Here is a 144,179-nt window from a genome sequence, read left to right as displayed (position 1 = left end):
TCCCTTCCCAGAGTCTAGGCTGTCTAGTTGCACCAGGCAGGCGCTGCCTCCCCAGGGGTCCTGCCGTCCCCCCCAGCTTCCACACTCTGAGCAGCTACATATTGCACGTTATGAAATTGTGTCATTGAGTCTTTGAAAAGGGTAGTAGCAGATACTGTTTGGATTGCATTTCGTGTGGCTCTAAAGACATACACCATTCTGATTTTTAAAACTGGGGTTATTTCAGAAAGGTTTTCACCCTTGTGTAACACACACACTCAACCCCAAAACATTTAAAAATAATTTTTGAGCCGAGAGGCAAGTCCTACTGGCGCAGCTGCGGTTGCTCTCGTGCAATGCCTCCTATAGGCAGGAAGAGGTCTGGTACTAGCTTTTCCTTTCCTGATCCTCTCTCCGTGCAGGACTCTCTCTAGAGTCATTTGCTTCGTCAGAAAGAGTTAAACATCCACAAGCAGCAAATCTACTATTTATCTTCCTCCAAGGAGAATTACTTCAAAATCAAGATATGACTGTTGGATAATACATTTAAGAATTGAATGGATATTTTAAAATGTCCTTTTTCTCTGAAAACCAACTTCCTTCAGTTTCCTTGGAAAAATTAAAAAATCCTGCAGAGCTGGTGATGATAAATGCAGCCCTTGGCCAACTTTGCCTGTGTTGGAGGTGCTGATGTAGGGGTTTTTTTTTTAGTTATTTCGGGGAATAGAGCTTATTTAAATTCCACCGTTTGAAAAAAGAACCCACCCTCAGACAGTGCTGTTTCATGTTGGTTGAATAATTCACGAATGGGCAGATGGAAGGACACATATAGCTACAAACTGAGTGTCCCTTCAGATAAGCACCCTTCTGTTAAACATTCCCTATCCAGTTCCTCATGGTTAAAGCCAGTACTTGAGAGGAATGAACAAGATCACTTCTCCACTAAAATACCACGTGTACGCAGTATTTATTAAATCCCTTACTAGCCGAGGTATATGTCTCTGGAATATTCTAGATCAAGACAGAATAATCAGAATCCAGGATTGTATTGCAAAATAAGCATCCTGTCAAAGAATTATGCTCCTGAGTTTCTTTATTTCTGAAAAAATAAATTTGTTTTGGAAAAGCACAATTATTGCTTTACCCATTCAAAAGCATGAGCAAATTGATACAGCCACTATGGAGAACAGTATGGAGGTTCCTTAAAAAACTACAAATAGAATTACCATATGACCCAGCAATCCCACTACTGGGTATATACCCTGAGAAAACCATAATTCAAAAAGAGTCATATACCACAATGTTCACTGCAGCTCTATTTACAATAGCCAGGACTTGGAAGCAACCTAAGTGTCCATCAACCGATGAATGGATAAAGAAGATGGGGCACATATATACAATGGAATATTACTCAGCCATAAAAAGAAATGAAACTGATGAGTTATTTGTAGTGAGGTGGGTGGACCTAGAGTCTGTCATACAGAGTGAAGTAGTCAGAAAGAGAAAAACAAATACCGTATGCTGACACATATATATGGAATATTAAAAAAAAAAAAGGTCATGAAGAACCTAGGGGCAAGACAGGAATAAAGATGCAGATGTAGAGAATGGACTTGAGGACATGGGGAGGGGGAAGGGTAAGCTGGGATGAAGTAAGAGAGTGGCATGGACATATATATACTACCAAATATAAAATAGATAGCTAGTGGGAAGGAGCTGCATAGCACAGGGAGATCAGCTCGGTGCTTTGTGACCACCTAGAGGGGTGGGATAAGGAGGATGGGAGGGAGGGAGATGCAAGAGGGAAGAGATATAGGGACATATGTATATGTATAGCTGATTCACTTTGTTATAAAGCAGAAACTAACACACCATTGTAAAGCAATTATACTCCAATAAAGATGTTAAAAAAAAAAATAAATAAATAAAACAGCGGATGATCTTTGAATATTAAAAAAAAAAAAAAAAAAGCATGAGCAGAAAAGCAGAACTAAAGCCACTGCCATGTTTTCCTGAGACTCTCAGCCCAGGCCTCCTGCAGAGCAGCAGTGAGGGGTTGTGTGACTCAGGGAATCAAACACCAGGCTCAGCTGCTGGGGCCTTCACCTAATTTTCAGTGACCTTGTGAAAAATACTTCAAGTGTCTGTGCCTCTGCTTGCTTTTAAGGTGAGGAGAATATCAGCCTCCCACCAAGAGAGTATGGGGGTGAATAGCCAATGAGTGTAATTGAAATTGCCTTGCTAATACTGTGTGAAGAGCTGTGTGAAGTGCAGAATGATAAAGCTACTCGGTGTAGGATGACTGGAAGGTGAAGGATGACAAATGGTCTGGTGTATTTCCAGATCTACAATTCAGTCATGCTGTAGCTTGGAATTCTTTGAAGGCTTTGTCATGGTCTAAGGCTATGAATGACTTGTTTTAGTCCTGAAGAAATGAAACATTAACAACTTGCATAATCAGGCATTTCAATAAGGATTTGGAAGATATATGTCTATTTTTAGATCCTAGAGGCTTCAGAAGTCATTCAGTCCACCACCACCCAGACCCAGTGATAAAGGAACCACATCCCTGAGTAGGGCCATTTCCCGTGGAAAGACACTCACCATCTCCTGGTGAATATGTTAGGCGGCAATTCTTCCTGATACTGAGTTGAATTCTGATTCCCTATAATGTCCATCCATTGGTTCTAGTCCTATTCTCTGAAACAACAAAATCAGTCTACTCCTTTTTCCATGTGATAGACTTTCAAATTATTGAAGTCAGCACTCCCATTTTTCTTGAGTTTCTGTCTTCAGCTAAAATGTTTCCTTTTCCATTCCTTATATGACAAGGTACCTGTAGCTTCTCATCGTCAATGCCATCCTCTTGTAATTCAGTCTAGCTTGTTTTTGTTTCTCTTAAACTGTAGTCTTCAGAATGCATCACTGCCTTAAGCAGTGGGTCTAATAGTTCAAGGCTCAGTGAGGCCTCTTTTATTTACATTTTAATCAAACAGGTATTTATTCATTATCTCTATGGATATAATAATGAACAATACAGACATAATTCTTGGCCTTGTGAAGCTTATGTTTGGAAATGGGAGAAGTACATGGAGAAGACCCCCCTCCCGAAAAGGTAGCTACACAAAGTCAATAAAATAATTCCAAGTCTTGAGACAAGGACCAGGAACAAACTCAGAACCAGGAACAGAATTCTTGGGGTGGGTATGGATGGTTAGAGCTCAACCTCCATTCCCCCCTCCTTCTAGTTCATCTCCCTTTTCTCCCTAGCTTGGAAAGCTAGCACTATACTTCCCAGACAGCCTTGTAGGTAGGAGTCTGGATAGAAATTAGGTCCCACCAAATAAATGCAACTCAGGTAGGCCCTTGTTAAGAAATTTTATTAATGAAATAAAAAGCCACTGAATAATTTTAAGCAGCATTCTAACATTTGTATCTTTAACAGGTTTAGATAACTGATAAGGTCAATTTCCCATTATTTCTTTTTTTTTTGAAATTTTTATGCTATTTTTCATTCAGTTATACTTCTAGATGAATTTTGGGATAATTTTATCAATTAAAAAATCCAACCGTGGATGATTATACTGGGTTAAGCTTAAAAATTAATTTGAGAAGAAGTGATTTAATTTTCCATCCTTGACATATTATCTCTCTCCACTTATGTAAATTTTCTATCTCTTAAAAAATTGAAAAGTAAGCTAAACATACTGAATATTGCTACAACAAGGAATTATTGGGACACTGTGAGAACTTACAATAGTGGAACCTAAGCCATACTCGCGGTCAGAGGCAAGTCTTTCCAAATGTGACATCTCAGTTGAGTCTTACAGAATGAATAGGAGTTCACGGGCAGAGAGAGAGGTGAGGGAAGAAACTTCCAGACAACTTGCTCAACTTATAGGAAGGCCCAGAGGCAAAAGAGAGTATGGGATGGTGCTTCAAGGTACTGAAAAAGTTTAAAATGGCTAGCACATAAAGTCCAAAAGCAGAGGAGGACAAAAATGGAACAATCTAGGTAAGCAATAGTCAAATTACGAAGAGCTTTGTAAGCTGTATTTGGGTATTTAGATGTATGTTTGGAGTTTAGATGGCAGAACCAACTTGACGTAGTAATAGAAGGGTAGGGATGGTGTTGGGAAGGGAGGTGTTAAGTAGAGGGCCCAGGCTTCTGGCTTTGGACTTGGGAGAATGGCTATGCTTTTCACAGAGACAAGAACACGAGATGAATCATATCTGAGGGGGAAAAGATCATTAATGCATGTTTGTACCTGTTGGATTCACGGGCCCGGGGACACCCAAGCGGAAATGTTCAGCAGACTTTGAATCACAACCAAAGAAGATCAAAACCACGGATGAGTGATGTAGATGGAGATACTGGTTTCTGAATCGTTGTAACTGAAGACACAGAAGTGGACAGGATCAGCCAAGGACAGTGTGAGGATTAAGAAGTACAAGAAAAACAACATGGAACTTAGACCCTTTGCTCTGAAACCCGAGGATAACCCTGGTGAATTTAGAAGTCCCATTACATTGGTGACTCATACTGCACTCATGTAAACCTTCTGGTTCCTTTCATGTAAACTCTAGCAAGGCCACCTTGTTGCAAGTGACAGAGACCCAACTCAAACTAGCTTAAGAAAGGGAAAAAAAGGAGCATGGGCTCAAAAACTAGGAGATCCAAGGTAGACTTTAGACATCACTACATCCAGCGGACTTGAAAGCTTATTTCTGATTTGTAAACTTCTATAGAGAATCTCTTTTTACATGGTAGGCAAGAGGAACTCCAGCCAACCTAGCTCACAACCTCAAATCTTAGCAGTATCAGTAGAAAGAATATTGCTCTCTTCAAGTGTGTGTGTATATGTGTATATATAAATCTTAGAGAAGACATCAATTGGCCCTGCCTAGGTCTTATGCCCAACCATAACTCAACTGCAGTGGCCAAGATAATGGAGCAATGTCATTGGATATCTTATATCTGGATCTCTAAGGAAAGTTAAAATTCTTGAAATCCACTCCAGACCTTCTGAATCAGAATATCTGGGGAAGAGTCCCAGAAGTTACTAATTTTTACAAGTGGCTAGAGTGATTCTTATTGGAGTGGGGATCTTATTCACAGACCATGTTTTGAGAAATACTGCAGGCTCCAGCACTGCTGGGATAGGATGCTGCCTGAGAGGACCTCAGGTCTGTACCCTGTCAGTTTTGGTGAAGTTAGAAAATGTTCAGGCTTTTGAGTGGACTTGAAAGGACTTGGGGTGAAATCTGGTCTGAATCACTTCATTAAATATATGACCAGGCAATTCATTTAACTCCCTTTGACATTTAGTTCCCTCATTTCAGCACACAGGGAAAATACTTACCCAGAATGGCTGTGCGAGGTTAAATCAAACGTTTGTGAGGTCTGGTTGCCCACTAGCTTTCACCATTGCTTAGGCCCCTCAAACCCGTGACTAATGTCTAGGTCTTCCATTTCTCGGGGTCAGTCCTGCCTCCAGTATCATCTGTCATTTGTTGCCTAAGACAGTCGCAATGTTCAATTCTTCCATATTCTTTTAGGTCCCTAGGCTGCATTTAAGGGATGGTAAACTCAGCCTGCCCACACAGACCCTCACTATCTCTCTGTCGCTCCTTTTACCTGCCATACCTCTACCTGTCCCAACCTGCACACTCAGCTGCTCAGGGAGCCTTTTTTTTTTTTTTTGCGGTACACGGGCCTCCCACTGCCGTGGCCTCTCCCGTTGCGGAGCACAGCCTCCAGACGCGCAGGCTCAGCGGCCATGGCTCACGGGCCCAGTCGCTCCGCGGCATGTGGGATCTTCCCGGACTGGGCACGAACCCGTGTCCCCTGCATCGGCAGGCGGACTCTCAACCACTGTGCCACCAGGGAAGCCCTAGGGAGCTTTTTAAATCTCCACATTCTGTACTTCTGAACCCAGTCTATAGGCCTGGAATATATTTTCATGTATGACTTGGTACAAATAATATTGTCTCGAGGTGAAAGTTAATCTGGGCTTTTAGAGACTGCCAGACTGCAAGAGAAATAGCAATTATCACTTTTTTTTTTCAGGAGAAAACATCTCATATAAACGACTTGATAACAGACAGACTCATGGGACTCCTTGAAGAGCTACACTTAGATAAAAGTAGACAAAACCCCACAAATGCCACACTACATTCTCCATGTACTTGGTCCTTCATCATTTTTTAATATTCTTTTTTTTCCATCTGCCGTCTTGGGAGAAATAGAAAAGCAAAGAGGACACAGAAAACTGTTCTGTGATTTAAAAAGAAGAATGACGCCACTTATGAGAGCCCTGATGGTGTCAACCAGCACATATTAGAAATGGGACAAGGAACGAGATGGTGTCAGTGCTCTGTGAACTCATACCACCAGAAAGCACTTCACCATGCTCTCAGAATGCTCCCAGATACATGCTGAGAAGAGGTTTGTACAATTGCTCTTATGTGAAAGCTCAGCTTTTTCAGTATCTAACTTTCTTGGATATTAAATGCACTGTGCTGTATTTTGCGTATTTTCCCCTTCTGTGTGGTTTCTGTGTTGGTGCCAGAAGATAAGTTAGTGGGACTCTCACCCAAATCGTCCAAAGGCCTTTATTCTATACTTTGTTCCTTACAGTCAAGTGGCATTTTTCTTCTAAAAAACTTAAAGTGGCAAGATACTATTTTGGTATTATTTTATCCTCCATTATCGTATTTTTCCCTCCCTGTATTCTCTTTGTTGAAACAGTTCCTAAGTTCCCCCCTCCCTGCCTCCACTCCTACCTCCAGAGAGGAAGGGACAGATAAACTTGGAAATTCTGGCTTTTATTTTCCAAATCCTAAGCCCTGGAGGGAGGAGAAAATTTGTGGGCCCAGAGGAAGTGACCTTAATAAGCATGGTGGGTAAAGGGTTCCACAAGATGAGAAATAGTCCCCAGAGCCCAGGGCTGTGGAGAAAGAGATGGGCAAGTTCATGCCCTACTTCCTGGTCGTGCTAGCAGAGATTGGGTCTCAAGAGCAGAAGAGACTAAGGCAAGCAAGACCATGGAGACCAAGGCTTTGTGGGTTCTCTAACCAGGCTCATAAACTCAACGTATCCAGGCTCCTGGTGGGTAACATACATGTGAGGTTGGAAGTGGTGTGAATGGGAGACTAAGGGGGCTTGTACAGAACTGTAGAGTGTGTGTCCTGCCCAAAGGCAATCTAATTCTACATTTAAAAAGCACAAAAGAAACCAATTTGCTGTACTTGACAAGTTTTGGCCCATGGTCCCGGGGCCACACTGAATGGAACGATGGCTGTGTTAGTAGTATTTACTGTGGGCAGATTGCTAAGATTCAGGGTGCACCCAATGCCTTGCTACCACATCAGCTCCCAAACATTGCCATGAACTCAGAGTAGAATAAGAGTGGTGAAATCTTGAAATGGCCCAGGTTAAAAGTAGTAGAAGTTTCAAGATGAGGCTTCAGTTAGAAATTAAACTGAGTTAAAGAAATTTTCAAAAGTTTCTTGTATACCTGACTTTGTGCGCTGATGATACTCCTGTCATTAGAGAGGTGTCTAGGATAGCTTTGGCTTCACCAGTGTGGAGCTTGGTGCTACTAATAACCGGCTGCGTGATCTCAGGAAAGTCACTTAGCAACTCAAGCCTGTTTCTTCAGCTATTAAAGAGAAACAATAGTAATACCCCTTCAGAAGTTTGCTGCATTAAATGAGACAACGTAGGACAAGGACCTGGAACAATGCTTGCCTCCAAATAAGCAAGCCCTCAGATTGTAACTCTTCATACCAATGACGCTGATACCTTGTGTTCATTGCCTCACAGTGAGTTTGGTGAAATACTAATTGGCGAGCTTTGGTTGTATCAACATTGAAGACGTCAATACATTGATTCTCTTGTCACTTAAGATGTGTTTCCCATCTTGCTTCTCTCACCCTCATATAAAGGTACTTTTAGAGTCTCCCCCATCAGGCTAGAGTCTCAGACATCCTCAGACTCACTTGAATTTTGGGTTTAACACAGCTTAGGATCAACGTAGGGTCTTTACTACAACTTCCAGTGAAGTTGGGCTTCAATCGATAGATTAGAAGAAATCAGAAATTTCTTTTTGGAAACTTTATTTTTTGTCAACCTTATTTTCATTTCCTGTTTAAGAGTCTGTGGAAGAACAGCTTAAGACCATTCAGTGGTTGTTCCTACCTACCCAGTGGCCTGAGCAGTAAGAACGGCAGACCAGTCTTCAGTGGCTGGTGTCAGCAGGGAACTGCTGGATAGGCACAGGGGGCACATGCACACCTTCAGACCAGTGTGCAACCTTAAGTTGTGTAGCAGTAAATTAGGGAGCTGAGGCAGTCCATGGACCCTGAAATTCCTCCTTGGTCACAGCCTTTTAATCAGTGGCTTACTATTCTATTGCAATCTCTTCAGGATCTCTGTAGAAGTAGAGATCAGGCATGACCTCCCACGAGTGTTCACGGGAGGTGACGCCACGCATGTATAGAGCTTCCCTGGCTGCAATCCACCACCCCTCCCTGTTGTTGCACTGGGTGGCAACGTTTGCATAGCATGGAGGAGAGTCCATGTTACACAGAGCAACTGTAGGCGGGTCAACGTAAGTGCCTGCGTGAGAGGCTGGTGGGCAGCCCTGGGATCAGTAACCACCGGAAATCTTGGCTCCCGGAAGCCTGCTGGGATCTGGTTGGTGAAGGTTCCAGGAGTGAAGCAGCCAGCAATAGGAGTAGTAGCAGTGGCAGCAGCAAACTTCAGCACAGTCTGCGGGCTGGTATTCCTGGAGGATACGACACTGACGTTAGCCGGTTTCAATGGGCAACAGCGGCACGAGCTGTCGGCAGAAGCTTCTCCCAGGGTCTCTTCAGATTTGTAATATAGATGCTCTCATTTTTTCCTTTTGCAGATGCACTGTTCCCTTTGGAAGTCAAGGTTGGTGCCACCTAAGTGAATTCCTCCTTTATTTGCAGGACATCAAGGGCCCCCGACATTGTGAAAATTTCCCTTTAAGTTACAACAGGAACCCAGAACAACACCATATGGACCTCTCTCTGGATAGCTTGGAAAGGCCAGAAAATTTAATTGAAACTGAGTGAAGACACTTCTATGAGAGGCTAAGTTGCTGTGGTCCACAATTGTAGTCTTTGGGACTCTACTTCGATTCAAGAAGTGAAAAATATTCACAGAGGTGGAAGGATAAGAATGTATCCTTTATACCAAAGACTTTAGATACCACTTCTCTCAGCTGAACTATTGAGTTATTGCAACTCCTCACTCCTGAGATGTTGTGTTTAGTTTTCTACCTAAACTGTTCACACTGGTGGAGAAAATCACGCAACTCATGGATCTTCAGCTGGACCTTTAGTTCTGCCTGGCAATTCTGGGCTGCCCTAGTTATTTTTCTCTTTGCCATTGCCTATAATGACTTCTCAAACCACCTATTCTGTGGCATCCTTCTTCACTTGCAATAAATGATCTTGTTTTCTCCTTGCTCTGGATTTTTCCCTCCTGCCTCTGTGGCAGCCATCCTCCATCAGTCAGCCTCACTGACCCCTGTATCTTCAGTTTCTCTCTTTACAGGCTCATCCTCATTATCTAAACTTGCTCACAGAGTTCCTTTAGTAAAAGACAAAGAACAAAAAAATGAAACTGTTGCTCAGTCTTAGGTTTCCCCACAGCTGCTTGTCTATCACCACCTTTCCCTTCCAAATCAAGCATTTGTAAATGTTGTGTCTATTTCTCTCCCCACTTCCTCACCTCTCTGCCATTTCTCTGCCCACCAAAGTCTGGGGTATGCCTCTTGCCTTTCCATAGCAACTGCTCCTTCTAGACAAATCCAATGGCAAGTTTTGGGTCCTCACCTCCATCCAGTGGCGTGTTTGACACTACTGACCCTCGGCTGTCCTCTCACCTGTCTGGGAACTCCTAAATTTTCTCAGATGCGTCTCTCTGTTTGCCTAGTGTTTATACATCTACATTCTTTGAGGTTCTGCCTGGGACCTTTTCTCTCACTCTTTATGCTCTTTCTGGGTGAAGAATCTAATCCTGCGCCATCAATTACTGTCTTAAAAAAATCTAATAGTGTAATTGGAATCATTCTTATCTTTCCAGCTCCTCAAATTACATATCCAGGCTCCAAGTCTTTTAGAATCCTCACATCAGATCTTTGAGATCATTGCTATTGCCCCAAACCTACTTCAGATTCTTGTCATCTTTCACTAAACTTTTTTTTTTTTTCGCAGTATGCAGGCCTCACTGTTGTGGCCTCTCCCGTTGCGGAGCACAGGCTCCGGACGCGCAGGCTCAGCGGCCATGGCTCACGGGAGCAGCCGCTCCGCGGCATGTGGGATCTTCCCGGACCGGGGCACGAACCCACGTCCCCTGCATCGGCAGGCGGACTCTCAACCACTGCGCCACCAGGGAAGCCCTTTCACTACACTTTTGAAGTAGACTTCTGGCTGAGCTACTGTGTCTCATCTTTGTTCCCTCTAATCAACATCAGAGTCAGAGATCTCTCCGAAACAGTCAGCCAACGTTTTCTGTTAAGGGCCAGTAGTAATTATCTTAGAGAGAGCCCTATGATTTCTGTTGCCACTATTCAAATCTACCTTTGTAGCACGACATCAGCCATAGACAATATGAAAATAAATAGGCATAAATGTGGTTTAATAAAACTAGTTATGAAACAGGCAGTGGACCAGGTTTGGCTTCTGATGCATAGATTGCTGATCCCTGTTTTGAAATACAACCTTGAATACATCCTTCCCATTGCCTTTTTCTTTTTTTTAAGTTCACAGATTTTATTATTTTTTAAAATTTATTTATTTATTTTTTGGCTGTGTTGGGTGTTTGTTGCTGCGCGTGGGCTTCTCATTGCAGTGGCTTCTCTTGTTGCAGAGCATGGGCTCTAGGCGTGAGGGCTTCAGTAGTTGTGGTACACGGGCTCAGTAGTTGTGGCTCACAGGCTCTAGAGCTCAGGCTCAGTAGTTGTGGTGCACGGGCTTTGTTGCTCCGCGGCATGTGGGATCTTCCTGGACCAGGGCTTGAACCCGTGTCCCCTGCATTGACAGGAGGATTGTTAACCACCGTGCCACCAGGGAAGCCCCCACTGCCTTTAGAATAAATTATAAGTTCTTGAAAACAGCTTATGAGCCCGGCCAAACCGCTTACCATCCGCCTGCATCACAAACTCAGCTCCAGCCATACTGGAAGACTTGAATTTATTGCATTGTGTTTTGATGTGCAGCTAACCTATTAGGTCTATTGGGGGCTGATATTCCAAACAACGCAAGCTTAAGAGGCATGAACTGATGTAGGTTTGAGTTATAGCTCTGTCCTCATTAAAATTGTGATATCTGGCAAGCCTCAATTTCTTCATTTATGAGAATAAATGGGGATACTTATATTATCCGGGAATAAGAATATTATCTGCCTCTTACATAATTCAGTTGCTTAAAATCAAATGGCATATTGAAGATGAAAGCGCTCATAAACTGTAATGTGTTATATAAATGTCCATGTTACCTACATAGGCTTGGCCAGTCCCCAGCTCTCCTTTTCCCCATCAGAACATGTCAGCCGGGGTCTCTCTGATCTTGATCTCTATATCTACCTGCTTTTTTGGCAGCATGGGTCAGCTGCAGCTCAGCAGGGCCCTGGAGGTTTCAGGCCACCTGTCCTCTCCTCAGATCGACCCACTCGTTCCTTTGCAGGGCAGCCCACTCTCACGTCCCTCCCCAGCCCCAAATCTGGTGATGGAAACCCTGGCCCAGACCCAGCCCGTTTCTGGAGCAATTTCTCACTCCTATGAGGGTTAATTAGAAATGACGTGTGTGTGTGTGTGTGTGTGTGTGTGTGTGTGTGTGTGTGTGTGTGTGTGTTGGGAGAGGTGGTGACAGACAAGGGAAGAATTAGGCTACTCACTATATCTAGCCTCTCTTGTTTCATTACTGTTCCAGGGAGGGGACAGTGCATTTCCAAATGGAGGAATTATAGACTGAGCAGATTGTAAGGAAAAGTATGTCACATCATTGTATCTTAATGAATCATCTATGCCCTTTGTGAGCCTGGGAATTATTCCCACCTTTGCAGCACCAGAATATGGTCCATAATTTAACATCAAATGGGACTTTTAATTTTTATATTTACCTTTTTTTTTTTAAAAAAAGCTGCTTTATAGCTTCTAACTTTACTTGTCTTCTTATTTAAAGATTCTCTGACTCATTCAGGCTTCTTAACCCACCTATTGAAATTTTCTGACAGGAATCAAAAGCACAGACAACTAATCTTCCACATTCTTTAAAGTTTTGAAGAAATAGCAGCCTTAACATCTGGGCACTGGGATCAATTACACAGGAGGACACTATAAAGAAGCAGCAAAGGAACAGAGCAGAGCAGTTGTTTTTTTATTTTTCACTATCTAGAACTGGAGCAAATTACTTTTTCATGATAGAGAACTAGAAAATGCACTTTAAAAAATACTTTATAGAAGATTCATTTTTTGGATTACAAAATTACTAAGAACATCATGACAGGCATTTACATACATAAATTTCATCTACTGTGAGTGGTGCCTTACAAAGAATCTTTTGTATATATATAAAATCTTTTGTATATGTATAAATTGCATAGTATAACATTTTCACAAAAGAGGAAGTTCTGTAGGCATTTCTATAACTGATTTTCATTTCAGATTTGATTAGAAATCCATTTCATTGTCTTAATCTTTTTCTTTTCCTGTGTAAAAAAATTCCTTTATGTAAAGTAATTAACTATACAAAAGCTTCTAGACCTTGTACATTAGGGCAACTACTATATATACCCCAAATATTATGTTAAATGTTAAACTGCAAGAATAGAGCTACGCAATCTATTACTAGATTTCCTGGGCATCTCTTTAAGTTTTTGAATGAGTATAGAGAGGCTTCATTATGAAACAGATATAACAATTATAAATGTATTATACATACCTGACAACAGAGCCCCAAAATATATGAAGCAAAAATTGACAGAATTAAAGGGAGAAATACAATAATAGCTACAATAATAGCTGAGTATGGACTTCCCTGGTGGCGCAGTGGTTAAGAATCTGCCTGTCAATGCAGGGGACACGGGTTCGAGCCCTGGTCTGGGAAGATCCCACATGCTGCGGAGCAACTAAGCCTGCGTGACACAACTACTGAAGCCCACGTGCCTAGAGCCCCTTCTCTGCAACAAGAGAAGCCACTGAGAAGCCCGCCCACGACAGCAAAGAGTAACCCCAGCTTGCTGAAACTAGAGAAAAGCCCGAGCGCAGCAACGAAGACCCAATGCAGCCCCCCCCCCCAAAAAGGTGAGTGCTTCCATATCCTACTTTCTATAATGGACTGAACAACTAAACAGAAGATCAATAAGGAAACTGAAGATTTGAACAGCACTATAAACAAACTTGCCCTGAGAGACATATATATAACACTCCACCCAAGCAAGCAGAATACACATTTTTTCTCAAGTGCATTTGGAACATTTTCTAAGATAGACCATATGTTAGAATACAAAACAAGTCTCAGTAAATATTTTAAGTTTGAAATCATCCAAAGTATCTTCTCTGATCACAATGGAATAAAACTAGAAATCAATAACAGAAGGAAAACTGGAAAATTCACAAATTTGAGAAAATCAAAGAAATACTCTTAGCACAATTCAACCCATAACAAGGATTACTGGATTTTTTCCCCTCAAGTCCAGTTAGAAAACTGGAAAATGACTCTAATGGCCCAACTGGAGATTAAGTGTTATCCCTGAGCCAGTCAGTTGGGGCCAAGGTAACTGGAGTAAGAAGAGGCTAATCCTTGTATAGACACACAATGGGGTTTGGGTGATTTTCCAGGAACAGGAAAGGGACCTGATCAGACAATATGGTAGGTCCATCATGCTGAGAGTGGTTCACATAAAGTCAAAAGAGTTATAAGGAAATTAATATTTAAGATACACATGGGGAAGGGAGGCTGGTAAGATAAGGATCATCTATTGCTCAGGTGGGTGAGGGAAAGCTTTCACCTCTGTTGCCCAGGCAACATGAATCTCTGCATCTGGAAGTAGCAAGGGCCAGCGAACCCGAGAGTGGTTATCTCTGGCTTTCTAAGCCAAAGAGAATAGAGCAAAATGCGTCATTAGAACAACATTCCCTGAGCTAAACATTGAGAGCTGAAGTACAGAAAAAAATCAGTTGAATAACCTAAGAAAGACATAAGATAGAGGCATAACTTAGACCAATGCCAGAGATCAGGCTGTTGCCCACAAAAGTACATATGCATGTTTCTAGAAGCATATGAGAAGGGTAGGCTAAGTGCAATAGTGAGACTTGATGATTTTAAGAATATCTTTATTTCTTTACTCTAATTCTTTCATATATATTTCATTTCTTTTGTTCTTTGTCTCTGGAGGTGGAATGGAAAGAATGCTTCTGCATTCTAGGAACAAAGGTTTATATTGCAATTGTCACTTAAAGGGGAAGACCTTACCCACTTCAGGTGATCTCCCTGAGCATTGTTTGTGGTGTCCCTCTTTTAACGGTGTTCATCTCCTTATCTGGATGCAGCAGAGAGGCAGGGAAATCACCATGAGCATGTCAGAGCACTGACAGGGGATAGGTGGTTCTCAAGGCAGAGCTTTCTTTTGTCCAGAAACGGCTGAGCTCAGCTCTGTTGCTGGTAATTAACAGGTTCTTCACCTTTCTTCAGGGAGAACTACCTTTTTCTTCTTGCCCTTCGCGGTGACCAGTCATTCTTTGACAGCTTGGTGAAATTCCTAGGAGAGAAAGGATAAGAATGGCTCTCAGCAGATTCATGAGGAAATTCTTTTGTAAGGAGTTTAAATTAGGAAATACATTGACTTTAAATAGTGTTTGTCTCATTTTGAAAACTTAGTGAAATGTCTTTCAAATATTTTAGATTCATTTAAATTCATTTGATACGTAACCTATGTGACAACTAAAAGAAACTTTCTTGAGTACTCTAAAAATATATTAAAAAAATTAACGTTACAATATTGAAGAAACTTAAATTTTGTTAAATGTCCTCAAACTGGACGCAACCTTACTAAGATTTCATTTTGAAATCACAAGTTTAAATTAATTATTCAATTATTCATTTTAAATTGGAATTACAAGGCTGATCTCTTACTCGAATTGGCTAAATTCTTATAAACATAACAAATACGAAATATTAATATTACACAGATTCAATAACACAAATATTAATGCTATGGTTTTGATTACTTATACATTTTTATATTTAATTCTAAATCTTTGCAGAATTGAAAAATGCTTAACTATCAAGGAGATATTTATGCCTTTGCAAACAATTTTGAAGGATATCTTCTCTGCCGGTTGAAATTCTGTAAGAGTGGATGATTTCAGCTGAGACACTGATTGGATTCTTGTGGATGACATTGATGGGCCATTTTTTGACCTGTTATCTTAAGATCCTCTAAATAGGGTGGCCTGATGGCACTCATGGTCCCTATTCCTGTGACTAGGTTGTATATTACCCAATTCTTTTATCTACTCACAGAGTATGAGGATCCCTTTCAGTAGTACATAAATTATTCTCTTATATCCTTTTTTTTTCTTTCAGGGGGTTCTGGCTGAGGGATCTTGTACCAGCTACATATTTCTACATAATAAACTACTTCAAAACTTAGTGGCTTTAAAAAAAACCTCTATTTTATTATATCTCACAATTTTGTGGGTCAGAAATTTGGCAGGAATCAGCTGGTTCATTCTTCTGTTCCATCAAGTGACCTCCATTAACACCACGTGGAAGAGAAAGATTATCCAGCTGAACCCTACAGCATTCATGACCTACAAAACTGTGAAATCTAATAAAATGGTCTGAAAAGTCCAGAGAGGTTTTATTCCCATGTCTCATGCTTTAGGAGAATGGCTGGAAGGCTGGGTTTAGTTGGGACTGTCAACTGAAGTGCTTACATGTGGTGTCTCTAGCAATGTGACCTTAGGGTAGTCAGACTTCTTACGTAGACTCTAAGGGCACTAAAAGCAAGTGTTCCTGTAAGCAAGGTGGAAACTGCACGAGCTTTTGTGATCTAACCTCAGAAGTCACATGGGGTTCACCTGCCATGAGACTTGACTAGTTGAAGAGTCACAAGTCCCATCCATATTCAAGGAAAGGGGACATAGACACCCCTTTCTATGGCAGAAGTGTCAACAAATATGTGACCACACTTTAAACCTGCCACAAAGCTATTAGAATAATTAAAGGTCTTTTCCATTTAACTCGAAAGGTCTTTGACTTTGATGTGCATTCTTTTCAAATACTTCCTGTATGTTATGAACGCATAGATATTAAAACAATATCTGATTAATTCTAGGTATATTGCATGGCATTTTCTCACAATCTGGTCATGACTTTGAAAGGTCTTTCTATTTGGTAAAGTGACCTCGAAAGATCATTCTACTCGATGAAATCCTGTACAAGAAAATTTCTGTCCTTTATTTGCTAATGAGCCACAGACGCCATCTCTTGAAATGAACTCAGAGGTGAAATGTCCTGGTCTTACATTAATGATTTTTTGAATTTTTCTAACTGATAAATGTGCTATGAAGAATATTTTATGTTCTTATATACTCAATTCAACAAATATAGAATGAGTATCTTCTGTAAGTGAAGTGCACATTAAAGAAAGGTTTGGATTTTATCAGGTGTAGATGGCTAGGAAGTCATTCAAAATGAATGGGACAAGACAGCAATCTAGGGAAGACATTTCTGAGAATAGTGTGTTAAGAAAAGATGCAAGAAGGTCTGCAACCTGCTTCATTCAGTCGGACTTGCAGACCAAATTCCTTCTGTTGTCTTACTCTATCTGGCTAACTCCTACAGGTTCTTAATCTTGATTCCACTTTTTGGGTGATTCTGTCCATTGTCCCTCATTGAAACAAGAATTAGTAGATGTTGAATAAATATTTGTTGACTGAATAAATGAATGGCCAATTTCAGAGAATCTAAATATAATAAATCAACTCTTCACACTAAAATTATAGTGCTCATAATTTAATTTTTCAATGATCAGAAAGCATTTTAAATTCTCACTAGTACCTTTGGTAATCATTGTAAATAATCAGTTATCGTTGTTTTTGTCACTCAACTTATTTTGCTTTTCTGGGTATTTTAATTCCAGGTAAAGAAGCACATACTGTATTTCTCTCTAAATGTTTTTTCTATCTAAATAAGATGATAGGGAATCAGGACTCTAAGAATTCAGAGTGAGCTCACTGATATACAAACAATCACCAGCTCTTTTCAGTGGCTACTGTAAAATATCCTTAGGAATAGAATCTTGTTTGGTTCCAGTGAAATGCCCTGAAGAATGCACAATGCTTGATGTGTGCCAAAGGCAAGATAATACTTCAAAGTTGCCATCCCCTAAATTCAGGTGGTTTTGATCTCACTCAGTTGTGTCCTATAATGTGGGTCTGGAGAGAGATTTGCTTGATCTGCCACTGATTTAGTTGCCGGATCGCCCTACCTTTTACATTTCATTGGTTCGTTCTATCTCCATGTTAATCTCCTCTTTCCACTCCAAATATCATGTCCTCTTTGTTTTGTCTTACAGACTTTGTGCTGCTCTTGAAAATAACCTACCATAGTTAAGGGGGCCTGAGAGGAAAAGCTATCTGTGATTTAGGGTGATGATTTCAATTTTCAAATGCTCTCTAAATATAGAGTCTACTTGCTTGAAAAAATATGTTTAGAATGGGATCAGTTGTGGCAGGTTTCTTGCTTTCAGGAATCTGAAGGGAGTGCTGAACAGAGGGGAGGAATGAAATGTGAAATGAGTTTCATAGTCCTGAACCTTGGCAGGCTGAGCTGTGTCACAGTGGGAAACAATTCAGGGGGAGTGTGACATGGGCGAGTGGATGTGTTTTCTCCTTATGCTATTGCAGCTAAGTGACTGGGGTGTCAGTATTTTGCTACCATTTAAAAACAAAAAGGGTTCCTGGTAGGAGGGCCTCTAGTTATTTTTGATTTATTACCTAATTTTCAGACACTAGAAATTAACAACAAGAAATGAACATGGGCAGAGAATAGCAGAAGCTCTGCAATGATGATTCATTCATATGAATAAATAACATCATTTCAGCATTAAGACAAACTAGGTGTGGCCATTTTCGAAACACCAAGGTCTTTTATCTTTTATTTCCTAGAATTACATCGTTGTACACTGTACAATGAAGAAATTGTGCAAAGAGCTGTTCATGAACATTAGCCTCTTTTCTAAACTGGTCCATGAGATTTTTAGTAAGTAGTCTTTGGAGGGAAAAATGGGGTTTTTTCCCCCTTTGAAAAATGAAGTAAGAGAAAGGAGTATTGCTGATCTAGTGTGCTTAAAATTGTAAAAAAAAAAATCAGTAAAAAATTTTCATGTACAAAGATTCTAATGCCGATTTGGCCTCCTTTTCCATGGAATATAAATCTGTATGATTCAGCTAATTTTGCCACATGGTTTTTACTCAGGTAATGCAGTAATAGATTAAAAAATTTAATATATATATATATATATATATTTTTTTTTTTGGCAGTACGCGGGCCTCACCCGTTGCGGAGCACAAGCTCTGGATGCGCAGGCTCAGCGGCCATGGCTCACGAGCCTAGCCTCTCCGCGGCATGTGGGATTTTCCCGGACCGGGGCACGAACCCGTGTCCCCTGCATCGGCAGGCGGACTCTCAACCACTGCGCCGCCAGGGAAGCCCTGCATATTCACTTTTTAAAAACAATAGACAACTCTTTAGATTTTCTATATATTCTTGTGTCAGTTTCAGTAAGTTGTGTTTGTCAAGAAATTTATCAGTTTCCTCTAAGTTGTTAAATATATTTCCATAAAGTTAAATGTGATTGCTACTGGTGGCCACCTCACAACTGCAAAAGGAACGAGCTTTATTATGATGTATGGAGAAGAATATTAGATAGACAGAAGGAACCTGGGTGCTGATGAGAATGAATTGCTTCTGAAGCTGCCCACCTCTGGAATTCTTCTTACATAAAATAGCTTTATTTTTTTTCTTTTTTTGCTTAAACTAGTTTGCATATGAGTAGAGTGAGACTAGAGTAACACAATTTTAATCCTTAAATTCCAATAAATATTTCATTTGTACTGCTGAGCCACAAAATGAACCCACACCAATCTTTGCATACCTTGTTTGATTGAACATTTTTTTATACTTTTTCTTTTATTGTTTAAAAACCAGTATGTTTATCATTCATATCACAAAGGGCTACTTTTCCTAATAAACAAGAAGTTCTTCAAATCAATAAGAAAATAACAATTGAATAGAAAAAGAAGCAAATGCCACAAACAGACAATTCACAGGAAAGGAAATAAAAATAGATCTTAAATATAAAAGAGGCTTACCTTCACTCATAATAAGATAAATGAAAATGAAAATTACACTACTTTACACTATTTTTCTTCCATCAGATTGCAAAGACAAATCTATTTGATAACACTATTCCGGCAGGTGTGGAGAAATGGCATTATCATATGTTACTGATGGTTATTTAATTGGTACAACTTTTATGAAGGGTCATGTGGCACCATCATTTTTTATTGGAGTATAATTGCTTTACAATGTCGTGTTAGTTTCTGCTGTATAACAAAGTGAATCAGCTATATGTATACATATATCCCCTCCCTCTTGGACCTCCCCCACTCCAGCCCACCCATCTAGGTCACCATAGAGCACAAAGCTGAGCTCCCTGTGCTATACAGCAGGTTCACTAGCTAGATATACTAGCTATCTATTTTACATATAATAATGTATATATGTCAATGCTACTCTCTCAATTTGTCCCACTCTCCCTTTCCCCTCTGTGTCCACAAGTCTGTTTTCTACGTCTGCATCTCTTTTCTTGCCCTGCAAATAAGTTCATCAGTACCATTTTTCTAGATTCCATATATATGTGGTAATATACAATATTTGTTTTTCTCTTTCTGACTTACTTCACTCTGCATGACAGACTCTAGGTCCATCCACATCTCTACAAATGACCCAATTTCGTTCCTTTTTATGGCTGAGTAATATTCCTTTGAATATATGTACCACATCTTCTTTATCCATTCATCTGTCGATGGACATTTATGTTGCTTCCATGTCCTAACTATTGTAAATAATGCTGCAATGAACATTGGGTTACATGTCTCTTTTTGAATTATGGTTTTCTCAGGGTATATGCCCAGTAGTGGGATTACTGGGTCATATGGTTCTAGCAATTCCATTTATGGGAATTGAGCTTACAAATATAATTATACTCATTGAAATTATATTTTCACAAGTTTATTACTTTCAGTTTTGTTTGCCATGGCAAAAGATTGGAAACAATCTATATGGCTAGGTACATAAAACTAGTTAAATAACTTAGAGTGATATAATGTAATACCATGGAAGTATTTAAAAAAATGGAAAAAATCATCTAGAAAGAGAAAAAGTGATATCAAAGATATATTGTTTAAAATAGGTACAGAGCAATATATATAATGTGCTATCAATTATGTAAAAGGAGAAAATAATGTTTTGGAATTTATATGTATTTGTGTTTGCATAAATTTATATTTTTGCAATATATGAATTTGCTCAACTTTTGTAAACTATCTCTAAAAGGATACACAGGTAAGTAAGTGATGACTTTTTTTTTGCCTTCAGGAAGGGAAACCAGGGGGTTAGAGGTCAACATCAGATGAGACTTGAACTTTTCTTTTTTTTTTTTTTTGTGGTACGCGAGCCTCTCACTGTTGTGGCCTCTCCCGTTGCGGAGCACAGGCTCCGGACGCGCAGGTTCAGCGACCATGGCTCACGGGCCCAGCCGCTCCTCGGTATGTGGGATCTTCCTGGATCGGGGCACGAACCCGTATCCCCTGCATCGGCAGGCGGATTCGCAACCACTGCGCCACCAGGGAAGCCCAAGACTTGAACTTTCTGAATTTAAATACAAAAATATTTTGAAAAATAAAAAAGCACAATTAAAAAAACCAAATAGCCAAACAAATATATATATGTATATATATATATGTATGCATACGTGTAGACATGAGAACAATTTCTGTTAGTAATTTCTAAAAATCGTTTTAAAGAATTTATTTTAAGGATTTCTTTTTCTCTAAAGCTGCATCTTCATATTATTCTTTAGGCATGTTTTTTGAGTAAATAAGGGTGTACATTCAAATTTATTGGCACAGAAAGATGCCCACATCACATACCATACAAAATTGCATATATATGTATATATACTTAGAAGACATATGTATACACACACAGACACACACACACACACACACACACTAACCCCTAGAGAGATACTTGGAAGTAGTGCAGGTATCAAGTATTATCCATAACAATCTCTAAGTGATAGCATTTATGATTTTTGCTTTCTTCTTTGTACTTTTCTATAATTGAATTTACTACACACAATGAATATGTATCTCTTCTCCCCCAAAGAATAAAGTTTTTGTAAAAGAATGCAAAATATTCATAAGTTGGAAAAATTTATCCCATAGTGAATAATATTAAGTGTAGTGTTTTTTTCTAAATTGCCACTTGAAATTAGAATAAAAACACTGCATTTTAAAATAAAAACTGCTAGTTCCCTTCCTTAATAGCATACCAGCCTAATAGGAGCAGTATTTTTCTAAGGTTCCAGATATTTCCAGGCGTCACAGTCCCACGTGTTTTCCTGCCAGTGCTTTCCTGGCTGCAACGTTGTTTTTTCTTGCAAAAAAAGATTTACAGAAAAAACTTGTAAAAGAAAGGCACTACTACTTCAGCAAAATTTTTAGACTCTTTTATCAGATAGGATTTGCAGGCTGAACACGACCAGCCTTACCTTAGCCTAATGTAGGAGGGATGGTTTGGCCTGACGTTTATACCCCTTTTCTGGAGAACTGCTAGGTTATTTCTCCTCTCCACCCTGTCCTTTGGCACTGATGAATTTTATTCAAGCTCCTCTTCAAGTCTTGCAAAGTTGCCAGCACACTTGCTCCCTACACTATATTGTTACATGACCTCTTAACCCAGTAACTCCCATCTTATAATTACAACATGGAAAGAAGTACAGAATTTCCAATGCCAATCACCAGTGTGCACATACTAAAAAACCAAAACATAGATATAATACATATTATTACACACAAAGAAAAACAGTGTCTTTTTCCTGTGTTGTGCCAGTTCTTCAGGATCGATAGATTTAAACTTGCTGGATTATCCAACCTAAATCATGAAACAACAAATGATTTAAAAATATGCCTACAGGGACTTCCCTGGTGGCACAGGCATTAGGAGTCTGCCTGCCAATGGAGGGGACGTGGGTTCGATCCCTGGTCTGGGAAGATCCCACATGCCGCGGAACAGCTAAGCCCATGCACCACTACTAATGAGCCTGTTCTCTAGAGCCCGTGAGCCACAACTGCTGAGCCCGCCTGCCACAGCTCCTGAAGCCCACCCGCCTAGAGCCTATGCCCCACAACAAGAGAAGCCACTGCAGTGAGAAGCACCGCAACAAAGAGTAACCCCTGCTCGCCGATTCTGGGGTCAGAGATAAAGAATATTACCACTCATAGCAAAAGCAGTACATAGACTTTCATGTTCATTTGCATCAGTTTCCCATGGCCCCCACGTCCAGGCACTATACAAAGAGCCCTTGCTGGATGCCTGTAGACGCGTTGAGTTGCATTACAGGAGAACACTGATCTCGGGGAATCTTTCACTTTTAGAGTGAGCCTACTCTTAGTCTTGGGGAGATGTACCTCATCCCTCAAGTTTGTTCCCTACAAACACCATCCTGAAAAAGGCCTAGTAAATATCTGTCAGGGTCTTGCAATCTTGGCATACCAAGCAAGGACGTGCAGGACTGCTCAAAACCCATGGCAAAATTGCTTCACCCAAAGGGGCAGTGGGTGGAAAATTACAGACTGCATGAAATCTGGCCTGCTACCTGTTTTTTTTACTATCCATGAGCTAAGGACGGTTTTTACATTTGAACTCTGAATAAAAAAATTATTATGCCCCACAAAAGAGAATTCTATTCTTCTCATTAATAGACCCATATTACAAAAAATTTTACTCAATTGTTATTAAAATACCTTGACTTTTATCAATAAAAAATCTCTTTTTTTAAATGTTTCTATATAGTATCGTTGATTTTGTTTCTTTGCCTGCAAGCCCGAAATTATCTGACGCTTTTTTTTTTTTTTTTTTTGCCGTACGCGGGCCTCTCACCGCTGTGGCCTCTCCCGTTGCGGAGCACAGGCTCCGGATGCGCAGGCTCAGCGGCCATGGCTCACGGGCCCAGCCGCTCTGTGGCATGTGGGATCTTCCCGGACCGGGGCACGAACCCGTGTCCTCTGCATTGGCAGGCGGACTCTCAACCACTGTGCCACCAGGGAAGCCCTAAATTATCTGACTCTTGACAGAAAAAGTTTGCTGGTTTCTGATCTAGGTAATTGAGAAAAAATTCACAAATGGTCCTACTTATTTGTCATTTTTGTAACTGCTAATTTCATTGCTAAGCTTAGAGGAAATGTGTGACTAACCAAATTAGTTCAGATGTGTGCAGATTCTTTTTTTAAATATAATTTTTGAATAGGTAAACATGTACATTATTTAATTCAAATCAGAATTTATAAGGCTTCTTACCAGCTTTTCTCCCCTAGTCAGGTTGGTCTTTGAGTCTCCCATCGCCAAAGCTGAGGTTTATCACTTAAAAACACCTTGGCTTTATATTTAGTCTGATAATAAAAAAGACTAGCATGCTTGAATTAAAGGGATAGAATACTGCTTATCCAAACTTTTTTATTTGTATCATTTTCTCTTCTTTCTTGGATCCAGCTTGCCTGGATTAGCTTTATTTAGTCCTCAGTACAAATGTCAAACTAGTTAAAGTTGGTGTTTCAGTTATGTATTGGTGCATAATAAATTACGTCCAAACTTAGAGGCTTGGAGCAATAACAATTTATTATGTCTCACAATTCTGTGGGTTGACCAGATGGTTCTCCTGCATTCTGGAGGGGTCAGCTGGAGTGCTGAGATGGCTGGAAGGGCCGTAATGGCCTCCCTCATGTTGCTGGCTGTTGGTGCCAGGGGCCAGCCGGGAACTCAGTTGGGATTTTTGGCTGGGGCCTTGGTTCTTCTCTAAACGGGTCTCTCACATGGCTGCCTGGTTTTTTATCGAGTGGACATTGGGCTCTGAGAAAGAGCATTCCAAACCTAGTCTAAGAAGTTACACACAAACCACTGAATTACATTGATCAAAATATATCACAGAAATGTATCCTGGTTATGCAAGATGTTAACGTTATGGGAAGCTGGGTGAAGGGTACACAGGACCCCATCATATTATGTTTGCAACTCTTCTACAAATAAAATTATTTAAAAATAAAAAATTTACAAAGAAATAAGTCATGGGGTTAGCTCGGATTTAAGGGGAGGGTAAATAGACTCCACTTTTTAAAAAAAATTTATTTAATTTATTTATTTAATTTATTTATTTTTGGCTGCATTGGGTCTTCGTTTCTGCATGTGGGATTTCTCTAGTTGTGGTGAGCGGGGCCTACCCTTCATTGCGGTGTGCGAGCTTCTCATTGCAGCGGCTTCTCTTGTTGCAGAACATGGGCTCTAGGCTCGTGGGCTTCAGTAGTTTTGGCACGTGGACTCAGTAGTTGTGCCTTGCAGGCTCTAGAGCACGGGGTCAGTAGTTGTGGTGCATGGGCTTAGTTGCTTTGTGGCATGTGGGATCTTCCTGGACCATGGATTGAACCCGTGTCCCCTGCAATGGCAGGTGGATTCTTAACGACTGCAACATAAGGGAAGTCCCTAGACTCCACTTTTTGATGGGGGAATGACCAGGTTTTATTACAAGAGAGCATGTGATATGGGAGGGGTTTTTGTAGCAACCTAGTGGGCTTCTAACAGTGTCTTCTGTTCAGGACATCTTAGCCATGGCATGAGTTGGAGAGTGTGTGTGTGTGTATGTGTGTGTGTGTGTGTGTGTGTGTGTGTGTGTGTGTGTGTGTGTCTGATTTCTAATGCTTTCCCACCTGAATTTCACAATTTCACTTTTGAGCCAACTATTAAGAAATACTTATGGGTTCGTATTGCTATCCACTCCTCCTTGGATCACTTTTTTTGAACATGATCCAGAAAAAATAGGTTGTCTTGGGTAAAGTTAAGGAATGGTCACTGACTTGACTACTGTGATGTGCTGATCCCAAGATTGGGACTCAGACATAGAAATCCATCACGTGCAAATGGCGCATGAGCTAAAGTAGAGAGCATTTGTTCCTGAAGGACCTGGGTCTCTTGGTTGCCACCTCTAGAATCTAGATGAACTGCTAATCATCAGTATTTGCTTTGTGAGCTAATCAATCACAAAACACTTTAAATTTGAAAGCTTGGCTGTGATAATTTGCAAGTCATTTGCAAACACCTCAGAATTTATTTAAACTACATTTTACCATCTGCCTTTGTCTTTCCTGAAGTTCCAAATTCCACTTTCTGCTCTTCTTTTAACCTTTCATCATACCCCAGCATGGGAACAGAGGATTTATGAGGGAAGAGGAAGAAATCTGGGGTTGTTTGGCACAGAGATTCTCTCCAAAACTTGTTTAAGAAAGTGCCATATTCATAAATGAAAGTGATCTATGTTTTACTTTTTGTGCTGTCTATCTATATCGGATTTAGTATAAGAGACAAGCTAGTTTTCCAAAATGAACTGGAAAGGTTTCCATCTTTGCATGTTCAGCAAAAATTTAAATAACACAGGAGCCATCTGTTCTTTGAGTAGGACACAGTTTTTAAAAATAGGTCTTTGATAAGTTAAAATTTTTTTTTCAGTGACTATTAGTCTATTCTAGTTTTCTATTTATTCTTGAATCAGTTTTTAAAATTTATTTTTCTAGAAAATCAGCGATTTCACCTCGATCTTCAAATTTGTTGGCAAAAAGCTGCACATGATACTTTATTATGACCTTTCAAATGTATCCTTATTTGTGGTTTTACTGTCTTTCTCATTGATAGTTTTTCCTTTTTTGTTTTATCTCTTTTCCTTGGTTAATCTTAGCTATCTTTTTTCTTTTTCATTGTCTTTTTGGAAGAAAAAACTCTGATTCTATTTATTAATTTTACTTTTCTGTTTGCTTTCTAATTTATTAATTTTATTAATTTCTTTGGCTTTGTGACTACTCTCAGTTTAATGATAAAGTCCAGAAGCTGAGAAAACTGAGTGGTAAAATTTCAACATGGGTATGAAAGTTGTCGAAATTGGTGGTGAGGCATGTGGTAGAGAGGGAGGCCTCTGGATGTGGTAGGGGCTTCTGAATGGTCAGTAAACAAAGTTGGGAGATGAGGGACCACTTAGTTTAGTATGAGTGGTAATCCAAAGACAGTCCTTTTGAGTGATTTCCCTGAAATGTAATGAATAATTTAAAGATGTTTATAGTAAGTAGAGCATAAAGGACAGAAAGGAAATAAAATGAGCATATTTAATGGTGCTTAGGTAAATCTACTCTGCTCTGACTGCTCTCAAATTGTTTTACAGCAATCAAGAGCTTCATGATTTCTAGGAAAAAAATTACTCAGAAGGTTATACTTCTAAATTTAAATTTATGAAATATTTTGTTATTCAGTGATGCCTTTTCTTCCATCCAGAGCATGAACTTCCCACATCAAGATGTAGAATCTCTCCTTCTTGAAACAAAGGCAGATTCCTAATGAGCAGAAAGAGGTTTTTAATGCCACTGGGAAAGCAAACTATCCTTCTGCCATTTTGATAACTTAAGGAGAATAATTGACATTGAATTAGGAGTGGAGGGCTTTGTCTCAGACTTCAACAGCTAATAAAGTATTACAGAGAAGCAATTCCTTGGATTCAGATTCCTCTGGGATCAAGTGTCTGTCTTACTGAATTTGAATGCAGAGCATATAAAACTTGTCCCAGCATTTAATGCAAACCAGATAATGAAGCATTTATATGTACTGCTCTCAGTAATGTCCAACAATTTTCATTACATCCCCCATCTTTAATTCCCTGGCCCCAAGAACCTGGGCCCCATAAACCTCTTAAAATGAAAATTTTCACATTATTTGCTTCCAACCTATTATTATGTCCTCATGGAGATAATGAACCTCCTAGTTTTGCCTATCCTGAACTCAACCATCTTTGAATTTTTTGCCTACCCTCACTTTCCTCTTACAAATAATGGTTTTTAAATTCAGCTGTATACATGTGGTCCAGACGCATTCTTGCTTTCAGAGGAACTAGGAGTCACCAAACACCAAAATATATTAGACATTGTGGCAGGCATTGGCTACCTAACAAGATTTACTCTCCCCTTTCCTTTAATAAGAAAATCGTGATTTTAAGCTGGGCACATAACTGCTCAACCAAAAGGAAATCTTCTTAAAGATTTCCTTAAGAGGGAGGGTGTAGGTTTTTCTCCTATCCTTTCTTTGTCCAGCTGTCCAAAAGAGGGGTCACGGGTCAGTGAACTATAGTCTTTGGATAAGAAAAGTAGGAAATTTGGTGAGAAGAATTACTGTGGATTATGAATTGTGTCTTCTACCCTCAAGTCTTACATTGAAGCCCTAACCCCCAATGTGACTGCATTTGGAGATAGGGTCTTTAGGGAGACCATTAAGGTGAAATGAGGTCATAAATGTGGTACCCTAATCTGATGGAACTGGTGTCCTTGTTAGAAGAGGAAGAAACACCAGATCTCTTCTCTCTTTCTCTCTCTCTCTCTCTCTCTCTCTCGGTGAACACAAAAATACCATGGAGGATACAATGAGAAGGCGGCTGTCTATAAACCAGGAAGAGAGACCTCACCAGAAACCAAGTCTGATGGCACCTTGATCTTGGACTTCTAGCCTACAGAACTGTGAGAAAATAAATGTTGTTTATGCCACCCAGTCTGTGGTATCTTGTTGTGGCAGCCTTAGCAGGCTAATACAGGTGTATGGGAACTCTCTGTACTATCTTTGCAACTTTTCTGTAAATTGACAATTATTTTTAACTAAAAGACTTATTAAAGAAAAATACAGTGAGAAGAAAGAAGAGAAAGAAAGGTAGAACACAAAATGGACAGAAGGCATAAATACAAAGCTAGGCTGTGTTGGAGAGTGGTTCTTCTCCACCTCATTCCTTTAAATCAGCCGCTGCCATTTTTGAATTCATTCCTTTCACCTTCCTGCTTTACCTCCCCTGCCTTCTTCATTGTACTTCCATATGACTAGCCCTCTATTTTGTGAGTCCTCCCATCTTCCTCCTCCCTCATATCTGTATATTTAGCTTCTTGGTTATAAGAATTAAACAAGCTATGTACTAGAGCTACTTCATGCAGCCCGTGTTATTTCATGATTATGATGTGATTCTTATAATGTTCAAGGCCACAGGTAACACATGCCAAATGAATGGCGTAGTCTCTGAAGACGACTGGATTCCAGGGACAAAGGGAGTTTGGTAGGGACCTGAATGGATTCTGACAATATTCTCTGTGTGTATAATGATATAACGAATAAGGAAACTGAGGTTCAAAGAAACCAGGTAACTTTCTAACATTACCCCCTGCTATATGATCTGAATGTTTGTGTACCCCCCAAATTTATATGTTGATATCTTGACCCCTAAGGTGATGCTCTTAGGAGGTGAGGCCTTTGAGAGGTAATTAGGTCATGAAGGTGGAGCTCTCATGAATGGGATTAGTTCCCTTATAAAAGAGACTCCAGAGGGATCCTTTGCCCATTCTTCTGCCATATGAAGGTACAATGAGAAACCTGCAGTCTGCAAAATGACCTTCACCCGACCATGCTAGAACCTTGATCTTGGGTTTCCAGCCTCCAAAACTGTGAGCAATAAACTTCTCTTATTTTTAAGCCACCCAGTCTGCAGCCCAAATGGACTTAGACATCCCCTTACCAATACCAGTAAGTCTACATTAACAGAGAATCCTAGCTATTTAGTCCCAAGCCTCAAAGTGCCTGGCACACAGGGGCACTCATTAAGTGCCTATTGTGTGAATGTCTCAGTCCTCTTCAGTTGTTACATTGGAGTTCATAGTGCACAGCCTCTAATTTAAATCTCTGGCTACTTTGCCACATTGTCATCATCCTTGGATGGTGGTTGTTAGGACCTTTGAATAAGAAAAGAATAATTGAATATTTCTCCAAATAATCTCCTTTTATATACTGTCACTGTCTTTGGGCTTAACAACCCCACATCCTGTCACCATGACAACACACTGTCCTTAGTCCCATTCAGACCATTAGACATACTTTATAAGTAGAATATTTGGTTTCATTCTACCCCATTTCGACTTAAATTTTTTGTGTGTGATAAAACCAGAGATACTAAACAACATATTAAGTCTTTGCTTTAAAACTCAGGCTATGGTGTTTTCATGAGGTTTTGATTTAATAGTTCACACAGGTCACGTGAGACTTGTCATGAGCATTTAACATTTAGAAACTATTTATTTTGTTCTCGCAACAAGTAGCAAGAAACTTCTATCTGGTAGGTGTAAAATTAGGTTCCAGGAACACGAAGATGAGCAAAAACGCCTTTCCTTCCCTGGGGACACTAACAACACAACACCTAGTATGTTCATGTGTATGACGCATGAATCTGTAAATTTAAAATTAGAGATAATATGGTCAGATAGTGTTTCCCTCTTTTCTGCGAACACAAACACAACCAACTATTGATGTCCTCATATCTGCAGTTTGTTTTAGATTTTACTCTGAGAGTCTCAGATTATCCTAATGCTGAAGGGTTTATAACCTATCAAATGACAAGACAGTCAAATTAGCGAAAGGAGAGACAGCACATTAATTCCAATCAGTGGGTTGTCTTCCTGTCTTGTTTCAAAATACATTTGGTAGAGAAGCAGTTTCCTTTACCTCAGGTAATAAAATGTGCTCTAGGAAAGTTTTCAGAAAATAAAAAAATTCCACACTATTTAGTTATATTTTATATTCAGTCTTATTGATTATCTTTCAGATTTTTCTAGGGGTAGGAAGAATGTGCAGAACTAACTGGGATTGGTAATACCAATGGTAATAATTGTTATTATATGTATTAGGCATGGTAATCTGCCTATTTACACTCATTACCTCATTTAATCCTTATAATAATCTAGTGGAATATGTACTATCATCAGCCCCATTTAAAAAATGAGGACTCTGAGGCTTAAAGAGATTAAGTAATTTGCTGAGCTCCTAAATAGTGGAGGAGAGGGGAGGAAGTTTTGGATATTATTGGTACTCATTTTCATTAATAAAAAGTCCATTTTCATTTGTTCTCAGGGTAAATGTCACGCAGACCATTTGCAGCAGAATTTTTGCAATCAGGGAATATTTTATTAAGCCAAGACATTTCTAGTCCCTTGTCATATATCTCAGGTTATTAACGTCTCTCTTGTTAGGAGCTAAATCTACTTCCTGTCGCTCTGTAATACCAAAATATCTCCAGTTAGTTAGACTGTGGAATCCAGAACAGTACCCCTGAGGTCGTTGTGATGTTGATGTTTCAATTTGGATCTTCTTCCTTTCCTTCTCCAGGAGCCATTCTCTGCATCCCTGACTCACAGCACATGCTAACGGCTCCGGGTGGCAATGATGCAAGCCGCCTTAGTTAATAAGCCCATTAGCAGTCAGCACCATTGTGGGTGGAAGAGAAAACAACTCTCAGTTTGGAGTGAAATAAAAATACACACTGTATACTGAGGCAACAGAAAGGAATGGGAGTACAACTGTGAAAGGCACAGTTATTATTCCCTTAGAGACCCCGTACTGTACAAAGCTCCTTAAAATATTTTATTCTCATCTTTCCATGACTAAGAAGTATTTCTTAATGTTGAAAACAGAAGAAAAAAAAAACCCACTGAAACTAAAACCTGAAAGTTAATGGAAAGAATTAGGTTTCACCCAGAGTCCTGTAAATGGTCCAAGAAGAAAAATCAGAGTTTAAAAAAGGAAAGAAAGAAAAAGCAGAGCTCTTTAGGATGTCAGAGTTAATGGGTAAACCTCCAAAGTGCTGGCCACTTGAAAGCAGCTTAGATGAACACCCAGAATTCTGAGACTTCACTAAGGAGGAGCCTAATTACTCAGATCTACGGTGACAGGAAAAAAGAGGTTGCTCTGCAAGATTCTTGCCCTCCAGGGGTGATTAAAATATGGTCCTAATTCCAAGATACATCTTAGGGTGGCCTAGACCATGGTTTCTTAGCCTCAGCACCACTGACATTAGGGCCAGGTGATTCTTTGCTGTGGGGCCTGTCTTTTGCATTGTGGGATGTTTACCAGCATCCCTGCCCTGTCCACTAGATGCTGGGAACATACCTCCTCCCTCAGTCATGACAATCAAAAATGTCTCTAGACATTGTCAAGTGTTCCATATGGAGCAAAATCACCAATGGTTTAGAAAACCAATGGCTTAGATGTCCCTTGTTCACGCTCCTATAATGTGTGGTGACCCAGCTGCCACTTCTTCAGGAGACCTAGCTATATAGGGTCAACCCAGGGGTAAGGACTTCTACACTCCTTCAGATGGCTTTGAATTCCAACTCATTTACTTACTAGCTGTATGGTCTTGGTCAAGTTACAGAATAATAAGATATCAATAGTTAATATTTATTAAGTGCATACGCATTCAGTTTTCAACCAGAGTGTACTGAAGGAGCCAGGAAATATACTAGGTCCTGTGGATATGATTCTGAGCCAGAATAATACTGACTCTGATTTTGTGGAACTTAACAGCCTAGTGATGGGATGGAAATTACAAACTACTGCTCATGTAAATGCATAACTACCCAGTCAGATGAGTGCTGTGAAGTAAAGTACATGGCGTTAGCATGTACATAGGTCCTATGGTTGGAGAAAGCATCAGGCATTCTGAAAGATCAATGTGGTTGAGCCACAGAAAGCAGATTTGCCAGAGGCCAGAGAGCTTGCTAAGCACCTTCCCTGTGGGATGGCATGGAGTGGGTTCATACCACATGATACGGGTACTGTTGTTAATACCCCTATTTTTTAAAACAAAATTCATAAGTTACCCCTCCCCTCCTTTCCCCCTTGGTAACCGTAAGTTTGTTTTCTATGTCTGTGAGTCTGTTTCTGTTTCATAGCTAAAAACATTTGTACCATTTTTTAGATTCCACATATAAGTGATATATTCATCTTTCTCTGTCTGACTTACTTAGTGTGATAATCTCTGGGTCTATCCATGTTGCTGCAAATGGCATTATTTCATTCTTTTTTATGGCTGAGTTGTATTCCATTGTATATATGTACATCTTCTTTACCCGTTCATCTGTCGATAGACATTTAGGTTGATTCCATGTCTTGGCTATTGTCAATAGTGCTGCTATGAACATTGGGGTGCGTGTATGTTTTCAAATTAGAGTTTTCTCTGGATATATGTCCAGGAGTTAGATTGCTGGATCATATGGTAGCTCTATTTTTAGTTTTTAAAGAAACCTCCATACTGTTTTCCATAGTGGCTGCACCAATTCACATTCCCAACAACAGTGTAGGGGAGTTCCCTTTTCTTCACATCTTTTCCAGCATTTATTATTTGTAGACTTTTTGAGGTGATACCTCACTGTAGTTTTGATTTGTATTTCTCTGATAATTAGTGATGTTGAGCATCTTTTCATGTGCCTATTGGCCATCTGAATGTCTTCTTTGGAGAAATGTCTATTTTGGTCTTCTGTCTATTTTTTGATTGGGTATTTTGTTTTTTGTTATTGAGTTGTATGAACTGTTTGTATATTTTGGAAATTAAGCCCTCGTCGGTTGTATCATTTGCAAGCATCACTAATTTTGATGCTGACAAATTTATCATCCTTTTGTTTAAGGTATTTACATTTTGTGTGTCATTTAAGAAAACCTTTCTTACCCAAAGCCATGAAGACATTTTCTTATAAAATGTCTAGAGCTTTTTTTTGTTTTATTTTTTAATAAATTTATTTATTTGGCTGTGTTTGGTTTTCATTGCTGCATGCAGGCTTTCTCTAGTTGCAGTTAGCGGGGGCTACTTTTCGTTGCGGTGCGTGGACTTCTCACTGCGGTGGCTTCTCTTGTTGTGGAGCATGGGCTCTAGGCATGTGGGCTTCCGTATTTGTGGCACACGGGCTCAGCAGTTGTGGCTCGCAGGCTCTTAGTTGCTCTGCGGCAGGCTCAGTAGTTGTGGCACATGGACTTAGTTGCTCTGCGGCGTGTGGGATCTTCCCGGACCAGGGATCCAACCTGTGTGTCCTGCAATGGAGGGAAGATTCTTAACCACTATGCCACCAGGGAAGTCCCTAAAGTTTTATTTTTTAATGTAAGTCTTTCACACACCTAGAGATGATTTCTGTATGTGGTGTAATGTAGGAATCTGATTTTGTATTTTTCATATGGATAACCAATTGTTTTAGCACTCTTGATCTCTGCTGATCAGTATTGCCACCTCTGTCACATAAACATTAACCAAATGTGTATAGAGCTGCTTCTGGGCTATCTCTTCTCTTCTATTTGTCTTTCCTTGTCACATTATCTTAGTTATTACAGTTTTGTAATGTCTTTATCTGGTAGCATATGTCTTGATCCTATCTGATATTGTTTTTAATATTCTTGACCCTTTGTTTCTCCATGTAGATTTTAGGGTAAATTTTCAAGTTCTACCAAATCTTGTGGGCTTTTTTATAGGAATTATATTAAATTTAAAGATTAATCTGAAAGAAGTATTATATTTTGATTTCCTAAATATATACATCGCGCTACTTATTTTGGTCTTCTTTAATACCCTTCAGTAAAGTTTATAATTTTCTCCAAGTCAAGCACATATTTTATTATGTTTGTTTCTAGATTCCTCATGTCTTAAAATTACATTTTCTAACTATCTGTTGCTAGCATATAAAAATGCAATTGATTTTTGTATATTGAGCTTATATCCAACAATCTTGCTGAACTCTCTGTTTAGATCTCATAATTTGTCTGTAGATTTTCTTGGGTTTTCTAAGTAGACAACCATAATGACTATACTCATACACCAATACACATATTTACCACATTAGGATCTGTGATGTTGTCACTCAGCCAAGGTTACGTGATTTGAGAGCAGGGAAGCTGTGGTTCAAGACCAGATCTGTTGTACTTAACAGCCTGTGTTCTTTAACCACTCAGTTATGCTACCTCTTCATTATCCCATCTTTTAGTGTTTTGTTTGATTGATTCTTTTTGTTCTTTTTTCAATTCTTATGTATTTTATTTTGCAGACTTTTTCTTTTTGAATTGTTATGTTTTAAATATATTTTTCTTCCTGCAATAGCTAAGACTTCCAGTGGTAGCTTGGACTTGCATTAAAATATAAAATATAAGCAATACAGTAGACATTCTTGATTTGTTCTTGGTTTTAAAGAACTGTTTCTACACCATCAGGTATGATATTTACACCATCAGGTATGATATTTACTGTAGAATTAAATATATATATCCCCTATACTAGATTAAGAAATTCCTTCTATGTAAATATTGCTCAAACATTTTATCATCAATGGAAACTAAATTTTTTCTAGTGCTTTTTTTCTGCGTGTACTTAGACATTTTTCCTCCAAACTATTATTGCAGTGACTTACATTATTGGATATGGTAAATTACAGTAATAGATGTGAGCCTCAGTTTTCTCATCTGCAAACTGAGAAAAATCTTTACTTTGCTTGGTTTGGTGAGGAATAAATTAAATAGTGTCTATGAAGAATTGCCACGCAGGCACAAAATAAAGACCACACCCATGTCTTCCTTTTGCCCCATGATCCACTCTCTGCTCTGACATTGTGCCCTAGGACTGTGTTAATAATTAATGACTTCTTTGTTGCTGTCTCTAGTTAAGTTCAGCCAACGGGCGGTGGCAGCAGGCCACTGAAGTATTGGAAAAGGGTGAATAGAGTGTTTATTCTACCAGCCATGTCCTCGACAGGCCACACCAGACTGTGTGCATTTCTCTACTGAAGAGGTCAGTTCCTATCATGTAGCCCTCTCCACAGAGCTGCCTCATCCAGATTGTGTTAACCATACCCTCTCCCGCCTCTTTCAGCCCAGAGTTGATATAGCTCTCCACGCCCACATGCACTTACCAGACTCTGAGTCTTGCTGTCTTCACCTTGGTTTCCTTAATCTCTGCCCACATCTTTGTAAAGTGTCCCTTTACTTAACTGTCGTCAAATGATTCAGTTTGAGTGCCTGTGTTTCATCCTGGGAACTTGATGAATACAGAGAAAAATAAATAAATTGTTCATTCCATCCACTACAACCTGAATATGGAAATGGATGAGCTATTTATTTATTTATTTAGTTTTTGCAATTCTAATTTTTTAATGTCCCTCTATTTTCACAGTTTTCAGGCAATGAAAGCATTTTAGGAAATTTGTAAGACTGGCAAGCCGCCTGAGTGGAAATGGATGAGTTTTTTCTTTTTTTTAACATCTTTATTGGACTATAATGGCTTTACAATGGTGTGTTAGTTTCTGCTTTATAACAAAGTGAATCAGTTATACATATACATATGTCCCCATATCTCTTCCCTCTTTCATCTCCCTCCCTCCCACCCTCCTTATCCCACCCCTCTAGGTGGTCACAAAGCACCGAGCTGATCTCCCTGTGCTATGCAGCTGCTTCCCACTAGCTATCTATTTTACGTTTGGTAGTGTATATATGTCCATGCCACTCTCTCACCTTGTCCTCACTTACCCTTCCCCCTCCGCATATCCTCAAGTCCATTCTCTAGTAGGTCTGCATCTTTATTCCCATCTTGCCCCTAGGTTCTTCATGACCAATTTTTTTGTTTTTTAGATTCCATATATATGTGTTAGCATATTTGTTTTTCTCTTTCTGACTTACTTCACTCTGTATGACGGTCTCTAGGTCCATCCACCTCGCTACAAATAACTCAGTTTCGTTCCTTTTATGGCTGAGTAATATTCCACTGTATATATGTGCCACATCTTCTTTATCCATTCATCTGTTGATGGACACTTAGGTTGCTTCCATGTCCTGGCTATTGTAAATAGTGCTGCAATGAACATTGTGGTACAAGTCTCTTTTTGAATTATGGTTTTCTCAGGGTATATACCCAGTAGTGGGATTGCTGTATCATATGGTAGTTTATTTGTAGTTTTTAAAGGAACCTCCATACTGTTCTCCATAGTGGCTGTATCAATTTACATTCCCACTAACAGCACAACAGGGCTTCCGTTTCTCCATACCCTTTCCAGCATTTATTGTTTGTAAAGTTTTTGATGATGGCCGTTCTGACCAGTGTGAGGTGATACTTCATTGAAGTTTTGGTTCGCATTTCTCTTATGATTAGTGATGTTGAGCATTCTTTCATGTGTTTTTTGGTAATCTGTATATCTTCTTTGGAGAAATGTCTATTTAGGTCTTCTGCCCATTTTTGGATTGGGTTGTTTGTTTTTTTGATATCGAGCTGCATGAGCTGCTTGTAAATTTTGGAGATTAATCCTTTGTCAGTTGCTTTGTTTGCAAATATTTTCTCCCATTCTGTGCATTGTCTTTTCATCATGTTTATGGTTTCCTTTGCTGTGCAAAAGCTTTTAAGTTTCGTTAGGTCCCATTTGTTTATTTTTGTTTTTATTTCCATTTCTCTAGGAGGTGGGTCAAAAAGGATCTTGTTGTGATTTATATCATAGAGCGTTTTGCCTATGTTTTCCTCTAAGAGTTTGATGGTGTCTGACCTTACATTTAGGTCTTTAATCCATTTTGAGTTTATTTTTGTGTTTGGTGTTAGGGAGTGTTCTAATTTCATTCTTTTACATGTAGCTGTCCAGATGGATGAGTTTTAAATCAAGTATTTCTTCTGTTCAGTGAAACAACTATTCATTGTTCTGATTTAAATGATTGAATTAATAATTATTATCTCTGATTTTGTCAAAACTGTTTTCTCTGTTGTCATTGTTTGGAACTACTTGCAACTTTCAAATCAGAGTTGAATAAGCAATGCATATAAAGAGTCTAGCACTATCCTTTGAGGCATTTTAAGGCACTCTAACATTTGTTTTGTTTAAAAGGAAGAAAGAAAGTGTATTGTGAAGGGTTTCAGGAGTAGAAATTTGAGCCATTTTAATAACTTTCAAGCTCACTGCTCTGCAAACCTAATATTACTTCCATTTTCTGATATTATAATGGAAATTATAGAGCACAAGTCAGATCTGGAAGGTAAAGATATGGAAATTATTTAACATATCAAAGGGAACCCACATTTACTCTAATTTTCTTCTTGGTTATGCTGACAATCTTTCTCATTTTGGAATGTCTTTCATAGCTTGTAAAAGGCCATAGACGGACATAATGGGCCCAGTAGAGTCTAAGTTGAAATTGGAAAATTGTTCAATAATCATCCCAATGAGAAAACTGTAGCGATCCTTCATTTGATGATATTCTTGCTTATAGTATATTTGGAATTATTCTAAGATAAAAAGAAATTTCGGGTGAATTTAAAAATCCAAGGTATTAGAGACTACAGCTTTCCAGCTTTTTCAGGGGTAAAACAAATACCTCTGGAAAAAAATATTGAAAACAATAATCCACTGACCAATCTCTTCCGTGGTGTTTAAAATTCGGTATTTAATCTACCTAGGTATGATATAGAGTCTTGTTTAGAAAAATAGATAATATGATATTACTGAGTTTGGTTACTTTCAAAAATATTCTAGACACATAGTTTTAAAATAGGCAGTCCTAAAAATAGTGTCACATTACTGAATCTCTGCATTTGCCATCTTCCTCACCAGCCACGTTAGAAGAACATGTACTTGTGTTTAATAAAGTATTTATTTGCTTATTTTTAATGGTTGTTTCAATTCTGTCTCCAATTACTTTTTTTTTAATTGAAGTATAATTGCTTTACGATGTTGTGTTAGTTTCTGCCGTACAACAAAGTGAATCAGCTATATGTGTACATATATCCCTTCCCTCTTGAGCCTCCCTCCCATCTCCTGCCCCCGTCCCACCCCTGTAGGTCATCATGCTACACAGCAGGTTCCCACTAACTATCTATTTTACACATGGTAGTGTATATATGTCAATGCTACTCTCTCAATTTGTCCCACCCTCCCCTACACCCCCGTGTCCACAAGTCCTTTCTCTACATCTGCATCTCTTTTCCTGCCCTGCAAATAGGTTCACCAGTACCATTTTTCTAGATTCCATATATATGTGTTAACATATATTTGTTTTTCTCTTTCTGACTTACTTCACTCTGTATGACAAACTCTAGGCCCATCCACCTCACTAAATAACTCAGTTTTGTTTCTTTTTATGGCTGAGTATTATTTCATTGTATATATGTGCCACATCATCTTTATCCATTCATCTGTCGATGGACACTTAGGTTGCTTCCATGGCCTGGCTATTGTAAATAGAGCTGCAATGAACATTTTGGTACATGACTCTTTTTGAATTATGGTTTTCTCAGGGTATATGCCCAGTAGTGGTATTGCTGGGTCATATGGTAGTCCTATTTGTAGTTTTTTAAGGAACCTCCATATTGTTATCCATAGTGGCCGTATCTATTTACATTCCCACCAACAGTGCAAGAGGGATCCTTTTCTCCACACCCTCGCCAGCATTTATTGTTTGCAAATTTTTTGATGAAGGCCATTCTGACTGGTGTGAGGTGATACCTCATTGTAGTTTTGATTTGCATTTCTCTAATGATTAGTGATGTTGAGCATCCTTTCATGTGTTTGTTGGCAATCTGTATATCTTCTTTGGAGAAATGTCTATTTAGGTCTTCTGCCCATTTTTTGATTGGGTTGTTTGTTTTTTTGATATTGAGCTGCATGAGCTGCTTGTATATTTTGGAGATTAATCCTTTGTCAATTGCTTTATTTGCAAATATTTTCTCCCATTCGGAGGGTTGTCTTTTCATCTTTTTTTATGGTTTCCTTTGCTGTGCAAAGGCTTTTAAGTGTCATAATATCCATCTTACATTTAGGTTATAATATCCATCTTACATTTAGGTCTTTAATCCATTTTGAGTTTATTTTTGTGTACAGTGTTAGGGAGTGTTCTAATTTTATTCTTTTATATGTAGCTGTCCAGTTTTCCCGGCACCACTTATTGATGAGGCTGCCTTTTCTCCATTATATATTCTTGCCTCCTTTGTCAAAGATAAGGTGACCATAGGTGTGTGGGTTTAGCTCTGGGCTTCCTATCCTGATCCATTGATCTATATTTCTGTTTTTGTGCCAGTACCACACTCTCTTGATTACTGTAGCTTTGTAGTTTAGTCTGAAGTCCAGGAGCCTGATTCCTTCAGCTCCATGAAAAATGAAAAAAACTTTCTCAAGTTTGCTTTGAACCAGTGGGAGGTAGCTGTGAAGGAGGAAAGGTTTCCACACACTAGGAAGGCCCTTTGTGGGCAGAGACTGCAGGTGGCAGAGGGGGGAAGCTTTGGAGCCATGGAGGAGAGTGCAGCAACAGGGGTGCGGAGGGCAAAGCTGAGAGATTCCTGCACAGAGGATCAGAGCTGAGCAGCATTCACCAGCCCGAGAGGCTTGTCTGCTCACCCGCTGGGAAGGGTGGAGGCTGGGAGCTGGGACTCGGGCTTTGGAGGTCATACCCTAGGGAGAGGACTGGGGTTGGCTGCGTGAACACAGCCTGAAGGGGGCTAGTGTGCAGCTAGCCAGGAGGGAGGCTGGGAAAAAGTCTGGAGCTGCGAAGAGGTAAGAGACTTTTTCTTGCCTCTTTGTTTCCTGGTGCGCGAGGAGAGGGGATTAAGTGCACTGCTTAAAGGAGCTCCAGAGACGGGCGTGAGCCGCGGCTAAAAGCGCGGATCCCAGAGACGGGCATGAGATGCTAAGGCTGCTGCTGCTGCCACCAAGAAGCCTGTGTGCGAGCACAGGTCACTATCCACACCCCGCTTCTGGGGAGCCTGTGCAACACGTCACTGCCAGGGTCCCATGATCCAGGGACAGCTTCCCCAGGAGAACACACGGCATGCCTCAGCTGGTGCAATGTCACGCCAGCCTCTGCCGCCACAGGCTCTCCCCACACTCCGTACCCCTCCCTCCCCCTGGCGTGAGCCAGAGCCCCCGAATGAGCTGCTTCCTTAACCCTGTCCAGTCTGAGCAAAGAACAGACGCCCTCAGGTGACCTATACGCAGAGGCGGGGCCAAATCCAAAGCTGAACCCCAGGAGCTGTGCAAACAAAGAAGAGAAAGGGAAATCTCTCCCAGCAGCATCAGAAGCAGCAGATTAAAGCTCCACAATCAACTTGATGTACCCTGCATCTGTGGAATACATGAATAGAGAATGAATCATCCCAACTTGAGGAGGTGGACTTTGGGACCAATGAGATATATATATATATTTTTTCCCTTTTTCTCTTTTTGTGAATGTGCATGTGTATGCTTCTGTGTGTGATTTTGTCTGTATAGCTTTGCTTTTACCATTTGTCCTAGGGTTCTGTCTGTCCGGTTTATTTATTTATTTTTTTAGTATAGTTTTTAGTGCTTGTTATCAGTGGTGGATTTGTTTTTTGGTTTGGTGGCTCTCTTCTTTCTTTCTTTCCTTTTTTTTTATTACTTAAAGTATTTTTTTAATAATTATTTTTTATTTTAATAACTTTATTTTATTTTGTTTAATTTATCTTCTTCTTTCTTTCTTTCTTTCTTTTTTTTTTCTTCCTTTTATTCTGAGGTGTGTGGATGACAGGCTATTGGTGCTCCAGCCAGGTGTCAGGGCTGTGCCTCTGAGGTGGGAGAGTCAAGCTCAGGACATTGGTCCACAGGAGACCTCCCAGCTCCACATAATATCAAATGGTGAAAATCTCCCAGAGATCTCCATCTCAACGCCAAGACCCAGTTCCACTCAACAACCATCAAGATACAGTGCTGGACACCCTATGCCAAACAACTAGCAAGACAGGAACACAACCCCACCCATTAGCAGAGAGGCTGCCTAAAATCATAATAAGGACACAGACACCCCAAAATACATCACCAGACTTGGACCTGCCCAGCAGAAAGCCAAGATCCAGCCTCATCCACCAGCACACAGGCACTAGTCCCCACCACCAGGAAGCCTACACAACCCACTGAACCAACCTTACCCACTCAGGGCAGACACCAAAAACAATGGGAACTACAAACCTGCAGTCTGTGAAAGGGAGACCCCAAACACAGTAAGTTAAGCAAAATGAGAAGACAGAGAAACACACAGCAGATGAAGGAGCAAGGTAAAAACCCACCAGACCTAACAAATGAAGAGGAAATAGGCAGCCTACCTGAAAAAGGATTCAGACTAATGATAGTAAAGATGACCCACCCAAGAGGGAAGAGATGTGGGGATATATGTGTGTGTATAACTGATTCACTTTGTTATAAATCAGAAACTAACACACCATTTTAAAGCAATTATACTCCAATAAAGATGTTAAAAAGAAAAGAAAAGAAAAGAAAGCCATAAAAAAAAAAAGACTGCTTTGGCTACTCGGAGTCTTTTGTGTTTCCATACAAATTGTGCAATTTTTTGTTCTAATTCTGTGAAAAATGCCATTGGTAATTTGATAGGGATTGCATTGAACCTGTAGATTGCTTTGGATAGTATAGTCATTTTCACAATATTGATTCTTCCAATCCAGGAGCATGGTATATCTCTCCATCTGTTTGTGTTGTCTTTGATTTCTTTCATCAGTGTCTTATAGTTTCCTGCATACAGGTCTTTTACCTTTATAGGTGGCTTTATCCTTAGGTATTTTATTCTTTTTGTTGCAATGGTAAATGAGATGGTTTTCTTAATTTCTCTTTCTGATTTTTCATTTTTAATGTATAGGAATGCTAGAGATATCTGTGTATCAATTTGGTATCCTGCGACTTTACTAAATTCATTGATTAGCACTAGTAGTGTTCTGGTGGCATCTTTAGGGTTTTCTACATATAGTATAATGTCATCTGCAAACAGTGACAGTTTTACTTCTTTTCCAATTTGTATTCCTTTTATTTCTTTTTCTTCTCTGATTGCCGTGGCTAGGACTTCCAAAACTATGTTGAAAAATAGTGGTGAGAGTGGGCACCCTTGTCTTGCTCCTGATCTTAGAGGAAATGCTTCCAGTTTTTCACCATTGAGAATAATATTTGCTGTGGTTTTGTCATATATGACCTTTATTATGTTGAGGTAGGTTCCCTCTATGCCCACTTTCTGGAGAGTTTTTATCATAAATGGGTGTTGAATTTTGTCAAAAGCTTTTCTGCATCTATTGAGACTATCATATGGTTTTTATCCTTCAGTTTGTTAATATGGTTTATTACATTGATTGATTTGCATATATTGAAGAATCCTCATGTATATTGAAGAATCCTTGCAAGTGATAAATGCCACTTGACCATGGTTTATGATCCTTTTAATGTGTTGTTGGATTCTGTTTGCTAGTATTTTGGTGAGGATTTTTGCCTCTATGTTCATCAGTGGTATTGGTCTATAATTTTCTTTTTTGGGGATATCTTTGTCTGGTTTTGGTATCAGGGTGATGCTGGCTTTATGGAATGAGTTTGGGAGTGTTCTTCCCTCTGTAATTTTTTGGAAGCATTTGAGAAGGATAGGTGTTAACTCTTCTCTAAATGTTTGATAGAATTTTCCTGTGAAGCCATCTGGTCCTGGGCTTTTGTTTGTTGGAAGACTTTTAATCACAGTTTCAGTGCTTCTGATTGGTCTGTTCATATTTTCTATTTCTTCCCGGTTCAGTCTTGGAAGGTTGCACTTTTCTAAGAATTTGTCCATTTCTTCCAGGTTGTCATTTTATTGGCATATAGTTGCTTGTAGTAGTCTCTTACAATCTTTTATATTTCTATGGTGTCTGTTTTAACATCTCCTTTTTCATTTCTAATTCTATTGATTTGAGTCTTCTCCCTTTTTTTCTTGATGAGTCTGGCTAAAGGTTTATAAATTTTGTTTATTATCTCAAAGAATCAGCTTTTAGTTTTATTGATCTTTACTACTGTTTTCTTCATTTCTTTTTCCAATAATGTATTTAAAAGCTCTAATAATTATATGAAAATAAACCAAATAGAAAGCAAAGAATGTAGAGAGTCTCTGGATTGACTCATTTAAAATCCTCCCCAACATCAATTCTATTGTGCCTTCCTGTGTGTAAAACTAACAGTTACATTCCGCCATCTCTCTTAAAGGTAGAGTTCCAGGTGTAACTCAGGTTGCAACATTCAAAGAGGCTCTCCCTCTGAGTTATGTGGAGAGAAAAGAAGAGTTTGGGGCGTCCTTTTCGCCAATAGAGATCATTGCACCAGTGGCATATTGCTGTCAGCAGCAGTGGTTTTCAGATTCAACAGCTTCCTATTGTGGAAGAGCCAGCAGCTTCTGAAGTTCAGCCCATTTCTGCAGTCATCCCAACAATTCTGGGAGTTGTCTCTATCCCTGAAAAAAACCTCTTCACTAGTGGAGTGGATTCTGCTGCCTACCACTAAAAACTCTGTCTAAGACAATTGCTATAGTGTATCACTGAATCCTCAGTATAGCTGAAATGAACCATAATAGGAAAAGAAGAAGACCTTTGAAAGAGTAGAGTCGATTCACTTAGTCTGCACCAGGTGTTGTGCTCTGCAAAGTGCTAGGAGTACAGCCCCTAAGGAGCTCCCCATGAGCATTTTTGTACACGGGTGTGGGGAATGGTGTGGTTTGGGAGGGGGGCAAGGAGAAGCTGACAGAGAAAAACAACCAAATATTAAACATGGCGGTAAGAGCAGCATATTGTATAAACCTTACCACTGTTTGAAGCCTGACACCTTTTAAAATCAGAGAACTTAGGAAGGGAGGAAGGAGAAGAGAGAAGAAGGAAGGAAGGAAAAGAAAGGAAAGAGGAAGAATATCTGATGCTTGTAGATATTATTTGACCAGCATGATGTACAAACATTATCTTATTTAAAATACCATCACGGTATACCAGATACGTTAAGAATATTGATCCTGTTTTAGAGATGAGAAAACTGAGGCTCAGAGTCTGGGATTTAAATCCACACCCATCTATACCAAGAACTTACACTGTTTTTAACTTAGTGTAGTGTGATGGGGATAGGGAGAGACAATAAAATTTAGGGTTATCTGTACAAAGTTATTAATTTAATACCCAGTCCGTAGAATGAGATTTAAAATTGTGAGCATTTTTTCCCTTAAACTTTAATTACAGCTTGCTGAGTTTTCCTCTACATAAATTCAAATTTTTATACTATGGACATTTACAGGGCAAATTTGAAATGAGGACATGAATGTTTCTGGATATTGCTTACCACTCCTGAAAATTTTGCTGATTTGGCCTGATGGTTCCTATGAATAACTTTGCGAGGTGGGGAAGTGTAAAGTTAGGAGGAACAAGTTTACCAGAATGAACTATGATTAATGACAACACGTAATTCCCTTAAAGTTTTAAACTAAGAATGCATGTAAATGAATAACCTTTTTAAGGACAGACATGCTGCATCACCAGTAGAGTTTACTTAATTTATTTTGACAACTGCTTCTAATTACTTATATAATGCATTACATGGGTAATAAAAATGCTTAATAGGATAAGACCTCATTGCTATTTCAGATCAAGTGAGAGGTGTGTGTATTGATTTGCCAGACATTTGTGTGTGCGTGTGTGTGTGTGTGTGTGTGTGCACGCACTGGGAGGATTCATTCAAAGAAACTTTTGAAATGTCAGGTGTAAAAAGAGATTAATTCCCACATGGGAAAACTCTTCAATTGGTGAATACTGACAATTCTCAGCTGTGGAAAGCAATAGCTAAAATTTATTTTAGGTTAAATTGTATTCTAAAGCTAATTTAAATTTTGGTTCTTGCGCGAGTCAACGTATTATATGTTAATCTAGCGCCCCCTTGTGTAATAGATTTTAATAAAGTTTGGGAGTCAGTATTTATATACTGTTTTCTGATAAAGTTCTGGTATCTATAATATATAAACAATTCTTACAACTCAGCGACAAAACCCCCAACTATCCAATTAAAAAATGAACAATGAATGTGAACATACATTTCTCCGAGAAAGATATACAAAATGGCCAATGAGCACATGAATATTTGCTCAAATTATTAATCCTTAGAGAAACGCAAATCAAAACCACAATGAAATCGCACTTCACACACATTAGGATGGCTTATATACTATATTTTGATTTCTAATTTCTAAAGGAATATTGGATCGTGATATTATTTTACCTTTGTTTTTTTTTTGTATTTCGAAAGGCATACATAATAAAAAATATAGAAAGGAGTGAGACTGAAATTTTCAGGTTTACGTACTACGCCTATGACTGTCATTGAACAAAAACCACTTATGCATCAGGACATTTCTTAAGAAAATCAGATTCACTCTCAGGAATAAAGGAAAAATAACTTTGTAAAACAGGAGAATTTGTTCTGATTCTTGGAATTTCAGGGCAAGAAGAAAATGTGGAGACCTAGTGAGAGGCAGGAAGTGGTTGGCATTTGTGTTTCTTGTGCAAATACTGCTGTCACCGTGTGAGGGCAGCACAGGCTAAACGGCATTATTAGTCCTTCATATGGAGCGTGGTTTTAGGACAAATTTCTCTCCCTTTTTTTTTTTTTTTTTTGCGGTGCGCAGGCCTCTCACTGCTGTGGCCTCTCCCGTTGCGGAGCACAGGCTCCGGACGCGCAGGCCCAGTGGCCATGGCTCACGGGCCCAGCCGCTCCGCGGCATGTGGGATCCTCCCGGACCGGGGCACGAGCTTGTGTCGCCTGCATCGGCAGGCAGACTCTCAACCACTGCGCCACCAGGGAAGGCCCCAAATTTCTCTTTTTAAAGAAGGTTGTGGTGCAGATACAGAGAACAGACTAGTGGTTACTGGTGGGGAGAGGGAAGGGGAGCAACATACGGGTGGGGAGTGGGAGGTTCAAACTATTGGATGTAAGATAGGCTACAAGGATGTATTGTACAACATGGGGAAGAGAGCCAGTACTGAACCCTGTAAATGGAGTGTAACCTTTAAGAATTGTCTATTTTCAAAAAAAAGACTCACTGTCTGTGTTCTTCTGTTCCCTCAATATCGTTATTACTGAGATCTGTTCAAGGGCAAGCATTGCGGCCAGGCTTAAATCACAAAATGATTTAGGCCAAAAGTGGCTTCTCTTATGTCAAAAACTATAACTGGTTCTTTTCCTCGGGGGAATTCTTGCCCTATCTGCTTACAGAAGTATATTCTTCCTCATAGTAAGATTTTCAATGTGGCACAAAAACTTGTTTACTAATAGAACGAAAAAGCTTTAGTTTCTCTGTAAAAGGAAGTCAAAAGTATACAAACCTATGCACAGTAATGTTTTTATTTTTTTATATTATTTGGAAATGATCTAGATATTCAATGAATACCCATCGATCAAGTTATCTCAGTATGACTATAAAGTTTCAAGTAACCAAAAAGATTTTGGAAATTATTTTTAAGTACACATACCATAAAGTACAATTATTGTTGAAAAGTTTATTTATAAACTTATATCTCACTTACATCTATTTAATTTACTTGTTAATAACTGTTACGTTTAGATTACTCATGAAAATTTCATTAGACTTTGAACAGGTAACCATGTTCTTAAGTTATCTTTCTTGCTGACAAATTCTGTGACAGAGATAACATGAGCTTATTTTAGTAAACCTAGGTAGAATAAAAGTTTTATATGTAATGCTGATGACTCTAAAGGCATGACTTCTAAAATTAAATCAACAAACTAGATTTTATTTATTAATGTGGGCAGAGAAAGTCAGCCCACCTTATCAGTAAACAAAGGATACTGTGGCCATGAAGCCATCAGTCACTGCAGCCACCCCTGATGGTGCTCCGTGAAGGTCTTCAGGATGGAGAAAAACAGGACACTGGCAGTAGATAGTTAAGGTGCATATCAAAGGAACAATTTCATTGACCCTAGACTCTTGCATCTTCTAATACATAGAAAAGCACTAAATTCTTTAACTTGAGAAGTCTGCTTTTGTTTAATTAGCGGTAATCTTTTGATGTTCTACTACCTGTTTTTTGTTTGTTTGTTTGAACTCCTATATATCCTGACTTCTCCCTTACCTCTTTGGAACAGTCCCTCAGAGCTATCTGAGAGGCTGTCTCCCAGGCTTACGTCCTCAGTATGTCCCCTAAACAAAACATAATTATCAACTTTTAGATTGTGCATTTTTTTTAGTAGACACTAAAGACTTATCCTAGATCATGTGAACTTGAAAACACATTTGGGTTACTTTCAATATTTCTGAGAGCCTAGAAATACTTAATTCATATAGGCACTTATTTTTCTTTAAGCCAATTACATAGAGTTCTTTTACAGATTAATGTTGGCAATACCGTCTGCAGGTAGAAAAATATCACACATCTATAATGTACATACATAGACATACATAGACATACATAAACATATAGACAGATGAAAACAAATCTTATAACTTTTGTTTTAAAATTTTAGCTGTGAGATGGGTAAGATAATGCAAAACTCACTAGCTTATAAAAGAACAATTTGATCCAAATAGTGTTTCTGGCTGATGGCATAAGTTTATCTGTTAAGACAGCCTAAATTTTTTACTAACATTTGTGGAGTTTTAAGATTTTTCATTTGCCTAGATTCTAAGTAACTTTCCTTTCTTCCCCCGCTTCTGATACGAATGACCTCCTTGAAGTTTGCACTTCAAAGATACGACATAATTAAGAGTTCCAAGGGAAAACCAAGTAGAACATTTACATCTCAAAGGCACGGGGAAAATGCAAGTTCCTCCAGGAAGGACTTTTGTTTCTTAAATTCAGATTTTTTTTTAATACAATATCTGCAAGCCTTTTGAGATGACTAGGGGAGGTTTGGGGATTGGTAAAAAGGATAGGTGGGCTTTGATTTGCTTCTAGAGCTGAATTCCATTTCTTGTAAAGATTAGATTCGTAAACAAGTACAATTGTTTCTAATTCCTCTAGGGATTGGGTTGCAGCTTGAGTGACATCATAGGATGATCCACCCATCTGACTATATTATCTTCAATTTGCTTCTTTAGATCAGGGAAATCTTCAACTTAGATAGAAATAAAATATTCCTCTGTTTGAGACTTAGAGCTTTGTCTTTGGAAGGTTTTTCTTTCCCTTTGGGTACATAGTTTCATTTAGCTTAGGGAAATATGCCTTAAAAGAAGTTTCTATCAGGCTCTGAATATCAGCTGCTAGTTTGGCCAACTTTTGACCATAGAGCTACTGAAAAAAATCCTTTCCAATGACTTGTCAGGTCTCAGTCGAGACAAACAAAGAGAACACTGAGCCCCCTAAAAAATAAGAAAGGAAGAAAGAAAGAAAGAAAGAAAGAAAAGGAAAAGAAAAGAAAGACAGTTCCTCTGAGGGCTGGCAATAATTGGTAGGACCCAAGCTACAAATGTGGTGCAACTCATATTTCTATTCCACCACATTTTGGGGTCCCCAACCTGATGGTTGCCAAGTCAAGTTCTCAGGACACAAAATGAAACAAACAGGAAGGTAACAGCTGTCCCTGGGAAAGAAAGGAGCAATAACTGATAGGTCTGGATTTGGAAAAGTAGGGACAATGTGAAATTTTATTTTCCTTTCTAGACTGGCAGTACAGACAGAGATTTGGGAGAGCTGACTATCAAAAGAATTCTCATCCTTCTGTCAGTTTTCCTAGGATTTAATCTGTAGGCTCTGGAGTAAGTTGGGTTTAAAGTAGAGTGTAGTTCCACTATTTACCAGAAGTTGTCAAGATTTTCCAATAATTTTAATTTTAGTTTCCCTTTGGCTGTTTAAGGGAATCACTGGTAGCAGTTACAGGAGAACCCCTTGGAGTCCCGTCAACACTGATATGGGCCCATAAGGGGGAACTCCGAGGGTAGATATGGGGGTGTCTGTAAGGCCACTAAATTGGTGTACTTTTTTTAATGGTTGTGTAGTCTCTTCAGAGTGGAGAGACAATTCAGACAGAAAATTAGTAGAATGAGTACTCAAGTAAAGGGTAGAAGGAAGCAGTAGATGTTATGTGTGCCTTACAGTCTTTTGTTTTAGGTACCTCTTGTATCTTTAATTTTTCATTAGCCTTTTTCAAGGAATCTTTGAATAAAGTTACTTTGGAATTTTGAAGCTTTTTGGAAGCTTCTGCATGCCAATTAAAATAGGGATCCCATTCTGTTTGATTTGGGAGCCCTTGCTTTCAAATGAACTTCTTAAATAAACGATTTTGTCTAATTGGAACATTCCTCATAAAGCCATTGTAGTTCAAGGTTGTCTTTAATAAGATTGGTCCATGCACATAAAGAGACACCATAATTTTTTAAAAATATTTATTTATATGTTTATTTATTTGGCTGCTCAGGGTCTTAGTTGCAGCACGCAGGATCTTCATTGTTGCTTGTGGAATCTTTAGTTGTGGCATGTGGGAACTTTAGTTGTTGCATGTGAACTCTTAGTTGCAGCATGTGGGATCTAGTTCCTGACCAGGGATTGAACCCAGGCCCCCTGCATTGGGAGCACAGAGCCTTAGGCACTGGACCACCAGGGAAGTCCCATAATTTTTTTTAACATAAAACTGGCTGAGGTTCCTAAAGGGGGGGCATCCTTAGAACATTTAGACGACTGAGATCTAATTTTTGGAGTTTTCCTGAGGGCAAAGAAAAAAAGTTCTAGATAGCTTAACGGGTATGCTTAAGGTTGGGACTTGGGTTTTTTTTTTTTGTTTGTTTGTTTTTTTTTTTTGCGGTACGCGGGCCTCTCACTGTTGTGGCCTCTCCCGTTGCGGAGCACAGGATCCGGACGCGCAGGTTTAGCGGCCATGGCTCACGGGCCTAGCCACTCCGCGGCCTGTGGGATCTTCCCGGACCGGGGCACGAACCGTGCCCCCCGCATCAGCAGGCGGACTCTCAACCACTGCGCCACCAGGGAAGCCCCAAGGTATTTTTTGATAGCATGCCTTTCACAGGATACTTCTTTTTCCTGGTAGATTGCCTTAGCTCTATTTGACCCACGACCAGCTGTTCCTCCTTGGAGGGAATTTTCTTGCAGGTGGCTAGAGACCTGTTGTCAAACTTACTCATCCGTGACCACATTATCTTTACATGGGAATCTTGTGCTTTGGAGACAATTTTCTCTCAAATAAAGGTGACAAGTTCTTCAACACTGTTGGACTTCCCGGGTGGCGCAGGGGTGGAGAGCCTGCCTGCCGATGCAGGAAGCACGGGTTCGTGTCCCGGTCCGGGAAGATCCTACACACTGCAGAGCGGCTGGGCCCGTGAGCCATGGCCGCTGAGCCTGCGCGTCCGGAGCCTGTGCTCCGCAATGGGCGAGGCCACAGCAGTGAGAGGCCCGCGTACCGTTAAAAAAAAAAAAAAAGGTGACAAGTTCTTTAACACTATTTAGGTTCTTGATTGGTGCCTACTGATTTTAGTTTTGCTCTCAGGGAAATTCACAGTTTAAGTCTAAACCAAGCACACTCTAATTCAGAAACCGAAAGAGTACTCAGCAGAAGGACAATCTGTCCTTATCCAAATCCTGAATAAAGTCAGAGAATTAGACCAAAAGGAGGGAGCTCAAAATCCAGGAGGAGACTCGTCAAATCAGAAGCAGAAGGTGACCCAGGGAAGAACTGAGCTCAAGGCATTCAGTGCAAATACTTTGCTGGATTCCAAGGGTCATTGTCCCTTCAGGGGGTCATTTTCTTCAGATCCCATATTCTGTCACCATTGAATGTCAGCCTAAATAAGGAGGTAAATTGAGGTGAGCTCAAATTACCAGAAATTGGGTTTATTTGGGAATAGCCAAGGAATTGCAATCTGGGAAACACAGGCAGGTCCGTTGAAGATTTGGGGTGGGTTGTACTTCTGGGCAAGGAGCTCAAAGAAGGGGAAGTCCAGCCGGAGTTAAAGCAGTAATTTCACTGGCTTGAGGGTGGGGATGTTCGTTGGTCAGGAGATAAGTCTTGGACTTCTATAAACCAGGCATTCACAGGAAGTCAGTCTCTCATTTCCTAAGCTCCATTCTTCTGAGGGGGCATGCGTGAGATTCTCCATTTCATATATTCTGGATCCATTTTATGTTGAAACCCCTTCCCACTGGGTATCTCCCACTTATACGGGAGGTATACATGCTATTAAACTTCTGTTTGTTTTTCTCCTTTTAATCTGTCTTTTATTACAGAGGAGTCTCAGCTAAGAACCTAGAGGGGTAGAGGGAAAATTATTGCCCCCCAAGAAGAGTTAATTTAATAACTGCCTCAAATGGTGAAAAGAGAGTGTCATTTGTTTATTTTTTTCTGACTTTTCCTTCTGTTAGTATCACTATGGATTCGTGGATTTTTATAAATTCAATGAATTTCAATAAACTACAGTTATGGAGGGGGGAGGTTTCAAACCATCACAAATATAAGCAGTGGAAGGCCCTTTAAGCTGGCTCCTGGGTCCTTTGCATGTGACTCCATCAGCCTTTGAAAGTGTTCTTGCTTGCTTTGGGGCACCAAATCTGAATCCTTGGTATGAGAGACAAAAATTCCTGTTCTAAGAGTGCTAAAGGCAAATGCAGTGACATCATATCTTAGATATTTCAGTGAGCAAAGTTTAAAAAATACATATTTTTAAAAAATGAGTTCCTATGGGTATTTCTAATCTTGTCATGACAGTATTTTTACTTAATTGCTTTAATTTTATAGTTTTATCTCCCTCCACTTATATTTCATCCTATAATGTAAAGAAACTACTTTTAAAAACAATACCATAACACAACATTGTAAAACAACTATACCCTAATAAAAGAAAACAAAGAACACAAAAATTAAAACAAAAAACAATATCAGTATTACCACTGAAAAAAGTTAAAACATTATTTTTCCATAGATTTTCTTCCCCTTAGAGTGCATCCCAGTAAGAATGTACAGTTGGGACTTCCTTGGTGGTCCAGTGAGTAAGACTCTGTGCTCCCAGTGCAGGGGGCTGAGGTTCGATCCCTGGTCAGGGAAATAGACCCTGCATGTGTGCCACAGCTAAAGAGTTCGCATGCTGCAACTAAGAGTCTGTGAGCCACAACTGAGTCCAGTCCGCATGCAGCAACTAAGAAGTCCGCATGCTGCAACTAAGACCCGGCACAGCCTAAATAAATAAATATTAGAAAAAGAAAAAGGAAAAAAAAAAGAATGTACAGTCAAGGTACTCTCTTTTAAAGTTACTTGAAATACATCTTTCCTCTGTGGAGTAACCCTAATAATTTAATATACAGCCACGGTCATTTATTTTGTTTGGCTTTCAATTTCAGTCACTGACATTTAAATAAAATGATATTCTTTAGCAGGTAATGACTCAGAAATCAGATCCCGATAAGAAATCTTCCTTCCATCCTGCCTCTTCCACCTCATTTCTCCCCACCATAGGTAATCATTTTTCATGGTGTCTTCTTTAGCCTCCTAATGTTTATTTTTGCAAGAGGATATTGCGTCTTATTTCCTTCCTTTCCTACACAAAGGGCAGCATATCATTTATTTTTATACTCCCTTGCTTTTGTACATAACCATAATGCCGGTGATCTCTCCACAGCGGTGTTATCGCTACCTTCTTCTAACTTCATATATTGAGTTTCCTAATCCAGCATCTTTTGAATAGTCTCACTACATTTAGGGGACTATGTAGCCTCACAAGGGTAGATAGAGCCCAGAAAAGCTGATTCCCACTCCTCCCCGCAAACCGTCCTCCCCCTTTCAAAATGGCATTCTTGTATTTCCTGGGCTCCTCCAGTCAGGCTGAGCGGGCAGTGAGTGTTTGGGGAAGGCAGTTAGGCATGACACCCCTTCTGATGGCCTTGGGGGCAGCAGGACGGTGAGGCTTCTGCGTGGTTCCAACAGTTCCTGGTACAGAAGCGTCCTGGGTGACTATGGCATTTGCAGATTTGATAAAGTCCACTTAATGGCATCAGGACAAACAGTAGCATCTGGTGGCAGCAGTCACTGTGAGGGCCCCCTTGTCAGGCCCCCTCTGTGGTGATGTCTGGGGGCTTGTTCCCAGAAACAGCCTTGAGCCTGGTTTTCCAGTCAACCCAACACTTCTCTGAGCTGCCTGGGATCCTTTTAATAAAATCCTTTTTCAGCTTAATTGGCCAGAGTATGTTTTCCTTGCTTACAACTAGGAACTCTAACCTAAATGCTCTTTATGAAAAAATAATGATTAAACAAGACTAAATAAAGAGAGTGAGGAAAAGGAGGGTACCATCTGTCCTTAGTTCATCTGTAATAGATTATCCTTGACGCACTCTCTCTCAGCCTGTCCTCAATATTTCTATTATGTTCATTTTTCTGCTTAAAAAAAGATAAAAGCAACCAAATTTTGAATTCTATGTTTTGCTTCCTCCTTGTGTACCGGGATGATAATTGCAGATAGTAAACTGAAGTTTAGCCCTCTACCCAATGCCAGCATTTCTCAGCATCGAGGCTCCTTCTTTTGTTCTGGCATCCAAGATGGCTTTGAGGATGACTGCTCTCAAGATATGAATGGTAAAGAAAGAAGAGTCAAACTGTTGACTTTTGGGTTTCTACGGAGATTCTCGTGAACTCCCTCAGTAAGGGAGATGTTAATCTTCAAAACGTGATTTTCCGTTTCAAGAGCCAGGTATTTGAGGGTACCACGAAATCTGATTATTGGTTTTTGTTTTAGTCCGAAAATCTCATCTTTGAATATCAAGAGCAAAATCAGGAGAACTCACACATGAATGGTTATGCCAAAACACGGTGAGAAGAACGGGGGATATCGTAAGGGGAGGTTTGGGTTTTCTCCCACTTCTAGAGATGTGTGGCTGAGTGGGTCAGTGGACCTGGAGGTGCCTTGGGGTGATGCAGGAGCATGGGAGAGAGCTTTGTGACCTGGCTGCCCAAGAGCAGAGGGGCACAGCAGAAGCGGCCAATAAGGGACTAAAGGAACGGTTAACCTCAGCAGCAAGTATCCACAGAGAACTGGCTGCATAACAGACCCTTGCATGCCCCTGATGCCATGATCCTAGTTGAGTATTATCAAGCTCACTGCCTGGAATATGGGATCTAGGTAATAATGTTCTCCTGTTGTTATCACATTATTATCAATAGGCTGGAGCACTTCTTGGTCACCGCTGGACTTAAGCACACGCTTCATTAAGTTACTATAGGCTAGGGACGTCCCTGGTGGTCCAGTGGCTAAGACTCTGCGCTCCCAATGCAGGGGGCCTGGGTTTGATCCCTAGTCAGGGAACTAAGATCCTGCATACCGCAACTAAGACCCAGTGCAGCCAAATAAATAAATACATTTTTTAAGAAAGTTACTGTAGGGGGCTTCCCTGGTGGCGCAGTTGTTGAGAGTCCGCCTGCCGATGCAGGGGACACGGGTTCGTGCCCGGGTCCGGGAAGATCCCACATGCCGCGGAGTGGCTGGGCCCGTGAGCCATGGCCGCTGAGCCTGCGCGTCCGGAGCCTGTGCTCCGCAGCGGGAGAGGCCACAACAGTGAGAGGCCTGCGTGCCGCAAAAAAAAAAAAAAAAAAAAAAAAAAAAATAAATAAATAAATAAATAAATAAAAAAGTTACCGTAGGCTACTGAAAAGAGGGACTGGAGGACTCCCGAGAGAACACGGTGCACAGCTGTGCCCTGGGCACACTCAGACCTCCAGGGAGAGTCAGAGCTGGGAATGAAGTAGAATATTGGGTTTTGGGAGGTCAGAAACCTCACACCTCACTGGTGCCTCTGTCACTGATGTTGCAGGGGCTGGGTCAGGCTGTATAGGTTCAGGAAGAGGGAGGAGGAACAGGGGTCCTGTGAGGCTGACAGTGCAGAGAGAAGACATGGCAGAACCCCCAGAGACAGAGCCGGGAAAGCATAACATGACCTGGACAAGGCTGGTGTTGGTGCTTTCTATGACTCCTCTCTTTATGCCTAACCGAACCCGGACACTGGGACTCCTCCGAAGATAGGGCACTCCAACTGGTTCCATGAGCTCCATTACTTTTGTTTTTCATCTCTTGATTCCTTCCCACGAATCTATAAGGCTCAGGCTGCTTTTTAGGGTTCACATACAAGTTTATAAGTAAAAATATATGGGAGTTTATCTTCCTTTCCTCATAATAGATTGTAAACTCCTCTGAGACGGAGGAACCCGCCTTCTACAAGATGCTTTCTATTATGTACTATGCAAACAGGGGAGAGTTTTCAAATATTAACTGACTGACTAGACCCCTCCATTCTGATGGGAATGCTGGCAGCTCCATCCTTAGCGTCACAGGTGAAAATAACAAATAGCACTAGATGTCCCAAACGTGTTTGTTTTTCTTTCCCAAGAGGACTACCTTGTGCTTCCCTAAGCCATTTCACCTGGTGGCTCATCAAACCGTAACCCTGCCCAACAAACTTGTCTGACAAATGACCTCACAGAAGCTGAAGCTAATAACCTTGAGGACAAACCAGGATTTCTGGCTTCACCTGTTGGCTCGAAGTATCTGGACTGATTGCCCATGTTTACTTAACTTTGTTCCACATTTAATTTTATTAAAAAACATTGTACTAATTGGCAAATTAATGAGGTTTCATAAGATAAAAATGTAAAACACTTAACACAGCTTTGACACCAAGCAAGCTCTCCCTACGTGAGCTAATCTTATTACCCGATCTTCAGAGATATCACCTTATTCATCATTCTCTCCCGTAATCATATACCACTATATGAGAAAGCAATGTCTAAGTTGTTGAACTTTTTGCTTGATATATGTTTTAAGGTATGCCCCCTCCTATTTTTCCTGCATTTGCTACTTTCTAAAGTGGTCACAAATATTAGCACAGTAAGAAGTACATGAAAAGAAACTGCATTCTCTGTGCATTATTCATGGCCTTCGTTACCCAGAAAGGGCCAGCCTAGTTTTCTTTTGTTTTTGTTTTTTTGCGGTACGCGGGCCTCTCACCGCTGTGGCCTCTCCCGTTGCGGAGCAAAGGCTCCGGACGCGCAGGCGCAGCGGCCATGGCTCACGGGCCCAGCCGCTCCGCGGCATGTGGGATCTTCCCGGACTGGGGCACGAACCCGTGTCCCCTGCATCGGAAGGCGGACTCTCAACAACTGCGCCACCTGGGAAGCCCCAGCCTAGTTTTCTATTTCCACACGGACATTTTGCACAGCCCACATTCAGCGTGACTGGTAGCATCATGGCAGGTAATTTTTTATTCAGCCGGATCTAGACATCCACACAAGCCTAAATCTTGAAAAGAAAGCTGAAGCCCCTCTTGGGAAATTGCTCTGCAGGAAACGTACCGCCTTGTTTGGGTAGTGTGTCCACTCAGATGGATCTCTAAGGACCCTATGACGGGATTCAAGTCAGTAAAATGTGCAGGGGACGTTTTCCTTTTTTTTTTTTTTTTTTTGCGGTAGGCGGGCCTCTCACTGTTGTGGCCTCTCCCGTTGCGGAGCAAAGGCTCCGGACGCGCAGGCTCAGCGGCCATGGCTCACGGGCCCAGCCGCTCCGCGGCATGTGGGATCTTCCCGGACTGGGGCACGAACCTGTGACCCTGCATCAGCAGGCGGACTCTCAACCACTGCGCCACCAGCGAAGCCCCGTTTTCCTGTTTTGAACTTGCTTCTCCTCCACCCAAGGAGGTAAGTTACCTTTGCCTACTATGGAGGTTTCAATGAGGACTGGGAATGCCAATGTCAGCTTAGTTCAGTGGTTCTCAAATTTTCATCTGCTTCAAAATCATTTGAGAAGTTTGAGAAAAGTCAGAATCCGGGTCCTAGTCACTCACTTCCCCCCTCCACACAGATTCTAATTTTCTAGACCAGGGAGGGGGTCCTAGGAATCTGCTTTTTTAACTCATCCACTGGGTGACTCATTGGCAGGTGGTACACAGACCACAATCTGAGAAACACTGGGAAGGCCTATTTACAGTCTCCCACTTAACAAGCATTTACTGGGTGCACAGGGTAAAACTGGGCATCAGGAGTAAAACTAGGCATGCAGTGTATTCCAAGAGAATACAAAGCACTGATGAAATAGACAGTTTTCAAAGCATGTTCACATCTTTTGTTTCCTCTCCACGTCAACCATGTGAGAGAGGCAGAGTACAGATTGGCTCTTAGATTGAGAGGCTAGTGTCTTTAGTGGCTAATTGATTACTTTTAACAAGATGAAATGCTTTTTGTGCTAGTCAATACTGAAGTTAGTTTTTTTGAAAAACAAAAGACTACTTTTTTTCTTCATTCTACTCATGAAGATATAACATTTAATTCCTATAAGAGTGCCTTGTAACATTTCTAGATCACGGAACCCCACCCCCTCTTAAGAATCTGATGAAAGTGAGGAACTGGCCTCTGAGTGTACAGATGCACATGCCCATGAAACACTGCAGAAAATTCCATCCATGGACACCAGTTAATCTACCTTGTCCTAGAAGTTTGCTCTTTTCACATGCAAATCTAACACTGTTTATTCAGCAAATATTTTTAGGGCACTTACACTAGGCAAAAGCACTGTGTTAGATGTGGGGTAGCAATTTGTGCTTTAACAAGCCCTCCAGGTGATTCTGATGTATGCTAAAGTTTGATATCCACTGGCCTAAACCAAAATGCTCCCCATAGGTTCAGATTTATTTGTGGGGGGCCATCACTGGTGTTTTTAAAACCTCTTCAGGAAATTTTCATACACAATGCAGAGTTGAGACTCACTGGTTTAAACGTTGGAAATGTGGTTTCTGGTCCCTGATAAACGCTCACCGTCCCCAAAGGAAAAATCCGATGTCCACACCTATGTATCTATGGCTCCCAGCATGCACGGTGACAGTAGGCTTGGAGTTTTAAAGCCGTCCATTACGACCAGGCAGGCCTTTTGCAGTCATGAGGTGATGTTGGAGGTGATGTTGGAGGTGATGTTCCAATGCTCCTCCTCCTTCCAACTAATTTATTGTTTAAGAGCAGAAGCCCCAGGTCCTGCTTTCTAGTTAATTACTAAATATTAATTTATCTTTTAGAGTTGTTTTAATGGAAAAGATAAAACACAATCTCTGAGTGGTTTGTATGACACTAGAGGATAGAAAATCCATTCCTGGGGTGGAGGCTTTTAACTTCCAATTGCTGTCCTTAGTGACAAATAGATCAATTTTTGTTACTGATCAGTTGCTCTGCTAACAGTTTCTGTTAAGACATCTATTTCACAACTAATGGAGAAATTGTTGTTTTGGAGAGCTTGTAGGCTTTTGATTCACACGAGAAGAAATTTTTGCAAGTCACTGTCCTCTGGAATATCTGTGTAGGGTCACTAAAGTCGGTAAAAGACATTGTCTTGCCCAATAGAATGATTTTTATTAAATAAGGAAATATACATATACATGTATATATAATTTTAAAATAATAGCCATTATTATTCATTATAATTAATCTACAATAAATTGAGCATTTATTATAGCTGGACACTGTATTAGACACATTACATACATTAGTTAGTATATTCTTCACCAGAATCATTCAAAGTTACTATTATCCCCATTTTGTAGATGTTGTTCAAGGTCAAATACTCCGGATTCAAAGCCAGACCTTTCTGATTCCAGATCTATGAACTTTTCACAATATTGCACTCTCCTATTATGACACATAGAGTCCTAATATTCATCATCAATTACCATGAGGAAGACTATTACGACAGAATTCCAAACTCCTCGTGTAACTGAACGCTTAAAATGTTTGAGGGGAATTCCTTGGCGGTCCGGTGGTTAAGACTCAGTGCTTCCACTGTAGGGAACATGGGTTCAATCCCTGGTCAGGGCACTGAGATCCTGCAAGCGGTGCACTGTGGCCAAAAAAAAAAAAAAAAAAATTTGAGGAACTAACTGTGCAACGCTTGTCGTCGCCCTTTCTAGTTCCTATGACAGCTGCCTCTGTTTTAAGCTGGTAAAATACTCTTATTCAGTATTGGGTTTATCTTGGCTGTTGTATGAGAGCCCGTAGAATGGATAACTTTGGAATTTTAACAGTAATTTCAATAGTAGTGAAGAGTGAAAAACAATCTAAATAGTCATCATTCAAGTTAATTATGGCAAGATCATTTGATAGAATATTGATATCTCTTTAAAGCATTCTTCGAAAAATTATTCATAACATAGGAACTGTTCAGAAAATAATTCGAAGAGAATAAAACGAGATATAAAATTGTTCCCAATGAACAAATTTGTTTGCAATGAACAACACATGTAAATACATAAGATATTAGAAAGTAACATAGCAGAATATTAGCAGTATTTATATATGAGAGGTAGGGTTGTGGGTAAACCTACATTTTCTTATTTTTTCAATATTTTACAATGGGCACATATCCATTTTTAATAATAAAAATATTATTTTGGTCTATCATCAGGAAGAAAAATAAAAATTATGAGGAACCTGACAGATTATTCAGTGAATAATTGAGTTGTCTAATTGAAATGATAAATATCTCCAATCAGTCTCCTTAGAGATATTCATGTTTGGATATAAAACTTTTCTGAAACTATGTCTGTTTTATAGAAAACCACACGTTACTAACACTTTCCTTGTGAGTTTGGCATTATAAAATATTGGTTTATATATATTCATTGTTTTCATGCTAGAAATAGAGTAGAAGGTGCCTGGTACAAAGTATGTTGTCAATAAATATCTGCTGAATGAATGAATGAGTAGGAGACAATTTCTCAGGTTGTAATGCACAAAGAGGTCACCTTCTGTCTACTTTCTTTTACCGTTGCAATCTTGGATTCTTTTTTTTTTTTAAATCAATCAGCTGGTATGTTTATGAGCATTGTCCTATAAATATTTTAATCATAATTTTCTCTAAGCCTTCTCTTGGAGGATTAGTGTAAATATGCTTAAAACAGAAATATGAATTCAACTAATACTAAAACTACATGTGTCTTAATGAGGGTGTAACTTCTTTTTGTCAATGTAGAAAAGAAAGCATCAAATCTTAAACTTGCATACAATTGTCTGAAATCCTTGAAAACAGTAAAAGCTCTTCCCAATAGCACAAATCCTCCTGGAAGTTCACTTGTAATAGAGTTTGGCAACAAAGTCCATGGACATTACACTGTAAATACCACTTATATCCCTGCTTTCAACAGCCTTGTTGGTAAAAATTTTGAAACTTTGGAAGTACCGTACCAGAAGGTAGACCTCAGTGGGAATGGAAAACAATGGATATTCCTAAATCTGAGAAAAGAGCAGTGACTAGATCCACCCAATTGAGAAACCACTTATCCCTAACTAAAGTTGTATTTTTATACTCTTAGGGCTTTCTGGCTGTTCTCCCAGTCTCTGTTTGCCACTGACTCTCACAATTTAGGACCACTTATTTTGAACAGATACAAATAAATCAGCCTATGGCATTTCAAGAAAAAAAATTGTGTATCAAAACATTTTAAATTTACTATTTAGTTGCTTATTTATTTTTCCCATGCTTTGAGACTATGAAGAATTGGAGGGTGCTTTTAGGCAACACACATAATCTAATAATCAAAAATATACTAAAAATCAGGATCAGATAAAATGAAAGTGAACACGCGTGCGCGCACACACACACACACACACACACACACACACACACATACACACACAAAATCAGCTTTGAGCTTCCTGGAAAACATAGCCCCAAAGAAAAGTCCAAAAGAAGAAAACTTAACTTTCTCAGGCCAAGCAACACTTTATAGCATTCAGTTCTGAAAGAAATTACTCAGGGGACTTCGTGTAGGGAACACTTAAAGATATAGCACACAATAACTTCAATAATAACTCCACTGCAAATATAGATATAAGGCTGCTTATATCTAAGACTTATAATATATAAGGCTTCTTCTTATTGTGTCCTTCCAAAAAGATCAATTTCATGATACTAAAAAGCAACCCTGGGAGATCAGTCTGCAGTGAATCAAAACAGTGCCCAAGGGTATTACCTTCTTAGATTGTGGTTCAAACCCTGAATAAAACCTACATTAAAAAAAATCAGAATGGATGAATTGCTTCACTTGAGAACACTCATCTATTAATAGATGTAGGTATAAAGTGTCATTGATTGAAGGATGTTCCAGCCAAATACTGTAAGATCAACTAATAGGGGAGTGGCCAAGTTGGCAGCGTAGGAAGACTCTGAGCTCATCTCCTCCATGGGCACACCAAAATTACAACTATTTATAGAGCAACTCTTGATGAGAAGAACTGGAAGACTAGCAGAAAAGATCTTCTACAATTGAAGACATAAAGAAGTAACCATGAGATGGGTAGGAGGGGCAGAGATATGGTATAGTCAAGATCTATACCTCCAGGTGGGCAATTTACAAATGGGAGGATAATTACAATGGCAGAGGTTCTCCTCAAGAAGTGAGTAGTCTGAGTCCTACATTAGGCTCCCAAGCCTGGGGATCCTGCACCAGGAATGTGAGCTTCCAGAATGTTTGGCTTTGAAGGTCAGCATGGCTTACTTTCAGGAGAGCCAGAGGGCTGTGGGAAATAGAGACTCCACTCTTAAAGGGCCTACACACAATCTCACATGCTCTGGAATCCAGGGCAAAAGCAGTAATTTGAAAGGAGCCTGGGTCAGACCTACCTGCAAATCTTGGAGGACCTCCCGAAGAGGCAGGAGGCAATCTGGGGGCATAGACACTGGCAGCAGAGCTCCGCGGTTGCATAGGACATCTCCTACCAAAGGCCACTTCTCCAAGGCCAGGAAACATAACCTACCTACAAGATACATAGAAATAAAATCAGCAAATTAGGCAAAGTAAGGCAACAGAGGAATATGTCCAAAATGAAGGAACAGGATAAAATCTCAGAAGAACTAAGTGAAGCGGAGATAGGCAATCTCCTCTACAGAATTCAAGATAACGATTATAAAGGTGTTCCAAGAACTCAGGAGAAGATTGGATGAACAGAGGGAGAAGTTAGCAGTTTTTAACAAAGGGTTAGGAAATATAAAGAAGAACCAGAGATGAAAAATACAATAATTGAAATGAAAAATACATTATAAGGAATCAATAGTAAATTAGATGATACAGAGGAATAGATCAGCAAACTGGAAGACAGAGTAGTAGAAAACACTGAAGCTGAACAGGAAAAAGAAAAAAAAAAAAAGAAGTGAGGACAGTTTAAGAGACAACATCAAGCATAGCATTTGCATTATAGGAGTCCCAGAATTAGATGAGGGAGAGAAAGGGGCAGAGAACTTATGTGAAGACATAATAGCTGAAAACTTCTCTAACCTGGGAAAGGAAACAGACATCCAGGTCCAGTAAGCACACAGAGTCCCAAATAGGATCAACTCAAAGAGGACCACAGCAAGACACATGGTAGTTAAAATGGCAAAAATTAAAGATAAAGAGAATATTAAAAGCAGCAAGGGAAAAGCAACAAGTTATACACACAAGGGAACTCCCATAGCGCTATCAGCTGACTATTCAGCAGGAAGTCTGCAGGCCAGAAGGGAGTGGCAGCGTATATTTAAAGTGATGAAAGGGAAAAATCTACAACTAAGAATATTCTACCCAGCAAGGCTTTTCATTCAGATTTGATGGAGAGATCAAAAGATTTAGAGACGAACAAAAGCTAAAAGAGTTCAGCACCACCAAACCAGCTTTACAAGAAATGTTAAGGCAACTTATTTAAGCAAAAGCGGAAAGGCCACAACTAGAAGCATGACAATTATGAAAGGACAATCTCATTGGTAAAGGCAAATATACAATAAAGATAGTAAATCAGCCATGTATAAAGCTAGCAGGAAAGTTAAAATACAAAAGTAGTAAAATCATCTATATCCACAATATGTAGTTAAGAGATACACAAAACAAAAAGATGTAAAATATAATTTCAAAAACAGTAAACATTGGTGGGGGGGTTAGTAAAAATGCAGGGTTTTAAAAATGTATCTACTTAAGAGATCAGCAACTTTAAATAATCACATATATAATAATCATATATATAATATATATAATAATATATATATACTGCTATGTACAGTGTGGGGAACATAGTCAATAACTATGTAGTATGGTGACATATTGTAACTAGACTTATCATGGTGATCATTTTGAAACATATATAAATACCAAATCACTATGTTGTGTAACAGGAACTAACATAGTGTTGTAGGTCAATTATACTTCAAAAACAAACTCATAGAAAAAGAGATCAGATTTGTGGTTACCAGAGGTAGGGGGTAAGGGAAGGGGGAATGGCATGAAGGTGGTCAAAAGGTAGACTTCCAGTTATAAGATAAATAAGTACTAGGGATGCAATATACAACATGATAAGTATAATTAATAGTGCTGTATGTTATATATGAAAATTGTTAAGAGAGTAGATCTTAATAGCTCTCATCACAAGAAAAATATTTTTTTCTATTTCTTTAATTTTATATCTATATGAGATGATGGATATTCACTAAACTTATTGTGAGAATCATTTCATGATATTTGTAAGTCAAATCATCATGCTGTACACCTTAACCTTATATAGTGCTGTATGTCAATTACATCTCAATCAAACTGGAAAAAAACACCAACAGTGGACTGGGACCAATGAGCTCAAAAGCCTGCTAGCACCAAATTCAAGTTTTTACACATCTAGTGACTTCCCTGGTGGCGCAGTGGTTAAGAATCCGCCTGCCAATGCAGGGGACATGGGTTCGAACCCTGGTCTGGGAAGATCCCACATGCCACAGAGCAACTAAGACCATGCGCCACAACTACTGAGTCTGTGCTCTAGAGCCTGAGCCACAGCTACTGAGCCTGTATGCCACAACTACTGAAGCCTATGCACCTAGAACCTGTGCTCGATGACAAGAGAAGCCACCGCAATGAGAAGCCCACACACAGCAACAAAGAGTAACTCCCGCTCTCCGCAACTAGAGAAAGCCTGCACACAGCAACGAAGGCCCAACACAGCCAAAAAAATAAATAAATAAATAAATTAATTAAAAAAATTTTTTTACACATCTAGTTGTTTTAAGCATTGCCCAAATAAACAAAATTTTAGCCATTTAGAGCTGCCTGTCTGCTTTGCATACTTCACCAAATAGCGCCCAACATCTGCTGGTCATAGATAAGATAAACCCTGTGATTATATAGGTGCCAAGCTGCTGCTGCATTCCTGGCACCCGGATCTTAGTTTCCACATACCATTCTCAAATAAAAGGAACTGGGGCTCCTTGGACAAATGGCTAGCCCCAGGGCTGTCATAGGGAAAGAACAAGATGAAAGTACAAGACGAGCCTGGAATATCTCGTGGTTCCAGAAAGTAAGGAAGTGCTCAATAAAGAAGGTGTCATTAAAACAAGATACACAAGTCAGCTTGAAACATTGGCCAAATCTGGGGTAATCTGAGAACAAAATAATAAACGGTAATGTTTTACGTCAGGCAGCTATAACAAAATACTGTAGACTGTGGCTTAAACAATAGAAATTTCTCACAGTTTTGGAGTTCAAAATCAAGATGCCAGTAAGGTAGGTTTCTTTCTTTTGGCTTGTAGGCAGCCGTCATCTCTCTGTGTGCTCACAGGACCTCTTATTTGTGCAATCATAGAGAGAGCAAATTTTTGGTGTACCTTCTTATAAGGGCAATAATCCCATCATGAGGGCCCCACCCTCATGACCTCATCTAACCCTAGTTACCTCCCAAAGCCTCCTATTTTCAAATACCATTGAGGGTGCAGGGTTCAGCCTATCAACTGGATGTGGGGGACACCAACATTTGTAATAGAATATGATGGATCAGTACCCATAGAGTAGAAACCACGAACACATGGTGATATGAATAACTGAATAAATAAATAAATGGGGAAGGAATAAAAGCTCTTTGTTAGAGTAGAATTCCAACTAATAAATGTAAATAGTGATGGAAATAAATGATCACCATTTGGCAAATGTCACAGTAATAACTCTTTTAGTCAAGAATCATCAATGAAGGCTAAACTTAGTGGGTTGAAGTATAATGAGAAACAGGATAATTACATAAAACTGATTAACCTCACAAGATATGTATTAACCACAAAGAGAAAAATAGTAACTCTACAGTGGAGAAACCTGGCAAATCCTACTTTAACTGAGAGATCAAAGTCAACCTCAACAGTAATGGGAGAAATCAACATCACATGCCCTCTAACGTGATACACTGAGAGTATACAATATTACTTTCGTGGTATTCTTGCAAAAATGTAAAACTTGAATTTAATCAGAGGAAACCTCAGACAAACCTAAGTTGAGCGACCCTTTAAAAGTCTGAAGTTTATGAAAGACAAAGAAAAACTGAGGAACTGTGATTAAAGGAGCTTAAAGGTGATTAAAGGAGTCTAAGGGGACATAACAAGTTCATGCAATCTGTGATCCTAGCTTCATCCTGAGTTAAGGGCTCTGTCTATATATTATACCTCTGGTCCCACATAACGAAAAGTACAGAAGCAAGCAGTAAATAAAATGGTTTTTAGTAAATACTTATTGATTGATTACTTACCAAGGAATCTAGGTAGGTAGAGCCCTTTGCTTTCATCAGCCTCCCTCTCTTTGAGTAGCAATGTGTTTTGAACCACCCACAGAATGTAAGTGTGCACGTACACAGGTCAGAGGAGCTCTGTCCTTCACCAGAGAATTGAGAGCATATAAGCTAAAAAACTGAGTGGCTGCCTTCAAAGTGCTGGACTCTGGCAAGTAAAGATGTTTCATGATCTCAGAGGTGACTCTCATTCGTCCTTAACTCTGGAAAGCCAGAGAGCCAAGCCTCCTTGCTGATGTGTCCTGAGGACACATCTTCAAACGGTTTACCCAAAGAGTGGATATCTTGTCGATTCCCCCTTTTGGGAAATGTCACTGGAAAGACCATAAGTTCAACTTTCTACTGTATTTTGCCAGAATGCTCTCAAAAATTCACCTGTAAACTTCCAGTTTCCAAGAATAGTAGGCTAGGTTATTGAGATCATCTCTCTTGATGACAACAACTAAAAATAATGGGCAAAACTCACTGAAAAGCAGTGATGACCTAACATGACAGTAAAGAATTGTGAGGTTAAAATTAAAAGGGAAAATGGGAGCCTCAGGAAGTAAGCTAGAACAGAAGCTGCTTTTGCTCTGGGGCATTTGAAAATTCAGGTAAATTTTAACTTTTATTTTGACAGCCTTGTGGAGTGAAATGGACATAAATCAAAGCTCAGGGCATATAAAAAGTTCAGAATTAAAGAAGAGCCCTTAAAAAAAAAAGCTGTGACCCTTTAGAGGGACTATCCTCAGAGTAAGGTGGAGAAGAAGTTAACCAGTTTTTACAAAGATTTGCATCCAAGTTGCAATTCACCTGGGTGGCACTGAGACCCTGGGCCCTGAATTGGATTTAAGGTAGTTTTAGACTTGTTGTGCCCCAGGTACCTGGAAACTACACAGATTTTATCGGAGGAAGATACTTTTATCATCTCCTCACATTATTCCTGAAAATATTTTCATTAACAATGACCAGCACAAAGGTGACCTAGCATTAAAAAACAAATCACCATAAGAAAGAAACAGTAAGAATAGAAGTAGGCCTACAAAGATTTCAAACACTAATTACCAGCTACAGACTACAAGCTGACTCTATTTACTATGTTTAAAGAAATGAAAGACAAACTTGGAAATAGCTACAGGGAGAAGAAACCCATATCAAAAAAATGGATAATAATTGAGAATTCATTAAAAAGATTTAGCTGATGGACAAATTATTGAACCAGGGAATAGATCAGAAGATGTTCCCTAGAATGCAACATGGAAAGATAAAAAGACAAAAAGAGCAAGAGATAAGAGAATAGACTTAGAAGGCCTAACATACTTTTCACTTTAATCCCAGAAGGAGCGGAGAAAGAAGGTGAGGCGGAGAATATGACACTTGCACATATAAAAATGGCTGGGAATTAAAAACAACCTGATAAACAATATTTATCCACAGATTCAAGAAGCCAAAAAAATCCAAGAAAGATATATAGAAATGCACAGCTAGACCCAGCACACCAAAACTACAGAAAGCCAAAGGCAAAGAGAAAAATCTTGAAAACGGCTAGACAAAACCCCACTTTCCTCCAGAAATGCCTCATTGGAAGCTTAGATAATGTAATTCCCAGAGCATAAACCAAGATAACCTTAAAACAAAATGCTGCCATCTCTTAAATTAACACACTTCTGGTTTCCATGAATAGTTACAAGAAATTGATATCCAGTGCTGATTAATACACAGACACACTAAAGCTCCTCAGCAAAAAAGGAAATTTTGTTTTTAATTTCAGTTTAATTTTCCAGAGAAGTCAGACTTTGAGGGCATCCACGATTTAGTAGGACAAATCAAAAGAAAGTAACCATTGAAACATAATATATAATGATGTGACTCTCTGGGTCTAGGTAGAGAACCTGATGAATTTTCTACAGATTCTTTGTCAACTTTTTCAGAGTATATGGTTCATTACTCACCAGGTTTCATTTCTGAAAGATTCCGAAAATCCTTTTAATTTTTTAGAAGCTAAAGTTTGACTGTCTCGTTTATAAGAATGAAGAAGTCTTGCAGGTGAAGAGAGGTGGCATGAGAAGTGGGAGTGGCATTAGAGCGATCCAAGAAACGTGGATCCCGTTCTCAGCTCTAGACTCAATTCGTTGTGTGAGTTGAACGAGCTGCTCTACCTCGGGGGACACGGTTTTTCCATATGCCTGACTTCCTACATTCCCAGCCACATTACCTTGGAGTAAATCTAGATCCCAATAACAGGCATACACAGTAGTTCTCTGGCTCCAATCTTTGCCTGTTAGTGCAGGACCTTAAGTCCCTACGCTATTTCTAGGGTACTCTCAGCTGACTCACATGTGCTCATGAAACCAGAGATGATCATTTTCTGTGATTTATACCTTCTTCCTTCTCTCTTAGATTCTGTCTGGGAGTCTGCCACTGCAGCTTCCGAAATGAAACTTAAATACCTTCCCCATCCCAAGGCTGCAGTTCAGGGTCCCCTTGGGAACTGAGGGATAGCTCTGGAGACTTCGGGGCACCAGGTGGGTGGGTCTTCCACTTTGGGGTTACTCACTGTCTCCTGGTGCAGTGCTGCCCCGAGCTCCTATGCTCATAGAGAGATCAGTGACATCCCGACATTTTGTTTCCTATAGCCCCCACACCCTCAGGAGGACTGCCTCAAGTCTGACTGGGTAAAGAGAGGAAGGCAAAGAAAGAGGAGGAGGCTATAAATACATCGTCATGAAGTGACATGAGCCAGACGCTCAGAGTGAAGCTTCTTTCATGGCCGCCCACTCTGCTTAAGCTTCTAGCATGCCTCAAAGGGTTAGAAGAGTTCCTTTCTAGAGACATGACTAGGTAACGTACCAGCGATCATTAGTTTGAACATTTCTATAAAATCAAAGTGTTCCAGGAGCGGGGCCCCTTCTTATTGTATTGGGTTTAAAGAGTTCGGGCAAAAAAGAGTGGATATATGTATATGTATAGCTGAATCAGTTTGCTGTACAGCAGAAACTAACACAACATTATAAATCAACTATACTCTAATAAAAATTAAAAAAAAAAAAGAACACTCAGTAATTCAAGAAAACTTAAGAACCACCAACCTGGAAACACTGGTGCCGAGCGCGAACGTCCCATCTGTAGCACATACATCGTAGACCCACCCCCCTGCTGTCGTACCCACACCCCTGACACCCACCTTGACCCAGACTGAGATGAAACAGGCTCCAATGCCAGCCTTTCAGGTCACTTCCTGAGTAAGAGATGGCTTAAAGAAAAAGAAAATCTTTAATGGAATCTGTTCTCAAATAATATGTTACAACAAAATATAAAGAATGTACACAATACAAAAATATTTAGAAGAAAAAAAAAGTTTGGGCAATGCATCAAACAAAATGGTTCCCTGAAATCACTTCATTAGAGATTTAGTCCTTTGGATTTTTTGTACTTTCTAGTTCTTTATAAAAGTGCTAAGACTCCTGGGCTTCATTGGAAGACAGTCTTGTTTGTTAGTTGGCTGATGAAAGGACAATGCAGAGATGGGCCACAGTTTGAAGCCTTAGAAAGAGAAAGAGGTAGAGAGTAAGAGCTCTATGATTTTTTGGTTTCTCTCATCATGTAACTTATTTATTCATCCTTTCTTTTTATTGCAAAACCATTAGCTGAGGGCTCTTAAGGGTTGCACTGTGTTCCCCTAAAGATATGGTGAAGTCCTTATCTCCAGTTCTCAGAATGTGGCCGTATTTGGAAATAGGGTCATTGCATACATGTATAACTAGTCAAATGAGGTCATACTGAAGTAGGGTGGGCCCTAATCCAATATGACCTGTGACCTTATAAGAAGATGGCCATGGGAAAACACAGAGACACAGGGAGAAGACCATGTGAAGATGGAGGATTAGAGTGATGTATCTACAAGCCAAGGAATGCCAAAGGTCGCTGGGAAACCACCAGAAGCTAGGAAGAGGCGAGAAACGATTCTCCTGTCGGTTTCAGGAGGAGCATGGCTCTGTGACACCTTGATTTCAAACTTCCAGCCTCCAGAATTATGACATAACTGATTTCTGCTCTTTTAAGTCATCCAGTTTGTGATATTTTGTTATGGTAGCTCTAGGCAACTAATACAAGGGCCTATGTGTCAAACCTCATTCTAGTGGCTTTGGATCAAAGTCAAATAAGATGTGGTCCCATCTTCAGGAAAGTGCTAGATAGGATTTCAGAGAGAGAGAGAGAGAGAGACAGAGACAGAGAGACAGAGAGAGAGAGTGAAAGACGGAGGGAGAGAAGGAGAGATATTAGATAAGAGGTTTGTACTACTAGGAGAAGGGCTTTAAAAACTTAATATGTACACTCTAAAATAAAGGAAAGGATTGAGCTGGAAAAACTGGAGCTCTGATAGGATGATATAGGTAAGATGCCCTCTGTCTTCTTCCTTTTGAAGTCCTGAGATGACAGCTTTGGAGATCAAAAAGATGGTTTATGTTCACAACAGAAAGGAAACAGTGATCACTAGAAGTCAGCATGGGTTTACCAAGAAGAGAGTGTCTCTCAGGGTCAATTCATCACCTTTGACAGGGAAGTCAGACTGGTAAGTGACAAAATGTAGCAGGCTAAGTGTAGCAAGAATTTATTGACATACCTGGAAGTTTTCCTTATGATATCCTTACAGCCAAGATAGAGTGGTTGAGCTGGGAATTGAGGGAACAGCTGTACCTATGGATCCATGACTAATGAATGGAACTATGACAATCTGGGCTGAGGTTTCCATCGGAATGCCAAGGAGCTCTTTCATAGGTGCTGCCCTGTTCAGTATTTTTATCAGTGAATTGGAAAGTCAAGCATTACCAATTTGTCTTTGATGGGCTAGATGCCTCCACCTACACCTGGATGTGTGCACTTGGTTCTGGATAGAATCACATAGTTAAGGAGGCCATAGGGAAGCCAGAAGATGTTTTAAAGGGAATGACCAAGTTGATGACCTGAAGGAGAGTAGCCATCATGTAATATAAGAAACTGGTGAGGTATTTGGGGATATACAGGCTAAACAATAGAGAATGCAAGAAGTACATGAAGCCGAGGGATAGTGTGTTTTACTTGGATTGAAGGGTTGTAATCACCGGGTCAAGTAATAGGAAGGCAAACTCAGCTTGATATAGAAGGAACTTTCAGATGTTAGAGTAAAAATAATACACCCACAATGAAACCTGAAAGATATCAAATCTCTATGGACTCATCTACAAATTTAGTAAAAATCCTAGCAGGATTCTTTTTAAGGAACCCATCAACTTATTCTGAATATGTAGATGAACAGAGGCTCATAAATAGCTAAATCAGTTTTGAAAAAGAAGAGCAAAATGTTACTATTAACCGAAGAATGGTAAGATATACCGTGAAGCCAGGATAATCAAAGAGTGTGGACCTGGTACAGCCACAGGTAAATAAGCCAATGGATCAGAAGAGCCCATGTGTCTAGGGGAACTTGGTACACGAGGGAAATAACACTCGAATCCATGAGGCAAAATGGAAGGACGGCTCAGTGGGTGTTGTTGAGGAAACTGATGGACTCTACAAGGGAAAATAGAGTTGGAAAACTTACACAATGTACAAAGATGGGTATAGATGGATTAAAGAACTAAATGTGAAACATAAACTCTAAAGCAAATAGGAGAAAATACAGACATATATATTTGTGATCTTGGAGTAGAAAGGACTTAATGAAACTTCCAAAGTGCAAAGCATAAGGAAAAAATTATTCAACTGTCCATTTCAAAAAATAAGAATCTTGAGTGGTGACATATAAAGTTATCAGGTTACTGACAGATTAGAAAAAAGTTATTTGCAATGTGAAACCATAAGAGGTTAATACTTAGCTATACAAAATACCCCAAGTAAATATCTAGGATATATTGGGTTGGCCAAAAAGTTCGTTTGGGTTTTTCTATAAGATCTTACACACTGGTCTGCCAGGCACACATGGCTGACACTTCCTCTGCGTTTAGAATGTAAAGTCCAGTGGTTAGGCGGATCTAGAATGCCCACGACTGTGTCATGGCTCTTCCTCTTTGTGACATTTGGCAACCCCTCTGAACTTTAGTTGCTTCATCAGTACAATAACGCAAATAATGAGGCTGGTCACAAAATTCACATAAGGATTAAATGAGATAATATAAAACAGAACAGCATCTGGCACATGATAAAAACTCAGTCGTGGCTGTTTTTGCATCTCTATTTCATTTTGATATTATGAGTCCAATAACTGTTACTTTCCCGCATATCGTATTTCAAAATTAGTATGGTAACGCTTCTGGGTTATTAATCAGGCAATTAATTTTTTCTTTAATTAATAATCAGAAAAGGAAGTCATATGCCTTCCCTGAGACTGTGCTCTGGTGGTGTATGAGGTGTGCCTCGTGGATTAACTATTAATCCCAGAGTGAAAACTGAATTCAGCGTTGTAGAGCTGGAAAGGATGTGGGAGACCATCTTGCTAGTCCCAGCCCTTTCGACACAGGAGGATGCAAAGACCTGGAGGAGGTAAGTACCATGCCCTGAGTTTGCACCGCAAGAACCATAGCACTTCTTCTGTGGTTTTGATTAATTAATTATGACTAGAAAAGATAATTAGGAAATCAAAGTGGTGATTAGGAAAGATTAATGTCACCAGCTGGCTTTGTCAAATGGGTGTGAACTGTCTACATGAATGATCTCACTTAATTAGAGACCTAGACCCAGAGGACTCATAGTTATTCCAAGTATGAACTTGCTGGACTTCCACTTGACTGTTGCTTTGTTTCAGTAGGTGGAGCCACTCTCCCTCATTAGAATAAAGTAAACAGATTTAACTCAATTATAAATAGAAAAAAAATATGTGCTCTCCGTCACTGAGAGTTGCACAGAGTGACGACTGCCTCGAAACCCTGGGTGCAGCGGTGAGCAGTGCCGGAGCATGAGTTCCAAGCCAAAATCCATAGGGATCATCGGAGCTCCTTTCTCAAAGGGCCAGGTGAGTAAAAACCCTGGCTTTGAATAACCGGAATTTATGAGAAAGTTTCGAACTTCAAAATTAGTAAGGTGTTAATGTCTAGTTAGTTAAATTCCCTGATACAACCTGACCTGAAATCTATGTTTCAAAGTCCTCTCACCATTTTGCATCATTGTATAATTATGGTCACAAATCCATTTATTCTTATGGCTCCTAATCTCAGCCACAGCTAATTTTATTTAAATCTGCTGAATTTTTCCTCATAATTTTTTAAGAGAAAATATTTTTATCTGAATGGAAATAGACTATTTCTGCATTGTAGCTACTCATTTAGATTTCCGTGCTCTCGATGCTTTTGGTGTTACTGTGTATGTAGAAGGAGATAGAATTTTAAGAAAACACATTTGTTTAGTTATGTAATTAACACCTAGAAAAATTTCATAGACGGGCAGCAACCTTTAGAATTTAAAAATGTGGATAACCTAAACATTATTGATTTATCAACTTTGTGAGTGATTTATATTATTTTAGGGCTTTCATGATTCTATAAAAGTACTGATTTCATGGACTCGGTAGAGTCTCTTGTGCACCTCTCTTTGAGGGAGGAAGAAAGAAAAACAAAAAAGGAAACCCACCTGCAAGTTGACCACATTGAAAGGACAAATGAATTTATCAAACTCCCAGATTCCAAAACATGCCAGCCACACGTAAATGTACAGTCTTTTTTTTTTTCTGCCCAGGCACACTCATTCTGGTAAATCTAATGAGATTACAGATATCTTCGACTCCTGTAAGCGTCTGTGCTAACAGAGGGGGGATGGGGAAGTACAAAAACAAAAACAAACAGAATAGAGTGTGAATTGACACCTTCCCAGGCTGATTTTTTGTGGTTGTGGTTGTTTTAAATGGGGTTTCTCAGGTGTCTTAGAACTTTCTCTTTGCCCGTCTGAGCAATGTATTTCTTCTCTTAGTTTTGAACTCTTGCTTTGCACTCTGGCTTTTTTATTACAAAACAAATTGGGACAGGTCGGAGGTTAGAGATGCAAACTGCATTTAGACTGTTAGTCAATACTGCTTCACTTTCCCTGGAAATCTTCCAAAGGTCTCTCCTGAAACACAGGGACATTTTGCTGACAAAGAAGTGTTTCTTTTAATGCTGGGGGTAATTGCAAAATCCACAATGTGCTCACCTATTCTTGGGACAGGTTCTAACAAAGATAGCCCTGAAATAACTGATAAAAAAAGAAGGAAGGAAAGAAGAGAGGAGGAAGGAAGGAAGGAAGGAAGGGAGGAAACAGCTTGAATATGCTCTGACCCCTGGACCTCAGCAGAAGGCCAAATGCTGATAATAACAGCCACTCCAGGGGATAATATTTTGAAATATAGCCAGATGCATTTTCCATTCTCCATAATCCTTCCTGACTTCTACAGCTCTTCCTTATTAAAACGTGGCCCGGGTCTTCCCTGGTGGCGCAGTGGTTGAGAGTCCACCTGCCGATGCAGGGGACACGGATTCATGCCCCGGTCTGGGAAGATCCCACATGTCGTGGAGCGGCTGGGCCCGTAAGCCATGGCTGCTGAGCCTACGCGTCCGGAGCCTGTGCTCCACAACGGGAGAGGCCACAACAGTGAGAGGCCCGCGTACCGCAAAAAAAACAACGACGACAAAAAAAAAAAAACATGGCCCCATGAGAATGAAGCTTATTGTCTCGTGATAGTAAGGACTCAGAGAGAGATATTTTTCTACACTAAGCCATAGCATAGAAGGGAAAAAAATGGCCAACATATAAATTTCTGTCCTCACTTAAAGGAGGTAAAATTGGATAAATAGGCAAAAGGGAGGATTAAAGGGCTAGAAGGCTGAATCGGATAAAGGACTCCATTCCCTTGCAGGGCAGTGGTTAAGGGGAGGAGGTGGTGGCAAAGAATGAAGTAGGTATTGTATTGATTTTACTGTTGAGTTAACTAAGGCTCAGAGAGATTTGAGAACTTGCTCAAGGTCACACAGCTTTGACTGTGTAATTCCAGACAGGACTGTCTGATACCAGAGCCTGTGCTCCCGACCTGCACTGGTGCATCTTTAGATCTATAGCAGATCTTAGAGTTGCAGTCAGTTAGGGAATGGAGCCCAGCTTCAAAGTCAGTAGAGCTAACAAAGAACAATGAGAAAAGACCAATCATTAGAAGCAGTTTGAATCAGACAAAAAAAAAAAAAAAAGCGAAAAAGTGTCACTCTGTGAAATTGATCGACTGTGATATTGTAATAAATATACAGCTGGGCCTCCATATCTGCAGGTTCTGTATCTGGAATATCTTTATGTCATTTTATGTAAGGGACTTGAGCATCCGTGCAGGGGGCAGGGGGTAGGGGGAGTAGGGGTGGGGGGATGGGGAGGTGGTGGGGTAGGGTGGGTGTCCTGGAACCAATCCTCTACAGATACTGAGGGAGGACTTCTGTATCAACTAAGGGGTGTATAAGATTTGTTGTGGTTTTTTTTTTTTATAAATCTTAAAGTTCAGAATGGTGTTATTTTTATTTTTAGTTTTTTGGCGGTAGGCAGGCCTCTCACTGTTGCGGCCTCTCCTGTTGCGGAGCACAGGCTTTGGATGCGCAGGTTCAGCGGCAATGGCTCACGGGCCCAGCCACTCCGCGGCACGTGGGATCTTCCCGGACCGGGGCATGAACCCGTGTCCCCTGCATCGGCAGGCGGACTCTCAACCATTCGCCACCAGGGAAGCCCCAGAATGGTGTTATTTTTAAAATTTTTATTGAAATATAGTTGATTTATAATGTTGTGTTAGTTTTGAGTGTACAGCAAAGTGATTCAGTTTTATATATGAACGTAAATTTTAAATTCTTTTCCATTATAGGTTATTACAAGATGTTGAGTACAGTTTTCTGTGCTATACAGTAGGTGCTTGTTGGTTATCTATTTTATATATAGTAGTGTGTATATTTTAATCCCGAACTCCTAATTTATCCCCTCCTCCGTCTCCCCTTTGGTAATCATAAGTTTGTTTTGTATGTCTGTGAGTCTATTTCTGTTTTGTAAATAAGTTCACTTGTAAGGGGTGTATGAGATTTGTTCTAAAGTTTGAAAGGGAGAGGGAAAAAGGGCAGGGAGTTTTATCAAATTGACAATTTTTGAGCATCTACTAAGTGTCAGCTCCGTACTACAAAATACAGTGCTGGAAATGTAGAAAAGATTGGACTGAAATCTAATAATGGAGAAAAGACAAAACAAACACAAAACCAAGGCAAAATCTGAGCCAAGCAGCATGCTGTTGGAGTTTAAAGAGGAGAAATTGTATCTACTTGAGAGGGGGTGGGAGTCATACAAAAAAGGAGTGGAGTAAAGGAGCAAATGTGTCCATCTGAGCGTGGGGCGTCCCTGGCTGCCAGGGACAGGAATTTGACATGGAGGATTTGCCCGGCAGCCAGGGCAAGTCATCCGGTAATTTGAGTTGGGAAGAAATATCTACTTAGTTTGGTGCCACCGCACAATCCTGGGGATAGATCCACCTGTCTTTTGGCACACCTTCTCCCCTGGGAACACAAAGTAACCTCCTGTATTGAAAAGGCTTGTTGGAAATTAGAATCAGAGAGACACATGCAAGAACCGGTTCTTTAGATGGCTAATCTGCCAGGAGGCTGGAGAAGATTTACAGCCAGGAGGAAGCGTCTTAGCTTCCCTGATGTAAAATGAGCAAAGGTAGAATTGTGCCAACTGTGCTTAACCAGGTCAAAATACCTGAAATACCGGGTTAGTTTTGTGGTTTCGGCTCCCGGGTGATGATTTTCCCTGCTGCCTGCTTTCTCGCCAAGAGCCCTAACTTAACCACCGTGAGGACCTGCAAGTAGGTCTTTCTCATGCCACGCTCTTTTTTTTTTCTTCCTTATGTTTTTACTCAAGCTGTTCCCCTGGTTTGCAAAGTTTCTCTATCACCCTATCTATTTTCCTGAACACCTACTCACCGTTGCAGAACTCAACAGAAATATCAGCCTACTCCACGGAGACTTCTCTGACACACTCTGCTCCTGGCAGAGTTAGGATCATCCTGTTTTTGTGGTTATGAATCTTGTATCTGCGTTGAAGCAAGTCTCTAAGCACTGTAATTGGGATTAAATATCCAAATCCCCTATTAGCTTGTTAGTTACTCAAAGACAGAAGCCCTCTCCTTTTAATCACTGTATCTCCATCTCTCAGAGTGCTTTTGCACAAAATATGTGTTCACTGTGCTGGTAACGCGGTGCGATGGAGAAGAGGAGATGCAAGTTTTGGAATCTAAAGAATGCGGATGTGAACTAAGGCTCTCCCACTTGTTAGGAAAGTTATATAACCTTTCTGATTCTGGATCTTCATATTTGACATAGGGGTAATTCAGTCTACCTTGCTGTGATGATTAAATGAGATCATGTAAATTCCTGACTCTGTAGGTATTCAAAAATTGATACTCTTCAGTTGATTAATGAAAAGGGTTCCTATTGTGGGCATCAGATGGTCATGATAATGTCTGAATTACTCTATTTTTTAATTGTTCAGCCACGAGGAGGGGTGGAAGAAGGCCCTACGGTATTGAGGAAGGCTGGTCTGCTTGAGAAACTTAAAGAACTAGGTAATTTGAAAAAATTAATTACTTTTTATTGAAGTATAGTTAATGTACAATATTATATGTTACATATATGTACACTATAATGCTTCACATTTTTAAAGGTTATACTCCATTTACAGTTATTATAAAATGTTGGCTTATATTTCCTGTGTTGTACACTATATCCTTGTAGCTTATTTTGTACATAATAGTTCGTACCTCTTAATCCCTTACCCCTATATTGCCCCTCCCCACTGGTAACCACTAGTTTGAGCAAGGTAATTTTTAACTTGAAAGATCAGCCTGATTTTCTTCTCACTCTGAAGGAAGGACCAGGCTCCTGCTAAAAGAGAGTGTGTCTGGAGTGACATTTATACTACAGAATTGCAGCATTGGCTATAACCTTAGAAGTACAGCCTATAAAAAAAGCAGCGATGGGGAGCATGCTCAGTCAATACTGTTGGATGAATATCCTCACTCAGATCTTTTGTCTTTCCAGCCAGACTCTTGCATAAGAGAATGTGTGTGTGCAAGACCTGGGGGTGGGTGGTAGGTGAGTCAGAGGAATTGAAAATGAAAAGCCAGGGGCAGCAGGAAGTACACTACTAGCAAGAGGACCCCTATTTGTGAAAGGAAAGAAAATAAAACAGTAATATAATAACAATGATAGTACCTAGTGTTTGCATGGTGTGTATATGTATACACATATACATATACGTACATGTATATGAGCATGCAAGTGCAAAGTGACATAATTTTAAAAGTATGGGCTAAAGTCAACGTCATCTTTATATTTAGAACTCTGATGAAGTGTTGGGGAGGTTATGGAGCAGCTCGAACCCTCGTGTATTTCTGGCGGGAATGCATAATGATACAGCCACTTTGGAAAGCACTTCAGCAGTTTCTTAAATAAACATACATTTACCTCTCGACCCAGCAAATCTTCTCCTAGATAGTTACCCAAGAGAAGTCAAAACATATACTATAAACACTGCTACCCGAATGTTTGTAGCAGTATTATTTATAAAAGCCAAGAAATGGAAACGAAATGCCTATTAACCGGTGAATGGATAAACAAAAAGTGGTACATCCATACTACGGGATAGTACTCAACAGTAAAAAGGAACAGACTGCTGACATAGGCAAGAACATGGATGAATGGCAAAGACGTCATGCTGAGTGAAAGAAGCCAGACACAAAAGACTACCAACTGTGTGAAATTTTAGAACAGACCAAAGCATAGCAGGACAAAGATCAGTAGTTGCCTGAGGGTGGGGCAGGGATTGACCAGAAAGGGGCACGAGGGAATTTAGGGGGTGATGAAAATATTCTAAATCTTGATTATGGTGATGGTTGCAAGACTGTAGATATTTCTAAGACTGGTTGACCTGTACATTTAAAGTGAGTGAATTTTAGTGAATAACAATTATACCTCATAAAGCAAAAAAAAAAAAAAAAGAAAAGAAAAAGACCCCAAGAGAGAACAGAAGGCTTGGGGAAATGGACTAGACTAGTCCCTCTGTTAACAAGCATAATTTGGTCATATTTTATATCAGGTTGAATCTCTTGAAGGTGTTAGTGAATCATGGATACACATGGACATTTAATGACTACAGCGTACAATGACTGGTTAGTTCAGAACACTGTACTTACATCACATGAAGCTCTGTACATTGAAGCCTAAACAGGGTCTTTTAGGGAGTGACCTAGGTCCTTAGAAACTTTGGGCTAGCTGCAATTTCTTTTTTAAAGCAGTATAATAATAGAGCTTTTATTTCCTGACCTCACAAAAGCTTTAAGGCTCGTTGCTAATCATACGTTCTTATTTAATTCAGACCGTCCCACTATGAGGCAGGTACGATGGACAGAGCAGGGAGCTGAGCTGCTTCAGCTGGTGACAGATTGGACTGAAACCATGGGCTGTTAATATAGTGTGAGAAAATTTAGAAAATATTGGTGTATTTTCTTCTGGGCATAAATATATATGTATACATATTCTTTTAAAAACAATTTCTTCATTACATATACAAAACACGCTTATTGTAGTAAAGTAGACAGCACAAAAACAGAGACAGAGACCAAGACAGTGGCGCCACCCATTAAGAGCAAACCAGCTTATCACCGTTACACTTTCGTGTCTAGCCTAACTGGCTCGATTCAAGCAGTATCGATATTTGCAGAGAATCCAGTATACAGCAGGCACAGGCGTACAGCAAGGGTGGGATGATGCTGTCAGGCAACAGTGGACAAGGTTTTTTACCTTCACAAGTTTTTACAGCCATTCCAGACTTTTTTTTTTTTTTTTTTTTTTTTTTGCAAATACACCTATTTGGTAAAATTGGAATCATCCTACAGGCTGTTTTGTAATCTCTTTTTTTACTTAGTAACCTGAAACTTTTAATTTTAATTATAGAGTGTGATGTGAAAGATTATGGGGCCCTGACCTTTGCTGATGTCCCTAATGACAGTCCCTTTCAAATCGTGAAGAATCCAAGGTCTGTGGGAAAAGCAAGTGAACAGCTGGCTGATGTGGTGGCAGAAATCAAGAGGAACGGAAGGACCAGTCTTGTACTGGGCGGAGACCACAGGTCTTTTTTAATGATTATCTCTATGGAGTCTGGCACAAATACTGTAAAGGAAGTATCACCAAAACCATGAGAAGAGAGAAAATACGGAAGGGAGAGCATTGATCAATATTTTATACCAAATTTTCTGTCTTTTTTCTTTTAATTTTATTGGTTACTACTTTATTTTGGAAACGTAAATTTAGCTCTGTTTGAAGGCTTGCATTATCTGTATAACAGCAGAAAATACATGACATGTGAATGGATTTAGGCAAAATATTCAGGCTTACATTTCTAAACAAATGAGCACTGAGGAAATTCATAGTCAGTTTACTGCGCTTGATTACTGATAATAGAAACAGTTCATTTAGGTCAACAACTAAAGCATGCGTTTTCCCATTATAAAAGTTAATAATTGTAAAAATTTTGAAATACACACACATATATAAAAGGGAAAAAACAATGGCAGTTGTAATTCTCTAACAACCGTTTCTACTGGAATTTTGAAAATCTGGCATACTTCCTTCCTGCCATAATTTTTTCCTTGTGTATGGTTTTAACAATTGTGTATTATCCTGTTTTGTTCTTAATCTACACTACAAATTTCCTTATGTTACTTCATGATATATACAAGCATAATTGTTTACTGTTGCTTAATTTTTCATCAAGGTATGATATCACTATATATATCCATATTTTCAGATATTCAGATTATTTTCAAATTTTCACCACTATAAATAATGTGGCAAAGATAATTTTTGCGTGCAAGTCTTCCCATGTTTACTCTCAAGGTCCCACGATATGTTATCAGAAGAAGTATAATTAGATAAAAAGTACAAACATTACAATAGCTCTTGATGCAAGAGTCAGTTACCTCATCCCCCTCCGTTTTCTCCCCTAAAGCCAAAGAGAGTTACCAGGGCTTCTGTGACAAAACTGCCATTGAGAAACTGGAGCTCACTTTCTTTTCTAAGTGGAAAAATTTGTAAGTGGAAATTTGAAGAGTGGCAAATGGCCAAAGGAAAAGAAACCTGTAGGGAAAGACAAACATCAAGCTGAATCAATACCTGAACATCAAGAAACGACTGCTTCCACTTTGAGAATCTGAAAGTTCACGATTCTCTGGAGGATTCCTGAACATTCACAAGTGGGAGAATGCAAGCACCGCATGGCAAATCCTGATCTTTTAACTGTTGTGTAAGATATTGCTTAGCATTTTCATTCCGGCAAGTTTTCTGGAGCTTGGAATGTTTGAGATGAACTTTGAGGGTTCTGGATCTGGCTAAGAGCGGGTCCTTAAATACATAGCAGGAGACTAGAAAGTTCCAGCAGAGGATCTGAGTGAGTGAGCTCCCAGGATACACTGGCTGAAGTGGATGTAAGGACTTCCGAGTGATGCTCCCCAATTGTAAAAGAATTGGATTTTAAGAAAAATGGAAGGACTCTGTCATAATTCACTTGGGAGAACTAGTATTTACCAAGAGAGATAAGAGTACAGAAAACGAGCCTGATTTAACCCTGAGAGTTGAGTGGTGTCTCATGCTAAAAAATTTCTTGTGTGGCTACTGTCTTTTCACACAGTTAATTTTTAGTTAAACTATAATTTGCAATTTTATTAGAAGGTGGTTTTGAAAAAAATTACAAATTTATTAGTAATGCCATTGAAGTGAATAAATATAACTTGTTAGTAAATATTAAGTATAAGCTATACTTTCTCTATTGTTATCATTGTTTAATTGGCATCTCCAGTTTAAAACCTCTCAGAAATATTAGCCACTTTGACTTAAAGGAAAGTCAGGTGAGGATGTTGCATTTCTGATATGATGTACGTAATGATACTGCAAACCTGATGTCCATACAAACTTCTTTTCCTCTCAAGTTTGGCAGTTGGCAGCATCTCTGGCCATGCCAGGGTCCACCCAGATCTCTGTGTCATTTGGGTGGATGCTCACACCGACATCAACACTCCACTGACAACCACAACTGGGAACTTACATGGACAACCTGTATCTTTCCTTCTGAAGGAACTAAAGGGAAAGGTAAACAGCTGGTTGGTATTTTGTTACAAAAGAATTATCTTTAGCAGAAGTTCAGGAGGCGGAAGGGAAGTAAGAACCCCTGGGCCATCTTCTTGATTAACTTCTCAAACTTTTTTCTGGGCAGCCAATAAGCAATGGGTGGGCGGATAGAGGTGGTGAGGCTCTGCACCTCTACCTTACTTGATAGTTTGCAAACTGACTTCATATGTAGCTTCCCTTCTGATTCTTAAACTACCCTTTTTAGTAGGTGGGGCAGAGAGGAATCCTCTATAAACAAGTTAACAGAGGTTCAGAGGTTAACAGACATACCACATGTGCAGCAAGGACCAGAACTGGTCTCCTGGCACCTCCTCCTTCTACTACAAACCCCATAGCCTCTCATTCTTACCAAGTGTCCCCTCCACATCATAGGGCCTTTTCAAACATGGAGTTTTAAAATGAGGATTATGGTGGTTTATTATTTAACATCTTTACTATGAGAAACATATATCTAAACCACAAGAGGAAGAACTACCTCCTCCTTGGAAACTTCTTTTCTAAAAGACATTAAGATGAAATTCCAGAATGAGATTTAACATTGTAGTTCATAATTTTATTGATATGCTGTAGCATATCAATAAAACAATTTTTATTGATTCAACCGTAGCAAATTGGCTGTTGTGATGATACTTGGGGATCAAAACCTCCTTAATGTTAAATGTCGGCAGCAGTGTTTTCCAAACAGATGACCAAAGTGATAGGCTTGCAAAATGCGTAGCCAGCTCATGGGAACATCCAAGCTTGGCTCCAGGACATCTGAAGATATGGTCAAACCAAAGGTCTGATCGAAAATTTCCCTTAGCCACTCTCAACCACCCTCTGGATTAAGTCTTTACTGAGAAAGAGAAGAAAAGAAGGAAGCTATGAAAGTAGTGGAAGCACACTGATTTCTTTACAGAAGAGTTCCAGGAAAGCAGGGCAGAGTGGAAATAGGGCGCAGGGCAGGTAAACGCTGACAAGTGATTCAGGTTAGGTGTGGGCCACAGGGTGAAGCTGGGTAAGTCCAAAGCAAACAAGGGTAGCACAGGCGGGCCGGAACTTCTTCATTTTGTATTATATTTTAATGATTTCCCTGAGATTTATGTTCTAAACCAGACACACGCGATCTAACAAGTGTCCTTAACTTTCAATGTAAGATTTGCTCAAGAGAAGCATATATAACCCAATGGAACCATTGCAATTCTAGATTCCCGATGTCCCAGGATTCTCCTGGGTGACTCCCTGCCTATCTGCCAAAGATATTGTGTATATTGGCCTGAGAGACGTGGACCCTGGGGAACAGTAAGTTTATTCCTTGATGTGACTTATCTTCCTTTTTGTCCTTTCTCTTGCTAGGTGTGCTGGTCGAGCCGATGAGAAAAAATTATTTTCAGCACCAAGTCTATATATCTATACCTACACATATTTATATGTATACACGTACATACATATACGTGTATGTATTCAGGTGATTTTTACGTTGACTTGCTATTTAGAAATATATTGATATATACATACAGTTCACCAAACTTAAATATTTTTTTTTAATCTCACCACACTGATCTTTTCTTTAAAAGGAAACAAGAGGGCATAGGGTCAGTCTCCTTATAAATTGTAGATTAATATATTCTCTTTCATAGCTACATTTTGAAAATTCTGGGAATTAAATACTTTTCAATGACTGAAGTGGATAAACTGGGAATTGGCAAGGTGATGGAAGAAGCATTCAGCTATCTACTAGGAAGGTATGATACTTTGTGTGTGTGTATGTGTGTTTGTATGTGTGTAACATAAATATTATGAAAAGGACTTGCTACTGACACTGGTCAATGTAAGTTATTAATAAAGCAAGGAAGTACAATCATGGAACTTCACTGGGTTGTTACTTTTTGTAAAGTAAGAACTGTATTTTTCTACGAAATATTAAACCACCAATTTTAAACTGAATTCCTTTCCCACCTCTTAAAAGAAAGAAAAGGCCGATTCATTTGAGCTTTGATGTTGATGGACTGGACCCGTCTTTCACACCAGCTACTGGCACACCAGTCCAGGGAGGTCTGTCTTACAGAGAAGGTCTCTACATCACAGAAGAAATTTACAAAACAGGTATGTAAAAATCTGAGTGGAATAAAGAAGGAAGTGTACACCCGGCCAATATATACTGATACCTCCCAAATCTGAAGATGGAGCCCCAACAGACACTTCCTAAATGTCCACTGCATGATGCAATGACTGAAATGTTTTCAGTTATTACACCTCTTTCTATTCCCAGATAATATTTCAAGTCAGTCTGTACTAAATTAAAAATGTCAACTATTTAATAAATTACATTATTTCCATTTGTTGTTGTAGGGCTACTGTCAGGATTAGATATAATGGAAGTGAATCCATCTCTGGGGAAGACACCAGAAGAAGTAACTCGGACAGTGAACACAGCAGTAGCAATAACCTTGGCTTGCTTTGGAGCTGCTCGGGAGGGTAACCATAAGCCTACTGATTACCTTAACCCGCCTAAGTAAACATGGAAGCGTCATATAAAAATCTCACAGTTAATGACATAATTAGCAAATCGACTAGTTTAAACTTCTAGTTATCCTCCCAAAGGTTTGGTCTTTCAGAAAAATGTTTTGCCTTGGTAAAAGTTAGTACAATTAGTATAAACTGTATCAATTCCCTCTTGGTATGAAATTCAAGATATGGAAATGCTAACTTTTGTGAAATTAAAAAGCTTATCTTCCCATTTTGGCAAAAGCCTTATCGTTAGAGAAATACACATTCATTTCCAAATAAAAATATGCTGGCATTAAAAATAAACACCTATATCAGCCCCCGTACATAGAGTGGAACTCTTGATTTCAGGAGATAAAGCTACCCAACCTGAAAAGGGACCATATTTCCATGTTGTTCAAAGCTGTAATCCCTAGAAACTTCTTTTCTCTTTATCTCTTTGTAAGATCCTGTCACTGCTACACAGGTTTCTAAATAAATACATGCAAAACACACACACACAGGTGAGAGTGTCAACCTGGAAAAGCAACTGATTTATTTTTAAAAACAGAGATTAAAGAATCACCACTTAAGGATGACTTTATTAAGCTTATGCATTTCTAGCTATGTTCTTTTCTTTTCTTTTTTTAAAGAAGATGTTGGGTGTAGGAGTTTAGTAATTTATTTATTTATTTTTGGTGTGTTGGGTCTCCGTTTCTGTGCGAGGGCTTTCTCTAGTTGTGGCAAGCGGGGGCCACTCTTCATCGCGGTGCGCGGGCCTCTCACTATCGCAGCCTCTCTTGTTGTGGAGCACGGGCTCCAGACGCACATGCTCAGTAGTTGTGGCTCACGGGCCTAGTTGTTCCGTGGCATGTGGGATCCTCCCAGACCAGGGCTCGAACCCATGTCCCCTGCATTATCAGGCAGTTTCTCAACCACTGCGCCACTAGGGAAGCCCTAGCTGTGTTATTTTCTTACAAGACTTCCAACTCATTTCATATAGTAAGTTCAAGTCCATGGCAAAGGCAACAACTTGCCAATCTACGCTAGAAATATTAGCCCATTTACTTGGAAATCTATGATAAAAAATTTAAGCCATTTAAAAAAGAATATGAACCTATTTGCTCCAGTAATGCAATGAAACCTAGAGTCCTTTACTTGACAAAAATCTCTTATCCCAGATACACCAAAAGAGATTTATGTATAAAAGGATTTGTAAGAACTATTTTACATGTGTGGTGCCTTTAAAACAGTGTATTTGAAGACTGAATAAGTCATTAATACTAAAAAATAAAAACAATGGTCAAGATAGGAAAGATTGAGAGTGCCTAGTAAAAGTCATTTAATCAGATATGTCCCCATTCCTAGGTAGCTCTAGTACACTGTTGTGGATATGAACAACATGTAGCTTACTTTATCTCTTAGAGACAAAAACACAGGGAGATGGGAGTTGGAAGTCAACAGATTCACCATTTGAATCAGAATAAAACAATCTGAACATCACTGCCTCTGCTCCACCACTATGTAGCACGATCATGTTCAGATTTAATAGACTGAAGTCCGTTTTCACCACAGCACACCCTGACTTCACTGAGTCACTGGTAGAGACACTGGCACCTGATTAGACTGAGGTGCTGGAGACCCACTATTGATGGCTTGTGGAGGCACTGCAGCCGGTTCCATCTTGCTAATGTGAGTGATGAATCGAAGACGAAGTTTTAAAGCTGGTTTTAAATTACAGATAATCTTCTCTACCTAAAAAATGAAAACACATTAAAAAGTATTTTAACCAGAGAACTTCAATTTCCAACCTTTAAAGAAGCAATTTACACATATCCTGAGACAATAAACTAGGGAGTGGAACAGGTAGATGAGATGTTTCTCTGAATGTTTTGTGTTTTAACAAAAGCAGATAAAACTTTCTCTCTTACATGAGAAGGAACATGTGTTGTCCCTCACACACACATTATATATATATGTATATATGTGTATGTGCGTCTATCTATCTATGCATACACTTACAAAAACATACTCATTTACCTAGCTAGCCAGTCGTCCCACTGACGATAGCTAGTAGAGTTTACACTGGGAATGCTACATACCCACCAAGGGGATCATCCTTTTAAGATACCATCTTCACGTAAGGTATCACGTAAGGGAAGCATAAAGCACGATTATATGCCGAAGTTCTCTGAATAACTTACGTTCATAACATTTATCTATAAAGCTAACTTTTTGGTTTTGATTTACACTTGGAATTCAAACTAAATAATATTAGATCTACTCTTACTTAAAAAACTTTAAAGAAATAAATACATCAAGCAGTTCCAGAGCTTTCTTAGCTTTACTCAGATGTTTTTGGATCTTACTAGGAAAGATCAGCCCATTGATAATTCTTCCTTTTTGTATTCCCCTTGTGTCAAAGTTCCTTAGGCCCAAGTACAGGGAATGTGCTAACGAGAACATTTCTGACTTGGTTCCCACGTGACCATCCTGCTGAGGCATGAAGGAGGCGACACCCTCCCCACCCCATGTCGCCAGCTCCAAGGAACGAAGCCCTCAGACTAGGAGTCATATGTTTACGTCTATCAATTTATGTTCCTTTCCCATTTTAGAGAGAAATAACATTGAAGTATGGAGGGGAGGACACTTAATTCCACCTATCTGCCCTCTATCCACCCTTCTAAAACAGCTGAGATCCTGGTTCCCACAGACAGGAAACTCAGTTATGATTTAAGGAGGACCCTTCCACTTTGAGACAGCTCTCCCAGGGAATGGCTCTTTATATGCTGAGTTACAACGTGCCTCCCTTTAACTTCACCAGTTTGTATACCTTTTAAAGTGACACAGAACAAATTTAATACCTATTCCAAATGGCAACGCCCAAATAGTAAGAATACAATTAATTCCCCAGGACTTTAAAAATTCAAGTTAAGCACCCCCAGTTCCTTCAAATACCCTTCATTAGTTATTCTCCTGACCCTCCGGTTTTAGTCTTCTTGTCATGCTGCGATTTGTCTCACATCCTCACGGTGTACCCTAATCACTGTGGGGAAAACTAGGCCCTGCTTCACTTATAACACAAGGCTTCTCTGATCTTTTCAGTAACCATACCGTACTGTTTCTTCCTAATGAGTTTACTGTTAATAAACCCCCAGGTCTTTTTCAGATGTTTTGCTGCAAATATCAAGGGGAAAAGTGTGAGAAATTATAATAGGTATTTACTTTAACATTATGTCCAGAGTAATATGCCACATAGCCTAAAAAGGTCTATTAACCTTGTCCCCTTAAAAGAAAAAAATTAACCCAAAACCCCACTCACCCAAACAAAAGTCTATCCGCCATATATTTAAGTTTTCTAAACTAAATGTCATTAAAAAATAATTAAAGTGAACTTACTTGCTCTTTTACACTGTCACCAGTAAACATGTACTTCATATGATACAGGAAGTCACAGATGGGATCCATGTAGTTTAAGTGGGTGCTACACTGGTCTACGTTCAGCAACATGTCATAAAATGCCACACCAATCTATTTAACAAATAATATAAAATTATTGAAGTGGTGAGAAAATGGTTCAGTAATTCAGCTTGATGCAGCTAGACTCCATTACAAGACTAGCACAGAGGATAACATGTTTGTCGAGGAACTGTCACTATCAGACAGACCTCTGTGCACATGGGTGATATGATACTGCCTGCATTTATAATGGAATCCAGAGTGCTACAAACTGCCTCCTAATAGAGCTTACATGCAACTTCTCTTGCTAATAGTATTCGCTTAAACTTAAGAGCTAGACAATCCCTTTTCTAGAAACGACCTCTCAATTGCTGGGCTATCTGCAACCTCAGGGAGCCTTTATGCTGGACCTTCTTAGTTCCATTTGGTGGCTCATACTTTAAGGGTCTACTCCTGGCTCATTTTCTTTTATCTATACTCTTGTTATAGGTGATTGACTTCAACCATTCCCATCATTTTAATGAATTCCTCTGTACTACAGAGAATGTTCTCAAATGCACTTCTCCGTCCTTAACTTTCTTCTCAACCTTGATGACAGATATTTTCCCCTACATCTCCAGTTCAACACATCACACATCAAACTCGTTATAGGCATACTAAGTTACGGGGACACTAAGGCCTCAAGAATTGCTCTTAGACCCCACTAAAATGGTTTTCCTACTAATGGGAATGATACGCAGTTTGAAAAACACTGGGAAAGCAATCTTATCTATATCTTTTAGAACTTAATCTTATCACGGAAAACCCAGATTTTATTCTACCTCTATCATACATCGAGTTCTCTCTTGCTGAAATCTTTGTAAAAATGGTCCCACGAGATGGTACACATAAAGCAACTGGAACTCAGTCTTCACTATAGGAAGAAGTACTTCAGTAAGAAACCTAAAATTTAAAAATAAAAATGTATTGTTACTTGAAATCAGTTGAATTGTTTGAACTTTGTTAATACAGCCTACCCGAGTATTTGCAAAATTTGTAACCTTCTTAAAAACGTTTCCTTTAATTTTGGTAACTTTTTAAATTAATCTCACATCTCTCACTGGCTCTTACTTTCATTTGATTATTGAAATAAATTACTTCAGATTTAGAAGTCATTCCTAATAGTAAAATTACTGAATGACGGAATGAGAATTATTTGAAATAAAAAGAGAATAACCAACCTAATATAAAGGCCATTCTCAAGAAACATGAATCTAATTAATACCAATTATACAGTCAAAAAAAAAAATCAGAAGATAGCCTAATATTAGTTATGCAGTTCCAAAGCTAACTTTGGGGATATATTCTGGAAAAAGAATGCATTTGACTAAGCCTCCCAAAATGGTAATGGAAAACAAGATACCAGATTGTTACTTGTACGTACAAATTAATTTCATTCAAACAATTCTGAAATAAAGGAGGCTTCCTGATACCTAGAATCTACTTAAGACTTCTACTTCTAAGTTGTTCTGTTGAATGAGATATATACCTCATGCATAAATGAGATTAAAAAACAAAAACAAAATGATAAATCAAATGTCTTTAAGAAATCATAATACCGACTTGGGAATGAGAGAAAGTTGCCCGATGCTAGAATGGTGCCACACCGCGTGTGCCAGAGCTAACGTGTAGCTGCAGCTCATCTCGGAGTAGGACTGATGACAAGCAGCGAAATCAAAGAGGCGGAAAGGATAGCCGACCCACTCTGTCTCAGACGTCAGGCTGGGACTGCCGATAACACTCACAATTCGATCGTGAAGGACGATCCAATACGGCTCCTTTAAAACCAGCAGAAAGCCTCGTGAAAAATAGCATTTACCCAGTATTCCACCCCATATCCAGTATTCTACTCCAAAGCTTAAAATAATAGCACTGTCTCATGTCCAGTTCATTTAGTATCTGATATTTACTACATGGTAAATTGACTTTGCCTATGTTTATTATACGGATAACACTGGTACACATTTGTAATTCATAACTATGTGTGTGTGTATATATATTTTGGAGGAGTGTAAGGAAAAAGTGATTCATAAAGGTGCATAAAAAACAAGTGTGAAAAAAAAAACAAGTGTGGAAAGCTCAGGTTTAGACAATATTACGGACATTCAAAGATGTCAGACAACTGTGTCGTGCTGACTAGACACGTGTGGAGGTCACAGAAGGGAGACTTCACATGGGCGGAGAAGTCATGGAAGACTTCACTGAAGAAGCAAGCCCTAAGCCAGCAGAGAATGAGTAAGCTTTAGAGAAGGTGACAGAAGGAATAAGGTTCTGATATATTCATTTACATGGCAGAAGTACCTGAAACATGTCTCAACAAGCATTATTGCAGGAGCAAAGGCTCTAGATACATAACATGTTAATGGGGGTTGAAAGTAGATCAGATTTTAATGGGAAAACTAAGGCTGGATAGGTAAGGTGGGACCAGGGATGCAGGGACCCATAAGTCAGGTAGATTTATTTAGGTCTGATGCAAAATGCAAACAAAATAGTCACTGTAGATTTCTGAAGCAATAACAACGTGAAAGCTTAAAAAATATGAAACATTTCATTAACTGCATGACAAGCTTATACAAATCACAATGATTAACTCACTGGCAGGGCAGTGATGATCAATCCAATTGCATTCATCCATGCTGTAATGTTCTCTCTTGGCACTAAAGGCTGACTATTAGTGGGGAAAAAAGAATAAAAGAGTGAAATTATAAAAGTGACAATGGATCTTATTTTGAGAACATATATCATTTGGGGGGTGACAACTGACCTATTTCAATAAAACTACAATGGATTTTTAGCGAGTAAAAATATAAACAAAAGCTAAATAAGGCTTTTCTTCTTTTTTTGGTCGTCTCCTTTAACAATGGTTGCTGAGCTAAAAGACTATTTCACTTATGTATACTTCTTCTCCAATCATTATCCCCTACTTTACGTTGGTCTTTAAGGAGGGAATCTTGAAAGACTATCTTTAGTGAGAAGTTAACATTATTCCTAAATTAAATGTCAAACAGCTAATAAAGCGTAGAAGTGGGAACAAACCCAGGTCTTCTGACCCTGTTCAGGGCTCATTCCATTTCATCTGTATTACAAAGCCAAGATCTGGACCCAAAAGACAGCCACTATTCAACGTGCATTGGCCTTGGGACAACAGGTTTGTCACACAGCTCCAAATAAAATATCATTCTCTACAAATAAACAATGAATCTTACTGCAGGAAACAGGATACACACCTTTTCAGGACAACATTTAGAAGAGCATTTCCAACATCTTGGCCTGAAACAGCCAAGGCCATGAGCTCCACACAAGTAACATGCAGTGCGTGGGCAGCGGGGTTGGGAAACTCATTGAATCTCCAGTCACAGTTTGGGAATGGACCAGGAGATTTGCCAGCCATTGGTGCAGATGATTAAAGCAATAACTATTTGATTATTTTGAGATTAAAGGCTCACATTTGTATAATGCTTTACAGTTTTCAAATGTTTCACATGTAAACATCTCATTCGATTACCAATTCACCTGATTATGAGGCCTCAAGAAGTGATTTATTGGAGAGCTTAAGAGGCAAACAATACAAACCAAATACAAATAAATATGACATGACCGAAGTGTACTGATAGCAACCATGTGGTCAACCACAGGTATAAACAATTGGTCTTATATAAGTGGGCTCTTGTAATTGTGACATGATAGCTATAGATGCAACCAAGGTATCTGTAGGCTTTATCAACCTATTTTCTTTTAATAGTTATAGGAAAGTTAATAAGAACATTACTTTCTCATGAGTAATTCTTTTACTTCAGGAAATAATTCCTTGCATACGAAAAGAAATCATGCCCATTTATGTAAAATTGCTCTATCTAGTAAATAGTGGCATGATGTATAAACATATTAAGCACAGTGTGCTAATAATTTAAAACAACATAAAAGTGAAGAAATAAAAATACCAATATAGAATCTCTTTCACTAAAAAAAAAAAAAAATAAGGTTTTATTGTTATCTATTAATGTTTTAAAAAACATTCAGGGATTTATTTAAAGCAACAAAATTCTATGTTCTCCAGTGGCAAACAAGATGTATGTTCTATAACACATAGTACATTTATTTAGGAATAGGATTTTTCTTCTTTAAAACAGATTTTTTCTCTAAAGTCTTTTTTGAAATATAAATTTTAATGGAGTAAATTTCTGCCTATCTGGCATAATGCTGCTAATTTAAGATTTCAAAACCTTCAAAACATTTCAAATAAAATGATCTTAAAAAATTGAAATCCTAGAATATATCAAAATCTTGGAATATTTAAAGACAATATATGTTCACACAAATCAACATATAGTTATTTCTGAAGTGTCTGGAAAAATCACAGTAAAAAGGATATTATCTACTAGTCTGCCAATCAATTTGCAATAGTAGGAGTCATCTGGGACCCAGGGATTGTCTTCTCGTGCATTCATAGCGCATTTCAGGTAAGTGTCACTTAGACACCAGCCCTGTGGTCGATTATCCTTGAGCGACCCAATGATTGCATGGACAAGTTTTCGTTTGAGACTTTCACGATTTCTCAGGTGCATTTCATAATAGTGCAGAGTGTTATACAAATAGGTCACTGGACGATCTGCCAAATAGAAAACAGATCATTACAATGTTACCTGGTTACTGACAACTGTGAAAAACTAATCCTCATTTTCAAGATTACCAAAAAACAGCTCAGAAGGTTATAAAATGATTTCACATGTTGGGCAATTGCATACAATGAATTTTTTTTTTTTTTTTTTTGTGTACGCGGGCCTCTCACTGTTGTGGCCTCTCCCGTTGCGGAGCACAGGCTCCGGACGTGCAGGCTCAGCAGCCATGGCTCAGGGGCCCAGCCGCTCTGCGGCATGTGGGATCTTCCCGGACCGGGGCACGAACCCGTGTCCCCTGCATCGGCAGGCGGACTCTCAACCACTGCGCCACCAGGGAAGCCTACAATGAATATTTTTATTCTAGGACAACGCAGAAGGCTTCTAACAATATACACAGCTTATACTGAAGGATATTCATCACATTCTGACATAGCAATTCCAGTCCTGGAAATTTATCCTGCAAAAATGACTTATGTGTAAGCAATGTTGCTGCAGCCCTGTTTATACTAGCAAAAGATTAGAACAGTGTAAATGGTGAAAAACAGGGGACTGGTTAGGTCAATTATGGCATGTATGAAGCAGCTTTGTACGTACTGATACAAAATAATCAACCCTAATACATTATAAAGGTTAAAAAAAATAAGGTGCAGAACAATGTGTATATTACATAATATTTGTGAAAAAAAATAAACTACCAACTCCAGAGTATTTAAGGTAGGATACACAGGAAACTGGTAATAGTGATTGCCAACAGGGAAAGAAACTGCCTAGCTGGAGGATAGGGATGGGACTAACTACTTTTCACTGCATCATGTGCATACATTACCCAATACAGAAGAAAAGCATTTTTTTTTTTTTTGTGGTACGCGGGCCTCTCACTGTTGTGGCCTCTCCCGTTGCGGAGCACAGGCTCCGGACGCGCAGGCTCAGCGGCCATGGCTCACGGGCCCAGCCGCTCCGCGGCATGTGGGTACTTCCCGGACTGGGGCACGAACCCGTGTCCCCTGCATTGGCAAGCGGACTCTCAACCACTGCACCACCAGGGAAGCCCCAAGAAAAGCATTTTTAAAGGAATGCTCCCTTGAACTTCATACCTACTCTGCAGTGCTAAAACGCAATTCAGACTTCTGCTTTGAAGGGAGACATCTCAGATCAAGGACTAAGAAAAACTGCCCCCAGATAAATATGCCCTGTCCCCACAGTGGCTGCTCCAGGACTTCCGTGCTCTGTCACTGACCTCACCATGCTCCAGTTACCAGGCTCAAAGCTTTAGAGTTGTCCTCGATTTCTTTCTTTAGATATTTTCCCCATAACTGGTCAATCAAGCCCAATTCCTACTTCCTTGACTATCTGTCCCTTCTTTCTCATTTTCAATGCCACCATACTTGTTTAGATGCTAATCATACACCTGAACGTCTTGACATAAGTCTTTGAAATGGCTTCCTCCTTCCAAGACATGCTGCGGCTAGAACTGGACCTACCTTTCTAAAAGAATGCTTTCCATACCATGACTTTACTCAGTAACTTCTAGTTACCTCTTGAATATCTGCAGGTTATAAAATCCTAACTTCTCAGCCTGGCATTTACGGTGATCTACCACCAGGTACAATTTAGCCCACTGTTTTCAAAATGCCTTGTTTTTTAACACCTCCATGATTTTTCCAAAGGATTCTTCCTGCTTATCATGCTCTCTTCTCCTTTCTCTTTATACAAATCACATACATCATAGTTCAAACACTATCCATCCAAGAAGCCTGCCAAGATCTGTTTAGCTCATAGTAACATTAGTCTGTTCTGAACTCATACTTCCCTCCTATACTGATTTGGTAATTAATCACACAATATATAAAATAAGGGATCTCTAGTATATTACTTTTTTTTTGGCTATGATTTAACTATTGATATTTTTATGTTTTCTATTTTATACTTCATGGCATCATCACATAGCACTGCCCCTCAAAAACATTTTTATTAAAAATTATTAAAATAAAACCTTTAGAACTACTATTACCCAAATGGTCATGCCCAGCTTAGTTTTGTCTATAGAGCTATTAGATGGAATTAAAATTTGAAAAAGCTCACCATGAAATTTATATAAGCCTCCCAGGTGATCTAGTAGAGTCTCCAATGACTTGGATACTGGGAGCAACTCTAAAAATCTGTGGATTACTATATCAAATACTGGAAGGAAACGGAGACACACATTTCCAAAATAGATGGGTAGATACGGAGACTGGATCGGCACAGGAGGATCGACCTGCTCTGCCAGGCCCTCAAAATAGAGCTTCTCCGGGTATTTCTGTGGAAGTGAGGAAATGGTAAATGTTTATGGGATCTTTTGTAATTTTCTTAAAAAAGGAGCTAAATAAACCTGTCATTTTTCGAAGAGTATGAAACTGTGTTTGTTCCTGCAATGCAATGAAATCTAGAGTCCTTTACTCACCAAAAATCTCTATTATCCCAAAGATATACCAAAGAGATTTACATATGAAAGGACTGGTAATAACGCTTTTCATTTTGTATTGGAGGTACCCATGTCTACTAAAACTGTAGTTTCAATTTATTCTTAACATTAGAGATACTCTAGAACCTTGAGAAAGTTTAGGGAGCTAATTCACTTCTATACAGACCAGAGAGAAAAGAGCAGAGCTGCAGAGAAAACAGCCAAGTCAATTAGCCAAATACCTAAAGTTTGGCCTTAAAAGGGATTAACTGAAGCACTACTTTTAATTAGTACCTTGTGATAATTCATGTGCTTGGTGTGCCAGTCATTCTGTAGCCAGTGTTCTGGGGAATTTTCCTTCACAAAGTCACTTACTCGATTTCTAAAATCATTTGGTTTGAGCAACAGCAACTGAATTATGAAATAACAAACCTGGGCTTCATTCCCTTCATGACTACGCATGGCCTTTGGAGAAGAACAGAAAAATTAAATGAAAATGCCCAACCTGTGCGAAAGCATGGCTCTAAAGAGTCTAAATTTGAAAACAGTAAAACTCACGATTATTAGAATTTCATTATATGTCTAGTCTACCCCAAAACAACTGTTCAGCATTCCTCCAACATATCTGACCCTTTCTTGCCTATTTTTGGCTCTCACCTAGAATGTCCATCTTTATTTTTTGAAATTTAACCTACCTTTTAAGATCCACCACCTAGGTAGATGTAATCTCATTGTTGCCTGGCAATATTTTCCCTACACCTCTAACTTATCCTTTTATTTTACTGATTTATAAACTTAGCTTATTTCCCTTACTAGACTATAACCATCTTTATATCTATGCTCTACAGCTAAGAGGTAAATGTTAACCACTTAAGCTCCCTAAATATCACCACTATAGTATTAAAAAAAAAATGTAGCATTGTCCAGCCTGGTTCAGTGATTTTTCTTAAAATTTGGCCTGAAATAGACATCAAAATCAGGAGAAAAAACTGCTTGGGGAATACTGGGTGGCTATAAGAAACACTCAGTTATGACTATGGCTACCAAAGTGTACAGAAATGGTTATAAGTACTGAAAAAAGATTCAGTGACCTTTTACTACTTCCTGCCTCTAGTAGGAGCCTTTGAGAATCAACTCAGGGCATTACAAGGCCAGGACCACATCTGTCTTATTTACTTCTATACCTTCTGTGCATACAACACAGTAGATATTCAGTACATGCTTATTGAATGAATGAAGAAATTGGGGAATCTCTAGTTCCTTAGGGAATTGATAGCAATACTTGTTTTACAGTATAAATTTATTAAATCCTTAGAAACAACACAGAACAGATCAGCACAAGATCCATTAGCCATACACATCGATCCAAAAGAGAATGGGACTGCTTAGAAATCTGTTCTTAAGTAAATGTATTCTTACCAGGCAGAGAATTAATCTGTCCAATGTAACAATGTTGTACTTCCATACCATGTCATTAAGAATTTCAATGCATTTGTTGAGTTGCTGACCCCCAGCTGATGTAGAGAACTCATATACCAGGAAATCTGCAAATGTTCTCACATGGACTACCAAGGCCCTAGCTCCAATTCTCTCTAACACTCTGGAAAGCAGAGAGTAAAAAATAAATTGCATTGCTGTAGGGTATAATGGATTGCCAAATGGAATGCAGATCTAGGTTTCTGGCTTACCTATAGCCAATCTGATTAATATGATCTGTTTCCAGGAGCATTTTCCAGAGAAGACAAAGGAAGAGAGGAGGAGAGCGTTGTGCAGAAAAGTGGGTAATGATGTCATTTTCATTCGTCATTGACTTCCACTTCCTATACTCCTCCTCCACGTTTTTTTTCAGATTAAAACGGCTTTCCTGAGGTACATTATTTTGTTTAAAGAATGCCTACAAGGAAGAACAGAAGTTTATTTCAATGGTTGTAGTAAAAAGGGCTATGGCTACAGAGTCAAGAAACCAGCTCCAGGCTTGACTCTAACACTAATAAATTCCAGGTCACCTCAAGCAGCTCAGTAATCAAGGCCTGAATTTCTATACTGGGAAAATACAAAGGCTTGACTGGATTATCTGTAAGATTTCTTTCCTAGATTTTCTAAACAGAAATTCCAAGCAAGCCTGAATTTCAAACTTTCTTCAATCATCTGTTGATACTTCTGCTCATCTTTGGGAAAAAAAAAGGAAGAGAAAAAGAAATTTAAGTACTCTTTGGTTACATATCTTAGTACATCTATAAGGAAAATCCATTACACTAGCCGAGTGATTCTCAGAGTATGGTCCCCAGACCATCCGTATCAGTGTTACCTGGGACCTGTAAGAAACGCAAATTCTCAGGCCTTATCCCAGACCTACTGAATCAGGAGCTCCGCAGCTGGGGTCCAGCAATCTTTAGCTAAACAAGCCCTCCAGGTGATTCTGATAAGTTTGAAGACCTACTGTTCCAGCCCTATTAAAAGTTACAGAAAACAGATGTTCATTATGCCTAAAATTTTCTCTGCGAAGTGGAAGACAGATGAGGTTTTCCTTTCTCCATATTATAAAAGCCAAGTTTGTAGTTTTCTCTTTGTGTGATTTTAAAAAATCAGTCAAATGTACATGATGTGTATTCTGTGAAGCTCCATTACACTGTATTTCTCCCCACTGCTGTTCTATGAGAAAGAATTTTTCAGTTAATGTGTTAAATCTCACAAGATTCTAAAACTGTTCACTAGTAAGATGAAGCCATAACAATTAAATTTTTAGAAACATATCCAGTCCTATAATAAGACAAGGAAAAAACTCAAGAGATTTTGGAAGTAATAGCAAGGATTTACAAAAAAAAGAAATAAAAGCTAATTTTCTCTGGGTATCATCAAAACTCTCTAGCATAACACAGTAAATGGGAAGAATGATTTCATATACTGTAGACTCAATATATAATTCAAGATGAAATTACCTGCAGTGGGCCTGGAAAACAACTAAGGGTGTGTGAAGCCCAATTATGAGGAGTAAAACTCATGATGGTCTGAAGGATGTCTTTACACCAAGTTCCCTGAATTGAATCAGAGCCTGTAAAAAAATCTAAACACAAGCAAACAAATGTAACCCAGATATAAAAGATCATGGCCACAATTCATAAATGATTTCACAGAGAAGTCACAAGTATGTACACTCAGAGAATTTCACTGCAGTGCATTCACTACTTAACTAGTAATCACATCGGTAAATGTGAACATAACTAGTGAAAAGAAGACAAAAGACATTCGGTATCTTTTTTTTTTTTAATTACAGAGCACCAATGATAAAAGATTGGTACAGGCCCATCACGACTGCTCATTTAGTTCACTCTGACAAGGAGGTATTAGCGCTTTACTGAGTCAAGGAAATAGAATTAATAAAGTACCACATATCTTTTCTGGTGGTTGAAACAGCTATAGACTATAACTCTCTAAACCAAAGAGGTTTATTTACGTAAAATAAGACAGTTTACACAAAGATATTTGAGGTTGCTAAATTCAATAACTATTTCTTTAAAACAGCCATTCTCAAAGTGTGGTCTGTAGACTCTGTGGGTCCCCAGTATCCTTTCAAGGATTCGATGAGGTCAATGCTATTGAAATAATACTACTACTAAGATATCATTGGCCATTTTACTGTGTTGAAATGTGCACTGATGGCACAAAAGCAATGGTGGGTAACACTGCTGGCCCTCAGAACAAATCAAACAGTGGCACCAAACAACACTAACAGCCACTGTAATCTTCACCACAAAACACTCTTAGCAAGAGAAAAAAAGTGCCATTTCACTTAAGAATCCTTGATAAAGTAGTAAAAAAGATTGTATCTCAGCCCTTACGTACATCTATTTGTAATAGTCTGTGTGATAAAATGGAAGTACGCATAAGGTGTTCCACCTACACACGAAAGTATGATGGGTATCTTGAGGAAAAATACTTGTGCGATTGAGTACTGGGTCAAATTAGTTCTTTTTTTTCAATGGAATTCCAATTTTACTTGAAAGAACATATAGTTTTCTGGATTTGGGCGTTAGGCAGACATTTTCTTGAAAATTAACAAAGGGAGTCTGTCACGTCGAGAAGAACAAATGACTGCATCTTTTACCAATGATAAAATTTGACCTTTCAAGTGAAAATTAGAATTTTGGAAAACTTATATACACTACCACAAGCCTAATAGTTTTCCAAAACTTAAAGGATTTTTCTAATGAAATCTGTAGTGAGATTAAAAAATGTAATTTTCTTACACTACATAATGAAATGTGTCAACATTTACAAGCTCTATCTACAGAACTCAGCAAACCAATGTTTTCTAAAAAAACAATTCATGAATTTACAAAATATGCATGAACACAAAATCCATTAAATGTACAAAATAGACCAGTGGGTTATAAGGTAACAGAGTACGAAGAGTTCACTGATAGGACTTTGTACTCCATTTAAGAAACTATCAATTTTTCAATTTTGTGTGACATCAAACAATATTCATAATTAGCTGAAAATGCTATTAAAATACTCTTCCCCATTCCATCTCCTACCTGTGTGAGGCCATTTCCTTTTTACTTACTTCTACTAAAATAACACTTGCAATAGATGAGATGTAGAAGCAAATAAGAGAATCCAGCAATGTTCCTTTACATCAGACATTAAAGAAAGATGCAAAGGGCTTCCCTGGTGGCACACTGGTTAAGCAACTGCCTGCCAATGCAGAGGACACGGGTTTGAGCCCTGGTCTGGAAGGATCCCACATGCCACAGAGCAACTAAGCCCGTGTGCCACAACTACTGAGCCTGTGCTCTAGAACCCACGAGCCACAACTACTGAGCCCACATGCCACAACTACTGAAGCCCAGTGCGCCTGGAGTCTGCTCCGCAACGGGAAGCCACCGCAATGAGGGCCGCGCACTGCAACGAAGAGTAGCCCCTGCTCACCACAACTAGAGAAAGCCCGCGCACAGCAACAAAGACCCAATGCAGCCAAAAATAAACAAACAAACAAATAAATAAAAGCAGCTCTATAAAAAAAAAAAGAAAGATGCAAAACATGTAAAACAATGGTACTTCTCACTAAAGTTTTGTTTTGGAGACAACAGGGTTTATTTTTCATAAAAATTACATCATGTATGTTAACATGCAATAGGTTTATTACTGTTATTTTAAAATAAATCAAATATTTAAAAAACTCCTACTTTAATATCTGACAAAGTAAATATCATATATGTAATCCATATAACAGAAAATCTTTGGGAATTTCAATTATTATTATTATTTTTTAAGAGTATAAAGTGGTCCTGAGACCAAAAAGCTCAGGAACCATGACTTTAAAATGATGTTAGATGACCAAAAACTGATGTTCAACCTAGTTAAAATGGTAGTACACAGAGAAGAATTTACATTAATTACTGAAATGGTGACGATATCAAAACAACAACTGGTTTTTTGGAAACAAGTGAGAAGAATCTTTTCAGTAGGTTACCCTCCCCCCTGCCCCTTAGTAGTCAGGAGGGACACAGCACATTCTGACTCATCTGTGTCTGTTGGTAGTGGCTGCATATTCACTGTACCTGTTACGTGAGTTGCTCTAGCTAAGGTCAATATCAAGGCGCGGTTCAGTTCTTCAGATTCCGCTGAAAGCACCGTTTTGGGATCGCTAAGGAAGCGTGTAAACTGTGGCTGTACCTCCGAGCTACCTAATGCTGTTATAAGCCTGAGTGCAGTGCTCTCAACACTGAAAAGTGGGAGAACAAAAACAATCATTAAAAGATTAAGCTGCAGATAACATCTCAGAACTACAGAATTAAATCTAATTCTAGGTTAATCACAACGGGAAAACATGCAAACTATAAATTTCTCTTCTTTGGTTAAAAACAAACAGACAAATGAACTCGTCTTTTGTGTGGGAATGAGCTTTGCTTAATTTGTTTTAAAAGCCCGATGTGCCAAATTTTACAGCAAAACCAACTGACATTTTCACACATTTGAAAAAGATAGCTTGTAGCCTGCAGGACTAAAAAATTTCACCCGGATGCACAGCATTTCAAAAAGTACATCCTTTAAAATTTGAAATGTATTTTCACTTAGAGAAAATCAAAATGACGTGATACTTTAACCATAATCTGAAGTATATTTGAATCCAGTATTCTAAAGGGCTTAGAATACAGTGTCAAAGGTCTTGGAAGTACTTGTTCTCAGTCCAAAGATCCCTCGGCAAAAATTCGACTATCTTACTAGGTTTCTATTTAAAAACGCTGGACTCTACTTCTTCTCTACTGGAAATAAAACACTCCAGAAGCCCTGGAGTTTTATGACAGTGAATAAAAATACTGTGAGGTAATGGATTAAGTTCCCCATCTCCAACAAAGTTTCTAATAAATCCAAGGAAAGACAGTCTCCAATGAGCTCACCAGAGATGGAGCTGGTTCTGGTTGGTTTGTGCAACTGCAGCCAAAGTATGAAGATGACTCAGGAGCTGAACTCTGTAATGAGGCTGAATGTGGTGCATCCGGTAGCTGAACATCTCAAGAAGCGTGTGCAAGATCCCCCAGGCATGAGACTTGAAAACAGTTGGCAAAAGCTGACCTTGAGGAACAAGACAGTTTAAGCACCAATCAGTAACAGCTATGTATTAAAAGATACCTGAAGAAAAGTCACACTGAATAAAATCCATGCAAAGACTCTGATCATGAACACAAACACATACAAACATACAGATACACATGCACACATACATACTCATATATTTTCCAAATTTTCTCCATAATTTGTACTTTAATTTTAAGGAAGAAAATCCAGATCCTAATTTTTGGGTTGGCCAAAAAGGTCGTTCGAGTTTTTCTGTTACAAAACGAACTTTCTGGCCAACCCAACAATACCAACTTTGCTTTTTTTTTTCTGGAATTTGACAAATGATACTCAAGTTCATCTAGAAAGGTAAAATAAGAGCGAGGATATGGAAAAAAATTACTCTAACCTTCCTCACTTCTTTATTTTTATTCAGTTATCTTTTAAATTACTTTCATAACGTTACTGTTCCCAACCTTTTGAAGCATGAGGATCACTTTCTAATATACAAATTGCATCACACCCCCTCCTCCCTGCTAATAAAGTTTAATTTGACTTTCAATTATCTGGAAAAAAGAGTAACCATGGTTAAAATGATACTGTATTAATAAAAAGTTAAAATTACCTCAAATCAGAAAAACACTTCCATATTAGAAAATATCTATTATTTAGAACTGCATAACAACCAACAGACGTCGTACAATGTCTTCTGCAATGCAGGAACACCCCCTGCCTATTGCCAGTCAGACTTGGTACTCATTGCTGCCCCGGGCAAACCAGAAAGAGAGGCAAATGGGACCGTTGGTTTTTATATGAGTACAGGCATCATGTCTGTCCTGCTCACTGCATCCCAAGCACCTAGCACAATTACACGCCCCCCCTTTCTTAACCGTAACTTTACTTTAAAACATGCATCCCACTCCCTTGACTCTCTGTGAGGGTCTATCCCTCTTTTTTGTTTTATTTTTCTCTGTGAGGTTTATCACCTGACATATTCCATATTTCGATTATTTACATTTTTTGTCTGTCTTCCTCATTTAGCAGGTAATCTCTACGATGGCAGTGATTTCTGTACACTGCTATATCCCTAGCAACTAGAAAAGTATACGTTGAATTAATGGAAGCGTTAATGGTTAAAAACACCAGAAAGTCCTGTCTTACTGATAAATCCTTTGATGCCCAAAGACTCTATTTCCATATAGACCAATAAACGGCTGTATGTTTCCACTAGGGCTGGAGCCAAGGCCACACTGGACTTTGCATGAGCAAGTTTTATCACTCTGGTAGCAATGCTGTGGATGAGGCTGAGGAGAAACAACATATTAAAATAAAAGAAAATAAAAATTCATTACTTGTGACATAAACACAGGAATTATTCTACTTATTGAGAACTTGGTATAAATCTGAACTTAAATATATGAAATGAATCAGCTCTGTTTTAATCATTTAGGTTGTACAGGACACATGGTAGTGACGCACTGTACAACCTGAGACTAATTCTGGTTTCCACGCTGCTTTCAATGTGCCTCAGGATCTCTCTGCTCACGGAAAAGCAAAATTTGGGTACAACTCATGTACCCAACTCAAAATCTGGGTACATGCTCGAATGGTTTTAGGCTGTTTCTTTTTCAAATATGTAACTAAAACCATTTAAGAAATTAACTTTTGTTACAGAATTACTTAACAAATCACTCGTAAGACCCAAATATTAGGTACTAAAGGGACTTTCCTCAATTTTGTCACATATGCCAGTAAAGCGCTTGTGTAATTCTAGCACAGTGTTAACCATTTGAAAAAGAGCATGTTTTTTCTAGAATCAATGACCCCCCACCTGGAGGTCCACACTTACATTCTCTTTGACCTAGGCAGTGTTTGAAGTTTGAGCCAACACTTAATGGTTGAGAGTCTAGAAATAAAAGCCCTTTCCAAAAAAAAACAAGAACTAGATACACTAATGTTCATTCTTACATTGCAGAAATTAGCACAAGTGGTAGCACCATTAAGTTGAGCCCCTCCCGCTCCAGTCAGCCTCAACCCCTCTATACACGCAGGCTTCCGTGCACACTATTACCTGACTCGCCCTCACGCAGCCCCAGGCAGGCATCACTCACTTACATTATCAGCTTGGCTCCTATGGGCACTTGAGGTTCTAGAATCACACCCAACACAGCCCTTTCTGTCTTTTAGAAACCATAAATGTCAATTCTAAAAGCACTCTTATGTACAGTCAACATAGGAAAGATATTACAGTTTTTGCATCCCTGGACTCAGCAATTCTACTTCCAGCAAATTATTTGATAAAAATGGAATTATGGATAGGTGCAAAGACAGCCAGAAAGGTGCAAAGACAGCCAGAAAGGTGCAAAGACAGCCAGAAAGATAATCTTCATAGCCATCTTTATAACACTGAGACACTGCAATCTCAGTATCCAACTATGTGGAACTGACTAAAGAATCATACATAGACACACACAAGACTTCTTTGTAGCAATTAAAACATGTTCCTGAAGAGCACTAGATCTAAAAACATGTTTAATTAAAAAAAACAAAAAACAGGTGTGTAATAGATTATGTGAGAAAAAGGTGGTTATAAAATAGTACTGTAGTTAAGAACACATTTTGAAAAAACAAAAATACCCCCTATAAATTCATATATTTATACATAGAAAAGACTCAAAACATATATATAAATATAATTTTACAATGCATATTTCTTATGGAGGGATTATAGCAATTATTTTCATTTTCTTTGGGTTTATTTGTATATTCTAGAATTCCTATAATAAACAATACCATTTTTGTAATAAAATAAACCTAAAGGTTTTTTAAAATATACCTGGCCATAAAATATACACACATAATCATGAAATCAAGTCTTTGCTGCGCTGATATCAATTCCCTGGCATAGGACGAAATAAATAATAAATAAATAAATAAATAACATACCTCATTTTGGCATGAACTGTCAGTGAATCCAGGAGGTTCATTGGTAAGGGAGTAATAGATCCTGAAGCCAAACAGCTCGTTCCAGGAAGAGGTATCCTCATAATTCCATTTCCATAAATAGTTTCTACCAGAGCTCCCATGGGTAATGTAAAACATTCTGAATTTGTAGAGTATGCATTACACAGCAGGGCGATCTTATAGTCATTCATCTGTAAACTTTTATTTCTAAGACTCTGCTGTAGGAACCTAAAATTTCAAGTTCCATTCAACAGAAAAAAAATGCAAATAATTTCTAGAAAGGTAATTTGCATTTCTAAAAAAGTTTAATTTCATGCAACTATATATTTATTTCTATAGGTATTATAGTTTCTGCCCAAAACATAGTGTTAACACATATAAAAGACTGAGAAGCATTTCAGAAAGAATGTAATGATAAGTGAACACTGAATGGTTGTTAAGTATGTACTATATATACTGTACAAAGATTCAGATAATGAAGAAATAACTCACAGATTCATGAACTAGTCTTCTACTTATCTATTTGCTTAAGTACAATAATATACCTTCATTACAGATGTCACTAAGAAAAAATGGTTAAGGGTTACCTCATAAAATGAAAGCCAAATGAAATGTGAAGTCTGACTACCCTACAGTCTCCTATGAAGAGACCTGACAGTCCTTTTCAGAAGTTCAGCTATTCCTAACACCCTTGACGGAAGCCCAGTCCTATCTAAAAGAGGGCATCTTCTTTGAGTAATCGCAGCTTTGGAAATGATGTAAGGGAGCATGCCAGCCAGATCAGCTCAAGCAATCCTGGCAGCCCAGGGAGTGAAAGATATCCCAGTCAGATCATGCTCAAGTTCCAAGTACTTAAACAATTTTGAAACATTTTCACATAGTTTTGGAAATTAAGTATTTTAACTAAGGTAAAACATGTAAAAGCGTAGACCTGAAAATTAAAAAAAATATATATAAATATATATCTCCACATACATATAAACAGGCTTGGTTAATCTTCTAGTTGCTTTCTGCTGCAACTGATCAGGTTCCCTTAGTTATAACGTACACATTAAATATTTACCCTTACCTCTAGTGGATGTGGGAAGATTTCCATACTTCACATAAATACTGAGACCAATATTAGTCTACAACCCACTATTTATTAAATTAAAAGAAATGAACTGTCAAGTTACAAACAACTTACTCATGGTGAAGCTTTAGGGAATGAGGTATTGGAATCTGTAGCTTGGAGTTGTCATTTTGGGCTTTTCTATTGAGGTGAATCCAAATGCAGGTCATTGCAAAGGCATGAGTTGACTGGGGTTTGTTAATGTCAGGAACTGGGATAAACTAGAAAAGAACAATTTAAATATAAGAAAGAGTAGAATTAACTAATTATATATATTTTAGTAATCCATTTCTGCTGTATCTCATAATTTAGCTCCAACTGTCCTTTGACTGTTCAATAACACAAATCAGAAGATCTAACAGCTACCAAATATTGAAACTACAAGATTGTTTTTACTTGCCAAGAAAATCACTGAAATCCACAGGTGCTTAGTCAAGCTTTTCCTACTGCCACAAAGCATTCATAATCATTAAATTTTTATTCTTGGACTCCCCTGGTGGCACAGTGGTTAAGAATCTGCCTGCCAGTGCAGGAGACCCGGGTTCGAGCCCTGGTCCAGCAAGAACCCACATGCCACGGAGCAACTAAGCCCGTGTGCCACAACTACTGAGCCTGCACTCTAGAGACCGCGAGCCACAACTACTGAAGCCCGCATGCCTAGAGCCCGTGCTCCACAGCAAGAGAAGCCACCGCAACGAGAATCCTGCGCACTGCAACGAAGTGGAGCCCCCGCTCGCCACAACTAGAGAAAGCCCGCGTGCAGCAATGAAGACCCAATGAAGCCAAAAATAAATAATCAAATAAATTTATTAAAAAAAGTTTTATTCTTTAAAAATTAAACACATCATTATGAAAAAAATTAATCACATCATTATCTTACTGAGTGTGATAAATATGAATACAGAGTTTCTAAAAGTCACATATATGCTTTCCAAGAACATATAAGAGACATGCAATCTAAATGAGTAGCATAAAACATATTGTTTATTGATGGGTGAAATGACACGGATGTCTGGAATTTGCTTTAAAATCATCGGCATTAATAAAAAAGATGAGGAAAGAAGATGAAATAAGAATATTTCTTGGACTTCCCTGGTGGCACAGTGGTTAAGAATCCACCTGCCATTGCAGAGGACACGGGTTCGATCCCTGGTCTGGGAAGATCCCACATGCTGCAGAGCAAATAAGCTCGCGTGCTGCAACTACTGAAGCCTGTGCACCTAGAGCCTGTGCTCTGCAGCAAAGAGAAGCCACTGCAATGAGAAGTCCACACACAGCAATGAAGACCCAACGGAGCCAAAAAAAAAAAAAAAAAAAAAATTCTTGGTGATGGGACAGGAGTGTCTTTTTCTATTTACTCTACATTTTTTTGTGCATTTAAAAATTTCCATAATAAAATGTTTCTAAAAAATGACAATCATCAATATATACCATATTTTACTCAAATACCTTATATAATAAAACACTAGTGTGACACACTCAATTGGCAAACAACCAAAAAAACCATATTAACAGATACTGATATTATGTGGTCATTCAACTGTGTATAGATTAAAACAGTTTCATGCTTTTAAAAATTGTAACCCTGTTTAGAAGGTAGAGAAAGAGCTTGTCATACTAGATGTTCAACTGTGATTTAAGATAAACTTCAAAAATAATCTAGTTTAATTTCGTCACTTTATACAGGAGTAAACTAATGTCAAGAAAAACCGAATGTCTATCCCATGATCACAGCAATCACAAAAACTGGGAAAAGAACCGTGTTTCCAGCTTTCAAGTCCAGTGCTCTTTTCACAAAATCACACTAAAATCCTTAAACATAAATTAGACATAATTCTAATCACATTGTTAACTATTTAGTAAAACTTACTTCTTTTTCTGGGTACAGAAGGTCAAAGAGCTTCATGACAGGGAGAAAATCAGCTAGTGCATTTTTCTGAATACTTCCAGAAATGAATTGCAAGAGAACCCACATCAGATGATCTCTGCCTTTAATCAGTCCTCGCCCTGCTAACTGTAAAAAATGTTTAAATACAAATCTACACAGCCAGTTAAAGAAACAGATACAGTAAAGTTTAAAGAAAAAAGAAAGAGAGAAAAACCTTGTTCTCAGAAAGTTAGCATCTTTTTTTTTAAACATCTTTATTGGAGTATAATTGCTTTACAATGGTGTGTTAGTTTCTGCTTTATAACCAAGTGAATCAGTTATACATATACATATGTTCCCATATCTCTTCCCTCTTGCGCCTCCCTCCCTCCCACCCTCCCTATCCCACCCCTCCAGGCGGTCACAAAGCACCGAGCTGATTTCCCTGAGCCATGCGGCTGCTTCCCACTAGCTATCTACCTTACGTTTGGTAGTGTATATATGTCCATGCCTCTCTCTCGCTTTGTCACAGCTTACCCTTCCCCCTACCTATATCCTCAAGTCCATTCTCTAGTAGGTCTGTGTCTTTATTCCTGTCTTACCCCTAGGCTCTTCATGACATTTTTTTTTTTCTTAAATTCCATATATATGTGTTAGCATACGGTATTTGTCTTTCTCTTTCTGACTTACTTCACTCTGTATGACAGACTCTGGGTCTATCCACCTCATTACAAATAGCTCAATTTCATTCTTTTTATGGCTGAGTAATATTCCATTGTATATATGTGCCACATCTTCTTTATCCATTCATCCAATGATGGACACGTAGGTTGTTTCCATCTCTGGGCTATTGTAAATAGAACTGCAATGAACATTTTGGTACATGACTCTTTTTGAATTATGGTTTTCTTAGGGTACATGCCCAGTAGTGGGATTGCTGGGTCATATGGTAGTTCTATTTGTAGTTTTTTAAGGAAGCTCCATACTGTTCTCCATAGTGGCTGTATCAATTTACATTCCCACCAACAGTGCAAGAGGGTTCCCTTTTTCCACACCCTCTCCAGCATTTATTGTTTCTAGATTTTTTGATGATGGCCATTCTGACTGGTGTGAGATGATATCTCATTGTAGTTTTGATTTGCATTTCTCTAATGATTAATGATGTTGAGCATTCTTTCATGTGTTTGTTGGCAGTCTGTATATCTTCTTTGGAGAAATGTCTATTTAGGTCTTCTGCCCATTTTTGGATTGGGTTGTTTTTTTGTTATTGAGCTGCATGAGCTGCTTATAAATTTTGGAGATTAATCCTTTGTCAGTTGCTTCATTTGCAAATATTTTCTCCCATTCTGAGGGTTGTCTTTTGGTCTTGTTTATGGTTCCCTTTGCTGTGCAAAAGCTTTGAAGTTTCATTAGGTCCCATTTGTCTATTTTTGTTTTTATTTCCATTTCTCTAGGAGGTGGGTAAGAAAGGATCTTGCTGTGATTTATAACATCTAACTTTTACATTTACTAATTACTTTTTCTCCACTCAAGGCACACCCAGCAAAGCCTTTTAAATTATTTTAATATTATATGTTTTCTCCCTGACCTCCAAAACAACTATGCGTATCAAAAATTAAATGTTTTAAAACATGATTAAGTCGATAATGTATGCATGAGAATCAAGTTTAATTTTGGAATATTACAAAAAATATTTCATCAAAACACGAGTACTTTATTATACCAAAAGGATGAAATTTATTGTTTTTACTCCTCAAGGACTGGTTATCCAACACAACTGGTTTCCTGGTTTCCTGTAGATTATAACAGAAACCAGTGGTGGTGATTGGGGTGGTGGGCAAGTGGTGGTTGAAAGGATTTTAACAACTCTTATGAAAATATTTCCCCCAAATAATCTAGACTATCAAGATGTTATAGACAGAACAACACTATTTTATTCCCATTCAATGTGTCCAAAGCCTTAGGCCTAAAACCAACCCTTTCCACAACTTACTCTTCCACTCGTATTCCCTGTGTCGGATTCATTGTTCTACTCTTTCATTCACCTGTCTAAGCAGAAACCAGTGAGTGATCCTAGATTCCTGTTACTCCCTGTCACCTATCGTCACCAAGTCGTATTCACCTCCCAGCATACCGGGTTTCTGGCTCCTCCTCTCTGTCCTGGTTTAGGTCTTCAGCATCTCTCACCCGGACCACTGCAACAGCTCCCTTACTAATTTCTTTGCTTCTGATTTTGGCTCCATCCATCTCTACATCACTGTCTTCCTACATGTGGTCATTAGCAGTAATTTTTCCAACTTGTATATGATGATGTCATTCCCTTCCTCATTTGCTTCCCAAAGTAAATTTAACTCAGAACAAACACAGGGTCATATAAAGTTCTCCATGTCTGGCCTTACCTTCCTGCTTTCTTCATCTCACCAACACTTTCCCTTTTACATTTTTCTTTCCAGCTATCACACACTTTTGTCCCTTTCCAAATGACCATCTTACTGTTATGGAAACACTTTCCTATCTTTTCCTCTTGGCAAATTTCTACTTGCCTTTCAAGTAATAGTTTCAAGATCCCTTTGAGAAAGCCATTCCTGATGTCTTTAATAGGGACTATTCTCTCATTCCTATCACAAGGAAACACGCTTCCATTATGTGAACTATAATATTATAATCAAATTGTTTATACCTATATCTTCCCACCGGTAAAGAGCTCTTTGAGGGTACTATACTAGTGCCTTTTCATTTTGTATCTCCTGGTCCTTGCACTGTGAATATGTGGAATGAATAAGCGAATGCAGTTTTTATGGTGACCAGAAAATGAGAAGTTAAGAAATCATAAAGGCACCGAACAAAACAGAAATCAGAGCTCGGAACTTCTGCTCACTAGGTAACATCCACACCAGTCTAAAACATACTAATCAACAGGTGAAGTGGCTCTGACAAAGGGTGTGGTACTTACCTTCTGATGAAGAGAAAGGACCATATGTGGAAAACTTGCAAACTGGAAAAGCACAAAGAAAATGAGCTGACTCGAGAGATGCTGCCAGAGGAGTTGGCTTGTTCCCCCGTCATCAAACTTCTCCTCGGTCTCCGATCGCTCCATGGCATAAACCACCAGATCCACCAACTGGTCCTCCAGCACAGGGCAGCGCTGCTTGTGCTGTAGGGCAGAGATTAAATACAGTATTCCAAAAGCCTCCCGGTTAGTTTCAGAAGTTACCAGTTAATGGGCATTAATCGTAACAAGAGGCTGAGAAGCATGGAATGAAGTTGAACTTAGAAAGTTAAGGTTAGATTTAGTCTGTTAAAGCTGCATCATGTTACATTATCATAGAGGACGAGTATCATAAAAAATTATTTTTCAGGTCTCACACAAAACAGCCTTCCCATTAACTTTTGACTTTCACTATAGACATCATTGTTCCAATATGACAAAGGGCACTACACAGTAGAAAATTTTGTTATTTATTTTTTGAACAAAGATCATTTAAAAGACAAACGAAATGGGGATAACAGTATTAAGTTTGCAGTCTAGCTCAAAATATGAAAACCCTGGATTTCCAGGAATTAAATACTATGACAGGAGAGCAAACAAAGCAGTGTGTGATCTATTTATTTAAAAGTAATTACCACATGTTTACACTAACTTTATATACAGAGGTATATCTAAATAGCTTCCAGATTACTCAATGTCTATTTTTCAACGTGTGGTATTGATCTGATACTGAAAGGAAAACTTCCTCTACAAAAAAAAAAAACTTGACCTCAAAGTTAAATCTCTGCTCTTCCCTCTTAGAAGCCAAACATAATGCAGCTTTAATTTTAAATTAGACTATTTTAAAAATCTAAAACAAGAAAAAGAATTGAGTTTAAACACTAAAAATGAAAATGCAACTTCCCTTTCTAGAGGCAAAAAGATTTATGCTTTTTTAAAAAATGTACTTTTACCAAAAGAAATATGTTAAGCCATATTTTAAGCCATTTTTATACTTTTAATAAAATGTTATATGACTCAATTGCCAGGCAGTTGGAAGCCTTTCTAATGAATACAATACTAACATAGATGCTTTCCCTATAAACTTTAGATGTGATTATTAGTCTTTTGCCATGAAAAAGGGATATGATTTCCTTAAATTTAGGGGAAAAATGCAAAATGGGGACAAATTTGGAAAAAAACAAAACATAATGAAGAGCATCCCCTCTTTTGCATGCTTTCTGCCAGCTCCAAACTTGTAAAGCTCCAATATAGCTGCACTTTCTTAAAGCATGCAAATAAAACAAACATCTATCCAAAACAGTAAGCATCAATGGTTGTTTCATATTTTTTCCAAAAACACAATGCCATGATCACAGTTCAATCACATTACAGGTTTACGAAGAGCAATATTAACACCACCAGTTGGGACTACAGTACTTTTCCTCCAAATGTAATTATCATTATGAAGCAGAGCAAAGTGCAACAGACAACACTACAAACTATTTCTTAAATCAGCATGCACAACTACTGTGTACAGGGCTTGAAATTCACTAGTTCTGCCAACCACCAACAACCTAAGAAATGTGTCAGACAACACAAATTTAGAGCGAGATCATTCAAAGTATACAAGAGTCAGAAAAATTTGTGAAAAGAAGTAAAGCCAGAATTTCCAGTAGGAATTTTTCTTCAGTGATGGGAATGTGCTGCTAGTTGGAAACTAACCAATTTGTCATCTATTCCTCCATCCATGATGGTCTTCCATCAGTCTGCTTCAGGAAAAAAGAATAAACTAAACAAAATTGGTGTTTAGCACCTGGGTCATTTTTGAGTTTCCCTTATTAGTATTAGCTATTTGTTTCAGAGAACTGGATTTTTACCTACATATTTTTAGGACTGCAGTGATTCATGGTCATATAGTTAATGATTTAGAGGAAAACCAAAAATATTAAGATTTTGGTAAAGTAAGAACAGCTAGGAAATTTACAGTCAAAGCTGATAAGCTTTCAGTATATACCATGACTCAAGACTACCCCCAGATTTTCTGTTAACAATTAAATCAGTCAGGAATCTCTACGGCACCAAATGCACTGGTTGGTCTGAGGGTAGTAGAACATCTATCAGAATGAACTCTATATTTCCCGGATGTTTTTGGTTAAATCCAAGGATAGTTCTCACACCAAGTTTAGGGATAGCTTACACATGTTCCTTTTTTTACTCGCCAATTTTAATAATACCAAAAAAAAAAAAAAAGAGGGAAAAATCTGGAATATAAAATGATCTGTGTTACTGATTACTTTAGAATAAGTTTTGCTTTAGTTTTCAACTGCTAAAAGATAATTACATTAAAATTAAGATTCTCCACCACATAAATTTTATAAAGTGAAAGAAATGAAAATTCGTAAATCAGTTTAATGATCTGTGAATAAAGGCTAATTATCAGTCACAGGGTGTGATAATTCTGGTAGCCAATGGATGCTATGTCTATGGCTATTCCCAACTTGCTGAAAGCTTTCATAAATTTAAGTCTTAAGATATAGGCATACAAATTGAATTAGTTTAAATCATATGTATATGTATGTTTAGTTAAAGCCTGTGTTAACAATAAGAATCTAAATTCAGTATTTTAACAATGCAATTTCTGCATGACAGATCAAACTGTATCGGAAATTTGTATTAAATTTTCAGTTTTGGTAAATGCTGAAAATCAGGCACAAGGAATTAACAGAAACATTAACATTAAGCCCCACCCATGCCCCTGATTTTTTCCCACCACTATTTAAAATGGCAAATGATAATGCTTTCCGTCTTAGTAAGCATATCCTATATTAAGTGGCCCCTGACATTTTCATATAAGTTTTGGTACTGCTTATGTGGTGCAATTTTAACATATTGTACTTAGGTGGGCGTAAGTTAACTTAAAATCATTATTTCAGTGCCAGAAATCAATTTTAAAGCAGTATCTATTTAGGACAGGTTGGGAAGAAAAATCCCATTGTATGTCATTTATCATATTCTCTACCAATCAGAACTGGAGTCCCATGCCAGTTAGTACCACGTTCAATGGTGCCTTTTAAGGATAAACTGAGTGATCAGTCTAGTACTTCACTGTCTCAGAGTAGCCAGAGTTCATATACCACCACAAAAGAGCTTGAGGAGTGAATCTGTTTTGTAATGCTCTTATTCAGTACAAAGAATACAAACTCTTGTGCAAATACACAAAACAGGATTCTTACACTGTGAACACTACCTTGCTGGTCACAGAGCTGGGCTATTTATGACCTTCTGAATGCAACCAATTTTAGGATAAAATACCATAGCCCAATTCCTACTGGAAAATGCAATATGGACAGCTCTTAAAAGGTTTCAAAGCTTTAAGTAAATTATTGCATTGCTAGAGAGAGGACAAGAAAGTATAGTGCAAGATATAGTTCTGTAATGATAAAAGATGTGATGAGATAACTTGTTTATTTTTAATCATATGCTTCTTATACAGTGTGCTCTCATTTTCTACCCTACTCTCCAGGTGGTAAAAATAATATATCAAGTCAATGCAGCATATATCTTACAAGTGCGCTCACTACAGTTTTCTCCCAAAACAATTAATGATGAATTGTGAACTTTTGACAATGTTTACACTACAGTGAGATCAATATTAATAATGTTCTGTCAGCATTTCCATTATAAACTTTATTTTTTACGGATTTATGTCTTAGTCATAAACTTTTTTTAGGTTGAAACTTGTTACTGAAAGGATCAGATCAGAAACACCCTTCTCTAAATTTTGTCAATTTCTAGTTTGAGACGAGCTGCCCCCAAAAGCAAAAAGCTAAGGATGGCTAAGGATATCTGGGGGAAGGTACTTGCAGCTCAAATGACCATGGGTACATTTATTCATCAAACTGCAAAAAGAAACTGAGTCAAGTATGCCTTAAAGTGCACTGCAAAAATTAGTTTTAAGACATAGCATGAAGCATTCTTTCAAGGTTCACTGAATACTTACCTCTAACTCAAGTGAAAGCTGATCAGAGTTAAAGACTTGGTGTTTAAGATGTTACATTGACAGGTTATGTGAGGTTAACTGTCAGATACTGTGGGGTGAAGCAGTTTCAGTTTCACATGAACAAAGGCTTGTCCAAACAAGGAGACTTGGTAAATTTTTCAGAAGAAAAAACTTAAAATAATAAAAGAGATACTGCTACTAGGGTGAGGTTTGGCATGCAAAGTTTCAACACTGAGCAAGTTTTATGGCCAAGCTATATGTCCTTAAAAATAGGGCTTTATAAATGGAAGCACTGGCACAACCTTCACTATAGTATTGCAAACAGCAACGCTATTTTATATAACCTAGACAAGAATGTCTTTTTAAAATCAAAAAGCTGGTCTATTTTAATATGTTGGGCTCAAAAATTTTTAACAAAAATAATGAGAACCACTATTTTGCTTAAAATCTCAAAGGTGAAAAGTCCTGGAACAGACTTGGGACTGTATAAGAGTTTGGTTTATAAAGTTTGGCCATTTCGTGTTCCTCCTGCCACAGGTGGACTTCAGCTGCGAGGCACTCACTGCAGGAGGAGGACACTTCTGGCAAAGACTGACAAAGAAGGGTGTTTGTCAAGCAGGTGTGGGGTCACCTAAGAGTGTGACATTTCTTAGTCAATCTCCATGTTTCCAAAAAAACTTCCCCATGTAAAGCGTACCACTCCAACTTTTAAAAGTAACATATCTCTGTTAAAGTGCTTTTGTTCTCTTTTTTGTTTTGTTTTTAATTTGTTTTTGTTTTTAGGCAAAGCAACATAAGTATTTTTATTGATGTTGTTGTTTGTTTATGTTTTAATAGTCTGGAAAGATAAAGGCCACCACAAATCTTTCCATCTCTGAAAATTCCACCAGGCTAGCTTTAGCCCTAAAGTATGAAAAACAGTAAAATGGAGTGGGAAGGAAAAACAACCCATCAAAAAAGTGACAGGCTTTATCACGTGCCAGGTGTTGTCTCTTGATTTGATTTAAAAAAAGAATATTAAAAAAAACAAACACCAAAAACCAAAAACAAAAACAATCCACCAAAAACAACTCTCATATCCCAAGAAGAAATTCATTTTAGTGGCCTTGGTCTCAGCATGGTCCTGCCAATTTCAAGCCCCGACCATACATGTATTCTCTAAATGGAATCAGTGGCTACAAAGCGGCCAGCGTATCGTTAGTCACAATACAACAGTAAGGTTGTGAACATACCTGAGCAATGTTCAAGGTCTAGAGCATTGGAGGATGGGCAGGACAAGACAGGACAGAACAAAAATAAAGGAAGAAAAAAAGAAAAGACAAAACAGTGACTATGAGGCCAGCCTCAAGGAACCCAGAGTCAGCACAAACCCTCCCACATGTTAAACCACCAAAAACAAACACACACCAAAAAGAAAAAAAAAAAATCAGCAATTGAGGCCATGCTGAAAATACCAAGGGTTATAAAAATAGACACCCAAACAACAAAAAAAGTCAAAAATTATGGTTAAGTCATGTGTAGGTTTCTCTGGCAAAAGGTATACTTGAAACTGGCCTTATAGAAAAAAAAGCAATGCAAAATAAACCAATTTTTAAAATATCTCCTTCTTAATTTAAATATTCTTAAAGCAATATATAAATGATAAGAACAATACATTGTTTAATAAACCATATATTAAAAAAAAATCACCAAATAGTTCTTAACTGTTTTGCTCAGTTAGCTATAGCAAAGAAAAGAGAAAAGAATAGTGCAGATTCTATGCAGAATTTACTAGGTTTCTAGCACAGTACAGTACCTGCTTATTTAAACCTAGCATATTGCAGACCATATCCCTGGAATAAGGCTGCTCCAAAACATATCTCAACAAAGCAGTCTGTGGTTCAAACAGATCCTTTAAAGAAAATAAAGAAAATTATTGCTTCAAGATCAAAGTTAATGTTAATTCAAATAATTTGAAATTGGGATCAAAAAATCCTCTAAAGGCACTTGTTACCTTCACAGAGTAGGCAGTATCTAGTGGAAAAAAATCATAGGATTTTAGTGCTTACAATTAATCTGTTCCCACCCCTCATTTGATAAATGATGTAATTGAGGTGAAGGGACTTGCCCAAGGTCATAGAGGAAAAGTTAGAAATGGCTTCAGCTACAGTCACGTGGAAGTCTTAAGCATCACTGTAGGGAAAGGATTTTTTCCCCCAGAAATCTAATCAAAGAGGAATGGAGGCAGTTTCTATTCATTCTCCTACAAGTGTAAACATAGACATCATTTCCAAATTTGGAGAGGACTTGATAGCACACGGGTTAAGAGTTCAAGTCCTGACTATACTATTTCCTAAATGTGAGGCCTTTTAGTCAAGCTACTACCCCACTCACTGTCTCAGTTTCATCATCTGGATAATGGAAATATTAAGATGATAGTTAAGAATAAAAGTTGTTGCAAAGTAAGCTCTTAAAACAGTGCCTGGCACATAGTAAGTTCACAATAAGTTCCTCTGTTTTCATTATTACTGCTATCATGATTGCAAATTCCATTTAGTTTTCCACTTTTTCATCTTCTAAGGTTTTGCTGACTAATATGCCAAGAACCCAGCATTGTCACTTTAGTTGCACTGTTTTACAATCCTCACTTTTGGAAGTTTCCTAACCACTGTCTATGTCATTTTTGACATGAAAACATGTACATGAAAACTATCTTGCCCTCCCCATACCCTGCTCTGTCACTACTCCAAACCCCAAGATAATAAAATAAATGTCATATTTCATTATAGCTTTATGTCTATATCACACATTTCATTTTATGGATATTTGTGGATTTTTTTCCTTTGAGAAATTTCTACTCTACTTTTGTCCTCCCCTTCTGAAAAAAATCTAACAAACAGGAGGCTCACTCTTCAAATTTTAGGGACGCTGCAAATTCATTTGTGGTCCCTGCTTTGTAAAGGAAAAGTGAAAACAAGGAATCAATTAAAAACTTCAATTTTCTAACACCAAGTGCTTTGCCAGAAGTGGACCATTGGAACATAGACACCTGCAATATCATAAACCACAGGCTGTACTTGGATATTGAAATCATATGATAAACCATAAACTATCTTTCATTAAATATTTCCTTCTTCAGTCTATGAAGAGACAGTTTAGCATTACACATCAAATACTCCAGGATGAAGACTCTTAGACGGAACTTAGAAAGTTCCATCGTATTTAGTAACATACCTTATCATATGGCAAGAGGCCTTTCAAAGGAAAACGGAGAGTTGCAGGGTCCAATTTCCATGAATTACAAATGGCGCCTGAGTTATTTACAACTGGCAGAAGGCTGCAACGGCCTGTATGCATTACAAAAAAATGTTTCTAAATAAATGTGAACATAGCAATGCCTGGCCCTTCATTCACTCTACAACTATTTAATGAACATCTATGCTGAACCAGGCACTGGTTAAAAATATGTTTTAATTAGATATAAGTTTGGCAATTTTCTTTGATTATTTTTAGCCCAGATGGTTAAAGACCAATTTGTACAGGCCTTCTAAACTCACAAATGTTGCATTTGTCCAGGGACAGAGGTCGGCAAGCTACAATCCATGGACAAAATCCGCCTGTTTTTGTAAAGCTGTACTGGAACACTGTTGCTTTTGCACTGTAATGGCAGAGTTGAGTAGTTGCAGCAGACTGTATCGCCCACAAAGCCTAAAATATTTGTTATATCACCATTTATAGAAAAAGTTTACAGACGCTTAATCTAGGGTCAACCTGAGTAACTTTAAACATGATGCTCCTAGAAGCCTTAGATGTAGTATATGACCATCAATCAGTTCATGTATCCAAATGCCTGATAAATACTGTCACTGCGATGTCCCACAGGCACCTCAAGTTCAACATAACTTAAACTAAATTCGTCATCATCCTTCTCAATCCTTCCATAATTCATTAAATGATGTCAATATCTACTCAGTTACAAAAACTAAAAGCCTAAGAATTATCTGTCTAGTGTCTGTTTAGTTTTTGTATTTCCAGTGTCCAGAATAGCACCTGACTCACAGAAAGTGCTAAAAACTTCATCACTGACTAAATAACGTCTATATTCCAGGCTGTTCTGAGGCCACCATGATTTCTAGAAATTATTCAGGAATATACATGAGCACTGCAAAAACTGCAAATCACGTGCTTATTTTTAAAAGAAAATTCTGAGAATCTAACAAACATGAAAAAATGGAAAACAAAATAAATGAAATACAGAGCAAAGGTGTAAATTGGAATGGGCTGAGAGAGTCAGATAATCGAGGGGCAGATCTACTGCGACTTCCAGTTGCCTAGAGATTCCATGGTGCTTTACTAGCTCTATTAAAAGTTCCCTCTAATCACCAGGAAACACATCTTCTAGAATGGTTCTATCTGAAGCTTAGACCAGTCCAGACAGTTGCTTTTCCTTCCCTGTACTTAACACACAAAGTACCTGAAGCAAGTAAAAGGACATTATTAAGCTCCTAAAGTTATACTAAAATAACAAGTCACCAAGACATGTATAAGATACCATCCATCAACTTTGTTCAATAGTCAGATCACTAAAGACCAGGTACTATTTAGTATATTTTGAATTATAATCCTACCGCAAATGGAGTTGATCCTTGCTGTGGGCCTGAAGGTGTCCACAAAGTCTGATACCAGGTTTCCAAGTAACTGACACAAAACAAAACAAAAAAGTATAAAAATAAAATCAAGATTGCTCTGAATACAAGAATCATTTACATAAAATGAGATAATATGTAAAGATTTAGTACAATTCCTGGCACATAAAATTACTCAAAGGTTAGTTCTCTTTTGCTTCCTTCCAAACAATTACTGACCAGTTCATTTCTTCCTGAATTAAGCCAGGTCATACCACCATGTTCTTAGCTATTTGATGAAGCTATGTATATTTCATCACATAATATATAAACTGTCTCAGCAGGATGGCAGAGAAATGAAAGAAATACGTATTACGTATTATCTAACGATAAAGTGTTAAAAGAATAAGCACACAAAAAAATCACATTATTATCTAAGAATAAAGTGATCATTAAAAGAATAAGCACACAAAAAATCAGATTAATATAACGATTTTTAATAAAACTTTCTATTAAAAATTTTAGAAAATATCAAATTTACCCAGTGTGGAAGTTTTCCCTCAGGATATAATTTCCTGATCTCTGTGACTGCAAAATATGCTGGTAATAAACAAGCATTTCTTTCCAAGATATATGCTATAACCTAAGAAAAATAAGAGGGTGATGTTATTATTCTGACTAGTCCCACAGATAAGCCCCTTAAATGCAACAACAACAAGAACTATGGTATTAAAAAGTAGAGATATTACTTCATGGATTCACTGGGCTTAAATTGTAGCATAAAAAATTTGTTTATATGTGAATATCTAAAAATGAAGATTAATAAATACTAAAATGACTGCTGATAGTAAGAAACATTGAAAATGCATCAATTATTGGTAGACTCTAATAGGAAGGCAACAGACTAACAATTCTTGCAACATTAGTTACAAAGCACAAAGGTCTTTTAAGTTGTCCAGGCTGATGTTTTAAAATGGCTGAAAATACTTTAATATCAATATTGTTGCTTTCATAGTTAAAAACCATGAATTAATTAAAATATAAAATTTCCCTCTGAAATACAATGGAAGTGAAATAGAACCTTTAAAACACGATTTTTGTAGAAGTAAAGAAATGGAACGTTTTACAAGCTACCATAAGTTTTAAAAGCACAGAACTATGTAAAACTAGACTTTTTTTAGGATATGATCAATGAATTGCAGACATGTTTACCTCTCTTGCTGCTAGAAGCTGCTGCACTACAGCTGAGCTCACTGTATTGGGAATTGTTAAGGTTTTCTCCAAAATCACTTTTAAGAGATCTCGAACACCCTGATAGAACAAAAAAGTCATAGGTTAAAATATAAAAACGTCCCCGGTGCTACTTAAAACATCTAAAGTTTTCAAGGTTATACACTTGGAAAAAAAAATGTTACCCTCAAGGTCACACTTTTGATTTTTTCTGAACCAGAGCTAACATTCCACCTCCTAACATTAACCCAAGACAAGTGTCATGTTCCAAAGCAGAATTCTAAAGGATGGCTTGCAATATGAATGAACGAAGAAAGTCACTTCTAAATAAAAATTAAACTTCCCACACTCTGCTAAGCTTTTTTGACCATCACAACATTAGAAGAGTTTCTATTACTATGAGGGGCCAAAAAGTTTAATTTGAGCTTAACGGACAGAAATATATTTGAATATAACTTGAAAATACTCTGAAAACATGGACAATAATACAAACTTTCTGGCAGATGACCTTTTCTACTCCTTCCCATTGCATATTCTAACTTTAGTCCCCCTTCTCATCATCGATCACATACTTTAATCCCTCAAACTTATCGAATAAGGCCATTCTGTTAACTGGTCATCCATATCTATCACCAGTTGCATTATTTCAGAGCAGAATCTGATACATAGAGAAGAAATTTCATTCCATAGTATAAACAATGTGATCAATCTTGTAAAAAAGGCAGACAAAACATATATATGAAAGAAATCAGAAACAATTATAAAGCACCATACAAATAAGTACAGAGGTAAAAACCACATATTAATGCTAAGAAAAGAGAAGTACAAGTACAGAGAAAATAATCAGAAAAAGCTTCTTAGAATTAATTCTGTATTAAATCACGATTCAAGCCAATACTTATCAGTTAAGTCATTTTAGATTAGCAAAAATACAGACATAAAGCACAGGGTCAGGTATTGGCAAGTCTTTCAAAAAGGACAATAACAAAAGTGGCTTGAATGAAGGAGAAGCTTCTGCAGCTATGGAGCTCCTGAGATGTATTATGAGACACAATTAGAGACTGTATGCTGTTGTTTTTGGTCAAGAGCAGAGTGCTGAAGACACCAGTTAAGGAAGGAAATGTGTCCAAGGGAGGTCAAGGTGAAGCAGGACTTGCTCCCTTCATCAGCTGATGCCTGCATCTCTTCTCAGTTCCATACACACCTGCTCTGTGCTTTCATTGGAAAGGGGCCCCAACATCCTAAGATCTGTGGCATGAAGGGACCCAGAGTCTGCTTGGTGACTTCCCTACTTGTCACAGAAATTTACCAGCCACCCGCATTTTTAAGAATGTTGGGAGGGGAGCAGAGAAGCTGTGAGAAACACTGAGCAATTTTAAATCCCTTCAGTAGATACAACAAAAAAGGAGATTTTGTAAATGGTTCCACTTCATTTCTCCCATGTGAAATTATGACATGTACACTGAAAAAGTAATCACACCTAACAACGATTACTTTTTATATTGAATAATTAGGAAAAAAATACCTTGTAATCCACTCCTCCAATTATTTTCCGAACCAGTTTAAATGTTAAGGCCCAAAGCTGTGTTCTTTCCCATTCAAGTGTGTCAGAGTTTATCAGGGATTCACAAACCATCCTAGAAAAAAGGAATACCCATTCCAATTACAAGACAGAATTTTTGCAAGTTCTCTAATAGCCAAGGTCTGCATACTTTGGATATTATATTTGCCACAGTAAGGTTTTTTTTTTTTTTTTGGCTGCGTTGGGTCTTCATTGCTGTGCGTGGGTTTTCTCTAGTTGTGATGAGCAGGCTTCTCATTGCGGTGGCTTCTCTTCTTGCAGAGCACGGGCTCTAAGGCACATGGGCTCAGTAGTTGTGGCGCAGGGGCTTAGATCTCTGTGGCATGTGGGATCTTCCCAGACCAGGGATTGAACCCATGTCCCCTGTATTGGCAGGCGGATTCTTAACCACTGTGCCACCAGGGAAGTCCCAGTAAGTATTTTTCATAAAGGTACATACTACTCAAGCACACTTTCAAAAAATTACATATAGTATTATACATTTTTTACTTATATGAAAGATTAAACACAAAGTAGAACTAAATAATATTAATTACATTATATTTTTACTAGAAAGATACGTACCAAAAGCTATTGGTTAAATATTTACCATTTACCAGTTTGTGGCAAACTGTATTTTTCCAAGATGGCTGCAAGAAGACTTTCGATCCCACATGCTCTTCTAAAATGTGACATTGATACTCCTCCCATGAAAAGTATCAGTGTCATTCTCTACCCCCAACCTGGGCAGGCCTAATACTGGCAAATGGGATGCTGTATGACTTTCAAGGCAAGGTGATAAAGCTTCTGCCTAGCCCTCTTATGAATGCTTGCTCTTGGACTCCACTACGCTGTGAGAAAGTCCAGGTTACATGGAAAAGGCACATGTAGGTTCTGGCCAACAATGCCAGCTGATGTCTCAGATGACAGCCAGGTATCATCCACCAGATATGAATGGAGAAACCTTTGTCATGACTCCAGTCGTAGCCACTATCTGATTACAATCACGAGACCTGAGAAAAAACTACATACTACTTGCCCAGTCAAGCACTATAATCGTGAATGTTAATAATAAAAGGATAATTATTGTTTTAAGCCACAAAGTATTGAAGTAATTCATCACACAGCAAAAGTAAACTGGAACCGACCGAGCAATTCCATTCCTGGGTATATAGCCAAAAAAAACAAAAACACTAAACTGAAAAGATACATGCACCCCAATGTTCACAGCAGGATTATTTACAATTGCCAAGATATGGAAGCAACCTAAGTGTCCCTCAACAGATGAATGGATAAAAAAGACAAGCCATACATACATACATACATACACACACACACACACACACACACACACACACACACTGGAATACTACTCATCAATAAAAAAAGAATGAAACTGTGTCATCTGCAACAACATGGATGGACTTAAAGGGTATTGTGCTAAGTGAAATAAGTCAGACAGAGAAAGACAAATACTGTATGATATCACTTATATGTAGAATCTAAAAAATACAATAAACAAACTAGTGAATATAACAAAAACAACAAAAGTTAACTGGAACAAGCTCATGAACGTGAGTGATTTTAGTCTCTCGACTGAAAGGCAAAGTCTGCCTGGTTTTGAGCACCGTAAGTATACAATTCTAAGAATACTGCATCCTAGGAATTAAAAATGAGATATTACAAAGGATTACTTGTTGAGCCCAACTTCCTTCTTCATTCCCTCAACCAATTTCTAAACATTAATAAAAAAGAAAATTCTGGACTTCCCTGGTGGCGCAGTGGTTAAGAATCCTCCTGCCAATACAGGGGACACGGGTTCGAGCCCTGGTCCGGGAAGATCCCACATGCTGCGGAGCAACTAAGTCCGTGCGCCACAACTACTGAGCCTGCGCTCCAGAGCCCATGAGCCACAACTATGGAGCCTGCGAGCCACAACTACTGAGCCCACGTGCCACAACTACTGAAGCCTGGGCGCCCTAGAGCCCGTGCTCCGCAGCAAGAGAAGCCACCGCAATGAGAAGCCCGCGCACAGCAAGGAAGAGTAGCCCCCACTCACCGCCAACTAGAGGAAGCCCACGCACAGTAACAAAGACCCAATGCAGCCAAAATTAAAATAAATAAAATAAAATAAATACATTTATAAAAGAAAGAAAGAAAGAAAGAAAATTCTTTAGATTGCTCATATTCACCATTAAACCTACCTGGGTGGAAGGAGACCAGTCTCGACCGCCATTGCTAAGCAGTCATAAAGAAAAGAAATTCTTTTAGGACTATGCTGGCCATGAATGAATTTAACAATCCACTGGATGCATTGCTCGTGAGATTCCTGGAAAATCAGAAAATGATTGTGCTTTAGGTCTAAACTTACATTTTGTAACTAACAAATAGCTAACAGTACCTGGGAGTATATCAAGACTATGAATGATATACTCCATTATAAATTCACGGATGAAAACAAATTCTAAAAAAAAAAACTGAAAAAACTCAGATTTAGTACTTGAGTTATAGTAAGCTTAAAATCATACAATTATATAAACTTCCACCCTTTTTACTACATGGCACCTCCAAAAAGAGTACGATTTTATTAACATATTCTTGATCAATAGAAAACTCTAGCAAAGATTGTGTACGGCATTGTAAGCAGTGCCCTTACTGGCAGATATAAATATTCCTGTCACTGGGGGAAAAATCCACTATGAATTAGTACATCAGCCTCATGAGAATTTCATGAGTCTAATCCCTAAGAGCCCAATGAGTTATGAATCTAATGACATATCCAATTTCTAGACTTGCAAAACTTTAAATCTGATACCAAAATGTAGTACCCAAATCACAGATTATCTTCTAGGATATCCTCAAGATGTCCTGCTCCTCTGTGCTACCACTGTCCCTGATACACACTTCTACTGTTGAACATATAATGCTGATTTAGAAATACTTATTTTCTTCCCAGCTCCTCCATTAGAATATAAAATTTTCGAAGACAAGGGCTGTGTCTTAACTCATAAAATGTTTAACGAATTATTAAAATATTAAAGTATGTCATAAAGATGTTCAACATCACTCAGAGAAATGCAAAAATAAAACCACACTGAAATAAAATTTCTCCTGTTTTTAGATTGGCAAAGATCAAAAAGTAGATTAACATTCTATTACGAGGCTCTAGGGAACAGATACTCTTATACATTGCTATTGGGAGTATAAATTGGTAAAACCCTTATGGAAAGCTATTAGGCAATTTCTATAAAAACTACACATAGACATACCCTCTGACCCAGCAATACTATAAATTTATTCTGTGTCCCATGCATAAAACTGTTCATTATAGTATTATTTAAAGTGAAAAAAGGTAAGAAGCAACCTGTCAGTTGGTAGGAGACTGGTTAAATAAAGGAAGGTGCAGCCATATAATAGGACATTATGTTGCTATAAGAAAGTAAGAAAGGAAGGCAGAAGTAACTCTTAATGGATTGATGTAGAATTACTTTGAGAATTTAATATTAAGAGGAAAAAAGCAAGGTGTTAATGAACAGTGTACACGGCATATGAACATTCTATAAAAATGATTCCATGCATAAAACACTTCTAGGGGCTTCCCTGGTGGTGCAGTGGTTAAGAATCCACCTGCCAATGCAGAAGACACGGGTTCAAGCCCTGGTCGGGGAAGATCCCACATGCTGCAGAGCAATTAAGCCCCTGCACCACAACTACTAAGCCTGTGCTCTAGAGCCCGCATACCACAAATACTGAAGCCTGTGCACCTAGAGCTCGTGCTCTGCAACAAGAGGAGCAACTGCAATGAGAAGCCCGTGCACCGCAACGGAAAGTAGCCCCTGCTCACTGCAACTAGAAAAACCCTGCACGCAGCAATGAAGACCCAATGCAGCCAAAAATAAATAAATAAAATAAATGTATTAAAAAAAAAACGCTTCTAGAAGGAAACATGAACTGGGAATGCTGTTTGCAGACAGAAAAAGAAACAAGCAATTAAGCTAAGAAAGATGGAAGGCAGATTCATCATTGGGTCCAACCCTTTGCATTTTGTACCGTATGAATATATTATCTATTAAAAGATAATTAGGGTGCTTCCCTGGTGGCGCAGTGGCTAAGAATCCGCCTGCCAAAGCAGGGGACACGGGTTCGAGCCCTGGTCCAGGAAGATCCCACATGCCGTGGAGCAACTAAGCCCGTGAGCCACAGTTACCAAGCCTGCGCTCTAGAGCCCGTGAGCCAGAACTACTGAGCACGTGTGCCACAACTCCTGAAGGCTGCGTGCCTAGAGCCCATGCTCTGCAACAAGAGAAGCCACCACAATGAGAAGCCCGCACACCGCGACTAAGAGTAGCCCCTGCTCGCCGCAACTACAGAAAGTCCGCGGGCAGCAATGAAGACCCAACGCAGCCAAAAAATAAATAAATAAAAAGAAAAAAATAATTAAAAGTAAAAGAAATTTTAAAAAACGAATGCATTGAAACTCTGTGATTCATGTCTGAGTAGCAAGTCGTAACCACCAGCAGCTCAAGTGCAAACAGTTCTCATTTTCCTACCAAAATGCACCATGAGAAGATAAGGTACTACTGGACTATGAGCTCTTTAAGGATCACACACTTTGTCTTTTTCAAGGCTGCATTTTCTGGTGAATGTTCTCTGTTACTAAGTTTTACTGCTCCTTTCCTCAATTTTATTATATCTTTGTACCCTTATTGTGGCATCTTTGTATCAATGCTGGGCCAGTTTCCAGTTCCTAAGAATGGAAAATTTTATCCATTACACTCCCTAACACAGCTGTTTAGAAGTACACCAAATAAATCAGCATAGGATCAAAATGGTTTTATATAATCTAACTTGGGAGAGATTTATAAAAACAACTCACTGTGCTGTCGTCAACCTGATTTTTCAATACAGATTCTCTACTGGAAGAATACAAATTGAAACAAATGGAAATCAGAATTGACAAATAAAAGATGATGACAATTTTATTTCTCCTTTTCCAGAAAGACCTTAACAGCAACATCAAAGAAAATGTGAAAAAAGAAAGGGTCAAAATTCATCAGCTGAGTGTATTAAAAATGCAGAGCTCACCTGAGAAAGACCACCCCAAAACTGTCTGAAGGCCCCCAGACAGCTAATTAGTTTTGTTTTTTCATCTTCAGGGGTGTCCATAAACATGCTAAAAAACAAAGATAGCATTATTTGCCACTAGTTTTAAAAAGGTAATTCAACATAATCAGAATAGTGGATCTTAAAAACCTCCAAAACAGACCTAAATAAAATCTTACAAAGATACACTCAGGTAAAAACACAAAAATCTGCCATGCATATACTCACCCAGGGAAAGCCTCTTCTATAATTTCCGTTTTCTGTTAAAAAAAAAAAGTAAACGACGTGAATTTTGTTTTTTTAAAAAGAGAGGGGGAGGGGCGTGCCCAAGCAAAATAATACAATGCAACAAGGGCAAGTCACCTTAATCAGCAACGCGCAGAAACAAACAATACCTGCCTGCTTGGCCTGTAACAAAGGGTGTTGTGGATTTCAAAGGAGACTTGGAATTGGACAGCAGTTTGAGAACTGCTCAACCGTTGCACACATACACGGTTTCACAACAAAGAAGAGATGGAGGAGAGGTTGCCCGGGCCAGGTTTCATGAGTCGTTGCCCGCGAGCCACCCCCTCTCCCAGCCATCGTCCTGGATCCCTGGCCGTTCCACTCACCACCACCTCCTCAAAAATGCTCTGCAGTTGCGTCTCCATCTGGACCATCTCCCCCGCCTTCCTTGGACACCAGGCGCGCTGCCCGGGTCAGACCCGAGATCCGGCAATGGAGGGGCACAGGGCCGCAGATGCCTGTAGAAAACCTCAGCTCGCCGGGGTCAGTTTCTTCCCCAAGCGCCCAGCTGAGTCCGTCCCCTGTTTGTTGCGGGGCCCAGCAAACAACCGGAAGCTGCACGGCCCAGCAAACAAACGGAAGCTGCACGGAAGCCGGATCGCTGGGTGTCCGCTGATTACGAAACCCGCAGAAACCAGGGACACAGTCAGATGGTTCCGCCTGTGGAGAAGTGCGGCGCGCGAGCCAGACGAGAGCGCCCCTAAGTGGAACCTCGAGCCTAAGTCACCCCGAGGCCCGGTCTACAGACCGCCACTTCGCGGCTGAAGCGGGAATTGCTTCCTGCTTGGTGCTGATGCTTTTGCACGGCGGGAAGAAAACAAGCTTGAGACCCAGGGGCTAGAGCCTGCTGGAAATGCTCCTCTTGCGACCTGGGGCAACCTGATGTCTACGAGCTGCTGACCTTCTAGGACTCCGTCAGCAGCCTGAAGCCAGGAGTTGAAAGCTCACTTTTCTAGACGACAGGGACAATGCCTTCTCGACTATGGTAACCTCAGTGCCTTGCAGAGTGCCAGAAGCACAGCAGGCTTTCAATGAAGGTTGAAAAGGTGAATGAACGCATCACTACTGATTTTTAATTAAAATAATCGAATAATAATATATACTGTTTTCAGTTATGATCATCAAAAATAATAATATTTATCAATTACTAAATACATATAGCCTCTTTGGTGGTGGGTAGGGATGAAGAAGGGTGGCAAAGAGGAAGGTTGATTCAGTGGCATGGTCGGAGCAGATACACTGAGTGGTGTGCCCCCCACCGCTGTATTCTTTGAAGCATCAGTTGACATTTTTGTGGAAACTTGCTCTCATTCTTCAAGCTGATTTAGGTGTCTCTTCTTTGTCTTCATATAACACTTTTGTGTGTAAGTAGTAGAGGACTTCATTTATGGAATATTTATCTACCGTTCCCTCAGTGCTAGACACGGTGATAGGTATTCACTGAACTGTATTACAGAGTGTATTTTGCAGAATATCTGAGCTATTATAGAAGGGTGACAGAGCCAGAATTATTAAAATCCAAGTACCCTAGCAACCTATTGTTCTTTTTTGTATGCGAAACAGATTATTTTATTGTGGATTGTCTTCAACCAGATTCACTTCTAAGACAGCTTTCATTTACTAGCAGATTTCCACGTTTCGGCTCTGTTTCGAAATTGGTATATTCTCTCTTTTTTTAAACATCTTTATTGGAGTATAATTGCTTTACAATGGTGTGTTAGTTTCTGCTTTATAACAAAGTGAATCTGCTATACATATACATATATCCCCATATCTCCTCCCTCTTGTATCTCCCTCCCACCCTCCACCCTCCCTACCCCACCCCTCTAGGTGGTCTCAAAGCACCGAGCTGATCTCCCTGTGCTATGCGGCTGCTTCCCACTAGCTATCTGTTTTACATTCGGTAGTGTATATATATCCAGGCCACTCTCTCACTTCGTCCCAGCTTACCCTTCCTCCTCCCCGTATCCTCAACTCCATTCTCTAGTCTGTGTCTTTATTCCTGTCCTGCCCCTAGGTTCTTCAGAGAAATCGGTATATTCTCAGCAAATGCCGGCTACTCTTTTTTTTTTTTTTTAACATCTTTATTGGGGTATAATTGCTTTACAATGGTGTATTAGTTTCTGCTTTATAACAAAGTGAATCAGTCATACATAAACATACGTTCCCATATGTCTTCCCTGTTGCCCGGCTACTCTTGATATTGGCCAGGGCTTGTACAATTAAGTAGGTAAAATGGTCAGGTAAGAATTATTTGTCATAACCAAATACAAAGTAATTTTTATATTATGCTTGCTGATGCTCTATTCACTGAATAAAAGTTGACCATCCATTTCTAGACCTTCTTCAAGTGTTTCCCCCCAAGTCATGTTTTTAAATTGATGTATAATTTGTATACAGTGAAATGCATATTTTAAATATAGAGCTCCATGAATTTTGACAAATGTTGACACTTGTTTAACTACTACCTCAGGCAAGATATAGAATATTTCTATCTTCCCAGAAAGTTCTTAGAGTCCTTTTGCAGCCAATCCCCCTCCCAGAGGCAAACACTGGTTTAATTTAAGTAATCATTAGTTTGCATGTTCTCAAAGTTTATATAATTGGATTCACACAGTATTTACTATTTGTGTCTAACTTCTTTCACACAACTTTGTATTTTGAGATCTATCCATGTATATCATTCCATCGTATGAATATACCACAGATTATTTTTCAATTCACCTGTTGATGGATATTTACATTTTCAGTTTTGACTACTACAAATAAAGTTGCTATGAACATTCTCAAACAAGTCTCTCTGTAGACATATATTATTTTTCTAAGAGCAGAATTTTGGAGTCATATAGTAAGTATATGCTTAACTTTATAAGAAGTTGGCAAACAGTTCTCCAAAATGGTTTTTACTCTTTTTACACTCTGATACTACAAATTTGTGTGGTTTCTAATTGCTCTACATCCTTGTCAGCATTTAGTGTTGTCAATCTTTTTACTTTTAGCCGTTCCAATGGGTGTGGATTTTCCTAGTGACTAATGATGTTGATTTTTTAAAAAATGTGTATCTTATAAGCTTTTCAGATATCTCTCATGAAGGGTCTGTTTAAGTCTTTTGCTTGCTATTAATCAGGTGATTTCTTATATATACATTTATTTGTAGGAGTACTTATATATTCTGTATACAAGTCTTTTATCAAATCCATGCATGGTGAACGTTTTCTCTCTGTTTTGGCTTGCTTTTTCATTTTTAAAATGATGTCTTTGATTAGCAGAAAATTTTAATTTTGATGAAGTCCAATTTATTATGTTTAAATTTTATGGTTATTGTTTTAAGTAGCCTATGAAATCTTTATCTACCCTAAGGTCATGGAGCTATCCTCCAATGTTTTCTTCTAAGAACTAAGCTTTATAGTTAATATAGATAGTGTAGATATATAGCTCAAGTATTTACATCCATGATTCATCTTTAATTAGTTTTTGTAGGTGGGGTGCATGTGTGTGTATGTGTTAGGGTGGGGCAGGGCTCTCTCCTCCTTGTTTCCAGAGGGGTCATGGCTGCTGCCTAGAGCTGAGTTGCTCAGCTGCCACCCTGATGGGCCTAGAGAACAGAGCCTCAAGCTGAAGAGAATTATTCTTGAGCCTTAAAGTCTAATGGAATTTTCCCTGCCAGGTCTCAGACCCGCCTGGGACCCATGTGACCCCTTCTTTTTGACTTCTTCTTTTGGAACAGGAATGCTGGTCTCACCAGTGTATTTTGAAGCAGATAATTTGTTTTGTAGTTTCATGTGTTCATAGAAAGGAATTTTGCCAAAGGATGAATCATACCTCTAGTTTCATCCATTTGTTCCATCACCTTTTGTTGAAATTACCCTTCTTTCTTCATTGCATTGTCTTGTATTAGTCTGGGTCTCTTTTTAGACTCTCTATTCTGTTCTTTTGATCTATTTGTCTATCCTTATGCCAATATCATATTGTCTCAATTGCTGTAGCTAATTAGTAAGTCTTGAAGTAAGGTAGCTTAAGTTCTCCAAATTTATTTTTTAAGCTTATTTTGGTTATTCTAAATCCTTTGCATTTCCATATAAATTTTAAAATCAGCTTGTCCATTTTGATAAAAAAAATACTGAGATTTTTATTGGGATTAAATTGAATCTACAGTGTAATTTGGAGATAATTGATACCTAAGCAATATTAAATCTTTTAGTCCACAAACAGGGTTGATCTCTCCATTTATTTAGTCTTCTTTTATTTCTTTCAGCAATCTTTTATAGTTTTCAGTGTGCAGATATTACATATCTTCTGTTAAATTTAATCTTATGTATTTTATATGCATTTTGGGGGGATGGTATTTCAAGTAGCATTTTAAAAATTCTGTTTTCCAGTTGTTTATTGCTAACATATAGAAATACAATTGCTCTTTGGATATTGGTCATTAATCCTGCGACCTTGCTCAATTCACTTTTTAGTTCTAGTAGTTTTTTATAGAACCCTTAGAATCGTCTCTGTCCACAATAGGTTGTCTGTAAATAGGACAGTTTTACTTCTTCCTTTTCAACTTACTTCTTCCTTTATTTCTGTTTCATGCTTTACTGTATTGGCTAGGACCTTCAGCAGTACAATGTTGAATAGAAGTGGTGAGAACACACACCTTTGCCAAGTTCTTGATCTTAGGGGGAAAACAGCCTTTCATAAAGTCTGATGCTAGCTGTAGGTTTTTCACTAATTTTCATTATCATTTCATTGATACTGTTTGTCAGATTGAGGAAGTTCTTTTCTATTCCTAGTTTACTGGAAGTTTTTATCATGAATAGATATTGGACCTTGTCAAATGTTTCTCTGCCTCTATTGAGATTTTTCAGTTTTACTCTGTTAATGTGATGGGTTTAATTGATGGGGTTTTGAATTGTGGGAGAAGGGAATTTCCCCCTCTTTTTCCTCTTAGTTCTTTTGAATGGCAATTAAAATGACATAAGGCAGATTAACAGGAGAAAATCAAATTTATTACATATATACAGGGAACCCTCATAAGCATAAAGAATTCCAAAGGCAGTAAGGCAAGATGAGGTATATTTATTATTCTGGACTGGAGAGAAGGAGGTAGGGGTCTGGGACTTCAGAGGGACATAAGGCATTCACAGGAAGATGAAAAGAATTAATATTTGGTAAGCATATGTTTGCTAGGCCATCTAGGGACAGCGGAACACAGATAGGACTTTGATCTAACTAGCCTTGGTAGGTTCCTCCCTGTCTACCACACCTAGTTCATACTTTACTATAGTATCCATGGTGTTGACTCCTTCCTCAGACAGGTCTTCTATCATAAATTCTTTTAGACAATAAATAGGGGGAGGTTCAAAGGTTCTTTCTGAGCCTTTTCAGCATGCCAGAGTGGCACATCTTGGGGCAGCCTACCCTGAACCCCATCAAAATGCTAAACCAATTTTGCTTCCATGGGATACATGCTATTCGGTCATGATATATATTTTCTATATATTCCTTTCTATATATTTCTGGATTCTATCTGCTAATATTTTATTGAGATTTTATTTTTTTTTCATATGCTACTATCATCGCCAACTCCTAACGAAACATGCCTTTTTTTGAATAATCAACTTTAACTAGTGAAGAAAACTGCTGGGAGTCATAGGCCTCCAAAAGCCCTTTAACTTTTTTTTGTTTTGAAGGCTGTGGAATACCTCGTACAGCTGAACTCGTGTCGTTCACTTGCTAGGTGACGAGCTAATAATTCTCCTGTCGTGGCTTTGACCTGGCAGATATCTAGTTCCCTAACATTTGTAATATGTATATACAACACAATATGCCCTTGTTACCACGTAAGAGCTTCTAACAACCTGAAATGAAAGCATTCCAATTTCCTGCTGCTGAGTAGCTTCAAGAGTTAGGCTGAGTGTATTAATTTGCTAGGGCTGCCGTAACAATAGAAACTGGCTGGCTTAAACAATAGAAATGTACTTTCTCACAATTCTGGAGGTACATTTCACAATAGAAATGTACTTTCTCACAATTCTGAGATCAAGGTGCTAGAAATTTGAGATCAAGGTTTTCTATTTTACTCAATAAGTCAAAATCCATTATTATCATTATTTATTTTGATAAATATATAAGAAATATTTATGATTCATAAATTTATCAGTTGGTTGGTTTCTTCGGAGGCCTTTCTCCTTGGCTTGCAGACGGCTGTCTTCTCCCTGTGTCTTCACATGGTCTTCCCTCTGTGCATGTCTGTGGCGAATTTCCTCTTCTTATAATGACACCAGTCATATTGGATTAGGGCCCACCATTATGACCTCATTTTAACTTAATTACCTCTTTATTTGGACCCTCTGTCCAAATAAATTACATCTTCAACATGTGAATTTGGAGGCATACAGTTCAGCCTCAAAACTCCTTCCTCTGGGCCCCCAAATGCACGTCCTTCTAGCATGCAAAATACATTCAGCCCATTACAACAGCTCTCAAATCTTAACCATTCCAGCATCAGTTCCAAGTCCAAACTCTCGTCTAAATATCCTCTAAATCAGGTATAGGTGCTTCAGGTGTGAGGCATTCTGAGGTAAAATTCCCCTTCAGCTATGAGGCTGTGAAACCAGATCTGCTTCCAAAGCACAATGATAGGACAGATAGGACAAGCCTAGGATATACATTCCCATTCCAAAAGGGAAAAATTGAAAAGAATAAAGGGGTCACAGTTCCAAGCAATTCTGAAATCCAGCTGGGCAATTTCCACTAGATTTTGAGGCTTGAGAAGATCCTTTTCGGTTTGATTATTTGCTCTGTCCTCCAGGATGGGTGTGTGTGTGGGTGGTGGCTCGGTGGAGCTTGTAGGCACCTAAGTGGCGTGACGTGGGCATCCAAGCATGGGAGGGGTGGTGGTGAGGTTGAGAGGCTGGTTGCATACAGGGGAGTTTATCCAATAAGCAGAAATAGTAAGTTCAGTGAAAGTCTGGTTTCACACTGTGGGAGAAGGGGAATACATATGTGGAAAGAGAAAACTAGGATGAACCTTATAGTGCTTGATTGAAATTGGATATTTTGATATGAACTCATGGATTTAATAGACGGGTAGTTTTAGAAATAAATACAGTATGAGCTGTCCTAGCTTTCCTCAAACATGACCAAAGCTTTAGCAGAAAGAAAAATTAAGTGGAGCGGCAGATTGAGCAAAAGGGTGAACGTAAAACTGTACCTAAGGAAGTATACTAGTGGTCAGGTCAGTGTGATATATCAGTGCAATTTTGCATAGTGGAGCCTTGGTGCTGAGAACAGGAAATATGTCAGAAGTTCAGGAAACAAGCTAAGGCAGAAATAGAGGTAAAGGTGACCAGCAGGAGTTGGGCAAAGTGAGATCAACCAGGATGTCTTTGTAAAAACGGCTAGTATATTTGGATTGCTGTTAGAGCTGGTCTTAGGACAAATAGTTGAATCATCCTGGAGAGTGAGTCCAAGGTAGTACCTCTCAGAATTGGAGAGCCCTGAAAGCCAGGATGGGTTGTTTGTGTCATCAGCTCATGCGATGATCACTTTGGGCTTGTAAATAATGGAGTGAGCTAAGAGACAGAAAGAAAATTTGGTTTTCTTTCTGTCTCTTAGAAAATAGACATTTGGTTTAGAAGAAATACTGGGCCAGATTTGAGGATCAGGGGATGCACCTACCTTCCTAAGGAATAGGATATAGCAATTCTAATGGAAAGCTGGAAACCCTAGATGCTGAGGATGGAGATGAAGCAGCTTAGAATCTTTGGAGGATGGGAATAGACCAGTCAGTTGTCTCCTACTGTTGTCATCTTCTTCTCCCCCTAGCTTGGTGATGCTTGTCTTAGTTGAAGCCAGGTGTAGAAACAGGGGTCAAAGTCCATTCAGGCGGAGGAGGCTTTTTAAAATGAGAGATGTGAATTATGAATTAATGTCTTTCAGTTTGGCTGTGCATGGATTAGTTACTAATACCTGATAAGGTTCTTCCCATTGTGGCTGCAAAGAATCTTTTATTTGATGTCCTTTCCAATAAACAAAATCTCTAGGTTTTAATTTATGATCCTTTTCATTTCTTGGGCGTTTGCTGTAAAGGTAGTTACTAATTTTTTTTAAAGTGTCTTAATAAGACCCTGGTAATAATGTAATATATTTCCTTTGAATCATTGTGGGTGAAAGTTTCCAAAATATTGTTTTCCCAGAAAACCATTTTCTCAGATACCCAATGGATTAAAGAATGTACATGCTGGGGAGGCTTCCCTGGTGGCACTGTGGTTAAGAATCCACCTGCCAATGCAGGGGACACGGGTTCGAGCCCTGGTCCGGGAGGCTCCCACATGCTGCAGAGTAACTAAGTCCATGCGCCACAACTACTGAGCCTGCGCTCTAGAGCCGGTGAGCCACAACTACTGCACCCGCGTGCCTAGAGCCCGTGCTCCGCAACAAAGAGAAGCCACCACAATGAGAAGCCTGCTCACTGCAACCAAGAGGGTAGCCCCTGCTCGCTGCAACTAGAGAAAGCCCTTGTGCAGCAAGAAAGACCCAACGCAGCCAAAAATAAATACATTTATTAAAAAAAAAAAGAATGTACATGCTGGAGTAACGGCAGTTCGGCTTCACTAGACACTATAAGTTTTGTTTTGTTTTGTTTTGTTTCATCACCATATATGCGTGGTGGGGTCAAAATTCCCCTCTTTTCTTGCCGTGTCCGTTTCCCTTCTGTAGTGGCAATTTCTTGAGCCTGTAGAAAGAAACCTTTTACTGGGTTAGCAGGGTTAACGGTGAGCATTCTCGAGGCTGAACAGGATGAATATTTAAAGCTGCTTGTTGGGCTGCAGCAACAGCAAGCTGTTTCTTTTAGCTTCCCTAGTGTCAGATTTGGAATGCCCTGTTGTCTTGGTAATTGCTAACTGTTTTGGTACTTGTATAACAGTTAATAACTCTGCAACCTGTCTTTTTTTTTTTTTTTTTTTTTTTTTTTTTTTTTTGCGGTACGCGGGCCTCTCACTGTTGTGGCCTCTCCCGTTGTGGAGCGCAGGCTCCGGACATGCAGGCTCAGCGGCCATGGCTCACGGGCCCAGCCGCTCCGCAGCATGTGGGATCCTCCCGGACCGGGGCACGAACCCGTGTCCCCTGCATCGGCAGGCGGACTCTCAACCACTGCGCCACCAGGGAAGCCCCTCTTTTAGTTTTTACAGGTTGTCCTGAAGAGGTTAAAAACCTCATTGTTTTCATAGCATTCCAAAGTTTTGTGCCACTCCAAAAGAATAGCGACCATCATTATAAATATTTGTCACCTGGTCTTCAGCTAGTTGACAAGCTAGAGTTAAGGCAATTCACTTGGCTTGTTGTGCTGACTTTTTTTCTGATAAATAAAAGCTTTCAGTTATATCCTCTACGATGTGATTGCATCTCCAGCTCTGTAACGTCCCTGCTCGTCCCTTAAGTAGGAACCATCTGTAAATCTAATTAGATCAGCCTTATCAACGGGGCTTCTTGTAAGTCATTCCAGGGAGCAAGAAGATAATCTGTCAACAAAACGCAGTCGTAGTTGTTTTCTTCCTGTGATGCTGGAAGCAAGGTTACAAGATTAATGTTATTACATCAAACCAAGGTGGTGCGAGGTGCAGAAAGCAACATTACTTCGTAAGAAGTTTGTTGGCTTTCAGAACTGTGCTCAATGTGGTGAGAGTTTAGAAGAGACTCAACTGGGTGTGGGACATAAATACTTAAAGGAGATCCTATTCCTGTTTCTTCAGTAGCCTCTCTGAAATAACCTTCAGACAAAGTGGAAGTCCTTTTGCTACCTAGTCTAATTTAGTTTTGGAGCATAAAAGCAAGTCATCTGTAAGCATTTTTGTAAAAGCATCAGAGTAAGACAATAACTGTCTATAAATGAAAGACTTAAAAAGCGTTGTTCAACGCTTTCTCTCATGTATCAGAATTTATTGGTTAGATTACAGACTGTTTATATTGTTCTGACTCTGTAGCTATTATTTACACTTTATTATTTACACAATGCAATACAGTGCATTGTGATTATATTTTCCTTTTCTGTACAACTTTTTGTTTTGTTTTAGGGGTTAATCATTGTGCCATGTTTTTTCTTTGCTTAGTTTGGGATGTGCCTATGAGTAATTCATCCAGAAACCTCCATCTGAGATATTTGTCTCTTCTCAGGAAGTTCAGATACATAAAGTATATACCAATTTTATCTTCCTCTTGCAGACATCCCTCCTGGAACGTCTGTCCTCCTCTGCCAGTCTGGATTGGCGACTCTCTAAGCTTGCCTCCTGGCTACTATCCTGTCTAGTGTCCTGGAGATTCTCTTTTGTTCTCTCTTACATGCATCTTCTGTTTGCTCAGTTTCATGTCTTCCTCTTTCTCAATTTACTCTCCTGTTTGAAGATGGAAGAGATCATATCCTCCATTCATTTCCTCAGAAAGACTATTTCTTTTCCCCCCAACTTTTTATTTTGAGAAAATTTAAACCTAGAGAAAAATGGCAGGAATTTTGCAATCATCACATGTTATTTTAAATATTTTACCACATTTGCTATTTCTCTCTGTCTCTCTCTCTCCTCTCTGTCCCTCGTCTTCTCCCTATCAATCTATTATCTTTATATGAACTATGTGAGAATTATTTACAGATGTCATAATTCACTCCTAAATACTTCATTGTGTGTTTTCTGAAAGTCCTGCATGTGGGACCTGACTTTCATAACCACAGTACACATAACACACTCAGGAAATTTAACATCAATATAATACTGTTATCTAAAATACATCCGTACTCGCAGTTCCTCAACTGTCCCAATAATGTCCTTCACATATTTTTTTTTCTCCCATCCAGGAATCAAACAAGGGTCTTGCATTGCATTTTGTTGTGAGGTTTTTGTGATCTCCTTTAACTGAAAGAGTTCATTAACCCATTCTTTTCCCCACTTTTCATAAAATTGACATTTTTGAAGATTCCAGGGCAGTTGTTTTGCAGAATGTCCCTCGGTTTGGGTTTGTCTCATTTCTCATGATTATATTCAGGTTAAACATATTTTGTTTTCTGTAGGTATGCTATTGTATCCTTAAAAGTGTTATGTTTAGAAGGTTTAGCTCTTGCCTTTGAGACTCAGAGGTAAGCTATATAGAAAACAAATACATACATATACCTATGCATATACCTACACATATATGCACATAAAGTTTGTGCATAATTTCAAGTGGTCCACAGACCTTCCCTTTAAGCCTATCCATGTAAGCACATGAAATCTTGGCAAAGTTTTCTGCTGTAAGTACAATTGGCACGGGTGATGGGACTCATGTTTTCACTACTCAACAACAGTGCTTGAGTTACTTTTTAAGTCACATAGTGCTTACTAGAAATGTTACCTCTTAAGGTACTGTTATGGGCTGACTCGTTTCCCCCAAATTCATATGTTGAAGTCCTAATCCTCCGTACCTTAGGATGTGACTGTTTTTGGAATAGGGTCTTTAAAGAGGCAATTAAGTTAAAATAAAGTCATTAGGGTGGGTCCTAATACATGATGGTTGGCGTCCTTATGAGAAGAGAAGATTATGACACAAAGACATCAGGGAAGTGCACACACAGGGAGACCACTGTGTGAAGACAGCCATCTGCAAGTCAAGGATAGAGGCTTTAGAAAAATGCAACTCTGCTGACAACTTGATCTTAAACTTCTAGCCTCCAAAATTATGAAAGAATACATTTCTGCTGTTTACATCACCTAGTCTGGGGTACCTTGTTATGGCAGCCCTAGCAAACTAATATAGGTACCTTTCTGAATCCCCTGAAAAAAGTTTATTATTTCCTCTTCTATTCCCCTGGCATTTCATTAATACTACTAGTATAGCACATCTCACATTATATTATGGTTTAACATGTCTATTTCTTCTACCAGACTGAAGGTCTTTAAAAGAGATACAGAAACGGAACATTCTTGCATCTCCTAACACCTGGCATAAAATCTGGGGCTTGGTGGTTCTCAGTTATTATTGTTACTCTGCATTGAATAAAAGCACCCAGCGTGGCGTTATTTCATGGGTGAGGCTTCCTTTGAGGTAATAGCTATTTCTGAAATGCTGGATGTAGAGAAAGATTTGGATCACATACCTGGAAGGTTGTCATAATTTATAACAATTTGTTTCACTAGACATTTATGACTTAAACCTCCAAGGTCATGTCTGAAACCATTAAATAATTTTAGCAAATGTTCATTGAATGTTTTCTAGGTGCCAGCCATTGTGCTAGATAAAATGGAACAAAATGGCAAGCCTAACCTAATGTAGCCCCTGCCTCAATGGAGCTGGAATGCCAGAGAGATTCCAAGTTTTGGGGAAATAGCCCAGTGCCTGTCAGGCTTTAAAGAAGTGGAGTGAACTCACAGCCCTTATCTTCATGAACTGACACTTGTGGGGCTGCTCTCCCAAACACTGGTGAACTCAGGCAGCATGGCGGGACTCCAGTTTTGGGATGTCTCTTCTGGAGATGTCCCTAGAAATTGTGTCATGAATGACACTCCCTTGAAAACACTAAAAACAGCAAGAGCCTAGGAAAGCTTGGACACTTTTTGGAAATAAAATTATTTCTGGGTTTTGAAATGAACAAGAGTGGGCCACTAGAATTCTAACACTAGTAGGGCAGATCTGCACTTGAGGCAAAGAAAGAGAAGTAGTTCTCCAGACCCCAGACACAACCTTAGAAAAGTTGACTGTTCAGTAGAAGACAATTGCCACAATTGGAGGCATCAAATCAGGTTTCTGACTTTTTGAATCATCAGAGGTAGTAATCAAGGGTTCAGGTGATGAGCTGGGGTGGGTTTCTCTGGTTAAGTACATTAGTGCCAGCCTCCAAAACTGCAGAGGGTCAGTTAGTGAATATTTTAAGCTTTGTGGGCCAAGAGGCATAACCAAAGATACTATGTAGGTATGTGTATGAAATTAAAAATGTGTGTACTTATATAGTAAAAGGAAACAAATTTCACAAATTTTTATTGATAAAATTAAAAATAAAGTAGTAGAGCTTTTTTTTCCCATAGGGTTGGGGGATAACCTTTTGTTTAGTTGAGGTTCAAAATTACTGTTACCTGTCTTCAATATGCATCTGTGCTGACTGGTAATGAGATTTTATGTATTTCATCTTGAGAAGTGTTTTTTCATACATGTAGGTATGCAAAATACTGATATCAGTCCACAAGCATTGATTCTACTTTATCAGTCATTGTTTGGATGTCTAGTAACCCAGTCACTTTATTAGTATTTCAGTTCCAAGAACCAGGGTCCTATAGTCCATGGTGAGATTTTGCCTTGTCCTTTCCTATATACTGCTGCCTCTTGGCCCTGGTTTTGCATTGCTAACACCAGTCCCACCTGGACAGCTTGGTCTAGATTCAGCTCCAATATTGGATCTCCACTTGCCAAGGGCTAGCATCTGTCCTTTCTATACCACCTGCCTATCTGGTTAGCCTTTTTTCGTAATAAGCCCTCCTTGAAGTTGGCCACCTGCCCACGCCTCCCTGCTCTTATATTACTTGAGGTCTCCCTGTCTTGATGGACTTTTTCTGCTGGACCTGAGCCTAATATCTACCTCACCTCCATCACCCTCAGAGTATCTAGTTTCTCTGAACTTTTCCTGTCTGGCTTGTCCAACTACCACCCAAGCTCGAGTGGGAGAACCAGCAAGGGCAGTTCTATAAGACTTAAGAAGTTGATGTTGGCAGGCCCTTGGGGTTTTCCCGAGACATTAACAAGTGGGCTTTCTGTGATTCTAGAAAATTCCCAGAAATCTGTGGACAGGGGGACCTTGTAGAATGTAAAAAATATTTATGATTGGTGGGGGATGTAATGATAGCTGCCTTTCAGAGCCCAAGTGTTCTAAGCATTAGAATATGCAGAGTGAAGCTTTCAGAACCCAGAAGGTGGAGATTGTTCTAAAACTGAAGGGAAGAAGAATTGTGAGGCTTCCAAGTTTCAAGTAACTTAGAAAACGTAGGTTCAGATGACACAGGCAGTCTAGTCCAAAGTCTAAATTGCCTGGAAGCTGTGGATTTGGCTGGTGTCCAATGTTTAGGAGAACTGTTAAGAAATTTCTAAGACTTGAGAAACTCAAAAGAGGTTGGAGCTTAGGACTCAGGGGAATTGTTATAGCAGAAAATATGACCAGAAGCTGGGCAATGCCAACATCTCTACTGTACATACCTGTACATGTCCCAGGTAGATTGTCTGAGGTTTACTACCCTCAGGAGCTGAAGGATTAAGATATTTCTCCATTATAATATCCAACATTTATTAGCATGGAGATAATCTGAGATCACTTTGAAAATGAAGATTCTAATGTCAAGAGTCAATTAACTTGTAACAGACGTAAGACTCTATCAGAGGCCTCCTGACTTCCTTACCTAACGTTTTCTTGTGTTCTCAAGGTTGAAGGGGGTTGGGGAACAAAGGTGGAAGAAGAGAGGAGGGGTGTTCTGACAGTGTGGGAGATTAAACAACTGGTTATGATAGTGCAGCCAAGTTGACGTACAAAACAAACCACCACAGAGAGGTAGATAAAGCCAGGAGCACTGTGAACCAGACTCGAGGAGACTAGATAGATTGTCCTAAGTGCAAATAGGCAATTAGAACCCAGAAACCAAGAAAAACTGAAGGCTTAAGTCAGATGAGTACACAAAAGCCGTAGGTCCTAGGAATCTCCTAATTTTGAGGCAAATTGCAATGTAGACTTAATCTATCTTTTATAAAATCAGTATGTCATAACACAACAATAACAACAAAATACTCTGCAGTGGGAGCCTGAAGACAGGGCAGAATCTCGTTTCTGAGAGATCGCTCACCAAGGTGATCTGGGCAGATGATCAAGTCCTCTAGCTTTATCTGTACAGTCATCAATTTTGATTAGAATCCAGAGTGAAAGTTTGCAGAAGAGAATCCAAAAGCGCATACAGGACTCAAAGCACGTGTTTAGACTTGATTTCAGAGAGGCAGCAGTGAGTGGTGGCTTGAAGAGAGATCTTAGTTCCCTGCCCAGGAGTTGAACCTGGGTAGCCTGGATGAAAACCAGGAATCCTAGCCACTAGACCAGCAAGGGGTAGAGGCTAGAAGCAAATTTTCCCTGGCTCTTTCCCCCATTGAAAAATGCATTTCTCAAGGAGGCAAAAACTTTAAAAACAGGTACAAAGTTGATTATTAGAGACACAGCACAACAACAAGTGGGAGAGCACACAGAGAGACAGTTTGTTTAGTTAAGACGGAAGCAAGACAGAGATACATACCAGGAGAGAAAGGGTACGGGCGTCCCCCCTAATGTGGAGGAGCCCCGTAAAAGGCGGTTAAGTCATTTATACCGGTCAGTTCTTCCAGTCTTTGTCTTCCCTCTGGCCAATCGTCTTGTTTTGTTCCCTTGGCTAATTTGTCTCAGGACCCTCCCCTAGGTGCACGCGTACCCCTCAGCCAAGATGGATTTCAATGCAAAGGTATCTGGGAAGAAAAAAACAGGACATTATGGCCCGGCATCCCCTGACTTTTGAACCCCAAAGAGCCTTTCTTTGCATGTGTAGTGTCTCCCTTGCCCCAAGGAGGGGAAGTATGTTACCTCTTGAGCCTTTACTCAAACAGGTTTCTTAAGGTGTCCACAGGAGACAAAGCCTGGCTATTTACCCTCTCTCTGTTGTTTCTTCCATTTCAGAGTAAACAGGAGGCTGATTGTAAATGGCTAACCTGGAGCCTACCTATCTCCTGTCTCAGGCAATGCAAACAGGAAGCTACTTGTAAGTGTCTGTCCTGAAGCCCACTTTTTCCTGCCCCATGAAATGTAAACAGGAGGCCAGTTGTAAATGCCTAGCCTGGAGCCCATCTGTTTCCTGCCTCAGATTGATCTTGGCTACATTAAAAAAAACCACGTGGAAGGATACTTAAAAATACTGCCGCCTTTGCCAAAAGTCCAGAAGATTCTAATTCAATCAATGTGGAGCCAGGCCTTCAGAATTTAAAAACTTAAAATTAAAAAACTACTTTGGGTGCTTCTAAGTTTACCTGGTACAAAGAACCATTTGCCAAACGTATTCCAATATGTTTTTGTTCATTTCTGAATTTTTGAAGACCTGGTAGTTCATTGTGGTCCATGGAAAGAAGTCTGCAAGACCGTGAATTAGATTTTCTCTGAACCTTAATTCCTTCTGTTACTGCAACAAATGCAGATGCTTCCACTAGCAGGTCTGTAGGTGGAATTGGTGAAGTGGGGGGGGCATAGTGGATGGAGAAAGTGATGGGAAAGAATAGCACAAATCCTCAAAGCCACGAAAGGAAACATGGCTTTTATGCTGCAGATTTTTTCATGAAGGGAGTGCACTTCAATAACAGAAAAAGGGATTTAGCTACAATTTTCAGAAATATTCTTAATATTTATGTCATTGTATATTAGGATAGATTCATTTCTTATTTCTTTCCACGGTCTTTAGGGTTGTAATAATTTGAATAGTGGTTTCCAAAGAATGTACTGCAGTCTACAGGATTTTTATAATCTTTACACTAAAAGAGAGTTTTCAAGCTTTATTTGATTAAATAAAGGAGGTTATCATAGGACTAATGTTCTGTTGACTTAAAAAAAATGCACAACGTGAGAGTTGCCAGTTAAGTTTTATTTGGGGCAAAATGAGGACTGCGGTCTGGGAGACGGCGTTGCAGATGCTTCTGAGAAACTGCTCCGAAGAGGCAAGGCGAGGAGCCAGTTTATATAGAAGTTTTGTAACAAAGGGCAGGTAGTCTGTACGTCAAAAAATTACTGTTAAAGAAAACCAGATATCTCAAGTTAAGGAATTTAGTACTCTTCTATGTATGTGAAGATGCAAGTGTCTGGGCTCACTGAAATCATTCCTTTAATATGCACCTCAGCTATCTGGGGGCCAGTATCCTGTGTTTTCATATCCTGAGTTTCCTCAGTGCTCACGGTAGGGAGTGGCTGCCATCTGATGGCTGCTAGATGGCAGGTATTCTTTTCAGCCCTGGGTTTCCTCAGGGCTCACTGGCTCATGTTGGAGGGTTACAATCGTTGATGACTGTGACACCCTTTGTTTACTGACATGGTAGAAAATATTTCATTTATCAGTTCCATGGAATCACACTTTGAGAATTATTGCCTTAGGGCCG

At 38.9% G+C, this 144,179-nt stretch overlaps 2 protein-coding genes, 1 long non-coding RNA gene and 1 pseudogene across 9 annotated transcripts; 1 reads left to right on the top strand and 3 right to left on the bottom strand.

The window, feature by feature from the left end:
• Nucleotides 1-8,155: 8,155 nt before the first annotated feature.
• LOC132530677 (small ribosomal subunit protein uS2-like) lies at nucleotides 8,156-8,982 on the bottom strand (annotated as a pseudogene).
• A 49,495-nt stretch (nucleotides 8,983-58,477) lies between these two features.
• On the bottom strand, nucleotides 58,478-62,374 carry LOC132530832 (uncharacterized). The gene is made up of 3 exons (XR_009543907.1): nucleotides 62,285-62,374; nucleotides 61,633-61,766; nucleotides 58,478-58,851 (listed from the first exon to the last, which is right to left on the bottom strand). It is a non-coding gene; the product is annotated as an uncharacterized LOC132530832 (long non-coding RNA).
• A 10,039-nt stretch (nucleotides 62,375-72,413) lies between these two features.
• Nucleotides 72,414-84,561, top strand: ARG1 (arginase 1). The gene is made up of 8 exons (XM_060168440.1): nucleotides 72,414-72,534; nucleotides 77,058-77,130; nucleotides 79,520-79,694; nucleotides 81,550-81,709; nucleotides 82,935-83,029; nucleotides 83,368-83,472; nucleotides 83,697-83,833; nucleotides 84,080-84,561. Exons 1-8 carry the CDS (start codon nucleotides 72,478-72,480, stop codon nucleotides 84,244-84,246), a joined length of 969 nt encoding a protein of 322 aa, XP_060024423.1. The 5' UTR covers nucleotides 72,414-72,477; the 3' UTR covers nucleotides 84,247-84,561.
• Nucleotides 84,562-85,532: 971 nt separating this feature from the next.
• Nucleotides 85,533-127,584, bottom strand: MED23 (mediator complex subunit 23). Of its 7 annotated transcripts, none has more exons than XM_060168433.1 (30): nucleotides 127,358-127,581; nucleotides 126,975-127,006; nucleotides 126,729-126,816; nucleotides 123,848-123,972; nucleotides 121,608-121,719; nucleotides 120,065-120,163; nucleotides 119,394-119,495; nucleotides 118,856-118,925; nucleotides 117,462-117,574; nucleotides 116,044-116,139; nucleotides 115,481-115,498; nucleotides 110,231-110,431; nucleotides 107,281-107,424; nucleotides 105,486-105,631; nucleotides 104,282-104,527; nucleotides 102,497-102,639; nucleotides 101,179-101,353; nucleotides 100,339-100,502; nucleotides 97,714-97,838; nucleotides 96,463-96,668; nucleotides 96,194-96,374; nucleotides 95,069-95,239; nucleotides 94,414-94,630; nucleotides 92,085-92,321; nucleotides 90,940-91,105; nucleotides 90,308-90,380; nucleotides 89,276-89,490; nucleotides 88,495-88,615; nucleotides 87,614-87,745; nucleotides 85,533-85,969 (listed from the first exon to the last, which is right to left on the bottom strand). In XM_060168433.1, exons 1-30 carry the CDS (start codon nucleotides 127,403-127,405, stop codon nucleotides 85,802-85,804), a joined length of 4,134 nt encoding a protein of 1,377 aa, XP_060024416.1. In that variant the 5' UTR covers nucleotides 127,406-127,581; the 3' UTR covers nucleotides 85,533-85,801. The 7 variants fall into 7 exon arrangements, 6 of the variants coding, with proteins under 6 accessions (XP_060024416.1, XP_060024417.1, XP_060024418.1 ...); XR_009543947.1 differs by having other exon boundaries at nucleotides 85,830-85,969; nucleotides 88,506-88,615; nucleotides 127,358-127,584; XM_060168434.1 differs by lacking the exon at nucleotides 115,481-115,498.
• Nucleotides 127,585-144,179: the final 16,595 nt, after the last annotated feature.

This window comes from Lagenorhynchus albirostris, chromosome 12 (genome assembly GCF_949774975.1).
Source record: "Lagenorhynchus albirostris chromosome 12, mLagAlb1.1, whole genome shotgun sequence".
Taxonomy (NCBI): domain Eukaryota; kingdom Metazoa; phylum Chordata; class Mammalia; order Artiodactyla; family Delphinidae; genus Lagenorhynchus; species Lagenorhynchus albirostris.
This window is presented reverse-complemented; position numbering and strand designations above follow the sequence as displayed.

Excerpts from the sequence above, each read along its gene's own strand:
- ARG1 (XM_060168440.1), top strand. The coding sequence starts at position 72,478 with ATGAGTTCCAAGCCAAAATCCATAGGGATCATCGGAGCTCCTTTCTCA. Across the intron at positions 77,131-79,519 it reads TGAGAAACTTAAAGAACTAG|AGTGTGATGTGAAAGATTAT; the intron begins GTAATTTGAAAA and ends TTTTAATTATAG. Across the intron at positions 81,710-82,934 it reads TGAAGGAACTAAAGGGAAAG|ATTCCCGATGTCCCAGGATT; the intron begins GTAAACAGCTGG and ends TTGCAATTCTAG.
- MED23 (XM_060168433.1), bottom strand. The coding sequence starts at position 127,405 with ATGGTCCAGATGGAGACGCAACTGCAGAGCATTTTTGAGGAGGTGGTG. Across the intron at positions 102,640-104,281 it reads ACAGTTCATGCCAAAATGAG|CCTCATCCACAGCATTGCTA; the intron begins GTATGTTATTTA and ends GTTTCTCCTCAG. Across the intron at positions 91,106-92,084 it reads GATTGGCAGACTAGTAGATA|CAATGGCTGGCAAATCTCCT; the intron begins ATATCCTTTTTA and ends AATCATCTGCAC.